The sequence below is a fragment of the Nyctibius grandis genome, chromosome 25 (genome assembly GCF_013368605.1).
Source record: "Nyctibius grandis isolate bNycGra1 chromosome 25, bNycGra1.pri, whole genome shotgun sequence".
Taxonomy (NCBI): domain Eukaryota; kingdom Metazoa; phylum Chordata; class Aves; order Nyctibiiformes; family Nyctibiidae; genus Nyctibius; species Nyctibius grandis.
In genome coordinates, this window is record NC_090682.1 from 6097694 (window position 1) to 6241514 (window position 143821).

Genomic DNA, 143821 nt, shown 5'->3' on the forward strand with positions numbered 1-143821 from the left:
AAAGTGGCTCCTCAGTTACTGACCAAAGACATGGCCAGAGATTTGGTCTCCAAAAGCAATTTCTGCTCTTAGTCTAGCCGTGGGCATGCTTCGGGCAACGAGTAGAGCTGAGGATAACAATGTGGCTGGCTGCAAAGCAGCAGAACTTGGCTATATCTCAGCATGCTCAACAGTGACCTCTTTTCACAGCAACTATGGGCACTAATAACTAATGCCTCAGTCAAGAGGGTCCCTTAACCCCTGGAGCATCTGCAGCTGACAAGCATCTTTCCTTCAGTTTTCAAACTGCTGCTTAAATGGTTTTGTCATTGACCTTCCTGCAAGTCACGGTTTCAAATCATGCATGCAGAGAAAGATCTAGCCCCTGACCCCTTCACCAGAGTGCTCTTGGCTATTCCAATTCATGTGCAGGGTCACTGAGAAAGGATGAATCATGATTTTAGTTTTGAGATGTTACAGCTAGTGGCAGGGAGATATCAGTAAGATGTTTTTGAAAGCAAAGGTACAAACACCAGGCAAGTGTTTCTCACCAGTTGAGAACTGAATTGGAAAATCACAGCCAAAGGACAGACCCTGAGCCTTCCAGCAGTACTCATTCACCATCAAAGCAAATGTTACTCAATAGCAAAATTTACACCACATTTACAGTTTTGCCTCTTGCCATTTCTCTGTTGTTGCATTTAAAAGAAGCTCAGTATCTTATAAACTCACCTGAGTGCGGACCTTCGGAGATTGCAGATCATTCAGAGCTGAGACTTTCTCTTCCTACATGGCATGCGAGTTCACATAGTGAACTGCCGGCAGGCAGTACCACCTGGCATTGTATGCAGGATCTCAAGTAGAAAAGACCATAGGGGTGTGCTCTGGTTAGTGCCCCCCAAGAATGACCTAAGCTAATGTGTACAGACATTCTTATTCCAAAGGGCTTCCAGTTATTTTCCAGGAGAAAGCACCTGTTCTGGGATGCATAGAAATGCTAGGGCATTAATCAGGAACAGCAGTATAGAAAAGGCAAAACATGACTCCTAAAAATGACTGCAGCAAATAGGAAGGACGGGCAATTATTTCAGTAACTTCATTAGAAATCTTCAGAAGCAGCATTCCCCACTGCTCTTGCAGTAGGGCATCTTGGCATCTTTAGATGGAGCCTAGAACTCCACTAAGTCAGTGGGAATTTTTTGTTTGCTTCAGCGAACTTTGGACTAGCCCCATATTAGATGCAGTGTTAAGAACCTCAGTTTACACTGCTCCAGAAGCTGGATGTGAGCTTGCCCTATCCCAGCTCTCAGCTTTGCTTGATGTAACACTGGAATGGCAGAAACACCAGATGCAGATGGTTTCAGTAACTTCTTGTATGTCTATAGTCAATCTACCAAATTCTATGCTTTGAGTACCTCCATAATAACACAGCAGAATGCTGGCTCAGGCAGCTGCTTGGAATTGCATTTTACTAGCCTGCCAGAACGCAGTCTGCTTGTAACAAATTCTGAACTTTTCCAAGCTGGCCTATGTCACTTTTTACAGAGTGAGTGAAACCTTTCCTTTTTAATTCTATTCTTTTTTCATTGTCTTTTATTTGTTTCTCTAGAAAGTCAGATAACTTAGGGTACACTCTAATGGAATTTAGGTTTACAGAAAGTCTTGGAGATTTGCAAGAGGCTAAACCAGTGAAAATTGCAAGCCATTATCTTTCCAATACCAGAAAATTTGTTGTCTGAATTAATGGTTGATTTCAGGGATACATGCATTAATGCAATACATCTTTAATGAGATGCTAAATTACTAGCAATATTCCCATTCTGTATTAAATACTTTGGCTAATTAGAATGGGAACATTTCACAGGCTGAAGTGCTGCGATGTACTGCAGAAGGTCCCAACAGAAGGCGGCAGGCAATGGATTAGTGAACATGAGAACTCACCCGGTCTGCTCAGCTCAGCCACAGGATCGCGTTGCTTCTGAAGTCAAGAAACTTGAGGTTCCTGAGCTCTCTAGTGCCTTTTTTCTACCTGTAAGTATGTAAAATAAAAGTGAAAACTCTAATTATGATGGTGATGAAGATCATGAAAATTGTTATTTCTGAAGTGGCTTCCATGGCTGCCTGTCATGCCTGAGAACCAGCTGCATTAGATTCTCTGTAAATACACAGCAAAACCACATTCCATAAAAACCCTGTGGCTGTTGGCTCAGAACAATACATTTCAGAAATGCAAGTATGAAATACGGGTCTTTTTCTTCCATGCCGCACCTGCAGTGATCATATAATGCTTGTACAAGTCATTGCAGAAAACTGACTTGGGGTTTCCCTTCTGTTCATGTGACCTTCAGGTAGTATCTTCCTGAGCAGAAAGCAAGCTGCTTTTTCCTCCAAGCAGCACATCCCTGTGCTGTAAGCTTGGAATGCTGCACTGCAGAACGGAACAGCCAGTTCTAGCAGCACTGAGTGCTACCATTGCTATTCACAGTGCATCCTACTTTATTTTCCTTCCTAGAATAGACATAATGCGGGAAGCAAATGCCATGGCTAGACCACTTCAAGGGCTCTGTTTTTTCACTGATCTGAATGTCACAAGTTCAGTGTGAAGAATTTATACTAGTCAGCCAGTGAAGCAGTGAATGCTACTGGCAACATCCTAGATGTGCAGTGAGACAGACAGGCAGTCCACACAACAATCTCCTTCCTTCAGTAAACTGGTGGGAATAATATGTTAATCAGTTTACAGAACGAACTGTCTTTCCATGAGCAGCATAGTCTGAATGCCCTCCTGTCCACTGGCAGCAGCACGTTTTGAGTTGTGACCCTGCCCACTCTTGCAGGTTAAACAGTCAGATGAAGCTCGTATCAGAACGAGGGAATCTTTCTCAGACAGTGCAAAGTATTTCGGTAGTGATGTGAATGGCACATTTTGTTGCCATATGTTGACCTGCTGTCACACTGATGGGACTAGAGGTGTCAGCCTATAGACGAAGTAGAAACCCTCACTAAGTGACTATAATAAATTAATAACATTAAAGATCCCATAATGTTATACATGACAAGTATAGTGTTGATGTAATTCTCTTGGCAAAGGCCCAAGCCAGGTAATTATCCTCTGCCTCCCTTGATTTGCTCTGTGTGGGCAGCGGCTTGAACGTTTCTTCTGTGGCGATGCTGTTAGGAGCTGTTAGCTGTCAGCACCCTCGCAAGCTACCCCAAAGACAAACATGATGCCTTTAAGTTTGTTCTCTTTCCTTGTTTATAAAAACATGCAGTACCTCAACAACAGAAGGACTCAGTACTTCAGCAACATCTGTCCAAAAATAACTTTTGGAGGGCATGCTAACTCAGAGGTAGCAAATTCTTGTCTTCTATGAATTACTATTTATTGAAATTTTAATAAATTTTCATCTCACTGGCTACAAGTGAATCTCACGTGGCAAGAAAGTAAAGCTTATCTTTTCCTGCAAGTCTGCTTGTCTTGTGCTGTTCATCCTCAACAGATTTGTTAAAAACATAGACTAAAAACTTCTGCATGATCAACTTTAATTTTATCTTGTGAGTCTAGTTTCTGAAGTTAATGCCATTTCTGATGAGCATGATAGCATATAAAGTCACCTGTAAATAAAATCCCACAAGTATCATAAATAAGAAATAGCAAGAGTTTGACCACATGCAGGGGACCCCTTTGCTAGGCTGTAGGTATGGCCTTAGTCTTGTTTTCAGACTGAAGAGCTGTGAACTGGAAACAGACCACAGAAACGCGAAACAGAATCTTCTGCTATTGTATTTTTCTTTTATTTGCTCAATTTGTTCTGTGATTTATATGGAGAATGCAATTTGGAAGATTGTATTGTTGTGCTAGCAATAAGACCACACAATATTCTTTGACTCTCTTACACCAAGATGAATTATTTTGCAACTTTGTCCATGCTGTTAAATCATGAATAGGGGCAGTGGGCAGAAAATGGGTCTGTAATTAAACTGGATTTCCCGTTTCATGTGGATTTCCAAATTTTGAAGTATTTTTGATTACATAATAGAAAGTACTTTAGAAAACAGCAGTAATCAATGACAGAAATATGATTTCTGAGGAAAAAAACCATTCTGATTTTAGGGGGCATAAATTATTTTCCGAACTAGCTCTCTCCCTCCTTTCAGAGTGAGGCAGCACTAAGTACCTGACTTTACTGCCTCAGTAAATTACATAAACCTTGGTGAGCTGAATCCAGGCCACAGACCATGAATGACAGTATTCACCTCCTTCAAATACCACTATCCTTGATAAAGAGCAGAAATCAGTTGTATAAGGATGCTGAAAATATATTTCTATCGATGTTAAATGTCTGGATAATTTTCCAGAGTAAAGGCATGGCCTGCTTTCTAAAATAACAACTTCTGGATTAACCTGCACAGTGATAAAAGCCAAACTGTATCTGAAAGCTCAGGCTGACGTGATCCAAAATTTGAAACTTTACAATGAAGATATTTACACCTATACTACTTCCCCACAGCTCCTCTGACAGGTGTCTCTATTTGACCTGTCGTTGACATCTGCTTTAGAATGAGATTAACTCAGCTGAAATGAATCCCACCCTTAGAGTGCTCCGTTAAGGACGTGAAGTTCCTCTATTTAAATGCAAGCTTTCAGTCTTGTTCTCTTTCTAATGCTTCCTGGTAGTTATTCCCTATGCAGAGACGTTATGTAAAATGGTGCAACTGCTTCAGCCCATGTCTACTGCTTTGGCACTCAGGAGAAATACAAAGAATAGCAGTTGACAAAAAAGTATCTGTAAAGATGAGGCAAGAGCAACGCTGATAATAAGGGGAGAGCAAGGCTGTGAGGTAAGTCAAATACTGTGAATAGTTTTAGAAGACCACCAGGTTCCTGAGCTTTCACCCAACATCTTAAAATGAGATTAAGGCAAAATGAAACAAGGCAATGTCAAATTTTCTGCTGCTACTCTACAAAATTCTTGGTAGAAAATCTTTGGCAGTTATAAAGATTGTGTGAACCTATTATTCATGTCACATATCATCCACAGTGCTCTATAGTATAATACCAGAGATGCAATTGCAATGTTTTGAAAGCCAGGCAGTAAATTCAAGCAGATTTCAACAATTTCTTTTATTTTACTGAGGTCTCCAGTTAACTTTTAGGAGCAACTCAGAGGAACTATGTGAAGTGGGTAAGTGCCCTGGAGAATGCTGTCTTAGATGGAATATTGATTGTGTAAATGTGGCCCTTTAGTATTTGCTACCACATAGCTGATTTGTTAATACTTTAAGCATACACATGTACATTTAAAGTCAAATACTGCTAAGGAAATATCAGCCTGACCCCAGACACATAGTCTTTTGGCTGTCTTCAGGATCAGAAGGCTGTTTTGTGGTAGGATTATGTTAGAAATGAAGCTTGGTCAGAAACATAAGACAGAAATTTGCAAAGTTGGCAGTGTGATTTCCTTGCCCAGTGCAACAACTTTCATAACCACTTTACCTTTTATAAAGTAAATGCTGACATCAAACTTAAACACATTACAAATGGCTATATTTAATGGCCTGATTATATGGGCATATCTGACTCTTAGTAATACAGTGAAAGAAATGCATTGTAGATATTGATTGCTAGTGCAATTATGAGTCATTTCCTCTGATATAATGCTTGTGCCAATGAAGGTAAGGATGCCCAAGGGGCTGTTTTAGGCTAAAAAAAAAATGGAAATAGAAAGGGAGTGTGCCCTGTAGAATGGCAATGACTTTCATTCAGAAAACATCTTTACGGGATAGCCTGGCTTTGAGAAGAAAAGGATTTACATCCCTTCCAATATGGAACTGGAATAATAAGAAACAAAACTAAAAATGGCAAAAGAGAGCAAGATACTATACTTCTAAAGGCTTCCTAACATTAAATACGCTTGAAAGAACGAGGACTGTTTTTTATTGTGCTTTTAAAAATTACTGAGTTTGGGCCTCCTAAGTGCTCCACTAAAATAATAAGAACTTTGGGAAACCAAATTTTATATCGGCAATCCTCACCAAGAGTAAACTAGGAATATTAAATAACAGAAAGGAGGGTGTTGAATTACACTGTCTTGCCAATACTGCTAATGGAGGGCAGTGAAATCTACACAATAGGAGTTGTATTTAGGTGTAATGATATGTTTATCTTCATGAGATTTATCAAAGTAAGTTATATACCCTAGGGACAAAGTGACTGCCAAATGCAGTGTCTTTCTTTCCCTCATTGCCCTACCTGACTAGGATCTCAAAGTCTTCAATGAGGATCCTGACTGTTAGCAAGTCTTCTCTTTTTTTTCCCCCTCCCATAATGAGCACAGCCCTTCTCAAAAAAATAAAAAAAGCTGGTGCTGCTGTGCAGATGGTAGACATCTGCAGAAGAAATGCATCATCTTACATCATCTGGTATTGCTCATGTTATCACTGTAGGCACAGAGCCATTTATGTGTTACCTAACAACTGCCTCGTTAGAGATGAAACCTCTTCTGTGAAGAGAGCTAATACCACGCATCCAAGACATCGCCTTAATCCTATTTTGACGGCTTGATTAGCATTTGTGCTAGCCTAAGACCTTTTACCTGTATGTGTAGATACAGACTGCCACATCTATTAATGTGAAATGCTTTATATAACAGACAATGCCCTGCAAAGGCGTGAAGTGCTTGTCTACATTCTATCATTTAGTGTTCAGGAGATTATTTAATATTATGTTAATTTGGATTGGAGATTTACAGTACAAGAACAGCAGTAATAAAAACTGACTTCAAAAATCAAGGAAAGATTCATCAGACAAACCTTTGAAAATCATAACCTGGACCAAATGGGCAACAGCTGCATTGGCATCATTTGGTGATTCTCACAAGTGTATTTGGCCCTTCTTTATGCTACCAGACTGGTTATGGCAAAGATTAAAATACTACTGTGGTACCAAAAGATTTTGCGGCTGAACTTTAACATCCCAAATGAGGCAAGTACCCCGATGTGCCTGGGATAGTTGCCTCAAAACAACCTGATCTGGTTCCAGGATGTTATGTATTGTAGAGCCTAGATCCAGTCTTTGGTGATAAAGCAGAGGACACATTCAGTTCAAGAACAATGATTCTGCCTCAACAGCAAGAATTTTTTAGAATCTTTTCTTTCTCACTGCATTTCAGCACCATCTTAAGACCATTATGCAAAAATAGAAACACTGCTTTCCTCATATTTTTATCTTCTCTATAATATTTCTAGAGAAGTGTAAGGCTGAGATAACACAGAATCAGAGACGGGGATTCTAATGCTACCCTTATTCTTCTATGCATTAAATCCAATTGCAACTAAAGATGTTGAGGAAACAGAAGGTAACCTTGAAAGACAGAGGAAAATGCTGCATGTTGACTTAAACTGTTCTCTGGGCTGATTTTTAAATGGAATTCTTCCTTTCTCTGAGTGACTGTCTATCTGTGGGGGGTTTTTTATGCAATCAGCATAATCCTATTTAGTCGCCTTTCAGCTAGAGGAGTTTAAAGCACAGTACTGCTTGAGTTGCTTCAGAGAACTTGACTTCAGATGTGGTTGCAATTCTTCAGCTGGTGATACAACTGTCCAGTTTGTGGAATAGCAGAGGAGCTACCTCTGCCCTCTTCCAGAAGGAGCAGGTACCACTCTTGTGGTAAGGAAGAAGAGGAGCAAAGGGTTCTAAAAGACCCTTTTATGCTGTCTCTTGGATAACCTGTTTACTGTCAGGGGATGGAGGAACCTTGAATAAGTTGCTAAGTAGAATCCACTGGTCATTTATGCTTTAGATCCACTTCTGTGGAAAAAAAATCTGGTTAGCTTGGATCTAAATGTGAAATGAAGCTCCATGTTGATAGAATGTGGCTTCTTGTAACTCTCATATGTGCTTGAACATTCCTGTCAGGCATATTTATACTTTTTTAAATAAAAGCAGATTGAGGGATGGATTTTTCCAATTAAGATGAACATTTATTGCTTGCTACCAAACATTTAGCCAGAGACACACTAATATTTTAGTCTCTTCTATTCTAATTTTGCATATACTGGTTTTACAGGTGTATTACTCCACCTAATATGATGGTGAGTTTTCTAATTAACATTAGTATAAATATCAGCAGAATTAAAACAGCTGTCCTTTTAAAGTAGCTAGGTATTAGTGATCGTTATGCTGTTATTTAGAGGCACTGGTTGATGGATGTGCTTTAAATGCCTTGGCTAATCAGAGTGCTTCAAATTAAAACAAATACTAGTGATACCATGGGAAGAGTGTAAAAGAACAGGCAATTCATCCTGATGTACTCTTTACAGACCCCTTATTTTCTGTGATTCTAATCAGCTGAGAGTGTTCTGCATTGAAACATCAGAGTTGACTGAATAGATTAAAAGATTAAAATGAGACATTTACTACACGCTGTAAGGGTAATGGTTTTATACGTGGAAGCATAAACATTAAATTTCAAGTTTTAACTTCAAAGACAGAAGATTTCTTTTATTTCCAAAACTACATGGAAATTAACTGCCAGATAACTTCTAGGAATGCCATTAGATAGTTGATAACATTTCCATTGTAAGTCAGACTGACAGACTATGTTTATGATGTTTCTTTCCCTGGATATTTTCATGAATAGGTTAAGAGCAGTCATGTGCATATTTTCTTAGCTCTGTGCATGGAACAATTACCTATTTGCACTGATGTGGGAAGCAAAATCCCGGAGCAGGACAAATGTTGAGATCAATGTTGGAGTTTGTTCCAGGTATGGAGATAAAACATATATGTCTTTAATGCCAAGATTCTGAATTTCTGGATTGTAATTTTATCTCTCAAATTCTGATGACTTTGTCTTCATTCTTGTGGTTTATGACATCACCAGAAGGGCCTTAATAGTTAGTTTATAAGCCATATTGCCTAACGGAGGAAGGGGAGATACTAATATTTTTTTTTTGTTAAGACTTTCTTAGAAAATAATCTGTGAAAAGAAGGATATTTTAAGGGACTATTTCTGCTTGTATTGCCTATCTGTGAAGAACAACATTGATTTGAGGTGCATTTTGCATAGTGTTGTTATCATAATAAATATCTACACAGAAGAGAACAACACTTTGACCAGAGAGACTATTGAAGTGCATTCCCTCAGTGTGCCACTAATGTATGCCTATTTTCTGTAGCCTACAAATACGTACTAAGTTTACTTTGTGGTTTATGAATCTAGGTCTAATGGTTCCCACAGAAAATCCCAAGTAATTCTTTTCAGACTACCTCTCCTTAATGATGCTAGCATAAGGGACATGTTGATAAAAATTATTTCTGTTGCTTTTCAATGATCAGCAATATACATCTCTCATTACAGCAATAGTTATTACTGTCCTGTTGCATCAGGTTTGAGTCTTGGGATTTGACCTCAGTAGCAACTTTAGATTGTAAACTTTTCTTCTCAAAGACTGACTACAAAGCATAACTGTCTGCTATGTTATTTCTTTTTAGTTTGACAGCCGAAGTCCTTTCTTGACCCCACACGATGCTTTAATGTCATAGAGAATTTCCAGTGCATCCTGAAATAATCCTGCCTCAAATACCGACCAGTGAACATTTATGTCAGGAAAAGAGGAATGCTGGCTATAGAGAGGTTATTTTGCAATCTTTCTATGATGCTGAAGCTACACCTACTTTGTGAAATGCCTGTATAGTTAAAACTCTAGTTCACTTGTTCTCATATTTGCATGGTACAAGTAGCATTAATTTGATAGATACCACTGCTGCTGTTTTTAAACCTGGGAGAAAACTGGATCCAAATTTCCTGCTCACTTTTATGCAAAGTACCCAATGAAGTCAATAAGTGAAACTTGATTTGTGTGATTTGCTGTTTTTATTTTATAGATTAAGGAAAAGAAATGCATGGGTGTGGCCCGTAGACATCTGTTAACGGCAAAAAAAGGGGGTCAATGTTTCAGGTAATGTACTTAGAACATCTCATTCAATTTGAATATGCTTGGGACTGGTCTCTGTTTGGACTTTCATCATAAAATCCACAACTTTGGTTTTAAATTACTTAGAAGCTTAAACCCAGACTAGACATTTGGTGTCTTTGCTCTGTCAAATCTTTTGAAGGGGGGGGAAGCTCATGTTTCTGGAAGTCCTCTACAAGCAAAATGGTGCCCCCGCTTCTCCTTTTTTCTGCTCTGTCACTGAGTTGGAGAGGAGTTGGGATGTTCTTCATATTGCTGACTTCCATGTGAGTACTTCCCTTTACTTACCCTGAGAATTAATACTATGGCATAGACTAAGGTATTGCTTAATAGGAGTAAAGATATACTAGATATATCTAACACAAACAGCTACTCACGGTATATAATAATTCATGCTATTTGTTGTATGTAACAGTCTTTCTTCACATAGCTTTCTGTTCCAACTTTGTGCAATGTCAGCTTTTTGGGGAAAGAGCTGCCTTAATTGATTTAATGTTCTGTACAAGACTATAGTTCAACACGTACAAATACTACTGTTTTGCAAGTATTTTGCTGTTTTGCTGATTTTTTTTTTTTTGGTAAAGAAGATGAGATTTCATAGAAAAATCTGTCACAGTTTATAAAAATGGACAGTTGCATCTTATAAGTTAGTGTTATAGCTTCCTCATTCAATATATCATGACCTGTGTACTCCTACAATCTCTTTTTATGAATGCTATAAACGTAATTTTTACAAGGTAGCTGTCTATCTAGATGTTTTTTTGTAGTGAATGGAAAGAAATAGACAGTTGTGTAAGGCCTCTGGGAACTAGAACGAATTCTACAAACTATTTCTGACAGTACTAATAACAGTATGACAACTCAGACCCTTTTCTCTGTAGGAAATGACTGGGCATTGATCTGGCTGAATGCAAAAGAGTTTATCTAACTGCTCAGGGTAGAGACTCAGACGTTCCCTAGTGCCAGAAATCCAGCTGGTGGAGCTGGTATAAAAAAAGACCATATCTCATGGAACCATGTTTCGTTATCCTCTGGGGTTACTTTTTGCAGGGCAAGCTCATTGAGAAAGTTGATGGCAGAGAGGAGGGGAGACCCAAGGAGAAGCAGATGGCTTGCCACTATGTTTATCCACATTTGTCAACCAGCAGTTGAAAGGATGGAGAAACAAGGTGGGAGTCTTGCAAGATGTTCTGGTTTGATGGATGATAAAGATCCTGCCTCTCTCCTCTACAGTCGCTAGTTGATTTAATCTGCTAAAGTTGTGTAATAATTGATGTAAACTCAGTGTACTCTTTATGATAAGAGGAAAAGTAATATGTATCCAGAAATCGGCTTACTATTTTCAGCATAAAGGACACTATTTCTTCTGAAGGTTTTTATTCCAAACAAATACTCTCGGTGAAAGGTTGGCTTTCTATTCCAGAATAGTCTGAGCTGAGCATCTGTATGACCTGAAAAACTTTAAATTAATATTGGCATCTTCCTGCATGAGTGACCTTATGTTAAGAGGGGAGGATACAGAGCCCAAGAATGCAAGTCTGCAGGATAGTGGGGATTGGTGTGAACTGGGAGAGCAAGAGGGAGTCAAGTAATAGCACATGGTGTGGTTGAGCAAGGTTGCTTTCTGCAGATAATCAATCCAATATGAGGCCATGGGCTAGGCAGACCAGAGGAGCAGAGAAGGCATGGTTTCAATCACAGTGCAATAAGTAATTTTGTTGTTTCTTTTAGAGAAGCATTTTTATGAAATGGAAAGGGGGAAGGGATTTCTCAAACAGAAAAGGATAAAATGAAAGAATATGATTTGGCCTGGAATGATCCTTTAGATCGCTAACAGCAAAATACTGGAATGGATTAACTATATAAAAATATTGTTGGAATACTGGTGTCAAATTGTATTCAAAGGGTATTGTTTCTTTATCTAAGTAAGCTATCTTCCACCTAAATGGTTTCTACTTGGCAGTTCTCTGCTAATAAATCTCTGTGTCATTAGAAGTCCTTACGTGTTCACAACTACTCTAGGTACTTTGAATTTCATTTTTAAATAGCAACTACAATTAGCCAACTAAGCCAAATTATTTTGCATGTTATGACAAAGGTCTACTTCAGTTGAAGTGCTTTTCTCTAATACTAATGAAATGAAAACACTGATGATAGGCTACACCTGAATAAAATAAATGCTTATTTTTTTTTTTCCTAAGAACTTTCTCCCCCTAAAGCACAGATCCCCTTGTTCACAGATCCCAAAGCAAGTAAATACTATGCTCAAGTAGTAAGGGCTCTTAGCAATTGCTGTAGTTTGGGAAGGTGCTGGAGGAGCACTGTTAAGATGTGATAATCTGAAAAAGACAGGCTTTGTTGATTGTAATGTAAATCTAGTTTAAAACTATCTTTTCACCATTACCTTTTTTCTGTACACCCAGTACTGAATCCGTGTTATCTTTGGTAATGTGCCTGAGTGCCCACCGCCTCTCAGATCTTGAAGAAGAGTTGCTGCTGTGGGTGTTGGTGTAGCCAGCAAATTGAATGACAAGATATTCTGTATATACACAGAAACAAACGTGTAACTCACTAGAACAGCTTTGATGTACTGTCGGTGTGGAGCCGTGTGAGGGGAGGCCTGGCAGAAGCAATTCAAAAGGCGGGCAACCTCCTTCCTCCACAGCCATGTCTTCATGGAGCATCTCTTCACCCACAGCTCTCCTTGGGCTTCTGCCACAAGTCTTAGCTATGGCAAAATGGTGCCTGTGAAGACTCTGGGACTCCAGCTCAACGCGCTCTGTGATGTCTGAGCAAGCTCTGGCCCCCTCACGCAAAACCAGAACAAAAGCCCGCTCGAAGCGTAGAGGATTGATAAAACGGCCTTGCCCTTGCTCGCTTCGTTTCCCGCCTGCCTTCCCACAGGTACGGCTTGGGGCAGGCGCCGGCCAAAGGGGCGAGGAACTCCCCGCCCGCTCCTCCGTGAATCCCATTTCTGGCAATGTGCCACCCGCGAAGGGGCGGCCGCCGCCCTGCCCCGAGACTGCGCGCCCCGGCCGGCTCCTCCGCGGCTGGGCACCGCGCACGGGGCTGTCCCCGAGCCGGCTCCGCGCCGCGTTTCGCGGGCGGCCGGGCGCGCCCCTCGCCGCCTCCGCTTCCCCCTGCGCGCGGGCTGCGCCGCACTATTTGAGGCGGGCGCGGGTGGAAGGACACGGCGGTGCCATCCACCGCGCGAGACCGCGGCGCAGGGATCTGGGGCCGCGGTGCTGAGGCCGCCTGTCAGTCAGCGCGGCGGCGCCGGGACGCGGCCGGCAGAAGGCGGCGAGGGGAATACGCGCGGTAACGGAGCGCGAGCGCGGCGGGCAGCGGGGAGGAGCGGCCAAGGACGACGGAGGGGGAAATAAAGGGAAAAAGAAATAAAGAAAAGAAGCGAGCTGTGTTTCTTCCGAACCGCAGGACAAGGGTATTTCACGAGCGGCTCTCTCTCCCTCAGCCGGCTGCGATGCTGCTAGCCACCGTGCTGCCCTGGACGTTGTTTTTGCTTGGAGCCGCAGGTACGGCTGGGGCCGGGGCGGTGGGGCGCTGCCCGGGGCTAGGGCGGGGTAGTGCCGGGACCTGGTGGGGCGAACAATGGGGTCGGGCGGACCCTGCCGCCGCTGCCCTGCCCTACGCTGCCGCCGGGTTTGGCGGGGAGACAGCCAGTGGTGGGGTCCCCCCCGCTCCCAGCCGCGCCCGGTGTGCGTGACGGGGTGGCTGGTTCGTGCACATTGTTCGTTGTCGTGGGAGCCGGAGGGGAAAGATGGCTCGGGCTGTGCGAATTTGACAGGAGAAAGCGGAGGAGGGGGTAGGTGAGAAGGGTGTGAGCGAGCGGCTGCTTCTGCGCTCTGGTGCTGCTGTCCGCGGGTGCGACAGGAGGGAATCGCTGCCGCCGCGGAAGCCCACCGCCCCCGGGCTGGGCTTTCGGTGTGCTGTGAATCCCAGACAATGGAGATGGGGAAAGAAGAGGCAGAGAGGATGCTACGTGCGCTGTGTTAATGGTGTCGCCGCGCGAGGAGGCGGTGGATTTTCGTTGTCGCGTCGGCTTCATTGTGAATATTGAGGATGCTACTGCGCTACGCAGCGGTGTCCGCCCCCCCCCTCCCCGCCGCCGCCGCCCGTCCGCCCTCCTTGCGGTGCATGTGCGGGGCAGAAATCGCAGCGAGCGCGGGGAAGAGATGCGGTTGCAATTAACAACGGGGGTTAGAGCAGCTGTGGAAAAAGCAAAAAGGCGGAGGGGAGCGGGACGGCTGGCAGCGGTGGGGAAAGGAGATGGGGCGCTGCGGGAGGGGGCCGCGGCCGTGAAGGGAGGGGCAGCCGGGCGCGAGCGGGGGGGGGGGAACGGGAGGGGTCGAGGGCGGCCGCGGCCGATCGGGAGTGGGCGGCCCCGGGCGCGAGCGGCCCTTCGGCGCCGGGGTCGCCACCGTCCGTCAGGGCCCGGTGCCCCGGCCGCCCGCCTCACCTGCCCCGGGACACGACAGGTTGGTTGGGTGCGGTTGCGACCACGCCTGTGCTGACACCGCCCCCTCCGCCAGCGACACCGGGGTCTGCCCGGACGCTCCGCGTTCCGGTTGCCCTCCTTCAGAGAGCCCCGGCACGGCGAACCCCTTGCTCCGCGCTGTCCTTCTGCACGCTCCCTAGGAAGCGCTCCCCAGAGCACTTGACTCTCGGCGATGTCAGCGTCCCGTCCTACAGCTCATCAACCGCTTCCCCCCCACGCCCCGCTTTGCACGCGTCGTGGCCTGAAGCACCCGCACTGATTGTCCCTGCTATCTGTACCTCAAAGCTGGCATTGCCTTTACTTCTTGCAGCCCTTTCTCGGCTCATTGTTTCATAACTACATCCCAATTGCTGCTGCTATCTCAGTAAAGCTCTCTCTCTGTCCAGATCCCTGCTCTCTTGGGGTAGCTCCTGTACCGGTTCCCGTGTCCTTGCGATGTGCTCACCACCCATTCCCATCACTGCCGTTACAGACCTGGCTGTACAGCTTCTTGTCACCCCTCGCTTCAGTGCTGTCCTTAACTACCATAACTCCTGACTGCCTCTTTCCCATACTGATGATTCCTTATCTCCTTAAGCAATTACTTCTGCTCTAGCTCTGTCTACTAACATAGTAACAACTGCTATCTTGCTGTGGCTCAATTCCAGCTCCTGTCATGGCGGACCATTGCCACCAGTGTGCTGTTGCCAAATCAAGCCACCTGTTTAACATCAGCACAACACCCATTGATAATGATACACAGCTCTCCCATGTCATAACCAGTGCTATATAGCTTCTCTTTATTATAATTAAAAAAAAATACTGCTTATTAGAGGGTATATAAAACAAATAAGGGGAGGGTTGTCTTTCCATTTCCAGCACAGTTCTTCCCCCAGCTCTGCATCTGGCTCAGCCACACCCTCTAATCACCATCCCTGCATACATTCTTGATCTCACCCATTATAAGATGCCAACTACTATCTGTGATTACGTAGCTATCGCCTCTCTGACATATTCACACAGGCTTTCTCAGCTGTGGGAGGGGAGAATAAAGCATTTTTTTCAGGGGAAATAGATGGGAGTAAGCAAAGAAAAATTATCTGCATATCCTCTGTTGCCCCACTCAGATACATGTTTATCCAATAATAATAATTATGAATGCATAGAGTGCCTAGGGAGATGCGCAGCTGGAACTGAGCTGTTAAATCAGCATAAAATGGAGAACACAAAAACCAAATAAAATATTAAAAAGCTAGAACAAAGCAGCAGCACTGTTTATGGTAAAAGCAGTACCCAGCACATCAGTTACTCTTTCCACGCTAAAGGATGCTTTGGTCTGCTAAAGCTTGTACCTTCTTTTTTTCCCCACCTGACCTCACCAGAGTCTGTGATGGGGGGAGAAAGGTTGTTGCTTTGGGCTTTGGAAGCTATGATGTTGAAGGAGATGTCAGTGAAAGAGGGGGAGCAGCTGCGATGATGCTAATAAAGAAACCCTAACTACAGCTTTACAGTAGGTTAAATGTAAGAGGAGGCAAGGGATAGATGCTTATTAGTGAAGAATCCCTGAAGACACTGTTGTCTGAGCGACAGTTATGTGGTAGGTTCAGAACAAAAGCGTGCCTTTACATCTTTTAGTATAATTCCCCGTTTTGTATGTATTCCTGTGGCCTGTGATAGTGGTGATTTATTTAATCTACTGTTAAATTAAAACATTCTCTTATAATTTAGAAGCTGATTTATAGACATAGCAGATGGCTCATCTCCTTTCATTTACATCCGAAGAACTATGGTTTCTTAAATAAAAGAGAGTATTTTGTATAAACTTTATCGTCTTGACGTACAAACTTGGAAAGTCCTGACTTGACTGTTGGGTTTTTTTGGGCTGGTTTTTTTTTTGTGGTTTTTGTTTTTTGTTTGTTTGTTTTTAAGACATTCAATACAATAGTGATTTAATGAATACCCAGTTTTTAAACGTTAAAGATTGTGGCTGCTCTCCAGACTGAAAGTGCCTTCACTTTACTTGGCTCATCTCCAGAAACATATTTTAAAGATAGACTTTTCTGCCATTGGTTATAAGTGAATGGTTTCTTGTTAATAGAGAATGGCATGGGGTTTTTTTTGTTTTTGTTTGTTTGTGTTGGGGTTTTTTTTTAGGTAATGCCATGGGTTTGCCTTGACTGGCTGTCAGGAAAGCAGAACCAATTGATGGGGGAGGAGGAGGGGATACTGCATCTGCTGCCATCAGTCTTCAAGGAACAGAAAAATAGCTTTAGTATGAGACAAAAGCACATTTTATTTTCTCATTTAAAAGGCCATCCTGCGTTTTTACTCATTATTAAACACACCTGGTGATGCTGTTTATATAGAGAATGCACAATTCTAGGTTTTTTGTTGGTTTTCTTGTGTGGCTTTTGAAGCATTGGTTTTGCAGGGTAGTACATTTTAGTAGGATTTGATCTGTCCATAACAATTCTGTTGTACTCTAACTCACGCCTTGCGAATAGTAAGGCAGATATTATGAATTTCCCAAAATGCGTGTGTAAGCAGACTGGGAGAAGCTGTCTTCTTTGGGAGTGTGTATCGTAGCTTTTATGCAGGGAACTATCAGAAGAATTCAAGTAGGGGCCGTTACAGTATTTTTCAAGTGCAGTGAAAAGATAGTGTCTTTGTTTTCCCGATTCTGTACCCTGAGTAAGATCTGAAATGTGAGATAAAATAAGTAAAGCAACTCAGTTGTAAATATGAAAGTTTGAAAAGAACCAGGAAACGAAGTTGTGTTGTTTGTCTGTCTACAGTAGCTTTCTGTAACAGGGAGAGTATCTGGGAGTAACTTCACTGAGGGTGTGTCTGTAAAGAGAACTACAGATCCCAGGCATCTCCACTTTCCTGAACGGTGTCCTCTGCGCATGTTTTCACAGGACTTGATGTGTCGGTTATCATCACAACACCCTCAAGTCCTGGAGGGAAAAAAAGAGCCACCAGGCAAATAGGCTTTGAGACATAAAAATCACAGAAGCAAATTTGAAGGTCAGATCTATGCTGGCTCTGGCTTCTTTTGTTTAGGAAAACACATTACCATCGTTTAAAGCCCTTGCTGATGCAAAGGGATGTAAATTAGGTGGGTTTGGCAGTAGTGCCCTTTCAGTTCATGGTGTTGAAATGCAGCTTCCCCACTGCAGCTGCTCATTAGGAACGTTGCCTTTTGAAGTTACCGTGAGAGCCAAATGGCAGGCTTTCAGGCCCTTCTGATACACTGCATTTATCAGTGTCTGAGGCAGTCACTACTAAGTGCCAGAATGAGATTTTTCTGTGCTTGTTAGTTTACAATATAGGTGCCTAAAGAAAGTGGAATAGATTAAGATCAAGGATAAACTTGAGATTAAAATAATTTTTTCATTTACAGTTCAAGTCCACTAGCTGCCACTATATCTGTTCAAGATGATGATGAGAAAGCAGATAATTGCTATCCATACAGTGCAGCATGCATACCTGCAGTTTCTAGACCTCCCAAGGATAAATGAAAGAAAAGCTTGCGCCAAAACATGTTGAGATGTACAGGGTAGATGATGATGAATTTGAAAATGACCAAGGCTACCTGGCAGCTTCCGTTACAGCATTTTTTGGACCTTGATATGGGCTTTGGTATCTGAGATTGCTTGTGTTTTATGACAAGCAAGATACGTATTAACAGGTACTTTAGCAAAACTATTGTTTGGACAAATGTAAAACATCAATAGCCTTAGTCCTGATAACTTCAGATCTTTAGGCAGCTGCTGATGGAAAAGCTGATTTTGGGGAATAGCTGACAATGGAAGGTTTATCCTGCTAAGCAAGTGCAAATTGCTTTAAGACACCAGAGGCCTCCTCCGAGGAAGCAGTGGTTGTGGGGTATATTCACATAATATTGTACTTCATAGCTGGGTGAGTTACACAACTTCTTGAGCCATTGAACTTAAAAAATGAATAATTAGTATGGATAACTAGTAATCATTTAGACCTGCATATTTGCAGCAGAAACAAGGGAGCCATGTTGCATTTGAAGAAAATAAGATGCTTGCTCGTGAAGATTAATGTGTCTTAACTTCCTACTATATGTTCAAAATTAGACCTCAGATTTAAAAATAAGGGAGAGAGATTTTCAGCTTAAGTCTATAATTGTTCACCTTTTCTACAGTGCAGGTTCTGTGTTTCTTCCCTGTCCACGTAACTAAGGTACTAAAGGTCTGTAAGGCTCTGACTGTCCGCAGAAGTCAGTAGTAAACTTGGCATCACCTGGCTTGGGGGACCCAAAACCAGGGAATGGCAGAAACTGATCCTACAACTATTTGTGCTAGCAATTTGCAATGGCGGAGATGAAGCCCTATATCTGTAAATCTGATGCAAGAAAAATAAGTTTAGGCTAGAGACAGTAATGTGATACGTGTCGTAGTTGATCCTTTAGCTATTTGCGTCCTAGATCTTATGACAAGACAGCTACAGAGATCTGCAGGGTGAAAACTGGGAGTTGCCTGATTTAGTACAAACTTAGTAGAATGATGTGGAAAATAATTTGGAAATCTGTTGAAATTGTTTGCCAGGACAGAATGCATATAATGAAACTCTTGACTGTTTTAAGTGTTCAAGAATTGTCAATCTCCTAATGTCTTGAATAAAAATATTTTTATTTTCTTTATAGATAAGCTTTTAAGACTGTTACAACAGTTGGGTCTTTGTAAATCGAGACAGGTACTTTTCACAATTTGTTAGTGATTTTAAAAGTACGTGAGACAGGTTGATTTTTTTAAAATCCATCTACTCAGCACTGGTGAGGCCACATTTGGAGTGCAGTGTCCAGTTCTGGGCTCCCCGGTACAAAAAATTATATGGACTTACTGGAGTGAGTCCAGTGAAGGGCCACAAAGATGGTGAAGGGGCTGGAGCGTCTTTTGTATGAGGAGAAACTAAGAAGGGCTGAGACTGTTTAGCCTGGGAAGAAGGAGATTTGAGGGGATCTTATTCAATGTGGATAAATACATGATGGAAGGGAATGAAAAAGGAAACCAGGCTTTTCTCAGTGATGCCCAGTGGCAGGACAAGAGGCAATGGGCACAAACTGGAATACAGGAAATCCTGTCTGAACACAAGAAAACACAACAAACACCACCACCACCCCCCCTTTTTTTTTTTATTGTGAGGGTGGTAGTTGAATCCCGGAACAGGTTGTCCAGAGAGGTTGTGGAGCCTCCATCCATGGAGGCCTTCAAAACCCATCTGGACAGACTCCTAGGTAACCTGCTGTAGCTGCTTCTCCCTGTTGGACTAGATGATCTTGAGAGGTCCCTTCCAACCTCAATGATTCTGTGATTTTTAGTACAGCTACTGCTATAAAAATAGTTATAATATATGCTTATTTAAATATTTAATTTACTTTTCCATGTTTTGTTTATGTTAGTGATATGTATCAACCTTTAAATCTTTAAGATAAACAAGCATGTTAATTATTGATTACTGGTTTATGTTTAGCAATAATTTACCACGTTGGTTTACTTGAAATGCCTTTCCAAAGACGTGAAAGGGAGTGTTTAAACTTGTGTGAAAAGGTTGGGAAGTGTGTAAAATAAAGGGTTAGCATAAGAAATTAGTCAGTTAACTTATTCAGGCTGGGCAGGGTATGGTGTATCAGCACTTGAAATGAAAGGTCTTTTCCATAGGAGAGTCCTGGCTGAGTTGTACACAGAAAGCGTAGGTGACCAGGTGATAAATGATGAAAAATAGTGATGAAAATTTTATACAAGAGAAATAGAAAATCACTGTCTCCAAATGTGAGTGGGCTTTTCCGGATGTTTCATGTATTGTATCTCATGTCCCAAAAGCAACTATATAAAAAAAACATTTAAATGTTACTGGAACTGCAGTATATTCATACAGAAGCTAGTTAATTGTCACTGATATTAGTTTGTAATATTGTAAACTTTCTTGTTTTATTTAAAAAAAAAAACCCTAAACGTTTCTGTAAAAAGTGCAGTTATTTACAGTGGGTTTTAAACGCAGCCTTTTTAGCATGAAGACTGATATACATTAAGGATTCAAAAACTAAATCCTACTTTTTGCACTGCCTTCATAGCTAGGATATTTAAGGCTGTATTTATTTATGATACAAAAGACGAACAGCCAATTTGGTGTTGTTTACACAACATTGGCAAATTGGTGTTAATGTGTGGTATTATTGCATAATCTTATGTTTAAAATAAACACTGGAAATAATTGAAGAAACCTCAGAATTTGGAAATGCTTGTTGGTGGTTCCTCACATCCCACTAAAAAGCAGGCTGTCTTTGCATATTAATCACTCTTTCAAAGGAAGCTTGCCTTATTTGCATTGTGCATGCACTGAGGAGTCCCATAGTGTGCCTGAGAAGAAAAAGGGGGGGGAATTGGAATTGTTGTTCTCAAAAGGGTTTTTATTCCATTCAAGTGGAAAGACTGAATGCAGGAGAATTAGCGCAGTGTTTTGTGGAAGAACAGTCCCATTTGGTCATCGCGTTTCATGTGGAGCTGTCCTGGCTTGTAAGGAGCCTGAACACTGCGGGTAGGGTTAAGAGGGGAGTGACTCATCGTTGTATGATGTAATCTACAGGATGCAAGATACTCTCAATTAAATGTACAAATGCTCTGTGGATTATCCGGCAATTAGGATTTAAAATAAAATATTGGTGAAATGTTTAGTGTTTGCCATTCTGTGAATACAGTGGCCAAAACTCTAGGCCTTGATACCTTTGGAAAACGCATGAAAGATGTAAAGATTGGGGAAATTTTCAGGTTGTGTAAGTTTTGGAATAACAAGATTTCGTAGGCCTACATCACTCCTGGTAATGTGGTTTTGTGTTACTTCAGCTCTTACTTTGGAGCAGTGTGGAGTGACATGTTAATGAGTCTTGCTGCCTTTGTCCGTACTCTTTCTGTTCTGGCTTCAAATCCAGGAAAGGTGAGCTTTTCTGTTACTTTTATGTTAGACATCCTTGTATAAGCAAGGAAGGTGTCTGACAGTCTCAGAAAAACTCAAAACTTTTTATTCTGAGAGTTTGAAACGTGAACATTAAGGGGTGGTAGAGATGTTTTGATGAATGATAGCTCTCAAACTATTTTGCTTGGTATCCTAAAGGAGAAGATGTATAGATAAGAGATGTGTGTGTATGTATATAGTACATTATAGTGGGAATTTTATTTTGAAACGAGCTGTTGCACAATGAGTAAGAGTATTGGCCTGTAACTGGGTCTGTGATTGTGGTGGTTATGAGTAGCATTATCAACAGCTTCTGTTAAAAGTAGAGGTGAAAACTAATCTATTCCTGTGGTGACATTGTTTCTGCTGAAGGTGATGGAGAAATAGACATCTTTTGGAAGGAGAAACTGCAGCTCAGACAACTACTATAATCACTGTACTTCCCGAATCCAAAGATGTTATCATATGTTTATGTTTAATCAATAGTATTGAGCTCTGCTGTTTACTGAAGTCCTTGGTATCTTTTTTCTTTTGCGTATCCTTGCATTATCAACTACTTAGGCATATTTTCTTACACTGAAATAACTTCATTTTGTTCTGCTAGAAAAATATCAAATAGTTTCCTTTTAGTGTGAAATTCACAAGGTTCTGAGTGAAGTAATACAAACCAGTATGAGTTGTAGAAACAGTTATCCTATGAACTAAAGGCAGCAGAAGAATCTTGAGTGTTGATGTTCTAGCTGGGGTACGGTTCATTTTAACTTGAAAAGTCTTTCCAGAAATTAATCACAGGAACGGAGCTTTTGGTGTTTTTGTTGTTGCCATCTGTAATACAAAATGGTATCTTCTTAGCTGAACAGAGAGCAGGGTTTTGTGTTGTTGTGAACATGAGGAATTTTTGTGTAAATTTGGTAGCGCTATTAATGCAAGAAGGCAGGAAGAGCATTCTTCTGATAAACTTCCACAGTTGTTTGTTTTTTAGCTGGAATGGCTGGGTTTATGATGTGTGTGTGCAGGTGCGTATATTGTAGGGTAGAAATGGGAAGACTTTCATGATGTGTCAAAGCTTTGTGTGGCTATAGTTACCACATCTACAGTCAGAAGGAAAAAAACCCAAAGCCATTTATGCAATGCACTTTCCATTACTTTGCACATTTATTTTTTTCATATGTTTATATAAAGTACATTGCACTTCCAGTGTTTAGAGGTTAAGTGCAATAGCAAATAATATATGCAACTAATGTTGATGTTATATTTTCATCTGTGATGCATTTTAATGATAGCTACCCTAATATTTAGTCATTGAATTGTTGTGCAAGCTGTGTCATTGTTATCATAAAACAATGCACTTATACAGTGCACTCCTGTGTGTACTTTGAAAGCCTTATAAATAATCCTTTTTAAAACTTCCTCTCTAGCTGTGGGTATGAATAACACTTATCAATGTGCTGAAAACATTAATTTTGTGCAGTTCAGGATCTAGCGTGCAGAATTCATGCTCACAGTATTGGCTAATTATAATTTTTCAAGAACTTCATTTTGTGTTTTTGGATATGTTAATACTGAGAGAAACAGTCATCAGACACTTGTGTATACCATTTTAGAAAAATATAATCAACAGCTGCTTGTCCAAGTGACTTATTATAAGCCTTCAAAATTCAAAAGGACAGACTACTGTAACCATATTTCAACTGTAGTGTTTTCAAAAGGTAATCCCTTAGAAGTATAACATGCTTTTAGAGGTTGTGAACAGACATACAGAATTGCTCTATAGTCCCCTAAATCCTTTTGGAGTTTAATCTTTACATGATCTGTGGGATGCAACTTGAAGGCATTTAGCATTTATTATATACTCCCTAGTGGCTGGTATTTGTTCAAAAAACGCAGGCATGTTGGAATACTATTAAGAAAATAGAATGTGTGTATGGATTTATTATGGACACTTAGTCTGCAAGAACTAACAGATACTAGGAAAGCCATCATAAGTGAAAACCTTGATGAATACTATGAAGAGCTATGAATCCTACTTAGCTTTTCTCCCTATTGTCATCACTAGAATTCTGGGGGGTCATTTCTCTGTCCCTTCTATCATGATTGAACTGTAGCTGGATAGATACCTCGTTTCCGATCTGTAAAGCTTCTCTAGCTGTCCTCAGCTCGCTAGCATTTTTTCTGTTCTAGCTTTTGTCTTTCCACAGCTGGATATGTCTACAAGAAAAACAAAGAACATTGTTTATCTCTCCGTTCTGTAGTGATTGCTTGTTTATTATTGTAGGGATTTTGTATCTGCAGTTTAAAAGCTGATTGGCTGCAGAATTTTCTCAGCCTTGGTCTTTAAGATGAGTTTTGCTTAAGAGAACTCATTGGCCTGTGAGAAGAGGAATGGCATATGGAATAGACATTTAATTTAATATGGATTCACTTCTTAGCTTTGCCTTTGTTTTTTTTTTTTTTGTGGAGGGGCTTTGGCCAGTCAGCTCTATCTTTTTTCTCCATTTCCCTGTAAAATGAGTATTTCATAAAATACTTCATTTGTACAAGCAAATTTAGAGTATTTTGTGCTTTATGGACAAAAATAATGCAAAGAATGAAGTGCTGCAGTGTGTGCTTGTGTTTGTATCTGGGAGAAGACAATAATTTTCCGCTTCAAGCTAGCATGAATGTTAGCTCTAGATTAAAGCTGTACTGTGAAATGTTTCTGTTTAATAGAATAAAAGTTATTTTGTCTAGGTACTTGAAAATGGGTATTTCTGTTGATAGGATGCTTTTATACCTAGCATAGTAGTGTGTTTTTTTACGGTTATGCTCTTATTCAGTTTGCTTTTGCATAGTATCAGTCATTAGGAGGTAAATCCTGCACTTAAGCATGTGTGCAAAGCTGTTATCCACATCAGGGACACTCATACGTAATAGCCACTTTTCAAATAAGTGGGCATTCCTGGGAGTGGAAATGCGTTGTAGTAATCTTTCTTACATCTGCTGAAAAAAATAAGGATTTAATTGAAAGAGGAAAAAAGTAGCCTTATGAGGAAGCATTTTTTTCCCACATAGGACCTGCCTTACTGCTCACACTAAAATTCATTTGACCTGCTGTTTGCAGTAAGGATTTGCTGTGGGTGGTTAGGAAAAGGTACAGAAAACTTACGTATGCAGTGATCTTTTCTTTGCTAGATGCTCTCAGGTATTTTAAACGGTAGTACTGTTAGTATTTCACAGAATCCCAGAATCAATCAGGTTGGAAGAGCCCTCTGGGGTCATCAAGTCCAACCACTGCCCTGACACCACCATGTCAACTAGACCATGGCACTAAGTGCCATGTCCAGGCTTTTCTTAAACCCCTCCAGAGATGGTGACTCCACCACCTCCCTGGGCAGCCCCTTCCAATGGCTAATGACCCTTGCTGAGAAGAAATGCTTCCTCATGTCCAACCTGAACCTCCCCTGGCGAAGCTTGAGGCTGTGCCCTCTTGTCCTATCGCTAGTTGCCCGGGAGAAGAGGCCGACTCCCACTGCGCTACAACCTCCCTTCAGGTAGGTGTAGACTGCAATAAGGTCACCTCTGAGCCTCCTCTTCTCCAGGCTAAACACCCCCAGCTTCCTCAGCCGTTCCTCATAGGTCAGACCCTCCAGACCCTTCCCCAGCTTGGTCGCCCTCCTCTGGACTTGCTCCAACACCTCAACATCTTTCTTGAAGACTATTTAAAACAATCTGTCAACATTTCGTAGTATTTCACACTTACATTCTATTCTGTTATAAGAACGAAAATCCTCCTCTGATCACTGTCCTCCTCTGAGCAAATCTGATTATCAAGTAATGCATTAAACAAACATACCTATCTGATTTATTCTTTTACTCAGTCTCTCTGCCAGAAGATAACTTGCAGTGTATTGAAGTGTTTTAATTGTACTCTTTTTTTAAACATACATTTTCTGAAGCAGTTGTTTATATTTCTGAAGCAGTTAGCCATTACTTTGCTAAATAGGCATTGAATATTCAGGTTAAAAAGATGCCCTTTGTACTTCGAGCAAAAGCTGTTGAAACAATATCTGAAGTATGTTTACCTTGTATTTTTGCTGTGCTCTGTGCATAGTCACAGGGCAAACACACTTCACTATTTCTCTTTTTATCAATAACTACGGTTTGTGTTTGCTCATACAACAATAGTAGAAATAAACTTTTTAGAGAAAAGCTTGTTGTTTTTGCACTTGCATCATTTTATTGATAAAATAATGACTTGTGGTAAATGAGAGAACTCTAAATGCTGTACTGTTCTCATAATAGTAATAAATGAAAGCAGTAAATTTCTTCTTAATAGATACACTTAAGTTTCTGATAACCTCTCTGTTTTAGTTACTGTCTACCTTTTGAAAATGTTAATCTCCAAAGAAAAGACAGAATATGCCAATTATCTATAGATGAGAGTCCTAGTGTATTCTGATTTCAAAACTTATTTTGGTTAAAAGAAACTGTCTGTATATGGAGAATACTTGTTTCATGAGAAAGGATCTAGATGTAAATGAATTCATAAACCAAATGTGTACCAAGTCGTTGATGTTTTTGTTGCAGTTCTCCATGATTCTGTTTTCTTGTGACTTTGTAGCTAGCTGCAGTCACTGTGCCAGGCCTGGAGAATGATTAGTGCTGCGTTCAGAAGCTTTTGTGTATTCCTCTCATGAACCTAAATTGGTACATGCAAATAAGACGAGATAAAAATAGCAAATCCCACCCCAACTTATTTTGTGTGTTAAGGCACTGTATTATTTATGTGTTTCTGCAGTGTCTTTTGTGTGCAGATGCAGTTGTGATTTATTATTTATTGGGACATACAGAAGTACCTGCAAGTATTAAAAAATAAAGGATAAAGATATTTCTTATCAGGTGAAGGGTTTTATCTTATCTCCTTTTTCTTGAGGATTGCAGTGAGTAGTGGGACTAGAAGGATTTAGTTGAAGTGGTGAGTGAAAGCAATACTGCTGATTCCCTTGGAATTTAGCACTTTAAATGGATTAGAACTAAAAATACCTCTGCCTGACATTGCATCAGGTCCGGAAGCGTGTTAAACTATCTGCATTTATAGATTTGATGTAAATTTAAAAAGATTTCCACATTTGAGCTAAAGGATAGCATTGTAAATGTAAGCTCTTTGGGAATCAGTATTCTATTGGAACATCTGAATGTTGGACATAATTGTAAAATTAATGTGTATTTTGCAAAAAATGGTAGCTCATAGAACAAGCATTTCAGAAAGAAAATATAGTCTTGTATACAGGATGTATAACTCACCCCTTAGATATGTGGATGCCTTAACAAGTATTAACCTACTTTTGTAAATTTGGGGTGACGTGGTGTCTTTCAGCATCTTGACCATATCTTACTATTTCATATGTAACTGTGCATTGTATTTACTGTTTTGAAGTACTTATTTCTGCTTTGTGTTTGTAGTCTTCTGTACTTCTGCAAAATGAGTAAAATGTGGGGATGTGAGAAAAGAATGCATAGCTTACACCAACAGAAAGGAGTGGGTGGTTAGTTACATGCGTTTGTCTCAAGGAAATTGCCATTATTTTTGCATTTATCTGTAAATAATTTTTTATCTTGCTGATCAGTTCTAGTGCCAACTAATTCACCCCTTGCTCCTGTTTTTTATGATGATGCGTTAACACTGCATTATGGCTTGAGATGTACTCCTGCTTATAATTGCATAAAAAAAAACAGAAATGGTATTTCAACAATGGAAAGTGAAATAATAATATTTTGTGCTTATCTAATAGCCTGGAATTTCATTACAACAAATGATAATAATTTGATTTAAATTGTGGTATGTGCTCCCTTTTTATTTGAACTGTGTTCAGTTTGTTATTCCTGAGACAGAAAAGCACTTTGTCTTTGGTTGCTAGACTGTCTTGGTTTTGTGGGGACAAACTTACAGAATCACTTTTCTGTTCCATGTTGTTGCAGTTTGTGGCCAGCTGTGGCTGGTGATCAAGGCCATCAGCAGTTAAACCCGGGGCAGCTGCCCCAGGCTGCCCCACAGGTGTGTGCTGTGACATTAACGTCAGGTCCACTATAAATGGGAAAGCTGCTGGGGAAGGGGGCTCTTTTTGCTCCGATATCTGCTCTGATTTCTGCTCAGAGGTTACTATCCCTGGAGGGACTTGCCACCACTCTATGAGCTAAGTATAACTTTTTGTCTTTTCTATTAGTATCAATATTGGTTTTCTTATTTTATCAACGCTGTTTAAATTTCAACCCATGAGTCTCCCTCCTTTTCCCAATTCCCTTTCTCGTTCAGGGATGGGACACTGGGTGATAGAACAACTGGTTATTGTTTAGCCCTGGGTGCAGGCTAAATGGAGACATAGACAAATGCCATTGCAGTTGCCTTCCATTTTTATAGGTGAGATCTGGTCTCGTTATCTTACAGGATACATTTAGACTTGGCATTCTCAGTCTACTGGGTATAGAATCCTAAATCTTAGCAGAAGTAGGGAAGCTCATCTAAATGTTGCTTGAATTAACTCACAGATGGGTGGATTAATGGTAATAGTTTTTACTTTTATATAGCAGATAAATGATCTTGGTGCCCTTGCAGAGGGGCTGAAACAGAGAAACACATAATCACGCAGTAACAGTAAGTTTTTGGGGGTTTGTTTTTTTTTTAAATAAGGTGTGATTATATCACTATGTAGAACCTCCCTATGCATTTTTGTTTTCAAAACAGCTCGAAAAATAGTTATAAATTGATACAATGTTTTTTCCATTATACTGAACATTTCTGTTAATTTTTGGCCCATATTTATTGTAACTGCAGAGCTATTGACTGCAGGCTCAGTAGCTCTGAAGCTGAGTTTCTGCTCGTGTTGAAGACGTGTATTGGTCTTCATTTGTTGCTTCTGTAGATTTCTAGAAGTTGAAGACTTAAGTGCATGTTATACTGATGTATCTGATCAGCTGTGTGTGCTTCAGGGAAGATCTGTGGAGTTGTTTCTGCTTTCATTTAATTTAGATGTTTATAGAAGTCATAAATTAAAGACAGGTGTGATTTGAAAGTTCTGGTCCAGGTTAACATTTTGAACTCCACTAGGTGGCACTAATTTATTGTTCTGTTGATAAAGTTGCTTTCTCTGGAAAAAGCACCAAATGCAGTTTGTGAGTTATGGTGGGAGATTTTTACTTTAGGAATAGGAAGCATAAACAAGATGATGAAGATCAGTAATACTTATCTATTTATCTTGTGTATACATATTCATGAGACTGTGCTTTTTGAAGTGGAGTAATGAACTGATATTTTGTATGGGATAGGCAAATCATAAGCATATTTTTAAAATATTTAGGATTGGGAAGATATATCAGAAGGAATACTTGCCTAGTCTTTTTTATCCTCTTTGCTTAAACATCCTCTGCTGATGTTAAAGACAAGAAACTGGTCCAGTGGATTGGTGCACGCAGTGTTTGATGGACAGCTGGGTTTTCCATAATTGTGTCTGAAAACATCTCAGCATTCAGAAGCTTGGTCTGATAAGAAGGAGGAAAGAGTATTTCTGGTGGATTATGATCATATACAGGTACTAGCTTTGGTTAGCATCAAAATGATTTCAACGTGATAGTGCTGAAGGGCATTGGATATGACATGAGCATATTTTATTCCAGCACTAAGGGTAGAAATGGCCGTGACAGTTATTTTTGTAAAGTTGGTACACAAAGAGTTCTCAACAAAGATCCTCTGCATCGTGCTGAGCCAAGCTCTACGTGCACTCTACAAAGATGACAGCCTAATCAGAGGAGCTAGACAGGTATGTTCCCTTGCCATCCTTGAAGATGTTATTCTGAGAAGGACATTTGGAGTAGTCTTTGACTGAGTATACAGTTGACTATTTTTGGCTTGCTGGGAAGAAATTTCCCTTTGCAAGTGGTGGACTGTATAGCTGGCACAGAGAACTTTGTCTGCAAAAGCTGTAGGTGTTCTACTGGTTACAGTTGTGGCAGAGTAGAAAAATAGCTAGTTGGCTGAGTAGAGCTAGTGTTTGAGGAGGATGTGCAGAAACTTAATGTGTCTTGTCTGTTTTTCTGCATTGTCTGTGCCATCATATACTGCCTTTGGCGTATATGCATGAGTCTCATATAGACCTTGGTTTCAAGCCAGTAGGGGAGACTTTTAGGATGCTGTATGAGAATAAATTGTGAATAAGGCTTTGTTCTACCAAACAGTACCTTATTTTCTTCATCTAATCTTGTTTTCCATCAAGATGAGGGGGAGCTTTAAGCAGTGTTGCAGTTTTGCCTCTATTGACTTTGAATCCAGAACTGCTGGGTGTTTTAATCTGGTGCCACACAAGAGAAATGGAGCTTCTCTTAAGATTTTTGTCTGAACTCGAGAGCTCTTGCTGTTGTGCTTACGGAGTATGTACAGGTCCATCTCCAGTCTCCCTCTCTCCATAAATAAAGGCTATGTATTTCTTCTGTGTTCCTGGCAAGTGATTTTCAAGTGGATGGTCTTTCAAAGAAAACAGGCTTCCCATTTTGCCGTTGACAGTATCTGCTTTCTGTCTGGCCTGTATTTGAAGGGATGAAGTCTTTCAGGAGAACCTGGAGTCTCGGAGGAGTATAAAATCTGATAGTAAATCTCCAGCCATTTATCAGTATTGTAGATGTTGAATAGTTTATCCATCAGGCTTCTGATCCTTCAGTCGCACTTTTTGGAGTTGTACCCACTGAACTGTGTATTTCCCTAGGGGCTTGCTGTGCTGTTGGGACAGGTCAATGCACTTTTCCAACAGCTGGTAGCTTTGTCTCCTCCTGTCTGGCATGGGGGTTTTCCATAGTACTGAAAAATGAGTTTCATATCTCAAACCAGTTTTCAGGATCTCAAATCTTACTCCAGTGCCAGCCAGCTCTTTGCTTGAAGTTGTTCGTGGGACAGGGCAAGGGCAAGTTTAAAACCCAAATGACAAGTCTGTAACTTCAAAACCTGTATCAAGACGTTTGCACGGACAGTGGCTTAATCAGACAAGACACTACAGTGATGCACGTGAGGGAATTGAAATGCATTTTTGTTTAGTTGGCAATCTGCCTTCAGGGATTTATGTTTTAAGTACCATGAAACAGTTTATGTGCTGATATTCTTTGGTTTAGGGTTTGTTGTGTTGGTTTTTTTTTTTCTTCTCTTGAACTGTAGATTCAACTGTTAGTCTGGCTCCTAATACGTAATTATAGTTATCTTTCACTAGGCACAGTCAATTTCCTGCTGGTGAAATCGACAGGGTTTTAAAAAAATATCTTTTTTTTTTTTTCCTCTTGATGCCATTATTTTTTACATAAATTTATGTTCTTTAAGAATTTAACCCTTTGGGAGGAGGCAGTTGGTGATACGTCATGGCTTTGAATTTTATGCTTGTCCAAGTGGTTCAGTTTTCGGCCTTAGTGTAGCTTTGTTTTAATGATGCAAGGATTTTCCTATGAATTAAAAAGGCATGTAGGTAAACGCTGTAAAAATCCCACAACGTATGTAGTGTTTTCGGACAGTATATGAAAGGTACGAGCTGATAAGATGTTAATTGTTTGAATCTTATTCAGGCATACAGTACCAAATAAAGATTTTACAGAAATTGGGAAAACATATTGCCCTTCTGTGTTACAATCAGTGTATTTCCTAGTGACTTTTTTCCACTGCCACTTTTTTCCTCTTCTTCACAGTTTCTGTATCTTGTTTGCTGCATATTGTTTAGCAACTTGAAGTTTTGATATTACCATTCTAGATATGGCTCTATAAATACATTGTTAATAACTTTATCGTGTCAAGTGTGGCTACAAATGCTTGGGAATAGTCTCTGTCTGTCCTCTGAAGCTGATGGGCACTGGATGCCTGCTGTTCTTTGGACATGCCACAAATCTAATTGTAAATCGGCCTAAACAGGGGAAACTTACTGAAGCGTTTCCAGGTTTGTTTGATTTGTTCTGTTGGGATAATCAATCAGGACTGACAACGGAGGTGGGTAGAGACATGGGGGGTGGAGAGGAGGACATGACATGATGAGTACAAGGTCTGTTTTCCAGAACAGAAGGTGGAATAGTAATTTATTGTCTGACATTCTTTGAAAACAGATGGAAAATACTATGCTTATAAGTTTGCAAGGGAAAGAATTTTGGAAGCAGGCTTTGCATATGTCCTTCCTCCCCTTTCTGGCATGCTTAGAAAAACAGAACAGTTAAGTCCTTCCTTGTTATTGGAAGCAAACTTGTATGGTGTTGAGCTGAGTCCTGATGTTGAGATGGATAGCATGTATAAAAAGTCCCCAGACAGTCCAACCTGAATGTGTTAAATAGATTGAAAAAGTGTGAATAAAATAAGAATGGCTGAGAAGTACAGTGAATTCTGTGAGTTATACATAATTCTTGTAGTACAATTTGCGTTTTTTTTTTTGATGTGACACAGGGCAGTAGCAAGGAACTTTGTACTGGAGATAATTATCTCATGAAGAAAGTTGTTAAAGGCTAAAAATAACTACTATTTTTAAGAAAAAAACATTTTTATAAATGGCACATGAATCAGTAGGCAATATATGTGCCCATTTACAGTAGTGGCACATTTATGTACTGTACTGTGGTTTGGGTTTACTTGTTTGTGGGTTTTTTCAAGGTGGCTATTAATTTAGACTTGATTCTTGTGTTACTTTGATCATTGTATTTTACCTTTGTGACAACATGAAAGTTTACTGCTTGCTTTCTTTTTCCCTTGGTGTAAATGACAGAGGTTAATTCTTACTCTCTGCAAATTAAAAGAAACTAGCACTGGGTTTAACATCGTTGGTGTAACAGTGTGGTCTGCTCTAGATGGAGTACAGATAAGAGCATTTGTGCGTTATGAATCTCCTCCTTGTGGCAAGTAAGTGCCCTCTGGGTGTCTGCCTTGTAGTCTTCAGACTGTGATCAGACATTCCACAAGTTCTTAAAGGCCAAAAAATACACAGATTGTATAGAAACAGCAGTAAGCGTTTATGATTGAAGCTAGTTACTCTGCCTATGTCAGCTAGTGGCTTTTCTACTGCAGGATGGGAGAATAGTGGTAAAAGCCTTCAGAAGGCAATTTAAAGCGTGGAATCAGGTAGATGGTTACTTAAGCTAAGTACTTGGAATACTTTGTGAGGACACCTGTCCCATTCCACTGTCTGGGAAGTCTGGGGACCTTGGCTCATAGTTCAAGCTGCTGTGTTAGGTGACGTGAATACTTTCTTAAATGTACACCTTGGCAGAGTGGTCCATCGGAGCACCCTGAGGGATGAAATAACTGCTTACAAGGTCATGTAGCTGTGGAGGAGATAGTACCAAGAATCAAGACTCTCCTGATTCCTGGGCATCTAGAATTGCATCAAAAATGTGTTTGACTTTGAGATTTCAATTTACAATTCTGGAGGCAACTCAAGTTAATGTTTGTTTGGTTTTGTTTTTCCCTTCTAATTAAAAAAAAAGCATAGCATGAATGTTAACAATAGATGAAGTAGAGAAATTTTGTCTTCATGCAGTTGCAGTGCGTTCCCATTTTAATGGAAGCCTTCGATATCAACCACTTGTGCTCTGTCATTCTTGTTTATCGTATATTTTCATCATTTGAGTGTTAATTTTAACCTGTGAAGCTCTGACTGGCTCTTTTCATTTTCTGTCATGAGGTCACATTTTCTTTTTCCTCCTTTCCTATATTTCTTCCTCTTTTGCATGGAAAAAGTAGAAAAGGGGAAAGATAACACTGCAGTTATTTCCGGTTAAAAGCTAAGCAGGTCCTATATGAGCCTTGTCTATTTCGTTATAGATTACTGCTTTAGAATTAGAAAATTGTGTTATAAATCGTGATGTCACTTCCAATTAATCAAATTCAGGCATAAGCTCACATGTTCCCTTGAGCGCTTGCCCGTTATGAGCAGCTGCATCATGTGCTTTGATGATTTGAAGAGACAGCACGATCACTGTTCTAACTTCAGATTGCCTTTCCCCGCTGTTTTCTGTGTTTAGCGTTAAGTTTATGGTATTGCATGAGGCGCAAGGGAGAACACTTGGTCTAAGGAAATTCTATCATTTAGACTTCAGTACTGTGTCAGAATTATAGCAGAGATGCATTTTAAAGACAGTTCTACTAAGATGACTGACAAAAGTTGGTAGCTTTGCTCTAATGAATATAGTGGGGAGGCAAGTGCATCCACTGGAGTCGGGATACCCCTTCCAGTTTCCCCGTGGTTCTGGGAAGAGCACTGCTGCATTTTGGTTTTACAAGTGGCTTCCAAAAAGATTGCAGAGGTCTCTTGTGACAGTACAGAGACTGAGATTCTTATAATTGGAGGAACAGCTGATTTTTCCAATTTTCTCTGCTGAAAGGCACATTCCTGAGCAATTAGACAGTCATGCAAGCTGATGTTACTGGAAGTACCGTTTTGTCTGTTCTGTGGCTGGCTGTTGTGTGCAGCCTCAAGGGAGTGAGCTGGGGACAGGGTAATCTTGGAAGGAGTTACTTGGTTGCAAGGTGTGGGGGAGTCTGCATAGCCTTCCTTTGATGTCTGAAGTCTACCAGAGAGAAATGTGGAAATTGTTGTTTTAAAATGATGGGTATAGAAAGAAAATAACTATTGACCATTGACATAAAGAAAGGATTCTGTTTAAGAAACAGAACATGTCTGTTCTCAGCGGGATAATTCAAGTGTTTGGTTTTCTGATTTATTTTTAATTGCTATGAATAGTGCCCTGTGTGTCTGTGTGGAATGTTCATAGGGTTTGTATTGTATTTAAAACCTCTCTCTTACCATGCCACTCTAGTTTCCAGTTCATTTCTTTGCTCTTACTTACCTTTTGCATGATACTAAATTATTTTCTTTCTTTTATAGTAAGTATAGTATCATTAGTTCAGCATGTCATAGGGATAGATATTGAAGGGAGTTCTTCATGTTGATGGTATTGTCACTGAGACCTGTCGTTATCTCACTGTCTCAGTCTTTGGGAAGTACAGATTGTATTATTTATGTATGAAACATAGTTCTCAAGTCATTCATATAAATCTGTATGTAGTTTCTCTTTTTAGTAATTGTTGCTGAAGAAAATGTTGTTGTGAATTCTTTGCACATCTGCTTGGAAGGAAACTCATTTAAGTACTTGGGGAGGTGGAGTTCATGGACTTGTAATTAGTGGCACTATTGTGACTGTGACTTTAATGAAGGTGACAGTGTAGTACAAAGAAAAACCCTATTTCGTTGTTGTTCATCCTCAGTCGAAGCTTCCATAGCTTGGTGAAGGGTTTGGCTGGAAGCTTGTGCTTCATGATGCCACAGAATGAACAAGAGAGCTATTCATAATTAGAATTTTCTTACAGAAACAATGGAAGTATGGAAAATAAATAAATTGGTATAACTTCCTGTCCCAAAACATATTGGAGGAGTTTTCCTTGATTTCCTTTTTCCTAGAATACAATGTCTTTATATACGAAATGCTGGTAAAACTTTGGATACTCCTGTGGCAAACAGAGGTACCTTGTCTGCTGAATATTGAATGATTTGAAGTTGTTAAAGGTTCTGACAAACACAACCAGTGGAGATGTGGCTGGTCTTCAAGGCATATGAGGAAGCTTCATAGTTAGAGCTATGAGGAAGGAAGCTGAAGGTTTTGCAGCATATGCTCAGCTGTTGGAAATTACCCATCTATTTGTCATAGATGCAGATGAAGATCTCTACCGTATTTAGCTGTCTGTTAAATACAATGAAAACTATGATTGTCAAGAACTAATCCCTGCAGACAGTGTAGCTGGCCCTTGCAATGTGAAGATGATTGAATGTAGTTAATCTCTTTTTGTTGGTCTGTCTTTTTTGTTTAGAAAGCAACAGGTAGCAAGCTAGTTTTGCAGACATTGGAGAATCTGCTTGGGAGATCTAGATACGGATCATTTGTAGGATCAGACAGAACCAAATTTTATCAGCAAGTGAAAGCAAATGCCCATGTAGTATTGCTTATGTACAGGATTTTTTCAATCTCACTTCATTTTATTGCAGCCCATTTTTTTTCTTAGTATTTCATTCTGTATTTGTTCCCTATTCAAAGTAATTAAGGAATGAAACATATGATTTACTGCAATTATCTTGCACATAAGAGGGGGGAAAAAAATATTCGGTTTGCTGAATTGATAAACAGTACCAATTTCATGACATGTTCATTATTAAATTTTTTTCAAGAAAATGATGTGACACAGTGAAGAAAAGAATAATTTATCATTGTAATTTTTTTCCCCTCTCTTTTTCATTCCTGCAGTACTCCTGGTTGGCTTGATGCATATGTGAATGGTTTTTGTAGTGGCATTTCCATTTATGATTGTATATTAAGGCAGATAACAGTGTGTCTCCCCTTCCCTTTTGTAAAGACAGATTTCAGAATAATAGAAAAGTACCTCTAACCATGAAGCGGACTGCTCATTTCCTTTAGAGAAAGACTCTTGGTATTTGTAGCCAAGTATTATCTAGAACACATGATCGTTTTCAATAAACAGCATCTGAACTTGCTTTAAAATATTGGTATTACTGTCTGCTGCTAATACAGTGACTGATCAGTATGGCACAGTCAGAGGTGATTAGAGAAAGCTAGGTACAGTCTGAACTTAATGCATATTTTGTACTGTATAATTGTCATTAAAATGCTACCCAAGAAAAATTGAAAATTCAGAGATTATGAGGGCTGGATTCAAGTTCTTTGTGCCAAAGGTAAAGCAGAATATCCGTGGCAGAGTTGAGAACAGCTTCATAGTTTCAGTAATCCAGTCTAGAGAAACATACTCTATTTGTTTTGTACTGTTTTCCCCTGGGAACAATCCTCATACTATCTTCAGACATTGTTGTCTGAGAAGGATGGTCAGATTCAATGTCTTTTCTTAAAATGTAAAACACTACAGTTCAGTACAGATTAATAGAACGTGTTAAAGGACAGGAACCGGAAATAATGTTTTAAACACCCATGGGTAGTGTTTATACATAGGGTGGTGTATATTCATAGTGGAATCTCCAGGCAGAGCTCCTGCATTGAGGAAAGAGATACTTCAACTTTCTGCATTTAAACAGGTGTTTATCTTCAATATCTATTGTTTGAAAGACAGATTTTGCTGCTCTTAAGAATCAAATAATCCCAAAGCAATCTGTCTTTAACATATAGCAATTACTTAAATGATAAACTTCCGACAGACTGGTGATGTTCATTTGAGAGTGTAGGCAGAGCAAAGGGGCAGTTGTTCACTTTTCACTGTCAGGTTTGTATTGTTGAGTCACATCTTACCGGTTAGCTGAAGTAGTTCAAGACATATTTCTGTCATGCTAGAACTTGGCAAAATATATCAGAATCACTGAAGATGTGGTGTAATTCTGATTTGCCTTGAAATCTATGCTGACTTGACTGTGTGTTTGATCTGTCAGTCACCTTTTGTTTCTTTTGGAACTGTATACCTACTCAAAATGATTTCCTCTTACAGTGAGAAGTCCAGGTCTTCCCAGCACGTCTTGTTCCCTTGCGCTTACAGACAGCTAGTGATGTGAGCCTTAAAAATGCAGTGCGATAGCACTGTGTGCCTGAATGCTTTCTTGTATAGAAATTGCCATCTCTGCTCATGTTCATTAGATAAGGTTATTTCACGACTTCTATTTCAAACTGTCTCTGGCTTTGTGAAATTTGCCACATGTGAAATGATTCCATTTAGAAGATTAGTTTCTGTAACTGCATATTGCTTTTCATTAAAATTTCATGGGGCTTTTATTTAACATGCGTTCTAGCCTTGTTTATATAGGACCTGTTGAAAGTAAAGTGGATTAGACCGTTTAAGCCATGTATAATCCATTCCCTGTGGACTTCTGAAAGCCTGTTCCCTACTGTACGTCTATTCTTAATTTTTTTCTGACTGACTGTCCAGCTAACCATTCATGCCTCTGAATGTTTACAAGGAACAGAATTTTTGCATTTTCTGTAAAATAAGTTAGCGCTGTTTTAATTCCACGATAACAAACTTGTTCCAGATCTCTCTTCAGCATATTCAACAGTTGAGTTCCAATTTTGCTTCTTACTGAAAGCACAATTTTGGATCTGGAATTATGCCAGTTCTAGTTCTCTTTTTTTTTATAAGAGTTGGCTGCTGTTCACATGTAGATTTCTTCATTGTTTTTATGTGATTGAGGGTAGGTGTTTTAGTTTTGAGACACAGATGCGTTTAATGGTTTGTCCAGTGTGTTAGAGCTAAGCATGATGGGTCTGTATAGCAAGAATCTGTGTTCTGCTGATTGATTCTGACTGCTCATTGATAACGCTGTTTGTTCTGATTTTATTGTTTAAGTAGGCCAGCCTTTCATTTCCCATTCTCTTCTATTTCTGCCAAATCACGACATTTGCAGTAAGTTAAAGCTTGGTTTTTAGTTCTGCTTTTTCTAAGGGTTTATTGTGCTTATTCGCACTTAGTACATAGGCCCATGACATCATGGCACTGAATTTGCTTCTGGTGAGAATTTGACCAATTATGGGTTTCACAATTTTGCAGTGCCTTATTAGGAGGACAGCAGACTGTTATTTCATAGTACAGGTAAAAAATTATTCTGCATACGTTGAACTATGTTATAATACAAAGCAGCCCTCATCTGTCTGTACTCAGTAAAAACCATTACCATTCTTTGCAGCCTCAGATAGGGACTGTGGTCAGTTGCATAATATCCCATAAACTCTGTTTATAATAAATACATTTAATATGTATTGTTGATATTTCAAAATCAAGCTTTTCATCGTGATTCTTCATTCTGAGTTAACATCTTCAAAGGCTAATTTGATAATGAAAATCTAGTCGTCACTCTATTATGAAATGTAGTTGTTGATAATTCAACACAAATGTCACGACTCACTGTTTATTATGTCTTATGCTCTAGCTTTGATTAACTTTGACATAGCTGATCATAAACTGGGGAAGAATGATGAATACGGAGGTGGCTTTTCCTGGGGATTGAAAGGGACATCACAGCATGTTTCTGACTTTCAGTAAGGAAGTATACAATTCTTCATTCCACATTTGGAGATATGAGGCCACTTAGCTGACATGTTTTATTGGCTAAATGTATGAATGAAGCTCAGTAATAACAGCACCAGGTATTATGTCCTCTTCCATAATAAGGGCCCTGCTCTGTAATTGTTTAGGTGGAGATATGCAGTCCATGCAATCTGTCAATGACTTGCTATTGATCCGAACTCTGTGTTACATTAGGGTCTCTTGATAACTGACAAAAGGAAAAAGAAATGTAAAGCAGATTGGAAGAAAGACAGCCACCAATTAATTTGCTTCTCTTTTTTTTTTTTTTTTATCAGCCCTGTACTGGTACCCTAACAGTTAATGTATTGATTTAAACTTGCTGTCTGATGGAACATGTTGTTAAGTAAACGTCAAGTGACCAGAAGCCCTCTTAAGATTGGGCAGCTGATTAAATGCTTATTTTTAAGCAAATAAGTGCAATGTTGATACTTTATTCTCTGTCTGTTGCATATAAGTGTTGCTTTTGATCAAGTAAAGAAAGCATTTGTTTAGAGGAATCCTATGAAAGAGGGACTGGTTTCTCCAGCTGAAATGTTCTTCTAATAATTAGTTGAGTAACATCATAGCATCTTTTTATTGTGGTTACGTTGTTACTGTTTTTAAGTCGAGGCACAGAGGGGCTTCTGCCTTCTCCAGGCTGTGTGTTAAATCCAACTCGTAACTAGGAGTAAAATCTGCAAGTTTGGATCTTTCAGGCTTTTCTCTTCAGCAGCTAAACTGCAAATGAAGTGAGAGCGTTTTTTCTTTAGAAAATTTATGTAGATTTTAATGCTGTGCAAGGAAAATTAGGTTTTGCACAAGAGACTTCAGGAGCCTGGAAAGATTCCAACCGATGATGGAAATTACAGTCTTCTGGAGTTGGTTTGAAATTATTAAATGGGTGAATGGATCCCCAGGATACTGTCGTGGACTCTACGTCTTGGAAACAATGAAGTGAAGTGTCTCGCATGCTGTTGTGAAGATTCTCACTCAGCCTCTTTCAGCACTGCAGATGGTCTGTCACACCCCATCACCTAACAGGTCCTTAGAAAAAACATAGCTATGTGAGGCATGAGGAAAAATATTGGGAAATAAGGGAAATTAGTAGGGCATCAGGAAACGGAGGTTTTCCCTTCTGTTTTATGCAGCAGAGCACTACATTCCATAACAGGGTCTTTTGGCAAACCTTCCTGAGCTCTCAGTGGGCACATCATGGGCAATGGTGAAAATTACTTGCATTAAAGGCAGGATGTCATCTCTGAGTGACAGAGGTGGCACCGCTTGTCCTTTAATGGAACTGAAATGGCATACAGACTCTTTTATTAATGTTTCTAAACAGTGGTATGTTTCAAACCACAGTTCAGGATGTCGCCCTGTCTCTTGGATATCTGTGAACACTACTGATTCCAGCCTGGCTTGTCTCTGGAGGACGTCTTTTGGCTCCAACGTGACTGAGTTACAATAGGCTATGTTTGGAGCCATTGTAATGGGCATGTTTGCACCTTCCAGCTTGTTGAAGGTGCATGGGACCTTGGTGATGGGTATTTCAGCCAGTACATTTCCTGTGTTTGCTTCATGTTAACTCCTTAAGTCTGGATAGCACAGATGTGTGTCATAGCCTTCAGTCTGTGTTTCCAGTGAAATGAATGGCATGACCTTTTCAGTTTAACAAGTTCTTCAGGACTGTTAGGGAATCTGCTATGCAATTTCCTTGTTCTGTTTGCTATTCTCTGTCACTTAGGAAAAAAAAAACATTTATTTCAGCTGTCTCATTTTAATAAGCTTTCTGTGCATTTTCTTTCCTAAGCAAGTCTTGGCTTAACTTTCTTCTGCACAGACTTTTCAAATTTGACTCTCAACTTTAACATTGTGGTAGACAGTTCAGGTAGTGATTAGAAATGTGCTTCCACCTGTTGTTCTCCTGGATCCCTGAAACTTTGTAATTTCTTTGAGAGTGGAATTCATTCCTGAAGCAGTGGGCAGTTATGGTAGCTTAAGGGCTAAAGGTTTCCTAGAGGCAAACGGTTCACGGTTGAGAAAGCATCGCTGTATAAACGGCTAACACAGGCATTTAGCAGCATATCTGATAAAGGCTGAAGGGTAGCTGAGAATATCCTTTTTGTCTGACTTGCAGTTCGACACGTCTGCTAATAAACAATCTAAGCTTATGATAAAATGTTTGACTGCTGTCCACTGTCTGAGCATGCTCTCTTTTCCTTTGGGTAGAAGCACAGAGGATGTGCCTATGGAATACAAGTTCAGCTACTTTATTCCCATGTGATTTAATGACCAGTCACATCGTGTGCTGATAACCATTCCATTTATAACACATAACAATGCAGGATCATCTCGGGAGGGTATAATTAATGTGGGATTCAGTTTTAGAAAACTGCTGCATCCATTTTGGAGGTCTTTAATTATAGACCCCGGCACGTTGTGTCAGAGAACAGGGTAATTCATTTCTTATTAGAAATGTTCCCATTCCCACAGAAATATTCATTTTTAGGGAAAAAGAAAGAAAGCTGTCAGCTGTGAAATCCACTTTGGAATAGTGCAGTGGAGATGGTGCGCACATTGCTGTCTTTGTCAGAATTCCTGGTAGAAGTGAAGAACACATCAGTACTGCATGCAGCATAATCATTGTACAGGAGATTGCTTTCCCCTCTCAACCACTTGCATTAATTGGCTGTAAATGTACACCATTTATTTTAATGGTCTACCCACTTATTTCTGATGTGGCATTTTGCTGTGGGGTTTTAAATAATTTCTTTCAGCTCTGTTCTACTGCCCCTGGCTTTTTGACTGTTTTGATCTGAAAGCTTTTTTCAAGACTATTTCAGTGGTTGTGGTTCCATGGAGAATACGGCAGTAATCTTGGGGAAATTCCAGCTGTGGTGCTTGGCTCAGCTTTTGACCACATATGACCTTTCAGGACATTCTCAATTAAGCAAGGGAAAGCTCACGGTCAAGTGTCAAGAGATAAGTCACTTTCCCCAATAGCACTGTCTGAGGATCTTTGGTAGCATTCCCCCATTTACCACAGACATTCTGGAAATTTCTAATATAGTCTTATAAGAGTAACAAGACAAGATCTTTAGTGCTATAAAAACCGCTGTAAAATATCAGTTCTGAGGTAGGGGGTGGCAGGAGACAATAATTGGCAACCAAAGATGTTACAGAAGTGCAGTATGCAACCGTTGTCTTTGACTAATTATGAGATTTATCTGGTGGAATAGCATGGCAGGGGTTTTTAGCTGTATTGATCCGTATCACTGGTGATCATATGATCTGCAGTATTAATGAAGACAGAATTACTTCTGGTTTGTGCTTTTATTCTCCTGCGTTCTTGTGACTTCAAAGGTGTAACAGGGCTATTTGGAAGAGCTCTTTGCTACTGAAATAGTGCAAACAAAATGGCTACTCGTGTGTGCTAATAGGTTAATTGTCAGTTCTATCTCTGCTTGATTTTCAGCTTCTTTACTCTCTGAAAGGTGATAAAATAAGGCAAAAAAATCCAGAGGCATTTTCCTTTCTAAACCTCCTTTCTCTCAGCTTCTGAAACATATTTATGCACAGGCCTCCATCCTAACAAAGGGCTCTTTGAGGGTCCTATGGTAGTCTAACATTCCCTTCTTTCAGATGAAATTAAGGGCTGTGATTTACTGCAGTGACCTGAGTGCCTGAGTGCTCTCATTTACAGCTAGCTTGCTTTTTTTTGTGGTTTGATTTTGGGTTTTTTTTGGGCCTCCTCTGGGTGCTTTAGTTATGCTAACATACCGCTGTGTATGTGAGGGATGGGCTGGTGTCACATAGCTTGCAGTGATGGTCAGTGGAGTTACTGGGTGGAATTAAAGGAGTAGGTAGTTTTGGTTTGCCTGTTCGGTTTTCTTTCCCCAGATGCTGAAGTCTTTTGCTTTTCATCGAGTGAAGAAGGGGGACAGATTTTTTTTTTTTTAATTGGCTATTACATAGATTTATTTTAGATTTTCTTATCTCAAGTGGAGGGCATGGAGTGGAAAGGCCCAATCAGCATTAGAGGCTTGTGAACAGACTCTGAAATGATGACTGTCCCAACTTGCTGCTCAACATTCTTAAGAAATAATAATTTTTCTTCCCAAAATTCAGGATGTATGTCGCAGCTCATTTGCCCCAGCCATTTCTGTTAACGATGGGGAAGATATTCAAGAGCACAGAGCTGTTTAGTGGACCTTTATCTACCAAGACAAGGGGATACGCAACTCAGTTCCCTCATTGCTTGTTTCCATCCTTCCCCTGGTAGCGTTTTTGACGTGCACCTGTTGTCCTTGTCTCTTTGCTGTAATTTTGTATATATGCTTGTGGCATTTAATGGTGGACTTAAATAGAACATGTTTGGAGTTTTACTTTTTAGCTAGAGATTTTAAAATTTTCTTTAACAGATATTGTTTAGAGTGCCATTCCATAGAGAATGCTGTTTAAATCAAGGGCCCCCCTGATATTTTTTTCTTGTGCTGAACACGCAAAATCCCATAAACCTTTGTATTTTCTTGAGGACACTGTTGGATTAACCACAGAAGAAACCCTGCAATGCAGGTGTAGCATGAGATCTAGCTTATTCTGTAAGACTGCTGACTAAAACACATGTTGGATCCCGTTGGACTTTTTGCAGGAAAATCTTTTTAAAGGGGGATTTGGCAGGAAGCTTGTAGCGTATTGCCCAATATAGGGCTTCTTGTGCTTTCGTCACTCTCTCTGCTGCCGCCGCCGCCTCCTTGTCTCAGAATGTTTCTTCCAACAGGTGGTTACTGTGGAAAGCCCAGGAATCTTTTTCACATGAAACGTGGTATTACATCTTACTGTAAGGAGAGTGAGGCAGTTAGGGCTGCACGGCCTTCCCTGTCCCTCTGACAATTCCCTCTTCAAAATATTTCAAGACCAAAGCATAAGTTGGACTGAACTTCAGATGCTCCCTTCAATGCAGCATTACAGTTGCATTGCTTTGTCATCTTCTGTCTCCTCCTTCCTCTTATTTTTATCTGTCCTTGTCTGTCTTGTCCTTCACTTTACCAGAAACAAAACATCCTTTGTGGCTGTAAACTCAGCATGCCAAATAGTTTGAATAACTGTAGCACTCCAAGAGCGAACGTGAAACATAAAAGCGACAGTAAATTCCTTTTAATGCCGTCCTATAACAACAAGAATTCCCTGTTTAATAATTGGGGCAGTAGAATGGTTGACCTCCTTGTTTGATGCAACCATTAGCTTGCTTGGCTTGGTTCAAAGTCTGCTTACATTCTGTGTTTAACTTTGCAGCCAGTAATTTAGTGTTAATGATGCTGCATTCATTAACATCCCAATGAGACCTCTTTTCTTTTTCATGCTTTTCTTCATAGGGCAAATCATTCGGTTACCTGAGTCTCTGGCTTAATACCTGCTTGCATGAAGCATGGGTTGTTTTACTGCCTTTGTTGTGTGCTGTGAAGGGAAGGGCCCTGAAAGCAAATTGGTTAGTCATTTCTGTGGCTGCAGTTTGCATTAACGCTTCTGCCACACGCAGGTGAATAAATAATTTGATGTTATATTAAGAATGCTAGTTAGCATTATCCTTAAGAAGATTCTGTGAAGGTTTTGTTTGATTATTTTCAGACATATTTCGTGTTGTAAGCTCCTAAAAGGTGTGTGTTTCTTTACGAGAATTCCCTCCACTCATTGTTCACAGACGCTGGTTTGCTTCTTTAAAGTTGATTGGTTATTACTCTGGAACCGTTTTGAGCATTGGATAACTAACAGATTTCCCCACACTACCTTTTTTGCCTGAGAGATGAAAGAGCATGGATCATCCATGAGAGAAGGGAAAAGAAAAGAAAAAAGGGAAATAATTCTGTGGGTATTTCAAAAAAAGACTGGGCTTCAGTGACCAGGTTGAATCTGGGGCCTCACAGTGCATCTAGATGATAGGGGAGAGATCTGCAGTGAAAATGAGGCAGCCCAGCTTCCGTTGTGCATGTATAGTTTGCAGAGTCTGTTAACTTTTAGAACATAATTGCATTGTCTGCTACATATTACTGATTTCTGCTGTGTGATGCAGGTAATTTCCAGGGGCTCCAGCAAAGCCTTGTTTTGTATCTGAAATAGTATTGGTGCAGGAGGAGGCAGCATGAGTAGGCTCTAAGAGTTTAGATTAGTAATTTACGTATGTGGAAAACATACTACATACCAAGATAAGGCGAGTATGGTTTGTTCTGAGGATCAAAATCTGTTCTCTCATCAGGGAAACAGGGACCCTGGTGGCACTGGGCATCCTGCTGTTAGAGACTTGCTGTGCCCCTGGCTAAGCATGACGATCTAGACACCAGCTGGCTGAGCTGCCAGACAAAGCCTGCTGACATGCAAATGTAGATCAGGTATTATCTGGCTCCTCCTTCTAGTTCTCACTTGAGTGTGCTAGAGATGTCTGTATGGAAATCTGAGCTAGCAGCTGTCTTTGGGGATCTTGGATAAGTGTATGAAGAACTATGGCTATTGTTTGAAAGTCAGCTTCTGCTCCTGCCTGTGCCCCTGAGCTGATCTGTGATGTCAGAGAAGCCAACTACATCTGTTACTCTTGCAAATCATTCATTGTTTAGGATGTCTTTCAGTGCGTGTCATCTGTAGGGAGGCTTGCAACCCTGATGCTGAACAAGTAATTGTAAATAACCCTAAAAGCATAGGCTGGGAAAGGAGAACCTAACCTGTACATTAAAATTGAGGCTCTGTGCAATTGCGAGCTGGCAGTCTGCAAATCTGTGGTGAGAATCAGGCGTTCATATGAGGTTTGGTTCCTAGCTTCTTGTGAGTGCCCAGGACAGCAAAGAGCTATCGTCTAAAAAGGTTTGCTGCATGCTGAAGGTATTATTGAGGTTGAACAGGCAGTTTTGCAGAAACTTGCTAAGCTCTTCCTTGTGCAATCGTGAAAGCACATTGGCCAAATTTGTTTGAATAAAGAACTATCATTAGTTTCCTAGTTTTATTGGGTAGTATGGGGAAGAGTCACTGGACAGAACTAGAGAGGACAGATTTATTCACCTAATATTCAGCCTTCAGTTTTCGGTCATACTGAAACCTACCTCGTATTCAGAAGGCGGCTTGCCCACAACTTGAACTTGGTGTTAAAAATTCCTTTCCAAGTTATGTTCTGCACAAATAATCAGGCTTCTGGAAAGTTTTCACTTGCCTGTGACTTCCCTGGTTGTTGCCTCATCTACTGAGGAGCCACGGTAAATTTCATTTATGCAGAGTGATGCTAAGCAGGGCAGAATTTGAAATGTGCAATCTGATTTTTGAAGGACCAAGGGATCTGCATTAGTATCACATCTGCTGCTTCATAAGCTCAAGGAGGAAGGGCCTTGTGTCATTCCTTAGGGCAAATTTTTGAACACTTTCCCTGCGGGTACAGGAAAGAAGGCTTCAAAACCAAAAATATCTCTTGGTAATTATGAGTTAGTGACTTAGTTTTATTTCTCTGGAAGAATTGGGATAGTTTTCCTATCAGGAAATTAGAGGGCATTTTGTTGGTTTGTGGGGTGGTACAAAGGAGTGCGTGGGGCTCTCTAAATGGTATCTAGAGAGTGGACAAAGGGCCTCACCTACATTTATGATCATAGCAAAAAATAAATAGGCACATACAGCGGTGAATGTAGTGCTGTTGTTCTGCCTGTGTTGTTTTTCCTTTTTTTTTCTGATATTGCAAATGTAGATCCGTTTCCAGTTGTTGACAAAAATCTGCTCTTGCATTACTGGAGTCACCATGTCCAAGATAATGCAGAGGGTACTTGCTGATGAGCTTTAAGTGCCCACTGCTGTTGGTGAAAATCACTGCAGCTTTACTTCCTGCTTTGGAAACTTCTGGTTTGGGTATAGGCATATTGGATTGACCCAAGCAGAACAAAAGCAATTCAGGAATAGTGGACATGTTTTTCTTTCCCGTCAAATGGCTCTTGGATAAGGAACGTTTATTATTTTACTTCTCTGGTCTGCATTGTCTTCATGCTTCTTGCAGACTGTACTAGCTGCTTTTCCCTGTGGCTTCTGGGGAGGGGAGAGTCATCTGGCACATGTTCATAGAATTTCATTGTGGAATACAGAAATACATTGTGGCTCAAAATAAACCCATCCGTGGCTCTTGACGCTGGAAGAAAGCTTTCCAGACCCACTATGGTCTTCATTACAGCAAAGAAAGCAGTTGTTAGTGGCAGGAGAAATTTATTCAGGAGATTGCTATTTCTGCAATTTCAAAGTTGTGCAGCTGTGTAGGGGGACTTGATAATATAGTAGCCAGGGGCCCCATCTGTTTCTCATTAAAAATGTAGGGAAAAAAATGCAAAAGTGGCAGGCAGGAGCATTTGTGTAGTGCAGATGGGGAGTTGAGTCCCAGCAGTTGTCTGCTGCCAGTTTACCCTCCCTCCCTTTCTGTATCTTCATAATGAGAAGAGCATCTAAAGAGGGATGAGAGATACTGCACTTTTTCCTCTCCCTTTCTTTTTTTTCTACTAAGAATACGGATTGTTATTTATGCCCTGAATGCTGTCTGAAAAATGAACTTTAGCAAAGTACATGGCATAGCTGCAGTCCTGGGAAACCAAGCAGCAATGGATCTTTTTAAGCCCGTGCAACATTCAGTGCAGTAGCCTCCAGCACAGGTTCAGTCCTGTTTCTACAGATGAGATGTGTATGTTAGTTGTCTGTTACCAAACTTCTTGAAATACCTGGTCATAAGATATATCCAAGCAGATCAAGTGGGAGTTTTAATGGAACATTTTTCACCTCTACAGAAGTTCAAAAAAGAAGTGGTATAATGTAAGGCGTAAGACAATGAGATTATTTTAGGAAGAATTTGAAACTCTTGTTTACCTTGCTTTCATATGAAAGTCACAGACTGGAGGCAGCAGTGTACCAGCTATAGCTTATTATTTCAATTTTTCTGGTTTTGTAACACAAAAATCCATAATATAACTGTGATTAATTGTAGTGGGAACCCGTCACAGATGGGATGAGAGGCAGTTGAGCCAGTTTGCGAACCCTGATATCTTACGTTCAAATTTTTAAGGCGTTCTGATGGAATTAGGCATCTCAAACCTGTTGCTTTCAGTGGGAGCAAATTAATATTGCTTTTGCATTATATTGAATTAGCTTTGATGTAATTTCTTCCTTCCACACGAAGGCATCTTGGGACAGTGGAAAACGGGAACGTAAGGTCCTCCTTTGCCCTTTCATGGCTATTAACCTTCTGTTGTCTCACTGAGTCAAACCCCTGTCTGAATTATAGTGGAAAGTATGCCTGTCCTTGACTGCAGTGATAATGACTTGATGTGTGTTTGTAGTGGATGGTATGTGTTTATACTTGGACTCCCAGGAGATGGATGCTTTCAAGTCTGTTAGCGTCCTGAGCTTTGATTTTTGCTTAGAAATGCATGCCGTGCGAGGATTAGGATCTTAGTATATGAAGTGTTATGTGAACATAAACGAAATGGAAGCAAGGCTGCTATTGTCAGAGTGATTTATGACATGTTACTCAGGTGTCTCAGTGTCTGAAGGAATGAGGAATGTGCTTGAGAAACAGCTGCCTGAGGCACCATCCACACATGCACACAAAAAAGCAGTCCTGGAAAGCAGAAGCAGCCATTTGTGAAACTGATATTAAGTGTTCCCCTCTCAAATGAAGTGTTTGCTTGCTCTACTAATCAAAGGGGATGTGCAGTTTTGGATTTGTTGGGGGTTTTTTTTCCCCTCTTTGGCTTGGAAGTACACAGGTAATTGCTGATTGCAGCCTAGGAACCAAATTACTCTACCTTTGTACGTTAGATCCAGATCAGCCACAGCTAATAATGTTGTGGTTGAACGAAGCCATTCCTGATAGACTTTGCCTTTCTTCCTTCTTAGATCCTTCAAAGGAGGAGATAAGCATAGTGGTCCTTTCTGACCTTAAAATCTATGGGGTTAGGAGGAAAAAACCCACATCTATATATAATCTTTCTAGGTGTAATCCAGGAAATTGGCATGGGTCCTAGATTTCATGGGCAGTGACAAAGGATTATTTCATGTGCTTGGCGGGCAAGGGATGAGGGGAGGATGTCTGCATACACGTTTTCCTTTCCATGGGAATTTTTTTCTTGATATGCGTTACTGGCACGGATGTTTTTAAAATAGTTTTCTGCCAAGTCTCTGAAAACCTATTCTTTACGATTGGCATAAAATAAAAATACTTCACAGGACATACAAAATAGCAAATTGTGGTGCTAGGATAGATGAGTTGAATTCTGATCTATTGATTGGGAACACTGTACGTTCAACGCTCTTGAGGGAAACGTTACTATGGTCCTCTTTGTTTCAGTAGCCTTTGTGGAGCTTGCAACATCCTCTCAGTTGTAACAGGACACACATTGTGATGCTAGGGACTCGTTTTAAAACAGAAAAGTCACGCCACATTTAATTAGCGTTACTTGCAAGCTCTGAGGAGTGCATCAACTGGCTGCAACAGTAGACATGAGGGGTAAGAGACATTTATTATAGCTTAAGAGCTTTGTTGGAGGAACCATTCACCTCCAGCATATGTTATTGGGGTGGATGGTGGCTGATGCTTTTTTTTCGTACCGTCTCAGTAACAGATTGAATGGGGCTTGCCACAAGGAACGTTCAGTTCTCCGCTTTTGTTGCCACTAAAGAACTTCTGGGGCGCTGCTCATCCTGTCAAGGTTTTCTTCTACAACCTAGATCTGCTCTTCCTGCTCCTTTCTGGCCTTACCTTGCCCTGCAGTTTTCCCCAGCCTTATTATGCCTTCAGTGCTAACAGTGTGGCCCTGCTCACGCCTGTGGCAGCAGGCCACGCCGCAGGCTGTGCCGTGCCGTGGGTTACACGCTCCCTCTCGTGGCTTCCTCAGGGTGCTGCTGTGTGAGGCAGAACCTTCTGGTTCCACAGCAGTGCTGAAAGACATCATCCGGCCGGTCACTGCCGCAGAGTTCTCATCACACAGTGGCAGCCCACTGGTTAGCACACTGCGTTTCGGTAGCAAATGAGTTTTAGTAGATGTAATTATATACTACTGATAGAGATTTGTTTGTTTGTTTTAAAATGCAAAACCAATAAGTAGTTGCATTTACCTTTTACAGTTCATTCAAACAGATAAACTAACTAGATCTTTTTTTCCTTCATTTTTTTTTTTGGAAGGAAAATGTTTAAATAGTTTCTTTGGTTTCTGCCAGAATAATTTCTGGTGCCCAGAGTGAAATGCATTTTATATGCTGTATGTTTCTGAAAACTTTTCTCAAGAGAGTGTTGTTTGGTCCTTACTGACTTACTGTATGTGTGCAGTGGAGACGCTCTCATTCAGTGATCCTCAGTGGGAGGCAGATGCTGCACTAACTGCCCGGTTAATTTTACACAGAGTAGAGAACTGAATAAAATAGATTCTCTGCAGAGATGTCAGCCATTACTGCTTAGACCTGGAAATTTATAATGATGGTAATACTTCTAATCAGAACAATAAAATGTAAACAAATAAAATGTAACCGTAAAATGACTGTCAACGTTGTGTTGTACTAATGTAAGTTTTGTAGTGTATTACTCAAGTTCCTTTTTAAGTAAATGTTCTCAAGGACTAGAACTGCAACACTCGGGGAATACAATGCCTACAGTATGTAATCTTCATGTGTGGTACTTGCATTGCATTGGTCTGAGTCTCTGACAAATACATCTGCTTTAGCTTGTAATAGAAGGCAAGTGTAACTTTAAAATAGGCTTCCTTTGGTTTTCTTTAACTTGACTAAAAAAGCTTCGTGGAGGGCAGAGTTAAGGTTTTTGACGTTTCCCCATTTTACCTCCAACAATTGGCATAAAAACCTTAGGTGTAGTATATAGCCATTAGTGTAGGACCCTCAGCAGAGAGCTACAGCATGGCTTTTTCTGCTATTACAGTGGTGCAGGGCAGTACTTTGGGCAAGGTTTTTGTCCATCCTTTGCAGCTAACATCTAGCAAGGTTATTTGTTTATGTAGTAGACCAAAAGGCCTCCTAGTGCTAGATGTAGACTATGGTGAAATAATAGCTCCTGCACAAAGGTCTCCCATGCTTGTTTTAGTTATTTATCTCACATCGTTTCAGTGATAGAGTAATTGCTTCCATATATGTGTCTATCCTCACAGCTCCCTTCATGAGATAGGTCCCTTCTCTCTTTGTACATCCCTGGAAACCTCCATGGAGGCACGTAGGTCGTATGACACAGTTTCTGGATGGGAAGTAGAAACTGCTTGGACCTTAAGACCTGACCTTATTGCAGGCAGGACTCAGCTGCCTGGACATGCCAGCTACTGCTGTTGCAGCTTTCAAAGCAGATTGGTAATGGGAATTACTGTTCATCTCTGACAACTTTATTGTATCCGTTTAGTTTTTATGTAGTACATAATCCTCAAAGCTTTGTGAGAGACTGTTAACAGCCTTCATCCCTGTAGTCTCTGGAAGGCTCTTTTTGCACCTAGGAAGGTGCTCAGCTGTTTCTCAGTCTGAAATGAATGCAAGAATCGGACAAGTAGAGGCTGACCTGTGTTTATTTTGGCTCCTGTTGCTGGTGGTATGTGCATAGCTGTGCATCTGGGTAAGGTTAGGAAATGTAGTACTAGGACTTTGGCTGCAAAAAATATTGGCTCTTGATGATGGAGATAAAAGGCAGGATATTGTATCTGGGGGATTCAGACACTTGTACATCTCACTGTTCACTGGGGACTTTGTATAGTAAAGAGCAATTAATAATGGTAACAGTGATTCCAAAAAGGTTTTTAGTGGTACATTATCTTTTGCTATTTTTAATCATGGCAATACAATGATTCTTAGGTTTATTCTTTCAGTGAGCCTCTACAGTGATTACTTTGTGTCTGGGTTTTTTCAGTTTGAGGACATTCTCATTCTTCTTGTATACTCAGAGGATATTTGTCTTACTCCTTCTGGATTTTCTGTTCTGCTGTTATGTATCTTATAACAGTGGTGGTTTTCTTATGCTATTATTTCACACCCTGGAAAGTAGAAGGGGGTGTGGAAGGAAAGGCATTCAGCAGGGAGTCCTCGGGTGGCCCAAAGGTCTTTGCCCTCACAGATCACTGCAGCTTGGGCAGAACACTCCAGCTGAGCATTCTGCTTCAGCCCTCGCCTCCTGCTTTCTTTCAGTGTGTAGTTCCTGCATTACAGTTGCAAAACAAACATTGTAAGCAGTAGCAAAACATGGTAAACCTAACTACATTAGCCCTGATAGCTGCTGTGTGCAAAGTGTGTGTGATACAGAGGTATAGGGAAAGACTGTCCCCACTTACATTGTAAACAAGCAAGACAAGCTAAGAAAAAGACAATACAGTCCCCATTTTACAGTCAGAGAGTTGAAGCAGGTTGAAAGTGGGATGGTGAAGTCTGTATTGCACTGGCATCTGGTTGATTTCAGTAAGATGTGGTAAAGAGTTAATTTGGATGTGAGTGAGTGGCTCAGAGATGCTCGTGCAGAGGTAGGAAAGCATGAGAACAGACCCAGAGTTTGGTGTGCTCCCCAGTATGTTGACAGCAGATCCATCCTCCATCCTAGGACTGCAAGGTGAGTAACGTGTTACTGTACACCCAAGTAACTGCTGTGCTGAATGTTTGGCTAATAAGTCTCCACTCAATGCTAGCCAAAAATACCTTTCTTTTGTCTCTTTCATCTCTGGTTATAAAATACGAGGTGAATATTCAATTTATGCTATTGCTTACAGAACTCTTTATGTTAAAGGCTGATGGCATTTGGCTGGTCACCTGCCCTGCCAAAAGGCATTAGGAGATCATAGGTATGATTGCTGATTATGCCAAGTTTTGAAGAAAAAGAGGTAAGTTGGGAGAATTTGCTTTATAAGACTAATACAGGAGTTGACCTTAGTAGAAGTAATATTAAATATCACATAAACAGAAATGAATTCCTCACTTGGGATTCATTTGGTTGATGTTAAGAGAAACATTTTAATTTACTGTTCTGGCTTTAAGGCTTAGTTAGACCCTCAGGTTTCACAGAAGAATTGAATTGGAAGTGTTCTTTCAGTTGTCTGAAATTGATAACATTCATTGGTCAGATGAATGATAAAGCCAAGTCAACATTTTTTTTTTAAGAACAAGAAAAAAAAAGATATATGTGTTCCACAATCATGTCTAGATTTTGGAACTTGTAGACCTCTTAGCAAAAGTTATGCCAGTGAGTGCTTGATAGAATTAAGGAAATTAATATGTACAAGGGAGCTTTAGAAGACAGATAAATCCTCAGGCTTCAGGGTATGCTCTGCCTGAGCCATTAGTAAATAGGGGTCAGGTGCAGTCTGTCCCTGGATATACGTTATCCTAGGGATTAACCTTGCCTACTTCTATTTCAAAAGCTGGTGCTGACTATCGTTCGAGACCAGTTATTGCACCTGACTCATCCACGCTGTGGCAGAGCACAAGGGCTGCAACTGTAGACCAAGGTACTGTTGTGCTAAGTGCTCTTTAAATCACAAACAAAACAACAGTCCCTACCCTAAAGAGCTTAGCTGCAATTCTAGTTTGTATAATCTGTTGTGACTGCTCCTGTTTAGGGAATACAACTCAATAAAAGGATCTGATTTTTGAAAGTGCAGAGCAGGCATCAAACATCTCTTGACATTAGGTCTTCAGTGCTGAATATTGGGCCACTTTGTAAATCTAAATAAGGATTCGAGGTTTGAGATTTTTCACGGAGCCTGAAGGAGAAAAGCTGCTTTAGAGAAATCCTACCTGTGACCCTTAATTTAAGCCCTAATATTCTGAAAATTGTGGTTACCACTCTGGTATAGTAGCTCTTTACATTTCTTTATATTACCACTAATTTCAAGTTTGTGCTGTCAGACTGGGCAGCAATTATTGCCGAGAGCCAACTGAATTTTCACCAGTTACCAGAAGGTATCTGGTAATTGTTCTTGGTTTTCCTGCATGCGAGGCATAGCTTTTTTTAAAAGCAAATGTTGTATCTCATAAAACCTTTAGGCTAGATTCTCACTGTCTTTATTCAGATGGAGTAATCAGCCACTAAATAAAAGCATAAGCCATCTTCATTAAGAACACCACAGGCCTCTGCCATTATTGCAGTAATTAAGACACTTGCAGACTCAATTCTCCTGCTGATTTTATTACACTGAGGAGATAAAGTTTAGGCAAGGCAGAGCCATTCCTTGGTCAAAATCAGTGAAGAAGGAGGGTAAGCAACTGACATTACTATGGCAACAAACACTGCAGCCTAGAAAAGACTTGGAGTGGTGCAGGGAATAACAGTAGCCTACTTGAGAGAGGAGAATGGGCAGAGAAGCGTCCTGGTGTTGTGCAGGAGTATTCTGCAGAACACAGAGGGACTTCATTGCTTGTGACAGGCGGTGAACTTCACAGGCCAAATTGTTCAGATATTACCCTCCTGTGAAGAGAGGTTCTGGAAGAGACAGAGTGAGATAGAACAAAAAATGTGAGTTGCAAAAGCTGAGTGCAAAGCTAGAAGAAAATAAAAGTGATGGATTAATGTGTGTGGCTTGACCAGGCTGATTTTGTTTCCATAGGATTATAGATTTGTGCTTACATTTTGATCAGTAACTTTGGTAGAGTTGCAGTGGTTTTAGCACAGATTAGATAGTCCTGTTTTATAAAGCCTTTATGGTTTTAATACAAGGCTGCCTCTTTGTAGTCTTGTTGATTAGCTATGGCTTAGGCTGAGTTCTCATAATTTACAACCTTCACCTGTTATTTTCCTTCCCATCAAAACTGCTATAGCAGAAAGTTCATTTTTTTTATGGGTTATTTTATGTGTGCAATATAAGTTACACATGCTCAACACTTGATGCCTGAAGCCTGACTTAAGTCATTCTAACTCCATGCAGAGAGACCAATGTACTGAGGAGCTGTAAATCAGAGTACAGTACTAAATGAATAAAGGTAACCAACTCTTACGCATATTTGTGCCTAATGTGTTAGGATCTGTGTAGAGGAGTTGCACAGTAGGGCCAGAAGATGAATCCCTATGTGTGGGCCAGAAGATGAATCCCTATCCCCCATTCAGCTAAAATGTTCTTTGTCTGACTTGTGTAACTTACGAGTTGCAGAGATTCAGAAGAGAAGTATAACATGACTGGTGGCAAGGATTGTAGATACCCAAGGAGAACAGCATCAGTATTCGCTAAAATTAACTGGCTGATGAGGCTAACTATAACCCTCTTAACAGATGTAATTGTCCCAGTAAAAATCAAACTGGATGTCTTATGTTTTTTAAAATTGAGGTAACTGTGGAAAAGACTCCGAGCTACCCAGAGCTGTGCCCTGTCATTAAACATAAATTAAGTTTCTTATATTAGCTGTGGTGAATTCTTACTAGGTTTCCAGGAGACTTCCCAGAGGACAATACATGAAGGATTTTCTTGCCTGCTGGCAATTTGGTTACTGTTTATCCTGTCAGTCACAGCTGATACTGGAAGACATTTAGATACACTGGTGGGGCGGGGGGCAGGTTTGGTTGGCTTTATATTCTTTTTGTTTCTTCCCTGGGATCACCCCTTTTTGAGCTTCTTAGCTTTAAATGATGTCTAAATTTGAGTTTCTGTAAACTTTTCCTCCTCTGTATGTTGTAGTGCCTGAATGAGGAGGGCAACTAAGTTATTGCCTGTAACTTGACATTAGTCTGACAACTACATAGTTAAAACTAATAATGCGGCAGTGAGAAGAGGCAGTAAACAAGCTCATCTCACTCTTGCCTGAAGGCCTTTTTCGTTCCTGTGATCGTTGAGCAAATAGGCCAGTGTATTAGCATATTATTCTTCCTAATCTTTTGGCTTCTGTTTTCATTATATTAATGGGTCTTATTCAAGGGCAAGATGTCTTAATGATGCTAATAGTCCTAATGATTTTCTGAAATTCTGGAGGTTTTATCAATGTGGTAGTTGCAAAAGGTCTTCCAGTTAACACACTACTTTAAATGTTATTACAGCCTACCCACAAATTATAATGGTATTTGCAGAGGCGCTAGTGTATTTAGCAAGTCCCCAAATTCCTAGAAACATCTAATAGTCCACCCTGTGACAGTGCTTTATTTTTGGGGTGTAAGTGGCTAGGCAGGCTTTGTTCACCATCATTGAAGGCTTGTACAAAAAATTAGCAGTGTGAAGATTTCCAGGTACACTCAGTGGTGGCCCGGTTCTGCTGTCATTGAAAGTAGTGCTCCAGCTTCCACTCATGTGGCAGTAGGATGCTGTAACCAAAGGAGCTGAAAAAAAACGAAATCCAGACTGCTTGGGTTCCCCTGCTTCTAAGCAGTTGTGCTGTGCCTCCAGTCTCATCGGTTTAGTGCTCCCTTTACTTCCATCAGTTGCTTGGGCCATTTGTCTCCAGACAGGAAGAACTAGTGAAGAAACTGAGAAGGGGCCAAATGCCATGGGGCTTGGAGTAACTCCTGAAACTGTTTTATACCTTGATTTTTGTGACCAGCTTACTTTACTATTTCAAAGCTGCCAGCCCCATTATAGTTGCTTCTAGTTTTCTGCAGTTGCTATAAATGCTAAAAGCTTGTTTTCCTAGTTGAAGAAAAAGTAGGAGAATAGATGAAGTAATCCCTAGAAATGTCCAGTGGTGGTTCCAGTCTGCCTCTGCAGTTCAATCCTATAGCGTTGTGCTTTTCCTGTTGCAAAATGCACATTTGTTAATTCCTCCTCTGTAAAAATCGTCTGACGTTAATGTAATATTTCCTTATAAATACTAACATCTCTTGTTGTTCTTTTGCTTTCCTATGCCTTCTACTCTTCCACTGTGGTTTTATATTATGAAGTCTTTGGCCACTGAGGGAGTTGAGCCTATTAAGTCATGCTGTATTTGAATATTAAGTGCCAGGTCACTCTATGATGTCTCAGTTTGTTGGTTAGAAGTTGGGATGAAATGAGTTTACCTAAATATTGAGATTAATAGTAACTAAAAGCAAGAGCTTCTTATCTTAATCTGTGGCTTAAAAAATGCATGCTCAGCCATAGTATTCAGTAAAGAAACCTTTCTGCATAAATTCTTACAGCATATATAGTTTTGTGGTAGTCCTGAGATCCTGACTTCAGTTTATGGTTTTGGGATGGGAACAGTGTGGGACTGCAAGTCTTGCATGTGGGCAAATGGAACCAGTTTTGTTCATTGACAGATGGTTAGCCAGGTGGGGCTTTCTGGTGTTGGAAAGCTGACATTTCTCTCAGAAGAGAGAAACCAAGAAGTGTTGCTAATTTGTACTGGGGGACAGTTCCCAGCATAGAACTGTGTTGAAGGGTCCACAGTCTGTTCCACCACCAGAGAGAGTTTGTTGAGAGATTGAGATAAGTGAGGCAGTCAGCTGGCCGCCCTGAACAGCCTGGCAAGTAGCATAAATACTCAGAATACACAGGATTAAACAAAAGAGCCTGCCGTGCTCCGCATCGATTACTCTGAATTCCAGCAAAGAGGAAAACTAGCATGATACGTCAGGGGAATAGCTATTGGATTGTCTGGAAAACTGACTGCTGACCATTAAAGAGTTAAATAATCAGAAGTGATAGACCATTTTCTAATAAATATTACTGTAAGCTGCATTTCATCATCAGGTTATCTGTAGGGAGGTGGCATTAAACGTTACTTTTCCTGTCCTCTGGTAAAAGGAGACATTAGAGCGTACAGACCCTGACAGTAAGCTTAATGCTTTATTACCATTAAGTGCAAAACACTGACATCTCGGCGCGAGAGGGGAAAACGGTGACAAAGCCTGCTGTACAAATGCTTCATTTAAAACTACAACTGCAATCAACATTGAAAGTAGTGGTAGAGGCAGTAATTCAGCATTTCTGTACCTCGGAAAGCTTTTAATGAAACACTCCAGTTTACAGATTTCCTTAATTTACACAAGTAATTAGAACTCTAAGGGAAATTGTAGTAAGGAAATTGAACTGAAGAAAAAGCCTCGATCTGAAGTGCTGCTTGGATTAAAAGGCTACTTTACAACAAATGAAGCACTTGAAAAATACATTTATGTGGTCAACAGGGCAGAGCTGGGCAGTTTGCAGGTTGCCTTGTTCTTTTCTGTCTTGCAAATGACAAGGAAGCCAGGGAGAATGTGCAGGAGAGAGTAGGCAAATGAAACGTTCCCATTGTGTTCAGCAGCTAAAAGAAAAGAAAGACCAGCTTACATGTCTCCTTAGCTTCTTATGGCAGCCCTGATGTGGAAGGTGAGGGGAATGCTCTGCTGGAAGGAGCTGTTGAGAGAAACTTTGTAGGCCAGATGCAAAGAAGATTATAAAAATATGTCAACAGAGAGGCCAGATGTTCAGGTCAGTCACAGAAGCTGTGCACATTCCCAAGTGCGGCATGAAGAATAGAGCCACATTAATCAAGGCTCCTCCGAAACAAGCAGCCCTCAATGAGAGGGCTTCTTGAGAGGGGCAGGTGGAGCATCAGATTCTTCCGTATCACTAACTTTCAGACTGTTTTCAGCTCTCCACCCGAAAGGTTTGTTAGCCTTGTTGAGTAATAGCAGATTGTGAGGTCCTGAGGCCTGATCTGTTGTTTAAGGGGAAAGCATTGTAAAATGTACTTTGTCTTATTGCTGCTGTAGATATTTGCCCTTGACTAGGAGTGTTTGCAAACACTGTGCTATTGATTCTGTCATGCATCATCTGCAGCTTATGCGGTTTCTGTAGCATTTTGCCCTGGTGCTGGAAAGCAGCTGCACCCAAAATTATGTTTCACTTAAGAGTAGAAGACCTATGAACTGACTCGATTCTCACTGTTTGTAGTGTCTTCCACAGGACGACACTTTTGAGCGTATACTCAAAGTAGCTTGCAAAAGAGATCCAGCTGGATGTTTTCATCGTGACGTTGTGTGCAGTGTGACCAGTGTTTGCCTGACTTCCTGATGGAGGCACGTGTTTGGTGTTTACAGTTTGGCAACAGGACAGAAATTTTGTAAACTTTCTTTTCACAGGCATGGTTTAGTTTCTGGTTTAAGTATGTTTCTGAATTGTACTGTCAGTTTCTATAAAGCAAAAAACCCTGAGAAAACTCTTGACGTTGCTCTGAAATAAGAAAAACTGCAAGAATGTATGGAACAGTGTGTGGTAAACAGTGTGTGCTTGAAAGTCAGGCAAATATAGCCCAGTTGTTTGCCTTATTGTGTAATTACAATGTATGACAAGAAGAAACTAATTTTTGTTGATCACCAAATCAGTAACAGTGTGAGATTTTTTTTTTATCAGCTAATGAAAAAAGGCCATTTGGATCCAAAATGCTGCTGTCTCTGCTCTTTTCCAAATAATGTGGATGATATAGCTCTCCTGATTGTGCCTGAAGATGGGACCAGGAGAAAGTGAGCAGCTAAATGATCAGTTGTCATTTCTTCAATTAAGTGTTGAACTCACTTCAGTTAAAAAATCTGTGTTTCTTGTGTTGTTAGGTCATAGTCAGAACATGTTTCTGCAAAGAAAGGGGACGTATGACAACCGTTGTCGTCTATGTAGAATACGTTGCTATACCCTAACACACCCAAAGCCGTACTCCTTTGGCTTCCTTTGTCCTTGCAATGGAAAATTCTTTATATGCTACACTGAAAGGCAATGCAGGAGGCAGGAGCAGATAGTCACTTCTGACCTAAAATTACAGAAAGTTGCACTTATTTCATTAGAAGCACAAACCTGATGAATCTTTAGGCTGTTTTCTAATCTTTTACAAATCCTGTTTTTTCTCATCTTGTCTGGGTTCTTAATATACCCACAATGCAGTGTCACTCACCCACATTTCTTTTTCAGCAGAAGATTGTAAAACTTCCTAAGTTTTTAATTAAAAGTGTTCGTACTCTGATTTAATGGCTCCATAAAGCATCTTGGCCTATTCTGCCTCAGGTAAATGAAAATATTTGCTGTGACAAATAGGGCTATTAGTTTTATGATCCATAGCAATAAAAAGCTTTTATCAAGAATGTCATCAGAAGAAGCATAAAACTGTGTTCTAAACTACTGATATGTCTGAGAAGCTTTACTTTTTGGTTTATAAGTTTCTGTAAGAAAAAGTGCTAGTGGTATCTTTTTTTTGGTATATCTTGTGGTCACTTCAAAAATTAAAAGCACTTCTGAGCGATGTTTGAAAAGATCCTGTACATACGAAGGATGGGGTCACAACCTGGGGAAGAGGTCTGGGCATGATCTGAATTATTCCCTCTTCTCTGCACAGATTGCCAGTATCAACTTGGGCATGTCACTTTGTCCAGAATCAAAATAATTTTGACTTCAATTAAGCATAGAAGAAATCTTTCTGAATTCCCTGTTTGTGTTTTTGTGGTTACACAGGCTGGCTGGCTCACTGATTTCAGCTGCTTAGGCAAGCGTATCTTTCTGTGGCAGGGTGCAGCTTTAAATAATCTACAGACATTTGCAGCATGGCAGATGGGCTAGTGGACAAGGCTTTGGGCTCAGAGAGATCGCTTTGTCCCTTGTAAGGGTATATCGTGGGCCTATACCCAGACCCACAGGCAGGCAGGGTTTTGAATAGTAAGGTTACACTGTTTTATGTAACAATTTGAAGCATGTTTGCCTTAAAAGAGGACAGCATCTGGTTTTGTTAAAGCAAGAAGCGAGTTAGCCTTCTCCCACCTCCAGCAGCCACCAAGTCATTTTGGAAATGGAGTTTTTCATCCCATAAATCCACCCTGGACCTACTATGGGTACCATTTTATGCAGCTGAGGCCAGGGTGAAGTTGACGGAAGATTCTGTCTAGCACTGGAGCTGGCTGGGCAGGAAGAGAGCCTGCAGCCAGAGGCACTGCACAGGACCAGAGCTGCCCCTGCTTTTTGCATGCTCTGCAAGAGCCACTGCTGTCTCAGTCACTTCAAAAACCTGTGGCTGAGAGCACTGTGCTCAACTGGAAGTGGGATGCTGCAGTGGTGGGCAGGGGACATGCCCCCTGAGCAGTGTGTAGTGCTGCCTGTTCGCGTTGACTACAGCATGGCGTGTTTAGCAACAGGGTGAAGAGCATCCTCTCACGTACCAGCTGCAGGTTGCCCCTGGGCCCCTAGCCTAGGGTTTGGTTTTTTGTCAGATGGTTCTCCTCTAAATGCTGCTTTGGTCATGTCTTTCTCGTATTTTGTTGTGGCACTGTGGTAAGCTGCTGTTGGCGTCCTCTCTGAATCTTTATGTTCTGAGATTCCCCAAAGGTATCAACAATCCCCTCCTCCAAGTCATGGCAGAATTACTGCGCGGTTACCATGGCGCCGCGGGAGGAATTGGATCTGCAGACCAGCTGAGATCAATCCCAGCTGCCTGCCTCCTACTCCTGAGCAGTCAGCGTATTTTTAATAAAGTGACTGTGTACAGGAGGCATGTCTTTGTCTTGTTAAGCCTTTGTTGTATATTAAATCCTGAGGGCTTTCACCATAATCTGCTGAACTCACAAGCTTTACAAATCCTACCCTTACTCAAAGAGCTGTGGGCATTAGCCCCAGTAGATGTTTTTTTTCCTGATCAGTTTTGTTTATTTCTGGAATTTGGCGTGCACTGCAGAGTTTAAGTGGGGAACTGCTGCTAGAAATGAATGAAACTAAAGGTACAATCTCTAAGAAGTGAACTGAGGGTTCTGCCTTTAAAACTCTTTTTATCCGTATTGGGTTTTATTTGCCAAAAGGTGATGGATTTTCTCTTAGCTTCACTTGTGCTGGAGAGTAATGTAATCCAAAGGAAAAGCAGAGGGAACATAAAGCTGAAAGCTTGTGCTGTTAGTGCATTTGGTTCTAGACTTTAACTTTTAGCCTGCATTTCCTTCCACTAACTTCCATCGATTTAATTTGTTTCCAGGTGTCAACGATGGTGTCAGCAGGCAGGGCGAGCTCCTCTGAAAACCCAGTACCTGAGTGGATGCTGAATTCTTCTCCACCCAGCTCTAGCTGCATATATTTAGGGCTGCCTTTAGATATATAAAAACCAGGTGCATAATTCAGATTCCACAACCCTAATGCTAGAAGATGGCATAGTCTCATCTCCAGGCCTCAGAAATTCACCTTGTTCCTCTGCACTGTGGCCATAATCCAAGACATCCTGCTGGTACTGTTTCAGTCAGGCTTTTGTCAGCTGTTCTGCTGCAGGGTGGATGCAGATTTGGATCAGAGAATTCAGACAGCTGGAAGTAGACTTGTGTTGGCTGTTATTTATTGCTCTGTACTTACTTTCCTTCTCCCCTATCTCCTCCTCAAAGCAGTAACTCAAATATTTTTAACTTATTTTTTAAGACTGTTTTTGAGAAAGCTATGAGACACTAAGAACAGTGTTTTGGAAAGTATTTTTGGTACTCTGTGGATACAAAGTTTTTTCTTCTAAACAGGCGCAGTAGTCAAGTTACCTGCTTGGTGATGCTTCCTCGGGGTGCTGAGAAATGGCCGACCTCCAGTGAAAGGACATGAGTGCCAGATCCTTACAGCTGGCAATTCTGTTTGTATCGCAGTTGCGAGGCTCCAGGCTTTTTCTTTGCCATCCTGCCTGCCGTGTTTGTATACGGGGACGAGTCTAGTTTTCTTTATCTTCTTTTCTCTACCTGCTTCAGCTTGCTGCAGCCACAGTGACTCTTCTGTATACAAAGTGCTCCATCAGTCTGCTTTATTGGGCTGTTGTTAGAATCATTACACCAAGGCAGAGTAGCATCCCAAGCTTCTGGGGAATTGTTTAATCGAGCTTGAATGTGCTGAAGGCTGTTTAGATCCAGTTGATCCCAATAATTCTTTATCTGGGGGAATAAAAGCTGGATTCTTGTCAAAGGTGTGGCAGAGGCAACACTTTGTTCCTGCCCACTTCTTTGAGCTACAGAGAAATGCTAGATTTGTCGTGTAGCATGTGCTGAACATGGTAACAATTCATGCTGTGAAGTCAAAAGGATTTAGGTCCTTATTTAATTCCAAAGTTCAAATCTGAACCTTGAGGGTCAGTGGCAGACAGCTAAAGGAGTGGAGTGGTTTTATGGGAAAGGAAGGATGGCGGGACGGAACCACGATGGATATAACCCAGTAGTAAATTTGCATTAATGCCAGTCTGTAGTTAAGCGTATTTAGTGTTCCAAGACATTCCGTTTGCATGGCCCCAGACAGATCTTCTAGAGCAGTGTGTGCATTAGCCTTCCTGCTCTAATGTGGGTGAGTGCAGCTCACTGCAGTTCATTCACACTCTGCTTCACGCGAGTCCTTTTGAATGTTGACAGATACAGAACCAATACTCGGCAATTAACACACTTTCCTCTGCTTAAAGTGGCATATTATTTACTCTAACAGGTAAAGCCTGCTGTGTTAGCCTCAGTATTAGCCCAGCAGGGAGACATCCTCCCTGCCTATTACCAAAATCATGGCTTAATTTGAGCTCATTTCTTTTGTTGAAATGCAAAACTAATTATATTTAACTACAGATGAACAGGAAGCTGCATTAGCAGAGTTTTTTCAAATCAATGGGGCGTTATTCAGCATTATTTGGGGGCTGGGGAACTTTGTAACCAGATAAAAGATACGGGAGAGGGCAGAGCTATAAAAAGTGTTATTGTGTGATTATGAAGAGGCCTTTTAATGCAGTTATTATGTGATCCTAAAAAGGCCTTTATTGCTTGAAGTTGGAAGTGGAATACAAATGGGCTCACAGTGTCTATTAAATGAAGAGTGGAAAAAATAGTCTCCGTTTCCCTGAACTGCAAAGCAAAAATAACGATTAAGTGGTGATTAAAATTGGTGGCGGTGCTGGGTTTGTTAGTTTGATCATATACTAAGCAATAAAGTTTAGCAAGTAGGGAGCAATTGTTTGTGTTATTTCAGGCATAGTTCATTGTTACGATGAACGTGTTTATCCAGGTTATGATGTCAGCAAATTGTTCTGCTGAAAAAGGCTGGTTGAAACAAATAGGGTTGTATTCCTTGCTTGGGTGGAAGCTCTGTAATTCACCTTCTGTGCAGGACACTAGATAAGCAGGACAGACAAGAGCAGCAGGTACCCTCAAAAGTAGAGCACACTATAGTAACTCCAATCTGCCGTTCCAGGGCCAGCCTAGCACTATTACTGATATTCTGCACTATTTCCCAAGCCAGCTTAATACTATAGCACTGCCTGCCAGTGACTGTCACCTTGTCACTGTTTAGTAGCAGTGTTCAACAAGACACTGACATTTTAAAGGACCAAATCAGTGCTTCTGACAGCAGCAGTTTGTTGAACGACGCTGGCCTTTTGCAGCTTTTCTGGGGTAAGGTAAATCAAGTGTAAAGGGCGTGGTTTCATGTGTCAGCTCCATCTCAGAATAAGCACTTGAGGGGAGGCCTTTTTTTGTTTGTTTTTACAGCTTGTCATTTGAGGGAAATAAATGAACGCTGGAGGAGAGATGAAAGCAGGGAGGGCATCTTAAAATGGAAATACACAGGCTGTCCCAGCAGTACGATAGTGACCCAAAACCATGGGCATGTGAGCAGAGTACCACTGGAATATGAGCTTGTAGCATGTCATCTGCCACACAGCTACTTCTAAATCAGTCCGGTTTCCTAATGTGCAGTAGATCAGAGTTCTGTTGGTTTTCTTCAAACGGTGCGAACAGAATACTCTGTATTGCTGAGGCCCTTGAAAAGATGTGCTTGAGGGGCATCCCTTTTGTTTTGTGTGCTGCGCAGAGATAACGTTTTAAATATGATGGAAGAGCGTGTAGCAGTGCATATGGATTGCTAGTGGATGAAGAAGGCAATAATGAAGTTACTGTGTTTAGTACGGAGGCAGCAATCGCACCACTTTTCTGCTTGTATCAAAGGTTTGTGCCATGTAACCTGCTCAAGTCAGCTCATGAAGTCTGGTTAGCAGGAAGTGTCTATCAATGAGAAGATTTCTCAGGCTAGTATTTTCTTGTAAAAGGGATTATCTAGGCTTTAAGCTGCCTGTGATGCAGATACAATGCTATGTGTTTCAGCAGTCTCCTTCAAGAAAAGTCACAAGATACCTAGTGTGCATCTGACTTACCTGATCCTCTCGCAGGGTACTTCAGCATCTTGTTCCTGTTACTAGATTAAAGAAACTGAAGTGTAGTGTGAAGTAGATTTGTTAATCCTGGCTCTCTGGTTTCTGCTACTCACGAGGTCACAGTTTCTGTGTCATGGTAATTGCTAGGTTTGAAAAGTGCATTTCCAGTGTTACTAACGATATCAGGAGGTTTCCTCTGTGCCTCTCTTGTGTTATGGTTGAAAGGAGTGTGCTGACGTACAGGGGGACTGTTGGTGGAGGAATTGCTGCCCCTCTGCATAACCTTTCCAGAAATTCTATTACTTAGGGCAGTAATTAGGAGTTTTAATGATAACTTTGCAGCTGGTGGAGCAGAGGGAGCACTGACTGAATGAGGCATAACCAAGGATGTCCTTCCTTCTCTCATTTCTAAGACTCCGAGAAGTTTTGCCTTCCTGTGTCCCAAGGGTGGTTTCTCAGTGTCATTCTCTTGAAAACCTGCCTGCCTGTCATTTAAATGCACAGAAGGAGTTTAGCCCTTATTAAAAAAAAAAAAAAAAAAAAAAAAAAAAAAAAAAAAAAAAAAAAAAAAAAAAGGAGGGGGAATCTTGAGAGCTGGACATTGTTGCCTGGGCTCAGATCTCTTGTCTGGCTCTTTCAACTATATTTACAGTAAGATGTTTCCTGATTGTGTGATTTTCTCCTGTTCTATGCAGCTACTGTGGCACAGACATGCATAAAAAAGATGTAAGGTAGAGTACAAATGCTGAATTCTGGGGTGATGAAAAGTTCAGTGCTTTACACAAAGCCTTTTTTCTCATTTCTAGCTGTAACAGAAAGCACCTGAGAATGGAATGAAAGGCATTAATAACCCCAACCTTTGCCACCGCCTTCCCAGCATGCAGCAACTCTAAAAAGTGTAAAAGAGGTCCATTGGTATATTTATGTAGTGTAGTATGGCCAAAAAAAAAAGAAAGAACGAAAGAAAAGAGGTATAAATTTGTGTTAGATCTCAATTAGCTCAAAGCTGTTTTATCAGCACCCTACTGTGTGCTAGCAGTGCTTGGCTGAGTAGAAAGAAAGTTGATGACTAGTCTAAATAACCTTCCCTGGACTGGGCTGCTTTTCCAAGGCAGTGCTGTGGGGGAATTCAGTCTCAACTTCATTGTGCTCCTGGTTGATAAAAAGCGCAGGGCTCAGAAAAGTGTCTTGGACAGTCCATATGTCTGTTTCCCAAGTACTGTAAGGAATGTTGCCATTGGCACATACAAACAGGTTTTCGTTTCTGAAGCAGTGCAGGTTTCTTAAACCCAGGTGTGTCTGGCAGCTAAAACTAGTGCCTCTGTGGTCTGGAGCTAAAATTAGCTGCTCTGAGAGAAGGATTTCCATGCAGTACAGCATGAAAACACAGAGAGTGACAGATGGAGCATTTGCAGTAAAGTTGCTGAGAAGTGCTCTGGCTACATGGGGTAGAGGAATAGCTCGATTAAGATGATTGTTTTCTGCAAGCTAATGGCTGCTGTTTCGAAATAAAACCTATTCGTTTTGGCCTCTTGAAATTCATACTTGACCTGGACTTGTTAGGCCACAGAACTGCTGCAGCATTAAGCTACAGTTGGAGGAAAGCCAGAATCCAATTACATTTTCTGCCTAATGGGTCATAATTTATGCTATGAAGAATGCAGTGAGGTTGCTGGGGGAAAAGGGCATTGGGCACGCCTGGATGTGCATTGTGGAAGGCTGATGGTATATAAACATGAATATGGGGAGGTATGCTTTTCTTTCTCACTTGTTTAGTACCAATGTAATTCAAATCAGAATTAATAAGCTGTTGTACAATGGACAACACAGGCCAGAAATCTGGGTAGCTTTCATCTTGGCTGTCTTAACTTGCTTTGCTGTGATTGTTGATTCTCCCCTTACTGTACTGAAACAGGATTGTTTTACCAAATTCAGCATCTTTGACTCTTCGCTTTTAGTTTCTGGTGACAGTTCCAAAACGCAATGTTCCTTCTCCTTTGTCCATTAAATGCCAATCAGTTTCACTTTTGTAAATAAATGAGGAAAAAATATGGGGGTTTTTTGGTAGTGGGACTCCAAAGGTAGGCTCCTAAGCTGTGCTTAGGTATTGAGGTAGGAGACTTGCCCTACTTCTTAGAGAGCTGCTCAGAGAGGTTGGTTATTCTTGAAAGCCCAACTTTTAGTTTAGGTATCTAAATACAGATTCAAAAACTGAACTTTGGACTTCTGTTGTCAATGTTGGCCTTTTTTTACTTTCTGAGTGAAGGTGAGAAGGCTTTTACAGCAGTAAATATCTGAGCCTCTGAACTTTTACAAACATTTAACTGTTTACCTGCGAGCTCTGAATGTTCCTTAATAAATTGTTCTCATTTGGGTGAGACTAAGGATTCTTGGTTCTGTAAATTTAATTCCTAAACAGGAGCTATCACTCACATGCTGAAGACAAGATCATAAAAGACAGTTTCATTGATAATTTGAAAATACTGTAAAAGGGTCCCATTATTAAAAGTGCCTGTCTTTTGCTGATGCCCCCAGCTTCTGGAGTGTTTATACTAGAAACTACTGTAGTGTCATTCTGGTGTATTTGCATCACTGCACAGTGCTGCAGCTGCTGCCCAAAGACATAAATTGAGTTTGTAATATGGTCTATGCTCAAATCTAGTTCCGTTGTAATGCAGAAGGATAATTGTCTTAGATAGTAATGCAAAGCAGAAATCTGGTCTGGAGGAACTCAGAGGTCTGGATTTGAGACATCTAAGATCTCTTTGTAGTTTCTTTGCACTCATTATTCCATTCAGCAGAGAACTTCCCAGGAAGAGCATCCCAGAATGTGATTCCAAATGTAAAATTCAGATGTTGGAAAGATTTGTAGAGTAACAACAAGAACAAAAATGAGCCTATAGACATAGGCTATTTAGTCCTTGCTGCACTGAATCTAATAAACCTTTAGCCTTTTATTATTTGGCTCTTTGTACTTGCAGTTCTGTTTGGGATTGAATTATGTTAAAGTAGTATAGCTGAGAGAAATTAGATTACCCAGAAATAAAACAGGCTGAGTGCAGGAGCTAGAAGGGCAACGTGTACTTTATTGAAAACTACAAGGAAGGTGAAAGAGTACCCCCAGACAAGACATGTGGGTTAAAGATGTCCAGAGGGAGACTGAAAATGTCCGAGAATCATTTTGATTTCCTTCAGCAACGGTGTCCTCAAATATTCTCCCTGGAATCGTTATCAAACTTGAGTTATTTTTAAATGATTCCTTTGAGGCTGTGCTGGATGCAGTTGTAGGGAGCACAGGAGGTACAATATTTGACCTTTGAGCCAGTTCCAGTTTGAATTCAGAGGAGTCCTTACAGGCTGCTTGATGTTCTGGTGTGCACACCAAGTGCACTCCCTAGTATCGCAGTGTGGTAGAGATTTGAACGTAAATCAGCCCTTTCTGTATCGTTCTATGTGGTTCTATAAAGGGCTGGAAGCAACTCTGAATGTTAGCCATTTCTCTTGGGTCCTCAGGGGTCCACGGCACTGTACATTCAGATAAATACTGATAAAGAGCAATGCTTATGGAGCCAAGACGACTCCAACCTATGCTCTTCCATTAGATGAGTAAAGGAGCCATGGGAATTGGAAGGCTGGCACAGCTTTTTTGCTGAAGACCACTCCTGTTGTCTGACCATCTTCTGCACGCTCATTTCTTTTCCAGACTCTCTACAAGTGGACATTGTTCCAAGCCAGGGGGAGATCAGTGTTGGAGAATCTAAGTTCTTCCTATGTCAAGGTGAGTGATGGCTTATGGCATCAGTTGTCTCTATCTGGGTTTGCTGGGAAGGTCGATCAATGTATTAACTCTGGGATAAAAGCTCCAGTGCCAGGTGTAGCTGCAAGATCTCTTGCTGTTTCTTTCTCATATGCCCTTACGGTTTATAAGACTGAGTAGCAAAGGCAACACATGCTGTTTACTGGAAACAGTAAATGCATTCTCCCTTGAGAACTGGCAACAGAAAGCAGCTCCAGCAAACAGATTTTAAAATGAAGAAACAGGTATTGAAGTGTTGTCTCTAAGCTTGAGCAGTAGCCACAACAATGGCGCCTTGCTTCATTCCACAGCTCTTTGATATTTTGAATTTAGAATTAAGCTTGTTGTTTTTCCAAATTATGTCTCTAATCAACTGCTAACAGCAGTAATGGGAGTGGTGGGTGACTTGAGAGTTGTTACGTCTGCAACTAAGGATTTCTAATGCTGCTGAAAACCTGCATTTCTTGTGGCACAATTTACTGGTTGTTCAGGCCACCACCTGCCTCAGGCTGTTCTCCTGCACAATGTGGTGCAGTGCTGACACAACCCATGTGCCTCAAAGTGGGTCCTACAATTTTATGGCATTTTCCAAATTAGCTTCCATGTGTCCTCTTCAGAGGTTCTCCTGAAAGCAGCTGGCCTGGTTTCTGATGGGAGGAAATAGTATTATGGAGCACTGACGTGATAGCATCCTAACGCAGAGCAAATAGGTGCTATAGTGAGCTCTGGGAGCAAAATGCCATCAGAGGACCATGCTTCCTCAGGAGCATACTGACTGGGACAAGTAATGAGGCCATCGGATCTAGGAGTGCTTAGCTGCAGGGTAATTTGTTAATGCCAGTGCTTTAAAAAAGAAAGTATACTCTGAGCAAGTGCAGTTGTGATGATACTTGCATTCAGAAAACTCTGGGATCAATTAAAGCCTCTCCAGTAATAGGAGTTTGTCCCAAATAACAAAGCCACGCTGAGGAACGCAGAGATGTGAGCTGCAGGAAGGAGTCAGCCTGGAACCACTTAATGACAATTCTGATTTACACTGGATGCAGCAGGAGGTTTAAGCTGATCAGTGCCAGAACTGCTGCTACAGCAATGTCACCGGTTTGATATGCAAAGTAGGCCAGCCTGCAAATACAGGTGTTTATTGAAAACGTGATGGAGCTGAAGCAGGAAGAGATTTTTATTTGTCGGGCTGATCTGTGTAGTGGAGGGGCTGGGATACGGGGTCCCAGGATGCATAGGCAGCCATTCTGGGCTACAACGAGTGTACCCCTTTTAGATTATAAAACCAACCTAATATCGTTTTTGCAGGACAGCAGCTGACCATTCACAGTGCTGTGAGAGAGAATTTTCTTTGCTTGCTTCTCAGGTACCAGAAGCCCTTCCCCTGGGTCAGTCTTCTGCATAGTGCTACTGGTTGTATTTAATTCCCTCTGTGCAGTTTTGTTGGGAACTAATTTCAATTTACTCTGTTTTCTTTTATTGTCCCTAGTGGCAGGGGAGGCCAAATACAAAGACATCTCCTGGTTTTCCCCTAATGGTGAGAAGCTGACACCGAACCAGCAGCGCATCTCAGTGGTGCGAAATGATGACTTCTCCTCCACCCTCACCATCTACAACGCCAACATTGATGATGCTGGCATCTATAAATGTGTTGTCAGTAGCGTGGAGGAGGGAGACTCTGAAGCCACCGTCAATGTGAAAATTTTCCGTAAGAGAGCGGCTCCGAGGCTATTTTCTGGTCTACCTTGCACATGTATGAGGCAAGATTAGAGAGGCAACCATTTTGCCTTCCTAGAAAAGGCTATTTGTAAAGGGGAAGAAGGAGGGTGAAAAGAAGGGGGATGTTAAGAAGATGCAGCCTTCTCCTTTCTTGGTTTTGAGAGGAAAGTGAGAACTAGGACCTTGGCCTGTCAGGGCATTACCAGCATGCCTACTGCTTAAATTCTCCCGAAAGACAGGAGAGCAAGGGGTAGAAGGAGAAGATTCTAGCGCATCATAAATGTCTGTGAGGAGTAAGCAGAGACAGCAGCTTTTGTGGGTGACAGTCATGCTGTGAGATAAGACTAGTGTTCAGTAAACAGGATCACCCGTTCAGAAGGTTAAAATAAGCCATCAGCGTGTTGTCCAGCAGAGCCATGATGGCAGCTCCTCCCCTTCCTGCTGGGAAGCTGAGCAGTTCCAAGTCACATTTTCTCTTTGCAGTGTGGACAGATCAGTGAGCAAGGTGTAGAGTATTGATTTGGCCCACTGATATGCCTGGGAGGCATGGCTGGAAAATGGGGTTCCTGTGTTGCAGTCACAGACACATCTTTATCCTCCCCTTAGGAACGTGAGGATTTCTAGAGAACACGTCCGCTGGGGTTTCTTTGCTTTCCTCAGGCTTGAGTCAGGAGCACAGCTTGAGGTGTGCCAAGAAAGCTGCAGTGACTTTCTCCTTCCGTTGTTTTCAGAAAAGCTGATGTTCAAGAATGCTCCCACTCCTCAGGAATTCAAGGAAGGGGACGATGCTGTGATTGTGTGTGATGTGGTCAGCTCACTGCCTCCTACCATCATCTGGAAGCACAAAGGCAGGGATGTTATCCTAAAAAAAGATGGTAAGGCACAAGAGGTGTCTTGGTGCTTGTCTGTTTAGGGGTCAAATGTCCATTTCCCATCAGGGCTCAAATCAGGCTCATACAAGAGGTTCAGGAGAACAAAATGGTGGTGGTCACAAGGGAGGAGAGAAACAATTTGTACCTAACACTAGGTTAGGTACAGTCACTTAGGATGTGAATTTAGTTATTCAAGGTGCTGCTGTTTGGTAGTGGCAGGGCAAAAATGTTCCCACAGAAATGGCCATCAGGCTTTGACACTGGAATAGGCCAAGGAATGCTAGAAAACATTTTCAGGTAAAAGAAATGCCATCAGATAGAAAAGCTGTGTGTTGTGATGCTCTTCAGTCTTCCTAAGGAAAAGGGGCTAAAAGCTCTTTGCAAGAACCTTCCCCTTTCTTTCAAAATGCTGCAGACTGTCATGCCCAGAGGGGCATTTCACTTGCAGAGGGAACTCCAGAGCCCTGACTCCAGTTGAGTGTTTGTGCCTCAACTGTGTTTTCCACGTCTGCTTGTGGGAGGCACGAGGGAAGTCTAGTAAGACTTGAACTCTGCCACCCTTGGGCAAGAGGGGCAAGTTTCAAATTGCTTGTTGTCTGATACTAATTAAATGTAAATGTGTGTGCGTATATTTATCTGTTTATCTCTCTGGGTGTACTGAATGGTATAAAGCACCAGAGCAGTTTGCCTGCTACCCACATCTGTTTTTGTTTTTTTTTCTGGGCAATGTCAGATCCAGTTACAGCAGCATTTCTGTTAAATGATGGGAAGGGAAATTTTATTACACTAAGCCTTGTCTCAACTCAGAAAGGGCAAGGAGAGAAGAACCTGTGACCTGTAGTGAGCTTTCCTGAGCATCCTTGGATGAACCTTCCTTTTGTCTTTTCCAGTTCGATTTATAGTCCTGTCCAACAACTACCTGCAGATCCGGGGAATCAAGAAAACAGATGAAGGGACGTACCGCTGTGAGGGACGGATCTTGGCTCGTGGGGAGATAAACTTCAAAGATATTCAGGTCATCGTAAATGGTGAGCAGCTTAGAGTAAGGCTAGTATGGGGGCAGGGTATGTAGCACCTGCACCCCAGGCTGCTGATGGAAAAGTAACTTTAGATTCATACTCACCATTTACCATCAGCTTACTCATCTTTCTCTGCTGTGTCAAATAAAAATGCCCATGAAATTGTCTGGGTGTTTACCAGATGTTTACAGGAAATTATCATGTCAAGAGAAACCTTAAGTGTTTCATGACTTAGAGTGAGGTATTGATCTTGTTGGGACTCGCAAGTGGTTTTGTCCACAGTACTGACTTTCTGTCCCCCCACCCCCTAATTGCTTTGGAGAGCTTGTGCATCAGACCTGTTGACTGAAATCTGCAGGTGATGGCATAAGGGTTTGAATTACTAGTGACATCTGTGTGTATTGCAGAGATTTACAGTGAGCCTTCCAGGGCTCACTCTTGCTCACATCTTCTGTCCTTTCTAACTTGAATGTGGATTCCTTCTCTTCTAGTACCTCCTTCTGTGCGTGCCAGGCAGAGCAGTATGAATGCCACGGCCAACCTCAGCCAGTCTGTCACCTTAGCATGTGATGCTGATGGCTTTCCTGAGCCAACCATGACGTGGACAAAGTAAGATGCTGTGTGCAATGGCCTGATTGTGTGTGAGCATGGATGTTTTCACCAGGGCCTGGAAAACCAGGCTGGAGGGAAAGCAACATTTTAACTGGAATAATTCATTTTTCTCACAAGAGAAAGAATGGCCTCATAACGGAATTGCAGTTAGCTTCTATTGTGGGTTAGCCCCAGTAGGCAGTTAAGCACTACACAGCCACTCACTACACACCCCCGGAGTGGGATGGGGAAGAGAATCAGAAGGGTAAAATCCCAAAACTCCTTGGTTGAGATAGAGACCCTTTAACAGATAAAGCAAAAGCTGTGCACGCAAGCAAAGCAAAATAAGGAATTCATTCACTACTTCCCATTGGCAGGCAGGTGCTTAGCCCGGTCAGCTGTCCCAGCTGTGTCCCCTCCCACCTTCTTGTGCACCCTCAGCTCACTCACTGGCAGGGCAGTGTGAGAAACAAAACCCTTTGATGTTGTGTGTATACTGTTCAGCCATAGCTAAAACATCAGTGTGTTATCAAGGCTGTTTTGATCACAAACCATGGCACCATGTGAGTTACTATGAAGAAAATTAACTCTATCCCAGCTAAAACCAGTACAGCTTCCTGGAAAAACAAGAATAACAGTAAAAATAGCAATTTTTCCCTGTCCATTGCATCCTTTGTCAAGCTGCAAATCGAGATGAAGCTTCACGCTGACCAGACCTGTCCTGTGGGTCAGTTTATTATCATGTGTTGCACTGGTGGGGAAGCTTAGACAAAAGCGGATGCGTAACTTGCATTTGTGATGCCAGGAGATCTGCATCTAAGATCTTCTCTTCATTTCATTGGGTCTAAATTTCACTGTAGGCAGTGATACAGCCTTCAGGTATACTGTTCTTGAAATTGTGTAACCTTTGGTGAAGGTTATGAGGGCTAGTTGTAATGTTGAAAAAGCTGATGACAACTTGGAATACTGCCTTGATATGCAAGGACAGAAGCCATCTTCAGTGGTGTTTATAGTTCTTGCATATAGGCTATGATATGTGTCAGGAGGTGAAAGGTTCAGCTGCCGAGACCCTTAAGGCAGGAGGGATTAGGAACAGACCAAAATGTAAGCTTTGTAGCCCATATGGAAAGGAAAAGGTGGTGGTCCCTCTCAACCTGAGGAGTTTCAGTGTAGTAACGCAGTTCTAGCATTAACAACAAGCCTAAAACAAACATCCTTTGATTGCTTCTCCTCCCCAACACAACCGGTGTGCTTTGTGCCCTGCAGGGATGGAGAGCCAATAGAACAGGCCGATGATGAAGAGAAATACAGTTTTAACTATGATAGGTCTGAACTAATCATCAAGAAGGTGGATAAGAACGACGAAGCAGAATACATCTGCATCGCTGAGAACAAGGCTGGCGAGCAGGATGCCACCATTCACCTCAAAGTCTTTGGTAAACACGCGCTTACCGTCCCCCCTTTCCAATCCAGTTGGCTGTTTGGTAGCTTGCTAGTGCAAGCTGGAAGTAACCTACTTATCCCAGTTAATGCCTGACGTGGCTTTTCCAGAGCTGCTTCTTTCCCAGGTAATGCTGTGCACCTCTGCCATCACACTAGGCAAAACAGATTCTGTGTATGTGTCTGAAACAGATGCCAACTCCCATTCTGCTTCCTCTCTGATCAAAGAAATTCAACCCTGTGCAGGGGGTGGTGTAAGATTCACATGCTACTTGAAATATCTTCCAGGCCCCGAGGGCTGAATCTTAATCCAGCCAAGGCTGCTAGTAAAAGGGCTTTAGCACTTCAGTGGGACTTGCTATAACACAGACAGGGAGGTGAACTCCACTCCAGCACTGTGTGAATAATCTCAAGCTTGAAGGAATGAATCAGTAGCTTTCCTACCTTCCATGAATCTGGGAGTGTTGAGGAGTATAATTCTCCCTGTCCCATCCCTCTGCAGCCACTTGACAAAGCTGCTTCTCAAAAGGCTAATTTGGGGTTGAGAAAGTAGCCAGTGAGGTGGAAGACTTAGCTCATAATCCCAGGGACTGATCATTTGTACACTGTTAAATGGGTTCTACTTCAGATATATCCTCTTCTAGTCCTCCCTTACAAGCCTCACCTATAAGCACGTGTAGAAAAGGTTTTCTGCTTCTGCAGGGAGGTACCCTCTTCTGAAATGTGTCACTCTGCTCCCTTCCCTGTATGGCAGTAAACTTGTGCCAATTTAAAAGCCTTTTTTTCCCCAACGTTGCCTGTTTCAAACATTGCTGTTGACAGGCAAGCTTCATTCTGAGCACCAGCTGAATGAAGGTTGCTTTTTCTTTTCAGCAAAACCCAAAATCACCTACGTGGAGAATAAAACAGCCATGGAGCTGGAAGATCAGATTACACTGACCTGTGAGGCATCTGGGGACCCAATCCCTTCCATCACTTGGAGAACTTCCACCCGGAACATCAGCAACGAAGAGAAGGTATAACCTTTCCCAAAACCATGGTCTCATTTGCTGGGATCGGTGCAGCTTGTATCTGCCTGCCTATGCTGATCCAGAATGCATGATAGCCACACACAGATGCACACAGGAGTCATGGTGATTCCCCTCTCTGTAGTGAGAACACGTGCGGTCCTGCACAGACTATCTGCTAAGGGGTCAGCTCCACAGCTGAAGTAATGCCATAGGTGTCCTTTTGCACAAAGAGCCATCTCAGTTTATAACAACTGCTGATATGCTTTTTAATTCGTGCTGGTATCGCTCTGAGCTGAATTAGCTTGAAAAGCAGTAGGCCCTGGACCCTTTTCAGAGGAGTTTCCAAAGGGACCTGCAGTTTCACAAAGCTTGTGAAAGGGTTTTTCCCATCTGTTTCCGAGCGGAGAGGTGGGAATGAGCACCCCGAATCCAGTGTTGTCCATGCTGTCATCATGATGATGATATGATCTGGGAGGGTGGCAGGTGGAGAGGTGGGGGCTATTATCTCTCAAAGATGCAGTGGACCAAAATGAGCCTGTTAATTCCTTCTTGCCCTTCTGTATTGTATTCTAATACTGCACATAGCTGAAGCACAAAAGCCTGGCTGCCTTTGTGTTCACCTGTTTTGTTGATCATGTCAGTACCATTTTGTTCTTAAAAGGCAAAAATAATTAGCAGTTTTTCTTTTAAAAAAGAATGCTGGATTTTTTTTTATTGGCCACGATTCCCCTTAACTAGACAAGGTTAGGATGTGCTACTGTAGGTGTTTCTTAATAGTTGCATAAGGTGGTCAGGAGGCATAGTTTGGAGCCAAAGAAAGCCTAGACAGAAGTTGGAGTAAGGAGTTGTTGCTTTATTAACAATCTCCTAATAGCAGGATGCTTCAAGGCTCAGCTAATTTGGGCATACCAGGGGTTCTGACTCAGTATGAAGGCAGCAGTTGATAGACTATGAAAGTTTTAAAGTGACAGAGGTATCTGCTGTCAGTCATCCACACAGCTGCCACTCTGCACTGTAGCCTCCTAAATGAGCTTTTTTAATTGCCTCCATGATGTCGGCTCTTCACCATGTTGTTAACGTGTAACTTATTAATCAGGGTGCCAAAGTTTTCCAGCTTTAATTCTTTCTTAACGTCTTTTGGATTCAAGGGCTAGTGTAAATCCCTGCAATGTTTAGAGAGACATTTCTGTTGCCTTCAAAAGCAAGGGCTTGGGCTCTCGCTGCAGCATGACTGGGGGACCTGTTTTGACAGGATGAGGTTATTAATGGTCTTGTGTCTGTCTAGGAGAGCAGTAGGAGGAGCGAAGTGCTCCAGTGCTTCTGGCACTAGAGTTTGGATCACAGCCACAGAAAAGAGCTTTGACAGGGAGAAGAATACAAAAAATGAAATAACACTAAATCAAGTAGAAGTCGGGAGGAGAGCCTGTTTGCAGAGAGTTCTGTCTGTCCAGCCCAGTTAAACTAACAAGATCTCAGTGGCAAAACTGCTAACCATTTTTGAGACTCTCATATATCATGTTTGATGCTGTTAAGGTGGTGATCAATATTAAGGAAAAGGTTAATACTCTGATAGTTTCTTAGAAAAATGGGGGGAAAATCAAAGGATTGAGGTACTACCATGTGTCTCATGTACTGGTTCAAACCGTCAGGGCAAAGATTTTTTTTTTTTTATCACTTACCATGCACTTTCTAGGCAGGATTATTTTTTGTGCGTGTGTGTTTTGTTTTCAGGTCAAAATAGCTCTGATAAACATTCTGTTTCATGTACGACCAAATCCATATATTCAGTTTACTATCCACTTACTGTCTCTGGGATAGCACAGGGAAATGGATGGTCTTTGATGTGGGACAGACAATACTATTTTTAAAATTATCAAGCTCTGCTTTTGAATATGCTTTAGATATTTGTATGCATCTGTCTTGCTACATGTTTTTTACTTTGCCATCATACTTCAGTCCAGGTTTTTAAAGGCCTAGACGTGCCTTAACTCCCATGAACATTTGGTACTTCAGAAAAACCTACCCAAACCCCCAAACAAACAAACGAAACATCCTCTCTGGCTTAGAGGTTTAACCCCCTCAGCCTTTGTCCAAGAACAGAGACAGTCTGGAGGGCGGACAAGGGGCAGGAGGTGCCGTAGCCCAAACACTTAGGTTAACAATGTCACAACTATTTCAACATTCCCACGCTTCCCTGAGAGACCTGTTGATATCCTGGCATGCATAGCAAAAGATTCTCCTCTCTATCAGTATGCCTACACAACGTGGCACCCCTTAGACAAACAATATTTTGCTTTGAGGGTGCTCTGCAAAGGTAAGTGGTTGTGACTCTGCTCTAGTAAGATCAGATGATTGGCAGCTGTATATTCCAACACAGATGAGCAGACCAAACTTCCAGATACTGGCATGGTGGAAGCTTCCTCTTACTAGTAAGCTGGCAGCTTGCATTCTTCTGCCCTGAAGAGAGTGCAAGTAAAATTAAAAAAAAAAAAAATTGCTTTACTTTGATTGTAAACGTAGGAACATGCTACTTAAGAGAAACGTTTGCCCTGTCAGTCTGAGATTTCTGTCTATCACTACTGCAGAACATAGGAAGAACTAGCAGGCCTGGGAAGTCATCAACATGATAATTTGAAATGGTTTGGCTTTATCTTTCCCCAAGTATTTATTGCTGTGCCATTGTAGGGAGGAGGAATGCTTTCTCTTTGAATGATACCAGATGTAAAGCTGATCAAGCCAGTATGCCGTATTCCTCATCACCTTCAGTATATTTCATGCCCTTTTAAGAGATGGGTTTCTTCTGTTGCTCTAGCAGAATACTAACTGTGATTCAGTAAATATAGTTTTGATCTGTTGCGTATTGGTGTATAAGTTTTACAATTGTAGTGCAGACGTGTGTGTTTCCTGTGAGATTTTTGGATGAGGCAATCGCTAACTACTCTAACGCACACTTTCATTAAACAGTTGTGGAGACAGCCCTCATTCCCTTGCACAGCTCACACTAGGTCAACTTTAACACTGAAGTAATGGAAAGGGGACTTGAGTGGGTGTATGCAAGTTATTTCCTTGGCTAGCCTGGCTTGCTCAGGTACAGAAAACGAGTGGTACATCAAAAAGGGATTATGCTGAATTATTATGGTTGCCTGTTCAGCTTTCAAGGATCTTATGCACAACAGGATATATATACATATATACAGGTTGATGCGAGTGTACTAGCCCATGCAGATGTTGGTGAGCTTCTCTTCAGGTGGCTTCACCTCAGGCCTCTAGTTACAAGAAAATACTTTGCTTTTATCAAAGACATTCTAAAACGAGGCTGGCTGTACCATATGTTAATATTTAAGACTCACAATGTTCACTAGAAGCACTGTGGAAACAATACTCTGTTTTTTATTCTCATTTCCTAAGCTTTCATCTCCATTTCTGTAATGTCACTCTTGTGTATGCTGTTATATCCACGTGTCAGCAATGCTTGTGCCTCACATTCAGTAATGCCATCGTGGCCGTGATATTAGCAGGTGATTTTTGATTCCTGAACTGAAATGGATCAAGTTGCAATTGAAATAGAGACCAGAAGAAAAATATTTGAAAGACAAATTATAGGGGAAAAACAGAACCCAGCAACTTTGGTCTTTCTGAGCCACAGGGAATATGGTCCCCACTGTTGGTGGCTTTCTCTGAATGGGAAATGCATGTTTATTGGTAAGATCTGTGCGTGTTTCACTGATGCCTGTTGTTTGGTTGTTCCAAGCCCAGTAAGGATTGGGTGCACACATCCCTAAGCGTAATGAGGTGGACGTTATCAACTGGAGGTACAAGGTTCTGCCCTGCTGTCTCCTGTCCAGGAGGGTTATACTGTTTCAGTGCTCTGCAGCTCAAGGTCTCCTACTCCTGGCACAGTGTGCATGTAAAAATGTGTACAAGTGCATGATCACGTTAACGGTATGAGTGTTACTGTTAATCAGTGTGTGCGGGTGGCTAAAAAAACAGTGTTAGAAAACCAGTTCCATAAGTATCTTTGCAATTTAGTGACCTAAGTCATCAGAATCACTTCCCCAGTATGCTGGGAGCAGGTTTCTAGAAACGATGAGCTGTGACAAGGGAAACAGTCACTTGCTATGTAAGAACAGCAGCAGTCTTTAGGTATCATTAGCCTTTGCTTAATCATTTTAAGACCGATTTATAGGATATTGAATTTTGATTGCAAATCTAAATTGAGGTTATATTGGGAAATGGAAATTATGATCACCCGACACATAACAGATATACAACTTGGAACCTGCATGTGCACAGAATGCAATGTGGTGCATACACTATGATAACTAAAAGCAACCTTTGATAAACTTTTATTGCTTTTTTTCTGTTGTTGTTGTGTTCTATATCTGTTCTCTCCAGGCTTCGTGGACCCGGCCAGAGAAACAAGAGGTATATGATTACCAGACCTTTAGCAAACTGCTTAGTTTCTTTGTTTTGTTTTTTTTAAGCATTACAGATTAACAGATCTCTAGTCCAGTAACCACGCCAACTAAACCAGCATTAATAATATGAACAAATTAAATATTGATACATAAAGGAAACGGCTTATAGAGTTAGAAGTTGCTTGGCATGTAGTAACGCGTTTTTGGATGAGCAAACTAGCTGTGTTGGGAGTGAGTAATTCTGGTTGTCACTTTAAAAAAAAAAAAAGACAATTAAAAATAAAAGCAAATGTAAAATCTGACAAATACTGCTTTCACCATTTTCTTCTATGCTACCAGTGTGAATCATATCTCTCTTCTAGAGTTTTAAGAATTAGTGACAGCGTATGTTCTGGGAAAGTATTTTTTTCCAAAGACAGCCTCTTCTGCTCCAACCAACTCATCTGTTTGCTCATGGTACTCCTTAAGTTTGAATTTCTCTTAAAGGACAACTGCATCATGTTCCATTTCAAAAACAATGCAGATAAGTCTTTCACAAGTTATATTTCTCCAGAAAATGCTCCAAATTGCTAAACTATTATTTGTCTTTGATTTGCAAGGGTCAATGAAGGGGAGTGGCACAATGCAGTTAACTCAGTTTGGTGCAGATGTGGTTTGTTGCTGCTTTATTTCACGTTCAGTCCTGTATTTTAAAAATAATAATAACCTACCTGTACATGCACCTGATTTGTAGCATTCTTGCTTCAAAATGGACCAGAAAGTATGTTTCCAAGCAAATAGCAGGGCTCGGGTAGAGAACAAAATTGGCTATCAGAACCGGGTGACTCGTAATTGTATTTTTAGGATGAACTTTGTGGAGGCTCTGGGTATCCTGAATTCTTTTTTTTATTTTTAAGCCATCTTAAACATTAGAGACTGGTGTGGCCTAAACAAAGTGAACCTCAAGCACCATCTGCCTCTGTTTCATGTGGAGCTCAGAAGATACTGCCCATTCTTACTTCAGAATAATCTGTTGGGATAGATGGATTGTGGCAAGTGAAGGCCTCAGATATTCAGTTTGTGTTGAAGAATTTGGAAATTTGAGTAGTTGCGTCTCTTCAGGCCTCATGTTAATTCCTGTTACAGTTGTCTCTGTCTCCCTTCCACCGCCACTGTTTTCACTCTGCTCTCTGTCTCAAGCTTTTTATTAATATGAGCACTAATACTATTAAGCTTGCTGTCTCTAAATTTCTTTCTGTGTCTTAAAATATCCAAGTGGGGTTCTGTAAGAATGTTGTTGAAGCTTATTGTCGCAGCTTGGGTAGACCTATCTTTAAAATAGCTAGTGTGGAGTCTTCTAGCAGTGTATTCCAGCGGCAGGGAGTTCAGTTCTCAGGAAGCTGAGTGAATACTTGGCATTAAGTGCCTCACTCTTACTAATGTGTTAGCTAGCTTAAAGTAAGGAAGTCTCTAGAAGCTTCAGTCATAGCAGCACATATGGGTGTTAAATCTTGCTTTGGAGGCACAATTGCAGTTGGCTGCTTCTTCCTCTAAACCGTGGCTCTACTTACTATGCACAGTCCATAATGTCTCAGTTCACCATTCTGGTCCTGCATATACTGGAGAATTGTTGAAAGTCATATTAGCAGCATATGCTAACAAAAAAAAACCCACAACATCACCAACTAAAACACTCAGTTACAAGCAAAATTACACCTCAGTTACACCACAAACTGGTGATGCCTTTCTGGTAACGGGGAATTAGTGCAACCTTACAAATATTAAGATCTGCAAATGAGTCCTGGTTAGTGCGTGCAAGCACAGAGCACGGAGAGGCCACTCATCTTCCTTCACTGGGATTTGTAGCTATGGTCAGGATTTCCAGGTGCTGTTTTGTAATGATGTCCACTGTCTGGAAAGCAGGTGAGGTGAAGATACCATTGGGTAAAATTACATCATGGATTACATCATTACATTCATTGTTTGTGAAAGGACTGAAAAATCCAAAAGGTGGAGGAAAGGAGGGTAAATGCATTTCCGACTTGTCTCTCTGCTTCTCCTTTGGCACTGAAGTATTGAAATCTAGGCCAGCTTTGTACATAGTGACTATGTACCACATGACATTGTCAGAATTTGGAGAAAAACACCTCTGTTTATCTCAGGATAAGCTGTAGTAATTGGCAATATAGAGAACCATCATATCCTTTTCTGTAGACTGGCAGTTGCTATGGCCTGTGACCCTTGGTTGTCTCCCTGTTACTATGAAGCATTTTGTTATTCAAAATCCTTGAAATCGAAGAGGCTAGGTAAAGGGATTACAAGTGTCTACATCTGGCTCGCAAGTTTCTACCTATCCTATGTCTCTAATAGCCAGGACTTGTTAGCATCTGATGGTCTGAGATATGAATAAAGAAAACTAGTAGCATGCTTTCCTGGGTAGACATTTTTCTCTTTAGAGTGTTTTTCCTGATTTTCCTTTTTCTTTACTCGTGCCTTTTGCTTTAAGAAACTGAGCTTTATCTTCAGAATCAGTTGCACTACTTGTGAAGTTATTGTTTTACTGTGACTGCCTAGCACTCTTTTGTTTGTATTAGATCTTTACGAAGCAGGGAAAAGGTGGCATCCAGGTGACGCTGGATGTAAAACTACCTTTGCTGTAATGATCATGTGCTGGTATTTTGCCATGTTTATACACTTGCCTGCTGATGGGGTCATAGAGATGAGTATTTAGAATATCCACCCAACTCATGAGCTGAAAGAAGTTGGCAACCTTTACAGCTCTTTAAGGTCCCTTCCAACGGAAACCACTCTGTGATTCTATGAAAGCAAGTATCAGTGAGAGAAGAGGAATGCCTGAATTCTCTTGAGCAGAAACACAGTAGCCATTGGGGAGGTTTTCTGCAAGAGCATGCTGGCAAAAATTTTTTTAACCAGAGCTGGATCTCCACAGTTGTCATTCTGGGAAGAAGCTGGACGTTAGCCAGCTGTCCTCAGACACATAGTAGCATCTGATACTTTAGTCCTTCATTTTATTTTTTCCCTTCTCCTGAGTGCTTTGAATGACTGCATTTGACCTTGTGCGACAAGGAATCTTCTTGTTGCTTTTGGAAGTGCCCGTGATTTCACCTGGCTTCAGGTGATCACTTCTGAAGCACTGAGCACTGGAGGGTTGGTGTGAGGTAAACTTGCATTTGTTCACATCCCTTTAGTCTGCACCACAGTGCTCAGAGCGAAGCCTCTAACTGTCTTTTCCTTTCCTGCCAGACCCTGGATGGGCGCATCATAGTACGCAGCCATGCCCGGGTGTCGTCCCTGACTCTCAAAGAAATTCAGTACACGGATGCCGGAGAATATGTGTGCACAGCCAGCAACACCATCGGGCAGGACTCCCAAGCCATGTACCTTGAAGTGCAGTGTAAGACGTGGAGGATGGGAGGGTGTTCACGTGTGAGAGGGGGGACTGTTTTGATTTACTTTTCCTGTGATGAGACTGAGGCACCTGTGGCTAGGGAAATGTGTGTTGTTTAGGTAGAGGGCATGGGAAGCAACTCAGTCTGAAATAATTTTCTTGGAGACATGTTGCAGTGTGCATACATGCAAATATTTGCTCTGGCTGTCTCCAGCTGGGATACTGTTTGCACCTTGGGAAGATTATGGGCCATGAATCTGCTGCAGTCCCATTTGTTGGTTGCATCAGAGTTCTTCCCTAGCAGAACTGCCTGGTATTCGCTTCCCTAGATGCATAGCATGTTATCTGCTCCTCCTCTCACACTGTGTTAGGAGCAGCCTTTGGGACTGAGTAGGTTTCTGCCTTATGTCCTTCAGCAAAAGACACTGCCCATCCTTCTAGATGAAAAGACAGTTCCCATTTCCTCTCTTAGATTCCCTTCCCCACAATTAAACTGGACCTCAGCCAAGGGATCTTTAAAGTGAAGCTGACTGGGCTACTTCAGGAGATTTTCTGGCTCAAATTGCCTTCACAAATGTGTCTGTCTTTCAGATGCCCCCAAGCTTCAGGGCCCTGTGGCTGTCTATACCTGGGAAGGGAATCAAGTGAACATCACCTGTGAGGTATTTGCTTACCCCAGTGCTGTCATCTCCTGGTTCCGGGATGGACAGCTGCTTCCCAGCTCAAACTACAGCAACATCAAGGTCTACAACACTCCATCAGCAAGCTACCTGGAGGTGAGGAAAAGCACAGAGGGGAGAAGGCATATGCAGCCAGGAAGGCTCAGTGCTGTCAAATAATTTATGTTCCTGATGTTGAAGGAGTTAAGCCTTTTGTCAGGCCACCCTATTGGTAGACAAGAAGTTGTGTGGCGTTTCTGGCACATAAATGCTAAGGAAATCAGGTAATAGAAGACACCACTCCCTTCTTGTCTCTGACTTTCTGCCCACTGCAGTTCTCCCCTCTGTGGACAGCTCTCAGAGTGTTAGCATGTGTACTTTATTGTGGCTTCTCTCCTCAGCAAAATGCAGAGTGCATTCACAGAGTGAAAAGGGTTTTCTGATCCGAGCATGAGCCTTCATTCCTTCCACAGGTGACACCAGACTCTGAGAATGACTTTGGGAACTATAACTGCACTGCTGTGAACCGCATTGGCCAGGAGTCCTCAGAGTTCATTCTTGTGCAGGCAGGTGAGCATCCCAGGCAGGGAGATAAGGAAATGCATATACAGCCCTTGAGCTGAGGTGACAGTGACCATTCTTTTCTAGTTTGTGTCGGTGGGGTAGCAGGAGAGCCAGCTTCTACTTTCAGAGAGACTGTTCATAGATTTTTGTGGTGGGATGGGTTGTAGATAACAAGATCCTCAGTATCTGTTTCCTTGTTTCTAAAGGATCTCATTCTTTTCTGCACATCCAGTGCACTTTGACAGATCTGTGATCTTTGATTCCTGACAGCCATTGCATACGTGCATATGTATGCACGTGGGCTTCTCAAAATCAGCAAAATACCCCTAATAGTAGAGGTAGCGCAAGATATAAACCTCAGAGCACTGTGTGCCAACCAAAGAGGCCTGGTGTCTGACTGCATGACGGACTGGAAGGGCCTCTGGTGTCCTCTCGGGGCTGCCATAGAGACAGATTTATGTCAAACTATGTATTGGAGTGCCCTACGGAAGAGACTGTAGGGACAGAACAGCATCCAGGATGCTCTTACTACTCTGCTCTGGCTGTCCTCTTTTGAAGAAGTCTCTAGCCTCTTAGAGGAGAGACAAGTTGAAGATCTCTGCACTGTCTAATTAACATTCTTAAAAGCCCTCTTAACAGCCTTCCCCTCCTGAGGGGAGCCTCAGGCCTACCCTTCTCTCCTTTGTGAAGCCATGGCAAGGATGTGTTTGATATTCCCAGTTTTCTGTTTTCTTTGCCACTGGAGCTTGTTTCCCGCTGTCTTCTGTGTCACTGGTTGTTCTCCGTTCCTCCCCTAGATACTCCGTCCTCTCCTTCCATTGACAGAGTGGAGCCCTATTCCAGTACTGCCCAGGTGGAGTTTGATGAGCCTGAAGCTACCGGCGGGGTGCCCATCCTCAAGTACAAAGCAGAGTGGAGGGCACTGGGCGAGGGAGAATGGCATTCGAGGATGTATGATGCAAAAGAAGGTAGGATGATAAAACAAGATGTTACCTCCCCACCTGCATCTCAAAAGACTTTATTTCGTTTAGGGGAAAGCCAGAGTAGAGGGTTATGTAGCTTTGCAATTTCAGCTCCTATGTTAAGGCCCCAGACAAGTTCTTAAACATTTGCTTTGCAGTGACACCTTGAATTTTCAGTTGGAAATGAGGGCCCTGCTGTGCTGATAGCTCTACGTGTGTGACAGGGCGCCAGTCTTCGCCTACGGAGTGTGTGTTGTAGCACTGCGTTCATCTCTGTATCCCTTCCTTGTTCTCACCATCCTGTCTGAATAAGGTGAAGAACCCTGTGCCTGGTATCGAATGAGGTTTCACTTGCTGACTGGGGAGTGACTATGTGCTTCCTACAGAAGGCTTTTCAAGCCTTGTCTGTCAGCCCCTTTAGTTATCCTTCAGTTCCCTTTGGAACATAAACCCTCCTGTTCCAGAAGCAAGTCTAACTCCCATTGCACCCTGTCTCGTTATAGCAATCTGTAGGAGTACACACTGCCTAAAATGTATACTTAAGACCAGTAAACCAAAGGAATTTTGATTTGGGAGGACTATGATGAGGAGAGTTCTATTTCAGAGCTGAAGCTTCCACTGACAATGCTGGCTGGAACTGAAATTCTTCTTTTAGGTCCCCACTGGAGTGATGTGATCCTAGCTAGAGTCAGACTTATTTTTCTCATTTCTCCCTTTGTGTCTGTGCAGGAAAAATAGAGCTTATTTCCTTCCTCACACCATGGTGGCCCTACAGCAGGTTCTTTCCGTCTCTTACATTGTGTCTGACCTCCTTATAGATTGTTAATGAGAGACGGGGTTTTCTCCTGCTAAGGACTTTGCTTTCAGTTGGGTCATGCAGCCCAACAGATGAGCAGTCCTAGGTAGTATGTCTACTACAGTCAGAGCCCCACATGACAGTGGTCTTGAAGAGCATTATTCAGGGAGCTCCTTGGCACAGGCCAAGGGCTGATGCCTTCTGGTGTCTTCCATGAACTCCCATCTACAAAAGCTGTGGCAACACACCTCTAATCAGCTGGCTGACACAGAGGTGGTAGCTCTGACCTTTCTCTTTGTCTGCACTGTTTATGTCAGGCTGGGCCCAGAAGAGGGTTCTGTTACATGGGGCGAGCGTGGCAAAAGTATAGACAGAAACGTGACATTTATTGTTGACTTAAAGCCTGAACCTTTCTTTGCTTTTGCTCCCTTGTTTCTGTAACAGCAAATGTGGAGGGCATGATCACTATCACTGGCCTGAAACCTGAAACTACCTACTCTGTGAGACTGTCTGCGGTCAATGGCAAGGGCGTGGGTGAGATCAGCCTGCCATCCGACTTCAAGACACAACCAGTTCGTAAGTAAAACTGAGACCTCCCTCTGGTTCTCTTTCCTTGCATCTTTCCAGGGAATCTCTGCCATGCATGGATTACACCTTCTTCTCTTGCAGACCTTGCTGCACCCTTTGTTTTTGTTGTGCTTTTTGATTGTAGTGAATTTCATTACTAATTAAAAATCTCTTTTGAAGGTAGGAGGTAGAGGAACTATTTTATTTGCACTGGTTTGTGCCCTGGGTTACTAGGAGAAACTTTGTGTTGCCAAAGAGAAGGGCCTATGCAACGGAGAGTTTTAATAAGACAAAGCAGCGAGTTGAGAATGGCACTAGTCATAGAGAATGTAATGTCATTATCACAAGGCAGGTTTCTTTGCAAATGAGAAATTAAGAGGTTCAGCATAGGACTGGCCATGAACTGTGGAAGGAGGGGGAGGGAGGGAGGGGAGACTTCTCTTCTCTGCAGATTGCTACTTTAACATGCCTGTGCAGCACGTAAGGTGATTTCCACAGCCTCTTGTCTGCTTTACTTGGGTAATCTTCCACTCCGATGGCAGTATGCTCTGCTGTGGCCTAACACTTTCTGTCCTGTTTCAACCAGGAGCAAAAGAGGCAAGAATTAAAAACCAGAGTAATTTAAGACAGGAAGGAGAGAAAGAGGGAAAAAAAGTGTAGAGTGGGCAGGGGAGATGTGACAAAAGCAGGCAGGGGAGAGGTGGTCCTTGTACACAGCCTCATCCAAGTATTAGAATCGTACTCAACCACCCACAACCCCTGGGATTATTCTTTCCCATTCCCCTTGCATTTAGATCTACAGCCTATTCTTCTTCCCACCATCGCACCCGTACTTGTGTACCTATTTCATAGCTCTTCTGAAACCACTCTGCAGGACCTTCTCCTGAATTCAGAGCTAGCAGTATTCCTAGCCCATGTCTGTGCATGCTTGGAGGCCCTGTGAGCTGTGCATGGTCTTGATTTTTGTCTGCCAACTTCTGCCTCATCAGAACTGCTGAGCAGTATATGTCCGGTCTGTTGTGATAACTCCTGTAACCTACCCCACTCCCTAGGGTTGGATTTGAGACAGCTGGCGGTATTTTGATTTTCCAGCTCCATGTTCTCTATCTCCTCTTCTCACCTCTTCTACATTTTTTTTTGTCTATCTCTGTCTTTTCTTTTTGTCTGTGTTCCATCCATGGAAAAACTGCAGGCATCCCTCACTCACGTAAGTGCACCTCTGCATTTCTTTCACTTTGTTTTTCTGTTCCTAGGGTGCTCCTCTAACACACATAACATTAGCTTTTAATCTAGTACCTTTTTCCTCTCGGGGTCTTTAGAAATGAACTAAATGGTACTGTCCATTTCCTAACAAGACTGACACTAGAATAGTCATCCTAATATGGGTAATACTGGTCTTTTTAGAACAGAATTAGGGGTTAGCATCTTTGTCTTTATTGTAAAGCATGCAGTTCAAATATTTTACTTAGTGATTGTCTAATAATAATAGTTAGCTTGATTATAGAGTGGAGTAGTGGAAGGCTTCATGTTTATGAATTGATTAAAAATTTTCAAATTTTAATGAAATGTAGGTAATTCAGGAAAAAAAAAAAAAGGAGAATTTTAGCTAAATTCCGTTCTGGTTTAGACCAATTAAGAGCCACCCAAAAGCTTCAGAATTTTGAATATCTTCACAATTTTGAAAGCAAAAACTTCAAGAAAAAAAAATCACATTTTTTGCCTCTTCTCACTGACATTTTTTACTGTTAATAGTCTTTGGACAGTCTTCCAGCACTTGTGTAGATTGTACACTCAAATAAACAAACCTCATACTAAACAAAAAATGCATGTTTTCACCTTCCCAATGCAAAATGAATTAGAGAGATTTGATGGATATTTTTAATTGTCAGTTGGCTTCAGTGAAACATTGTATGGTCCATAGCTTTGTGCCTTTCAAATCAGAGTTAGTCAATGGCAGCTGAAAGAAACCTCTTTTATCTAAGTGAGCATTATTCTGTTTATTAAAGTAAGTGTCCTTGTGATGAGCTGTTGTTATTATCAAGATTGTATGGGCAAGCTTTATGAAGCTGCTGTTGCATTCTTTGAGATTCCTGAAGCTGGTTCAAAAAGGAAAGATTTTTTTATTTTTTTTTTTTTACCCTAATTACAGGATTTGAGTCATGCTTGTGCTATTTTTCGCTAAAGATTTTTATTATATGAAAGCTTGGACTTAGTGGATGAGTAACAGGATGAATGGATTGGTAGTCAAGATGGATGGATGAATGGGCAGATGGATAGAGAGAACTGCAAATTGTGGTAGTTAGAGAGTCAACTCAGAGACATGTTTCCAGAGCATATATGCACTCCGTTGCCTAAAATTGTTTGGAGCCTGTTAATTTCAGTACAAGTAATATATCCCTTATATGAAGTAAATCGTGGTTAGTATGATACCTATCAGGAAAGTTATTTGGTAGGCCCTTCTCAATTGGAAGTAGTCAACGATACAGAAGGGAGAGAAGGGCTTAGGTGTTCGGTCTCTGTGCAGATCAGTACCCAGGAAAAGGGAAAATATCCAATTAAGAAGAGAGGAAAAAGAACGTTAAAAGCTTTGTTTCAGCCACATAGACAGATGTGCCTGCCAGGCCTCATGTTCATCACCTGGGGACAGGTACGTGGCTTTGAAGAACATAAAATCACGTTTGTAGTAGAGTTTTTTTGCTTGTTTAAAATGTGACAATCGGCTATCAGTCTGTAGTCCCCAACTCTGCTCCCTTGTAGGGTAAATTCCATTTCTTTTTTCCTTCTTTGTGGGCTATAACATTTTTTTCATTTACAAGTTAAATTCTGCTGATGCTCTTTCAAGCACATTTACGCCTGCAGCTGTGATCCTTCTGAGCATTCGGTTCTCTTAATTCTTTCTCTGCTCTCTGGGGTTCTCAAAGCCCATCTCAGATCATGAACTGGGTTGCAGCAGTGGTGAAGAGATTGTTGGCACAACAGAAATGCCTTTTTAAATCTGCGCTGGAATTCCAGTCACACAATATGACATGTTTGTGGGCAAAGTCAAAATCAGGAAGAAGTTGTGCGCCCCCTAATCTGGTGTGATTTGAAGATCACAGAAATGTTTCAGAAATTTTACAGGAAAGAACATAAAAGCTGTGTTTTGGCATCAGCCACGGCTGTATTTTCAGAATAGCCAAAGCAGCTAGTTTTCCTTGCCCTATTATTTAAAGTTTCTACTTGAATGTTAAAACTGACACCGTTTTTTAATGCCTGCTGGGATATGTCCATAGTTATTTTGGTTTTCTTAATTTTCCTCAAGCAAAAAGTAGTTTCTTTCTATCTTAGAGGCACATGAAGGTCCAGGTAATTAGTGATAATGATGTACTGTACTAGCACAGATGAGAATTGTGGGGTTGGGTGGATATCTGTCTAATTTGACCTGGGTTTGTATTTTCATCCCAACAATTCACTGGATTTCTGCATTTCCTTTTCCTTATAAATCTGAAGACAAAGGCTGGACACAGACCTTGTGAACAGTTTCTTTTTGAGCCCCAGCTGTTTCTTGCAGTTGTGCAGGTGGGACCCAAATGTGTGTTAAACCACGAGTGTATGTGTCCGTATGATGTGTTTGGTTTTGATATCAGAATATCTTAATGGAAAAAAAACAAATAACCAAACCACTAAAATAATCCCCAAATTCTACCAGGTCCTAAGCTGGCAATAGGATAGTTAGCGATGGGCTTCACCAAAACAGTGGTCATGTAGGCTGTGTTTTGCTGCCATACACACAGTGCTGGCCAGCATCTCTGCTGGCCTTAAATGGCATTGGTTTGAAATCCTGGGAACGCTGGTGAACAGTGGTGTGGGTTCAATGATCCTGTGTAATGAGAAAGTTGGTTTAAAGCAAGAACTCACAGAGGATCCAAAATGCAGGTCTGGCAAAGTGCACTTACTTTGCTCATGCTCTATGTCCAGAGAGGCTTGATCTGACGGACTCTTACCAATTTGGTTTTTAATTTTCCATCCTTTGGCGGTATTTAAGAGGAATCAACTCCCTTCCTCATCTTCCTTTCTCTTTCTTTAGCAAGTACTGCTGCACCCACCTCCCATTTAGCAGAGAGTGAGTATGATAGAAGAGGCTGTTGGTTGTTCCACTTTGCTCTGCATGCATCTCCTCACTGAGTGTGGTGCAGTCTGCCTAACATCCTTGGGTGTTTTCCTCCTTTTCTGTAGAGATATATATATTTTTTTCTTTTTTCCTGAATGAAAACTGAATCTTCAGGTAGACGAACTACAGAAAAGCGTAAGTTTGATTTCCAGGACAGAGAAAAGCTTGATGCACCCCAGGACACGGCTGGCTCTTTTGGCTGCCAGGGCACACTGTTGACTCATATTCAACTTGTCATCAACACAAACCCCCAGATCTCTTTCTGCAGGTCTGCTCTCCAGCCTCTCAAGATGTCTGATTTACCCTTCCATTATAGCTGTAGTCCTCTGCCCAGTTATGAAGACATGACAGTGACAATTATTTTGTTTTTAAAGATGTTATGTAGAATAGTAGAGAAATCTCACACCTCGTGCATCTCATGCTGCATTCTGCCCATGACTTTTGGAAGTATAGACATGCTTCCTTGTCCTTCTGTCCTGATAATCCTTGTATTCAGCACTTGTACAGTCTGCCTTTGCTCCTGGGAGTGGAGTGCTTAGCAGCGTTCCCAAGGGGCTTTCAGTCTGTCAGCTTCTCTGAAAACCGCCCTATTTCTCAAGGGTGCTCTCACCTTGTTGGGCTGTTAGATCTTTTTTCCTCCTCTCTGCCTGTGCCTTGGCCCTTGTGCATGGAGGGTAAGTTCTCGTTAGTCCTTGCTCCTTTGTCTTCTATAGTTGGGCAAAAGCTAGCAATGGGGTGCTCTAGAGGGCCTCCCAGAAATTCTGGTACTTAATGGGCTAGCAACATGTGAACCTAGGTTACTGTTTGGGACAAAAGTAGGCAAAAAAGCTGTAGCTGTCTCTGGAATTGGTTTCAGAGCTTCAAAACTCTTCAGGATGAAAAAGCATCAGTAGGGACCTTGGGAGCTGTAACTTCCTGCAGGAACCATGCAGTGCAGGCTGGCCTCCCTGTCTCCTGGAGGGGCCTGCAGCTGGCAGCACAACTCCCTCTATGGAGAGGGGTTGGAAAACAGCAGCAGCAGAGCACAATTTTTTCAGCCTCTTCAGGTAATACATATTTGCCTTAAGGATTCAGTATCATTCTCATGCTCTCCTCATTAGACCTCCTCTCTTTCCCTCCTGTCACCCCTGCCTCTTATAACTTATTTACATGGTATTCTTCACCTTTACATGTCCTATCTATCCTTCATGTTTCCATAGCAACTCAGCCTCTTGCTGAATCCAAAAGCTCAGAGCCACCAAGTGAGTAGATGGCAACTGCTCCCCTTTGGTCTGGAGTGCTATTTGTTATGCTGTAGCCCTTCTATCAAGGGAATTTAAGTGCTATACTGCATTATTTTGATGTCTGTTAACCAAGAATCTGGCATTAATATGTTGTGTGAGCATGTAGCTGTTCAGAACCCAGCATGGTGCCACTCTTCCTTCTCTTGCTGTCATCCTACCAAGCATGCGGTAAAAAATGGAAATACAAGATTTAGAAGAAACATGGAGGGGGGGAAAAAAGAAATTTAAATTATTATTTCCAAAAGGAATATTTTCCTCTCACGTTTTCCATGAGTGATTTTGTTAAAGCTGCCTTCGCAAAAGCGACATGGACTAAATAATCTTCTTGCTACCCTGCCTTGCTCTATTTTCTGTGAATTTAGGGAGATACAGTTGATATTACAGCTGTGGATGTTGGATGCTGAAAGATGCAAATGAAGAGGTAGAATATTTTACAGGAGAGAGGACTGTGGGGAGAGGGAGCATTGCCCTATCTTACCACTGATGCCCTGCCTGCACTAAAAGAGGTCTAAGACTTCACGAGAAGTCCATATCTGAAATGGGGATTGGATTCAGATCCCGCTAGTTCTTGCTCAGTAACTTGTTGGTTAGATAGCCATCCCTAGGGAGACTTGAGTCAGGTAAGCAGATGCTTCCATGCTGGATCTGAGTAGTCTAAGGAAAAATAGCTAAAACTTGATTAGTTGATTTGTACATAAAATAACCATTTTGAAATGTCTGGTTTAGACTAGCTGTTAAGAGTTCAGTGACACACCTTCCCAATACTGAGTCGATGTTTCAAACGTGTGATTTTAATCCCTACTTGTAGGAGATTTATAACCAATCACATGCCAATATGAAAGCCGTGCAAATATTTGCAACGCAGTTCTGGAAGACAAAGACAAACACTTAAGGAAGACATAGGTTTACATGGTGCATATGTGTGTTTTGAAAAACTAATCATTTCTACAAAGCCAAATGCTTTGCTTTTCATTTGCAATAATGAAATGTGTGTGTTTCTGTGAACATGGTCTTTGTCTTAAAGAGCTGTGTGTTTACCCATAGTGGGTTAGAAATGGTTCATCACTTCTAAATGGAAGATACTAAAAGCATGATGTATGTGATTATTTTGGGGTTTGGGATGGAGGGAGAGGATAGTACGGCTAGTCTGGAACTGTCAATGGAATTTAAAAAAAATATTATTACTGTGTTTATGACTGACACGTTCTGTGGTCTTACACATCACATGAAATGTCCTTTTAGCTGCCAGCGACCACCACGAACGCTTTCCTTCTTGCAGTATTTTTCATGTATACAACATGCCAAACCCTAATTCCCGATGCATCTGAAGTGGCAGTGGTTCTGTATTGCCGAAGAGAACTTTTAATTCAAATCAGACTTTGAGGGTGGGGTCACACAGTCTGCGCCCTTTTTCATCTCTTTCAGCAGTAGCTGTCTTCCTTGTGCCATCTTTATGATTTCCAGTGCAGAGCACTTCATTCCTCTCCTTGTTGACAGAAAGCCCCTTGCACACGTGAAATCATCAGTGTAATTCATTGCATGTGACTCATGCCATTCCTTGAATCTTCAGGCTGAATGTGTTGGATGGAGCTTGTGCTCTCTGAGTGATAACTGTCAGTCTGACTAAATTCTGGTTGCAGCTCTTTGATGGAAAGCTCTGTCCTTGGAAATGTATACACATAGTAGGTTTGTCTCTTTTTCAGTTATTATTGTTGTTGATATTTAGGAAGACATTTGTTTCTGCAGAGGGGAGAACACATCAATATGAAATGCCAAGGTTTGTCTGCACTGAACTGCGTGGGCTGTGGGGTTGACCATTTCACCTCTGCTGCCTGGACTGTTTCTGAATAACAACGTATTCCCTTTTTCTTTCCAACAGTCTTGTGGATTCCTTCAGCTGTACAAGTTCTGGCGCACACTCTACAATAATTTTGTTTTCTTCTTTGACTTGGTATTAATAAGCAGAGATGCCGCTGTGCCTAACACTCACAAGGTCATAACTCAGTGCTTTCTATGGTTTAATAGTCTTATATTTCCAGGCGATTTTACTGTCTCTCCAGTGTTTCTGATGTATACTGGCTAATTTAATTTTGTTTCTGTTTTATTTAGTCTGTAATTCTGTTGTTGATTTTTCCCTTGCCCATTGTTTACATCAGTTTTTTAATTTTTTTGTATTTTCCATGTGACCTCCTCCACTTTCCTTTCAACCAATCATGTGCGTGCGTATCATGTGACTTTGTCATGTGCCTTGCATGGTGCTGCTGATGTCGTCCACGCTGGTGAACAGAAGGTAAAATGCTTTGTTCTGATTGGTTGCCTAGATTTGGGGTGAGGATTTCCCTCTGGTCAGTGACCAGGGATCTCCAAATTCTATCACTCCAAAATCCTTCTACAAGCCTATTGGAGAAGTCGCTCGCCGCTGTCTGCATGTGAAGAACTCAACTTCAGTCTTCTACACTGAGCTTGTAAAAACTTGGAGGGGGAAAAAAACCCCAAACCGCCACCACTACCCCCCACAAGAAATAAAAAAAAGACAAAAATCATGTGGCTCAGTCACTTGCTTCTTTCACTGTCAGAATCCAACAGTTGGCGTCCTAGTAAGGTTCTAAAACTCTCTCTGGCTTTAACACCAATGGCAAAAATCCTTTAGCCTTTCAGGGTACCAGCGTGGGAGATTGTGGGTAAAATGCTCAGATAATGTGAACTCTGTATCTCCTGTTGCTTTAGCAACATTTTGACCCTATACATTCTACGTTTGTATAGATATATATACACACACATTCACACTATACATCTTCAGTAGCCTATCAAAAAGATCTGAAATTCCCCCTCTCTGAAATTTATTATTGGTAAGCTTGTCACATTATGATTTAAGAAAGAAATTTTTCTATCACAAGTAAAACTTAAATGTAGCTAGAGTGGGAACTGTTTTTATAAAGTAGTATATACAGAGTACGTTAACATATATAGTATACACAAGAGCACATAATGGGGAGCTAGTCTTCACACAAGTTGCATTTGCACCTTTCTTGCCAGAGCACCTTCTTCCTCCCACACAGTATCTCAGAACCTGGCAGGGGATTTAATCTGAACTCTTTAACTGGAAACAGTTAGAGTAGCTGGTGATCTCCAGGAAATCAAGAAGCAAATGACTGACCCTTGCAGCTTATGGAGATGAAATCAGTCTCCAAGTAAAGTGTGTGGTAGTGAAAACAATTTCTGCAACACTGATTTGTTACAACTTCACTTAATACTCTGTGCATAATCTAAAGGTGAGGAGGGAGGGAAACTCCTGCTTTTCTGTTTCCCCAACTAAACAAATAATTTTGGAAGCCAGGAAGCAATTGGCTTCTTTCAATCTGTGAATTTTGAAATCACCTTATTGTCTTGGACCACCACCAGGAAAGGATTTAAGCTGGGGTTTGCCAGGAAAACAAAACTAACACCAGTAACCTTCCCACATGACTGCATGCATGGAAGCAGCCCCTCTTCTCCTAGTCTTTTCCCTCTCTGGTTGAAATCCAAGAGGACTGAAGACTTGGTTGTCTCGTTTTTGCATGTTCTTCTGCTTTTGTTCCTTATTTTTGATTGTTGGTGTTTGCTTCTCTTGTGTACATTCTGAAGACTCCCTCTCTGTTCTTTCTCACCTGTGTATATTTACCACTTGTGGAGACTTTCCTTAGTTATAGCTAATGTTTGTTTCAAATTGAGACACCGTAGGTCACAATCTAGTCCTATTTACATGATGGTCAAAGATTGCAGAAATCAGCTGCTTCCTTGTTCATGTGTTAAGAAATTACCATAGATGCAGTTGTATTCTCTAGGCACAGCAAGGATGCAGAATCTTTCTTTGGTGCCAGCTCGGCAAGGATTTAAGCTCATAGTCTGAAATGTTTCAGGTCTCTAGTAACCAATTTGAGCTGCTTTTCAAAGGTGGGCAGAAGGAACACATTTGATGGGAGTGGAGAAGAGATGTGATTAGACGGAGGAAGTCTGGCATGTTTGGAGCTGTCTCCTCTCAGTAAGCTAAGTAGCAGCATGACAAGGGGGATTCTTTAAGGATCCCACATTTCACGGGTGGAATAGGCAGATTTCTGCAATATGTCTGGTCAGCTCAGTGTGGATGGGAGATCCTCAGGCATGTAGCACACCTTTGTAATGCACTTTTGCTTTTCAGCCCCCATCCTGTAGGGAGGATGCATGTTCTGTGAGCATGAGTTTCTTCTCTAACCTTCTGACAACCACCTTTTCTCTTCAGCTACTGACACTTTGACTCATTATAGGGATGCTGATTCTGCTGGACTAAACTTTTCCCACTAAACTTCTTCCTCCTTTGTTTGAAACTACACACTAACCCATTTTTAATTTTACAGCCCTGTTCTGGATTACATCTGCCTGCTTAAGATAAATTAAACGCCATGTATTTATGGAGAGAAAACTGAAGTATTCTTCACCAGGGCTTGCACTGCTCTACCTATTGGGTTTTGGCCATTAGGGGTGGTCCGTATTTTCCTATTTGAAAGGAATGTTTCTCACAGCAAAAGTGCATTTACACTATTGGGGAAGGAAGGAATCGAGAGCTAGAAACTAGACAATTCAAAGTGAAGAAAAGTTTCAGCAGAGAGCGTAATTAATCATTGGAATGGCTGTGTATAAGGTACAGCAGCTTCTCTGACATTTAAAATCTATCAAGAATGAGCATCTTTCCAAAGGATGTTTCTTTATATTTTGGTCTTGGTGCTCAATCACTGGAAAAAATTTCTAGTCCATGTTAAGTAAGAGGTCAAATTCTGTAAGTACAATGTTCCCTCATCACTTCAAGATCTCCTAACTTATTACTAATTATCGCTCTGACCTGAGGATGGGAGAGAGTACCAAGGAGATGCTGATCTTGTACTGTCTATCGGTGAAGCCATTCATCAAGTCTACCACAAATATTGCAAGTTAAGCATTGCTGCTCATAAATGTTTCAGCAGTGACAATGGCTCAGTGTCCAGCAAAATAAGTAGCCATGAATGCTCTGCCCCCAGTTGTTACTGGGACCTAGTTTCTTGTGTGAAAAAATGACAGAACAAGACATTTGTTTCTGGTTTCATTTAATTATTGGTTAATAGTTGTGACACAATAATTGCAGTGATAGCTTCTTCAACTAAAACCAACTCAATAGTCAAAACTAGTAACCTTTGCGGTGACGTTTTCCTTTTAGGATTGAGGAAAGAAAAAAAAATAATTGCTTGGTTGCTCTTGATCGTTTCAGTATGCCTAGATGAGGTACTTCTGCTCATCTAGAACTTGCTTGTTCCCATTTAATTTTCAATCTGCAATGCATTATATGCATTATGAATGCTTTCAGCATTCGTAATTCTGGGAGAAACATGGGCTGGGAAGGGCTTTTCAAATATGCAGCCTCAGTTAGTTGGCAGTAAAGATAAAAATCCACCCTTTTGTCTATACAGTAGATGGCAAATATGGTCATCAGTTAAACACGAAATTCTCTTGTTCTTTCTTGAGACCCTACACTATGTGAACCAGGAGAGCTCCAGAGGAGTGCGTAGCACCTCTTGTAACATAAACAGGAAAACCTATTCCTGTGTGCCATCTGCTTGAAAGCGCACTAGAGGTCCATGCAAAGGCAGCTGCATCGTCACCTTGAGAGCATTACCCTTGTGTTTTCAGTGTGCAGTCCCTGAGAAACCTGGCACAGGGTGGAATACAGCTCTTGAGTGTCCAGCTCGTATGGTGGGAGTCTTGTAATGGGGATATAGGCAGAGGCAAGGATTTGGAAAAGAAAAACGTAACATGGAAAAAAAGAGCATTCGCTCTTTACATCTTTAAGAGAAGTTAATATGTTGTGAAACACAAATGTATGTATCTCACATCAAAGAGGTCTGTATCCATGGATTGTAATTACCTTCTTGGAACAGCTGGTATGTTAGACAGAGCATGTGTTAGCCTGCAAGAAAATCGAATTAATCTTAAATTACTGTTTCAGTCTAGGTCTTGCAGTTTTCTCATTGATGTTTCACAAAAAAAAAAAAAAAAAAAAGTGCCTGAATTCTTTCTTTGGAGGGGAAGGGCTTCAAATTACTTCTGAAGAGCAGCTTTGAAAGATATTGGAAGATTAACCTTTCTCTGGCCAGTCAGAAATGCATGTGCTCTCCATTAGTAGCTGAATACAAATCCAGACAGAATAGATTCAGAATTGAGACTGTTTTTTGGGTTGAAAGAAGCTCCTGTAAATTCCCATGACAGGTGTTATCTTTCAAAGTTGATCTTAATATTAACTACTGGCTTATTATTTCCTTTCACTTTTAGTATAATGCAACAGAACTGAGCCTTTCTAAAAGTTCTATTCTAGGCAACAGGCTGAGCTTTTAAAAAGTCACAGATGTTACTTCAGTGTCCTGGTTTTGTTCTCATTTGGTTACATGCAGGCTCTTAAGTCGTGAGTGTCACTGGTTCAGAGTTTTGTTATTGTTCTCACTGGGATACGTTCAGAATTGGATCATCTTTTAATTGTATTTCATTACACTGGTGTATCTGTGAGCATGTCTTCAAGAAAGCCCATTGTCCAAACCACAAGTGGCACTGCAAGTAAAGACAGAGGTGCTTTAGCAGAACTGTAGGTCACTTCGAGCTAGAACCGGGAAAGTGTGTGCTCAGCGTTAGCAAACTAGTGCAAACATTTGGGAGGTGTATTTAGCTTCAAGGTGTGTAGCGAAACGCAGGATGTGCTTTGTCTCTTGTATTCTCTGTATATAAATTTCCTGTAGTCAGCTCTAAATGAGCTTTTCACCACTCAGATGAATACATAGAAATACTTCTGAAACGCATAAAATAGGTGTAACTGTGGTTAAACAGAGGCGTAGGAATTTTTTGCTTTTTAACATTCAACCACTTTAATTGTTCTATAAAATACCTGTAAGAATTAGGACCCTGTAATGAGACCAGCCAGCAGAGTATAGTTAATCTCAGGAGTTTGCTGGAATTGCCAACTGCAGCTGATTTGTAAGTTTTAACTTAGAAATAATTGCAGTATTGGTTTTGCTCAAATTTTACCTATAAAGAAATAGGGCAGAATATATTCCAGTGAATAGCAGCTAAAATGGTCAAAGTTCTTAGGAAGCTTTTAGGCCCAGAATTCCTGGCTTAAGCACTTACACTGAATCACAGGGCTGATGCTAAATAAGTCAGTAAGTACTGTAAAATGACCTAGTAACCACCAGCAGGATTTATGATAAATTTTGTCAAGTCTTACTGACTTTGACTAGCATGTAATAAACTCCTGGGATGTTTCAGGGCTGTAAAAGTAATAGCTCCAAACCCAATCTCAGGTGAGCATTGGCATAGAGGCACCTAAGCCTTTCTTGCCTTTAGGTGAAATGGAGCAAAGCAAGCATCCAGGCACGACAGAAAGCTCTTTTATCATTTAAGTTCTTCTGCTAATTTGATACTTATGTTGTTGGGGACAGGGGGTTGTTCGGTTGATGGGTTTCTTTTCCCACAAAAACAAATAAATAAGTAATAATTGCCTCTTGCACAGTAAACTCACAGGCTGTCAGAGCACTTTGGAAACAGTCGATCCCTGGGGTAATAGGAAAGCGGAAGGAGAAAGCAGGTCTCTTGAGCAATTTGCTGCAGTATTTCTGAAGGTGGGGCCGGGGGGGTGTGTGTAGATGTGTACTGGGACAATCTGTGGGTTTGACTTTTGTTAGGAGAGTTGTTACAGTAAAGGTGCAAGAAGGAAGTACTTGAGCTGGGATTGGGGAACCATTCTCTGCATATTGTGCAGGTTATGGAGGAACTGGGTGGGAAAAGCAGTTGTAGAGACATGGGTGTGCAAGGGTGTGGCTGTAATCAGTGTGCCCTGCAGAGGCAAATGACATTTCAGTTTTCTGCTGATTCAGGGGTGCAAATTGGGAAATGTTAGCTTTTGCTTCTAAAAGTGGTTATTACAGAAGAGTGAAGGGGTCTAGTTCTCTCCACTCTGTGTTCATTGCAGTTAGTTACACCAGTGCAAGCAGAGTGAAAAGATGTGCTGTTGTGGTTCGGTACCATTTTTTCCACACCTATTTAAGCGAGCACACCAGTGAGTCTCTGGTCCAGCAAATATAAAACCTAAACAACATCATTCAAAGTGCGAACACAGGTCTGTATGAGAAGCATAACGTCCCTTTTCAAAGATCCTCTTTACATCTACGTTTCACGGGAGCAGCCTGCCTGTTTGCCACCTACCCTATCTTGATGTTTTCCAGGCCTTTCGCATCGGTGTTTTACGAGAAAAATAGAGAGGAACTGCTCACTGCTCTAGGATATTCTTGGGGAAGGGTGGCTCTTTTTCACTTAGCCTCTGACTCCATTCTGGCACACACAAAAATGGTAACTTCTATCAGTGAAAACAAACTACCAAATGCAAGAAATGCTTGGGTCTTGCAAATATTTGTACCCTTGACACAGGGTGTCCTCTGTGTCTGGATCAGAGTGAGGCTGATACCCTGGTAGCTGAGTATAACGAAGTATTTTTTCTGATTTTGATGAGTACTTTTTCCCTAATGATTTTTTTTTACAATTAAATATAAATCCACCGTTGTTTCAGGAGAACCCAGCACACCCAAACTGGAAGGTCAGATGGGAGAAGATGGAAACTCCATTAAAGTGAAAGTTATCAAGCAGGATGATGGTGGCTCCCCAATTAGACATTATCTGATCAAATACAAAGCTGTAAGTATGACTGACACTCAGACCTTATTTGTGTTTAGCCTGTTGAGTACTCAGGCTTCACAGTGTAGGCAGACAACTCTGAAGCTGAGATCTTGTAGGTAGGCCAGTACAGGCATACGTGCTAAGCGGCTGTGGTGGAGGTGTGTAGGGTATTAGACATGACATGCACAGAAGCAACATACAAAATCTTTCTCTCATTTTGTTTCCTTTCACTTTGACTATGAAAGATTATTTCTCCATGCTGTCTTCTATAGAACTGTCAGCTTATGGTAATTACGTGCACTTAGTATTATTTAATTTCATCTACTTTTGAGATGGGATTGCCAGCAGCAACTTAAATAGCTGGGGACCAGAGGTTCATAGTGTAGAGCATTGCCCACCTTCAGACATGTATTTAATCATAACTTTCTGTTGATCACTGAAACTGCCATATTTGTTTGAGTAATGGGTGCTTCAGTACCAAATTATTCTGGAGATTATTGAATAAGACATTCAACGTAGTCTGTATAGACCAGATAAAGTGAGAGATACTATTGGAAACAGTTCCCCTTTAGGCCTAACTTAATCAGCTCTCATTGTAAATTACTCGGGATTGCAAAATACATGATTCTCTGGGCAAAACACCTAGCCCTGGTCTTGGGAAGGAACATCTATGTGATGAGCAGCTAGTATTGTTGTAAGCTGAACACGGCCCTTGTTTTGTGTTCAGTGGTATTTGATGGTTTTTTCTTACAATGGGGGAAAAAACCCCCACAAACTGAAAAAACAAAAACCAACAAACCCACCCAGCCAGAGAGATTGCTTAGCACATACTTGAGGAATAGATCCTTGAGACCTGTCTCTTAGATGATGTAAATTTGACATACTAAGACATGAAAGAATACTTTAAAGTGCTTTGCAGGGCAGAGACATACAGAAGTTGCAGCTTTTCCCCTCTGAAATGGAAGTAGTCTAGTGATGTGGCAAAGATGAGAGAAGGAACTGAGGCATTTTCTTCAGGTATGGTAACACTGCAGAAAACAGGATTCTGAGCAGGAAAGAGGCTGCTTCGGTGTCTCTTGTCCTCTCCGCTTAGAGCCGACAGCACGTGATGTTTTGCACTCCTGAATTAGCTGAGGAGCACGTGCTTGTGTAAAAACCTCCCCACTTCTCCATTTGTTAGTTAGCCACTACAGTGTTCCCAAAGCTGGCTACTAATGTTGTGCTGTGTGTTTTGCATCCCTGCCTGTCATCTCGCTGCTCTGCAGAAGCATTCCTCGGAATGGAAACCAGAGATCAGACTTCCATCTGGCAGTGACCACGTCATGCTCAAGTCCCTGGACTGGAATGCGGAGTATGAGGTTTATGTGATAGCTGAAAACCAGCAAGGGAAGTCCAAACCAGCTCACTACGCTTTCCGAACTTCTGCTCAGCCTACTGTTATCCCAGGTACAACAGTCATAAGCTTTACCATTGTTTTCTGCTTCCAATTAATGCAACAGTGCTGCAGCCTTTAATGTGCCTGAGTAACCCTGACAACTTGCTTGCTTAAAGCCATTATCACAATTGGTTACCCATGCAAAGCTTAGTTTTGGCCATGTACATACCTGTACTGAGTCCCTGTTACAGTATGTACAGCATTAGCAGTACATGGTTAGGAATGCTACGTGAGAAATCCTTGCCTGAATGTTTACAGGGAGTGTTGGCTTTTTGGATCAGCGTAACAGGATTGACCAGACGAGAAAAGCAGCGATACAAAACGCTTTCTGAAACCAGAAAGTAGGATTCCCATCTTAAACTAAAGCAAGGAGACCATTCTGATCTCTGGGGTGTTGCTTTTCGCGATGTAGGTTTCCCTTCCAAATCTGCTCTGGGCTTGCTTACTGCTCGTTTGTCCATCCAGCTCAGCCTTTGGAGAAACAAAGGCGTAAGGAGTTTGCTAGCTGTTGGAACGGAAGGGAGTTAAAATCTCTCTCTGAACGTTTGTTATTAAATGAAATCGAGATCAAATCACAGTAATTTTAAAACAGCACTGTTTTAATGTTGGGTAGGGCATTAGGGAAAAGTAACTAAATAGCATTAGAGTGCTGCTGGAAACTCTTGTTTCAGACAGACTGTGCTTATTAGCGTGCTTAAAAAATGAGGTAGAAGCACAAATGCTATGAAAAACAAGCGGACCCTATTAGCTGAGGTGCTAGGAATTTAGCAGTTTACTGGAAGGTGTTGAAAGGACAGTTAGCATTCTTTTCTACACAGGTAGTAGTAGAGCATATTAACAAAAAAAAAGGAAAAAAGAAAAAAAAAAATAACCAAACCAAACCTCAAGGATGACATTGCTGGACTACCTCTAAACTAAAGTTCTGGTTGGTTAAAGGTAGATGGACAAACTTTAAAGCTGATGAGTCAGTCAAGATAAGTCCCCAATGCACAGCCAGAGTTAAGCATATTCATGCCAAGATGGTGCTGACAGTCCAGACCGAAGGGGAGTGATTTGCCTTCTAGATTGTTAACTCCGTCTCATGTTTTTCTTTAGAACAACTAGAGAGCTTTCTTCAGTCTCTCCCTTGCACTGAGAATGCAATCCTTGGTCTGCCCCAGTTGTGCCCACTCCCTTCCTGTCTGAAGGAAACAACTGAGACCTTGTGCAGTCTGCATGCTGAAACTCCACTTGATTAAGCCAGATAATGTCGTTAAGCATACAAATGAGTGACCTAGTCGGTTAGGCCTTGAAAAATATGTATGGTAGGGAGGAGAAGGGAAATGGGGCAAAAGAGAGATTGGGATGTGTATTTGACCGAGGATGTAGTTTTGGGTGGAAGGACTCTCAGTAACTCATTAAGCAACTTACTGTCTGATTCTCATTTTCAACAGCTCTAATACTTACTACGCTCACATATTTGAAGGACAACTGTGACTGATGTGGCAGGAGAAAGTGAGGGTAATTTGGCAAAGAGTGCCTTAAGGTCAGTTCAGAGCTGAACAGTCAAATGCGGTAGGCTGGAAACAGCAGGAAGCGGTTCCTTTGCACTGCGATGTATCTCCCCAGGGAAAGTGACACATACTGATCGGTGTTTTCGTTCCTCCTTTGTGTGCAGCCTTTGTTGCCTTCCTGTGTTGGTATTCTCTTTTAGCCTGTTACATGCCTGATGGGACAACAAAGCTACCTGGGACAGCTGGGATGTCTTGCACAGGTATATTAGGAATGTTTGAGACCGCTGTTGCCCTTGGAATACACAGTGTTCATACTGTAGTCCATGGCAATGGGAGGAGCAATGACCCCAGATACCACCAAGCCCTTTAAATCCAACAGTAGCATGGGCAGGGACCCTGTAAAAAATCAGGGGAAAAAGCCCAGTTTGTTACCACAGGTGTCAGTTCTTTGGCCTCTCTGAATTTATTCCTCACTTAGTCTGGTGTGAAGCATAGGAGGAATCAGGATTTGAGGCTGCCACTCAGATGATGTACTTGGAAATGTCAGAGGCACTTTGAAAAGAGGTTGTTTCGCAGTGCAAGTTTGCTGCAGGATTGACCCAACAGATGGATGCAGTTGGTTCTCAGGAGGAGTGTGCTCTGGTTCAGGGGCAAGTAGAGCACTGTGCAGTGAAACGATTACTGCTGGCTGTGCTGGATTTGTGACTCTCTCTCTAGTTTTTTTCCATTTTGTAGAAGACTTTGCTTTCTATTAGGCCTTGCAAGGTGTTTCCAGACCCTTTGGTTCCCTGAGCTGATCCCCAAACTAATAATGTTGGGGAAGATATTTCCAGAGGGCAGGTAGATTTTTCTGACATGCAGCCTCTATTGAAATGAAGGCAAGTATGCCAGACTGCAGCAGGGAAGAGGCTCTGTGTATTCCTTTAGCATCCCTTGTCATTTGCATGGCGTTTAGCTTGTACATTTTGATTTCAAAATGAGCTACATGGGAGAAGTCAGAGCCAGTGCCTCTAACCTGACATTGCTCTGCTTGACAGTAATAGCTAGGAATTTCCTGCAGACAAAATGTGTATTTATTATGTAGAGTCCTTTGTTACCATCATCTGTACAGTGTCCTTAAAGTTGTTGGAAGGATAAGGATAGTATTTTCAGAAATAATAATAATTGCATTAGAGTAATTTACAGGCAGTAGGAAGGCTAAATGGAAAAGTCACTCCTGTATTCTTGAGACCTTCTGGCTTCTCCAGGGGTTTAGTCACCTGGATCTATTATCCAAATCCTTGGTACCACAGGCTTTGGGGGAAGGACTTGGACAGGCAGGTGGATTGTCTGCTACACAAAAGCTTTTCTTTTTTTTTTTTTTAATATGTAAAAGGCAGTGTTGTCCTTTCAAATACCAGATAACCATTTCCTTGTGTTTCACGCTGAGCCTTCTGTTCCACCACTTTTAATCTCATTTGCTTGCGAACCCCATAAACCCTGACTTGGACCTTGCTCTGCAGCTTTGGACATTGCTGAGCTTCTGAACCGGCCTTTTTGTCGGTGTGAATGTGCTAATGCTCTTCTTTAGCCATTTTAATTTATGAAATTAAATAAACCTTTGATTCTTATGTTTTCTATATTTATGACCTAATTTTTTTTATCTATTTTTCTCTCTTTCTCTCTTTCTTTCTTTTTCTTCCTCGTCCTTTCTTCCCTCCCCTCTCCCTTCTTCCCCTTACTCCTTTCCTATGTCTGTCGTCATACATGTCACCTTGGATCTCACGGGGAAACATCCACGCTTGCCACATACACCAAATTTGTTTTTAAACAACCATGTTTTCCCCTCCTGGGAACCATTGTCTGGCACCTGCAGCGACCTTGGGAAGTCCATCAACGTCGTCCTCCTTTGTTTCATTGCTTCTTTCTGCAGTGACTCTGCTTTTGCTCTGTTAGAAACTTAAAATAAAATAAAGCAATATTTGCTTGAAAAGGCCTGGGTCCCACCAAGGTGTGAAAGCAGATAACTTTGCTTCAGAGGATCATGTCAGTTCAGAAAAAACCCCACAAACACCGAACATTAAAAAAAAAAAAACACCACACATTTAACTTGAAAGACTCAGTATTTTGTAACAAGGAAAGAAGGTTTAAGCCAAGTTATTTCTCTTTAACATCTTTTTTGTTACTTGTAAAGAATTTGCCCTTTTTAATGGATGTAAAGAAAGATTTTTTTGTTGTTGTTGGTATTGCTGTTTGCTTGCTGTTTTTCATCAAAGGAAGGTACAATATTGAAAGCCTTTTAAGATACTGCTTTTACTGATTTCATTGCACATATGGTGCTGATCACCACTGTGTATTGTACAAAAGGTTTCTAAAGCCCCATCCACAAATCTAAACCCACAGACTATAAAAACAGAAAGAAGATTTGTCAAAGAGAATCCTACTGACTGCCCAAATATCTCTGTGGGCTTTTGCATGTGGATTCAAATTTATGGCCGTTAGAAGGTTTTCCTGATGTGGTGATCTGAATATAAACATCTTGTGGGAATTACACTGAAGAGCTTGCTTGCTTGCTTTCTTCTTTATGTGGTTGAATCCTTGCGACTTCCTTGGCCCCTTGTGTGCAGTCAAGTATCTCATGACCCGTAGTGGATCTGGGGCATTATACAGCCCATGGGCGTACAAATTTGCAACGGATGCTTGTCTAACGTTTTCTGGTTTTCCACTACTGTGTCATCAACTTCATAGAGAGATCCCTTTTCTTGCCATTTTAACAGGAAAGATTATCTTGGATAAAGTTACCCGACCAGCTAAATTATCGCTATTACCGATCCCTAGTAATATTCATGGTTAACTGTGCATGTGACACTACCAGACTGGATTAATCCATCGTGTAAATTGGTGCAATATAATGCATCTTTGTTACCAAGTTCTGTGTATTGCATTTCGTTGAACAAATTTCACTTGACTTTTTTTCTTTTCTCTTGTTCTTACTTTAAAAACCACCACAAAAAAACGCAACCAAACAACAACAAAACCCCCTGTGCCCCTCATTAATTGTCTTTGTGATGGGAAATCCATTTGGCTTTGATGCTCTTCTAAAAATGGGTGTATCTCTCCCTCTAGGTCTCTCTTTCTCTGTGAGTGGGCCTGAGGCTGCCAAGGATGAAATTGTTGACAGTTGTTGAGCTGTCTGTACAGAATGTCTCAAGTACTGTCAGTTGTCTGGAATGGGATTAATCTTTCTAACCGAATGCTAATAGGGACAAACAAAAAATCCTGCCATCAGTCTTGTCTAACTATGCATTTTATGCTCTGCACAGAAGTCCCTGCTGTGCTTATTCAGACCTTGTTCATGCCGTTGAGCACGGGATTAATTTCGAGTAACTTCAGCCATGTAAACGCTCTCTCCTCTCCTTGTCTGGGCTTTGCCGAGTCACCACAGAGAGGAGGCCCCTCAGAGCATAATGCACCTCCACTGCCTTAAGGCACCTCTCCTTGAATAGGACGAACAGCCTCCAGAGGTGCTGCTCTTTCTCTACACAACACTATGTAAAAGTTATAGTTTAGGGAATATGATTTTAATAACCTATGAGTTGGGTGAGATAGATCTCAGCCTTAGCTAGTAACCTGTCTGTGGATAAGGGGAAACCCACAATACAAGCTGATGTCAGATCTACAGATGAGCTTAATAAACTCAGCTACAGGGGAAGGTCACACAACTTTGTAGTGTTATGATTGCTCTTGCTGTACTTCAATAACACCAAGGCGTAAACTCAAAAGATCTAACAAATTTTCTATACTCTAAAACACTGGAGGTGAGGGTTTGTTTGTTTTTTAAAGAAATTCACGTGCTTTTGTGTGCAACACCTGCACAAAGTTTTCATTTATAATTTAGATAGAAAAGCAGGTTACAAAGCTGGTAGAGTGCAATGAGAAGCCAGTGGCACTGAGGTGCATGCATGGCAGTAGTGTAGAAGGGCAGCTGGAGCAGAGGTCAGACTGCAGATCAGCTGTTCAGATTTACAGTCTGGTTTACTCCTGAAAAGAGGATCTTTGTGTGACTCACTCTTTGCTTACAGTTTTTCCTTTTTGAATGTTCATGTTCCCCTTTACATCCTTGGGAGTCAGTTCCTATGACTGGGAGTCAGTCACAGGAAAATAAGAGGACTTGAAGCCAGGAGCAGATCGCTGAAGCCACACAGTGTTGGTGACAATCGAAAAGGAGTTCAGTAGTAGTCTGGGGAAATACCAATTGCCTTCTTGTCTTGGAAGGAATGCTCCACAGACTGGTGTGTATTTCTGCTACCTAGTAGCTAAGTTGAAAGGAAGCAAAAATCGTCAAGCCTAAATCTGTGTGGAAACAGAAGTTGTTGTCACTTGGAATAGAAGGTTGCTCCCGTGTTGCTTTTCTCCACTATAAATTGTGCAGAGTGTCTGAGAGAATGAGGTCTGTAAAATGTGGCACCTCTTGTTTGAAGGATACTTTTAAGTGTTTGCAAATTAAAGCTGTTAGCATCCACTGAGAACAAACAGTTTTTCTCCTGGGTTGGTTTTGGTTTTTTTTTTTTCTCCTTCAGATGCATGAAATGAATTTATTTGTTTTGTTTGTTCTTCTCTCTTCTGCCAAATATTGTAGGACCTTTAAAATGCCTGGAATCATATCTGTTTCTCTCCATCCCTTTTTTGTCTCTTTTTCTGCCTGTGCCTGAACATTCTGTGCACACTTGCTGAGACCCCACTAGGAGCACATATTTGAGTGGTTCTGCGCTCTCTGACAGGGCAAATGTCTGTACAGAGTTGCAGAAAGTAAAACTGATGGGTCATTTTATTGTACACTGTAAAATAAGGGTGATTAGAAAAGTCAGTCTTGCGGGAAGCCCATTTTCCATTGAAAAAGAATAATTTGTAATTAATAAATTCTTCACTTCTTTAGAATTAAGGACTCAAGAATTTTTTTTTACATTTTGTGTTTCCTTATTTAGCCTGTGGAAGTATTATTCCTCTTAGTCCTAAGAGCAGCAAAAGGGAATCAATGGAAAGCTGCTCATCAGGTTGAATGTGCTCTGGATCAGGTCAGAAATGTCCACCATCTGTTTACACGGTAGCACTCACTGGTGATAGACATGTACTCTTGTACGCGTGGTGTTAGCAGCTGATGCTCCACAGCCTAACCATTTGTTTATACGCTTCTTTTGTACGCTGAATTGTTTTAGGCCCCAGCAACCTCGTTAAGGATATTGTGTCTAAATATTAGTTTGATTAAATACAACATAAATTTAGCTAGAGTGAATAGTTCTTTAAGTATTTGTAGATCAATTTAATCACATGTGCCAGTCCCTGAAACTGAATAGTATCCTACATGCTTTCTGCGTTTTACAGCAACAGCAAAGTTCCTTTACAAAATATATACAGAAAAAAGAAATGCAGCACCAACAGCCTCCAAGTTCATGGGGTCTTTAAGCATTCTTATATTGTTCCTTGTTGCAAGTCTCTGAAAGGGATCTGGTCTGTGGCATAAATGTTCTGCTGAGCATTTAATGGACTCGTGATGTAAGTGTCAGTCAGGTGCCTCGGACTGACTTAGATACAGTCAAATGCAGAAAGAAACTTTCCTGTTGGACTCTGGATTCCTTGAAACATATCAGGGTCACAAAATGAAACAACACTTATCTGCCTCATGCTAAGGACGTCCTGTCTCCTATTTTTAAGTAAGAAAATGGGAGGAATTATTCTGAATAAACCAAGGGGAACAAAAAGTAGTTTATGTTCAGGGTACGATAGTAAGAGGCTGGGACGGTGCAGCTGGCAACATTCAAGGCTGTGCCTGTTGGTTTTGTGACGATCAAAGGCTTTGACAGGATTAACGGATGTGTTCATCCACTCCCTGTTTCTAAGAAAGTACTCAGCATTTTACAAGCAGGCAGAAAGTTAAAGGCACTTCCCCTGAAGTTAGTACTCTATGGGCAACCCCATGCATTTTCTAGACCTCCATCACCACCTCTCAACTGCAGTCCTTTTGTCTACTGGAAAAGGCAAGGTATTTTTTTTCTATTCTGTAGCTGGGGAAACGTGGTGGAGATTGGGTGTGGTGGAGTGGGCACCTGCTGTGACCAGGACAATGTCAACGGAGTAACAGTCTGCTTATCTTTACCCTCTGCTTCCTCAGAAGGCTCCTTGGGTTTTTGTCTGTATTTAAGCCAAAACACTCCTAGAGCATTCACTGATGAGCTCAGTTATCTCTGGAGAAGACATGAAAAGCTTACAACTTTCCAGTTCTAGATAGCTGTGTCTTACCTGAGCCACGGGAATGGTTTTAATTCCCCCTTTCGTTTTCACCACATAAGGGTGAAGCTAATTAACACTGAGGCCCCACAGGTATCGCCCAGTATTCTGTGTCCCACCAGGGCAAATCACACTACAGAGTCTAGGCTTAGCTGACACTTGTCCTTGTGCCAGGCTGGCAGTGCCCAAGTCACTCTGGACCCTAGACACAGCCTTCATCTTGAGGAAGTGGTGGAGAGAAACAGGAACCCTTCAGAGTTCCAGCTGGGTATATTCTAAAGCAGAAGAGGTTTCTGTAGTCTGTTTTCCAGGCCTTAGCCCAATAGAGATGAGAAAATCCCCATTAAGTCCAAGTGAACCTGTCTTTTCAGGTAGATTGTCCTGCATGTCTTTGGGATAAAGTACTGGTTATAACTCAAGGTTGATAGAGAGAGGGTGTACTTTCTGTAAGTTTCCCATGCTTGCAACCGAAGCGTAGCCAAATTTGAGCCATAACTAACCCTGACTCACCTTTTAACTGCAATGCCTTCTTTTCTTCTCTTTTTGCTCTCTAAAGCCAGCACTAGCCCTACATCAGGCCTTGGGACTGCTGCCATCGTGGGCATTCTCATTGTTATCTTTGTGCTGCTGCTGGTGGCTGTGGATGTCACCTGCTACTTCCTGAACAAGTGTGGTCTGCTGATGTGCATTGCTGTCAACTTATGTGGCAAATCCGGCCCAGGAGCCAAGGGCAAAGACATGGAGGAGGGCAAAGCCGCCTTCTCGTGAGTACTGTCATCACTTACATTGCTCCTTCTGTTGATCAGTGTGTCCCCTCAGCAACTCTGGAAAATAAACTGTTTCAGGGAGTTCTGGGTTCCTTACCTCAGATGGGAGGGCGCTGAAAAGATCTGGGGCCACGCTGGTGGTTCTTTATATTTCCAGGAAGGGGTTTCTTCAGCTGTTTCTCTGTTTGTGTCCTGTTCCTGTTAGTAGCCATCAAAAGGCTGGGCCAAATGATGAACATCACGGTGGTCTTCTGTGCCATAGGTAGTAACTGGAAGGGGAAGTGACAGAAAGAATTAATTGGCTGTTTAGGCCAGTCTATGTCTGTCATTCGCTATTGACATTTGCAGCATGTTTTTGCAGGATACCTAGTGGGAATGGGAACCAATCTCCATGCAATTCCCTTGTTACAGGAAAGATGAGTCCAAGGAGCCTATTGTGGAGGTGCGGACCGAAGAGGAGCGGACCCCCAACCACGATGGAGGAAAACACACAGAACCCAACGAGACCACCCCGCTGACGGAGCCAGAGTATGTTGGCATTAGTCAATCTTAGCACAAGGTCAATACATTGCCCTCAGTTGTCTTAATCCCCGATCTCTCATGTCCATGACTTAGGGCACGAAGAGAGGAAGAAAGGTAAAATCTCCACGCTCCATTTGCGACATACCAGTGAGGAATTCACTTTAGGAAGCTGCTGAAATGCTTGTTAATATTTGGGTCGGGTTTGGGATTGATGGCACAAGTTCGGTTCCTTTCCTTCAGCAGAGTCATCACAGTGGTGAGGTGGTCAGGCTCTTCCACCTGCATACTGCTCACCTCCTTTGATTAGGTTAGCAGTGGGGCCCACTGGTAAGATGGCTCTGCTGGAAGTCTCTGTGAGGGGAGAGGAGAAAGGAGGCTGCATCCACAAGCAGCACTGAAATGCAGACGGGCAGCACTGAGGAATAGCTGGGATTTGTATTGTTCTAATTTTCTTGGCTAGTCTTACCAGGGTTTTAACTCAATTATTCTCCTCTATGAAGGCTTTCTCTCTGTTAATAAGCCTGAGGTGGTGTTCTCAGGCACACTGGCTTCTCATGGAATAAACCATTGTTTTTTCCAGCCTCTTACCCATGTACGTGTAAAGGCAGACAGTGCTACATCATGGCTGCTGAAGCGTAGTTACGCTGTCAGACGTTGTCCTAAAGCAAACCTTATTCCAGCTAACACGGCAGGCTGGAATCTAATCAAAAGGGCAGAAAGCATCACCTCAAAGCTGCATGTATGTGTGTGTATGTGCATATGCATATAGGCATTACCTGTCAGTGTGAGAAAAAGAATTCTATTCTGTGTGGTTTGATGAAGGCCTTAGGCTTGCAGGCAAAAGGACAGGGCTAAGGTGAGGGACTGGATTCAGGGGTCCCACGCTGGGACCTTGTTGCGTGGTGACAGATGGCACAAGGCTGCAAGCTCAGGGAATTGGTGGAAAGCTTCCTTGTGAGGTTAGGTTAAAGAGGCTGAGAGGAAAGTTAGGCTGAAAGAGAAGAGTCTCTACAAGTTCACAGGGTTATGTTTGGCTAAGACATGAACCAAAATCTGTGTGAGCAAGCCATTCCTGAAGGACATGTTCTCCTTGTTCTTCTTCTCTTCCTAGTTATTCTCCAGTCATTCCAGCCAGCCCTTGCTACCGTTTGCACACTTGACTTCTGAAAGGTTTCTTCTCCTCTGAGTACCTTTCTGTGTTCTGTCTGTGTTGTAACCATGTGCCATGCTGCTGCTGCACCACCCACCTGCCTTCTCACTCTTACGCTCTGCTCCCCTTTTCCTTGCTGTCATTTACGGGCTTCATTGTCTCTATTTCTCTTCTACTCCTGTCCTCTTCACAGGCACCCCGCCGATACCGCAGCTACTGTTGAGGACATGCTGCCTTCTGTAACTACAGGCACCACTAACTCTGACACTATCACTGAAACCTTTGCCACTGCTCAGAACAGCCCCACCAGCGAGACCACTACGCTGACCTCCAGTATTGCCCTGCCAGCCATGGCCATTCCTGACTCAAACTCCATGTCACCTGGCCAGGCTACTCCAGCCAAAGGGGCAGCCACCTCAGTCTCTTCGCCACCACCCTCCTCCACCCCCAAAGTTGCCCCCCTTGTTGATCTCAGCGATACCCCAAGCTCTACTCCAGCTACTAATAATTTGTCTTCAAGTGTCCTGTCCAACCAGGGTGCAGTGCTCAGCCCCAGCGCTGTTGCTAATGTGGCCGAGACCTCCAAAGCAGCAGCTGGTAACAAGCCAGCTGCCCCAAGCCCTGCAAGCCTCACTAGCCCTCCAGCTCCATCAGAGCCCAAGCAGGAGGTCTCAAGCACCAAGAGCCCTGAAAAGGAAGCTGTGCAGCCCAGCACAGTGAAGAGCCCAACAGAGACAACCAAGAATGCAAGCAATCTGAAGAGCGAGGCTGCTTCAGGCAGCACCACAAACCCCTCCCAGAACGAGGACTTTAAAATGGACGAAGGGACCTTCAAGACACCAGACATTGATCTTGCAAAGGATGTTTTTGCGGCTCTTGGCACTACTACTCCTGCCAGTGTGACTAGCGGGCAAGCTCGTGAGCTTGCTTCTTCCACTGCAGACAGCTCTGTACCTGCTGCGCCTGCAAAGACCGAGTATGGCTGCCTTTAATCTTCTGTCGGTTGTGTGCTGTGTCTCTTGTGCACTGGTGCTTGTGCTGTGTTCTTGTTGGGTGTTCTCTTAACTAATCTCATTGTTTCCTTAGCAAATTAACTCACCTGTGAACCAACTAAACAGGGCTTGGCTTTAAAGGTCCAGGAGGAAAGCAGGAATAGGCTGTGCCAGGGAAGCAGAGAAAAGATGAACCCAGGAATGTAGCATAAATGTGTTATTCTTGAGACTTTTATGCAGCTTTGTCTATTATAGGTTATTCTTTTATGGAAGAGATCAGAAACAGTTCAGTTTGATGCAAAGGAAGTGCTGTCTTCAGAGGCGCTGAGTTCCTGCAGTTCAGTGAGCACAGCCACGCAAATTCAGTTCCCTAACAGATCAGTGGAGCCCTTCAGAACTTATTTGGTGTAAGGCAGGGCAGAAAGTGGCGCCGTGTGAAACTGTCAAAGCCTGGTACCTCTGGATTTGTCCCTAAATGGGCAAAAGGATAAGGCGATGTGATCCTGAGACGGGGAACAGTCGCAGCACAGCTGGGTCAGGATGACTTGGCAGTGTGTTGTCCTGGTATATTAGAGATGAGTCTCTGTCCACTGTACCAGGTCCCCTCTTTACCCAGCTCATTTACTCAGCATCAGCATGCTCCCAGGCAGGACGACCCTAGGGGTCCTGTGGAGCCGTATGCAATCTGGATGGGATCCATGTTCCTCAGCTGAGTCTGCACCTTGTGTTTGGCAGGGGACACTGTAAATGGAGACTGAAAACAGCATGAAGTCCTCAGCTGGGTAACTGGGGAGAGGGTCTCCAGCTGTTGTGCAGATGTTGGACAAGAATGCCCTTCCTGGGTCGGTTTGGATGGCAGTTGCTCACAGAGCCATGAGCACAGAAGCCTGGAAAATGCTGATTGAAAATGGATAAGCCACCCTTGAGGGGACAGTACCTAAGGTCCCTGTTCCTTTTGGCTTCCTATTTGGCCACCATGTATTGATAGAGCAGGATGAAATAGGAGTATCTTGTCTTTCCTGCCTGAGCAGGGTGTGTGCTTTATCGTGAGAAAGGGTCATGAAAAAGCAGCTCAGATTTGTTGTGGGAGCAGCTCCCAAAACCAAAAGCCTGAGTTCACACTGTATCTTTTGCTTTTGCAAAGGAAAAGTTGAGGGCACTGGGCTCTGCACTGTCAGCTAGGTTCCTGCCAAGACCCTAACTAGCTGTTCCAGAGCGAGGTTTACAGCTCACGCAGATAAATCTAGGGTATGCGATAGCAGCCACACCAGAGACGTACCCTAAGTCACAGCTTTGGTTAGAACTTTTTTCATCCTCACATCTCCAGGAAAACTACCTCATTCTGGAAGCTTTGTATTTAATCAAAATAAAGCATTGGCCTCGATCGTTGGCTTTGACACTGTGATTGCAATGTAAGTATTAGCACTCACAGAAGAGCAGTCAGTCAGACGCTGCAGAACCAAGAACCAGGCTCTTTTCCAGATCCGAGTGAAAACCCATACTGTTTTACTGTGTTATTCGGGTGCATTTACACACTACCTCCCTGCTGTGCTCCTGTCCCCCCCGCTAAGTCAGGAGACATTCCTGCACTGTGCCTGTTCCCCAGCACTGCCTTGTGCCCCACACAGCTATGGAGCATCAGGCCCTTCTTGGAAAGCCTGGGTGGCACAGCAGATGCCCTAGGGTTGGAGGGAACCAGGCAGAGAAATCCCTGTTTGCTTCAGTTTGCTGCACCTAAAGCCGCTGCCCTGTCATGCTGGGTGCTGCAGAGAGACAAACAGGATAGAGAATTGTGATCTGGTACTGAGCTGAAAGGAGGTAGCAAATGGTTTGCCCATAGTAAGGAAACATTTTGACTAAATTAATGCAACTTGGTCTGTGTCATGTAAATGAATTATTGGTATGGTGGAATGCAGAGCTGGGTTCTTTCTGCTGATCCAGCCACCTTCTACCTGTGCTGCTCATCTGCTTCCCTTGGGGTAAATCAATATTGCAACCATAGGCTTAGATCCATCTCACTTGCTCATCGGGGCAAATTAAGATTGTAGTCATCTCAGACTACCTTTGTGGCTAATGGGCTGGAACAGGCACTTCTTCAGGGAGGCCACCAGATACGCCTTGTGTGGCACTTTTCATGACCTTGAAGAGGGTGTTGGACAAACAGGCTTCTCTGATTCTTCAGTCAAGTGCCAAGACAGGCTGATGAACCTGAGCTTTAGCCTGTGAACGTGTTGATCTCCCTTACACTTGTGAACATGTTTGACAAATTTCACTTCTGTGTTTCCCTTTTTGCAACATACTGGGAAATTCTGGGACTGAATTTCTGTAGGGAAAAAGATTTTCTGCTAAAATGGCAGTCTGTTTTAATAGGACACTTGGGTGACATAAACGAGTGATGGTAAAATCAAATTCCTTGGCAACTGTGTGAGTTTTCCCTTTTGCTCCTTTTTTCCCACCGCAACACACCTTGTGCCTCTGCTGCAGCCTGAGTCCTCATCCTACCAGTGTATTAACTCAGGGCAGGAGGAAAATGCAAAAAGATTTCACTAGAGCTAAATGAAGCTGGGGCAGGGGGATGAGTTTGGTTTTAGTTATTTCTGCATCTGGAAATGCTCATTCTGCTCTGCCGAGGCGATATATTTGCTTGTTTCCAGAAACATCCTCTTTCCTTATCACTCATTCAGCAATAGACAGTCTATATTTCTCTGCCTCTAAACTGTGCCATTTTGGTGATTCTTCTTCAGGAAAATCCCAGTAGAAGACAAATCTGAAGTGCAAGCGACAGAAACTAAGACACCTCCCGCAGAAGTCAAGACGGTCCCCAACGAAGCCACACAAACAAATGAAAATGAGAGCAAAGCATGATCAGCGACAGATGAAAACAAATGACAGAAAACTTCACCCAAGCATTTACAACACAAAACACAACACGCATCTCATTCCTCTAGTGTCTGTTGCCTTTTTTTAAAAAACGAAAAAAAAGGAAAATGCATAAATGGGGGGAGGGGGGGAATATTTCTTTTTTCTTTTCTTTTCTTCTCTTTTTTTTTTTTTTTTTAAAGATTTCTAGAAAGGTTCTATTTGTTGTGCACTTGCTTTTAAAAAGTAATACATTTTAAAAACAGGGTTAAACCCATAACCAAATCAGGGCTTAGCTGACTCTGTGTATATTCAAATAAGCGAAATTGCAAATACCATTTGCAACGTGGTTGGGAAGCTCAAAATCAACTAGTCCTAGACAAACAAAACAAAAAAAAAAAAGACAAAAAAAAAACAAACCCTGTTCTTTCCTTCATTAGTATAGCAGATATAACCACTGTACTACTTGGTACAGCTGGTACTTAATGAACAAAGTCCACAATTTATTTTTATACTTTCCAGTTGAGTTTGAAATATGTAAAGCCTCATAAATAAGTTATAATTTCTGTTCACCTTGTATTTGTTCAGTATGCAAAGTGTCCTGAGCTCTTTGTGACTGAATTCTGTTCTCCACGTTAGACATTTATTTGGCTTTTATTATTATCTTTTTTTTAGGAAGAATGCCAAAATTGCAGCTTCGGGGGATATATTTCAATTTGCAGTATTCAGACTCTACATTTCCTTAAATTTTATGTTAATTTTTGCCAACTTTTGTTCTTTCCAGTGTTTACAATTGACAAATATTTTTTTTAACTTTTGTTGTGTTTAAATGTATGTGTAAAATAGCTGCCTTTTTTTTTTTAAGTAAGTACAGTCTAGAGATACTAGGTTAGCAGCATGCTTGCTTTGCAAAGGGAGACATTTTAAAACATGGATGTTTACAGTAGTTGTTTCCCCTTTTTTCTTAATTATTGTTGTTATTATTATTATTATAATTATTATTATTTCTTACTGGAGTAAGAAGAAAAGTGATGCTGGTTTTGGTTTGGGTTTTTTTGGGGTGGGTGGGGGGTATTCAAACCACTTGTCACCAATCAGGGTCTTTATCCAGCAATTCCAAGAAACACACGGTTAACTTGGAATGAGGGAGTTGCTGGTGAGAGTCCTTCTATACTTAAATTTACTAAGAGTTTAAGTCCCTTGCTGGACCTGGGCCTGACTGCATAAGAGAAATATCATCTCTGCTTTTTTAGGACATTCTCCCCTTTCCTTCATGGAACCCTCCCGGAGCTTTGAGAAGCAGAAGGGAGATTGTACAGTTAGGGCTGGTCTGGTCTCATCTCAGATGTTTGACTACATCAATTCCTCCGTGGTATGTCAGTAAATACCATTTCCTTTGACCCTAGAAAGCTGATTTAAAAGCAAAAGCTTTTTGCCCGAGGGTGCTTGGCAGCACACAAGACCCCTCCTGCAAAGCCGGCTCTGTCAGCGGTTGGACTAGATGATTGTTGTAGGTCCCTTCCAACTGAAATATTCTATTTTATCACATCACGTGTACTGAGTCATCCGTGTCTGCTCTGCAGAATCAAAACCATGAAAGCAAGAGCAAGTGCTTGGAAATCAATGCCAAGACTCCCATTGATTTCACTTGTCTTGGCGTCATGTCTTTAACAGTTGGAAAACAGGCTGATGTCGTCCGTGTATTATCATTGTGGAGGGGGGAGGTTATCATTGGGAGTCACGGAGTAACACTGAGATTTCGGGGTGAAAAGAAAGGAGGCTTGAGCAGAAGGAAGGCAGAGGCATATAGGGGAAGACCAGCCCATTGTATAGAGATGTTCCTTCTGTTGGGGTTTTGGGGGGTTTTTTCCTCCTTTTTTTTTTCTTTTGTTTTCTTTTTTATTCTACTTTAGATCTGCAAGCTTGTGCACTGTGGGTGCGTGACTATTTTAGTGTGAAACGTGTTTTTTGTCATAGTATTGAAATAATAAAAGCTTCAACATAGTTTGGATGTGGAAGGTGTAGCGATAGTTCAGATTTGAAAAAAAAAATATTCAGGAAAAAAAAAAAGAGAACAACTCTTAGAAGGAACAGAAGCCTTTAAATGAAAAATCAAACCGAGCTGACTATGGCATCCATTCCGTTGTGCTAAGGTGATGAACAGAAGGATGATGGGGGTGGGTAGACTGCAGTTTGGCTCAGGTAAACTGAGCCACTTTTATTGGTGTATTCTTCTAAGTACGCGGTCTTTTGCAGTGGCATCGCATAATTTCAAACTGTGAAAAATAATGGTCTCGTCATTTGCTAAGTGTGGGGTTTTTTGCATTTTTTCCTCAGCTCCTGGGATGCAAATGGAGGATGACTGGATCTGCAGGCATAGACACCCATGCAATACCCATCCTGAGCAGGGTATCAGGGCAGGATGGGTCCTCACTTTTCAAAGCCTTGTGTCAAATTCGGCCCTTGCATGACCCGTCACAGCAGTGTCGGTATAACTACGGGGAAGTTTGGCCCACGGTCCGTAGGATTTGTTTTTGAAGGAATCAATCCATCAGATGCAGCACAAAAAGCTACCATGGTCTGTCTATGGTTGGGGGGGGTCCTTGGGGCAGCAGAGGACTAGAGGACAGGGAGTGTGTACCTCCATTCCTGAGGATGACCACAACAATTTGTTCCTTATTTCTGCAAAGTTTTCGACTGCTTTTGTCATTGCATGTTCTACCTTATAAGTTATAGCCCACTGGGAGCTGAGCAGCTGATAAGAAACAAATGCTGCACGATGCTAGTGAGTAGAATCATGTCCAGTGGCACTGGTCAGCACGTGTTGGGTGAGATTTGTGGTGACTGTCACCTGGACTGGCATTTCTGTCATAAAAGGTAACCGGCTCAAAGCGTGATCGAGCACCCAGCTGCACCGTTAGAAAGTACCCTGCTGACTGCAGTGGGTTTGTGTCGAGGTCGAGGGAGCGAGCACCCTTCCAAGGCAGAAGTGAACCCTGTGGTTGCCTGAACACTGGGAGTGTCCACCCAACTCCTTTTTAATGCCCTCATGACCCTTCCCAATACCTGCAGATTAATTCTGGAGTGGTTTTATACTCGCCCTTAAGGGGGGATAATTTATTTTAATTTAGAAGTACCCCGTTTCCAAGATAGCTTAGGCTTCATTGTTTTTATTTGAATCTTTGAAGAGGGACCAACCTGATGCCGTTTACGCTGTATACGTTTATATATGTATCCGTGCCGTACATATATATCTATATGGCAACACAGACTGATCAGCTTCTAGTTGTGGAGTGATTACATTTCATGCTGCACCATACGTAAATATGATAAGATAATAGTGCATCCAGTTGTTCAGCTTTTAGAGTGGAGTTTTATTTTCACACTTTTCTATGGAGCCTTCAAACCCCAGATTTTCACACTAGGCTGTTTTGATAGTTGTTCTCAGACCCTCCATTGACATCCTTACCCAGCATTCCCTACTTTTGGGGGCCTTCTATCTTGTTAAAAAAACAAAAAAACAAAAAATCTTTTTACCAAGTGAAACATCGGTTCCACCTTTATTCCCATTCTCACTGGTGTAAATACTGATACTAACTGAGGATTTTGACTTTGCATTCTGTCAGAATACTGTGTTCAAATAAAAATGACAAAAAAAAAAAGCTCATGCCTACAGTCTGCCCTTCTTTAGATGCTCTGCCTAGGTCCTGTACAGACAGGGATGCCCAGGGCTGGATTTGTACGTGAGCTTAACGCGGAGTGAGCAGTCCCACTGGGGCATGCCCACAGCACGAGGTAAACGTGCGGCTGAGGCTCTGGGCTGCAGACAGCAGGAAACACAACTACCTGCACAGTGACGTTACTGAAGCAGTCGTGCTGCGTGGGTCACGCTAGTGCATCTGAACAGTGGCAGCGGGCTACCTGCTGCTCTGTTGTACTGCGTGTTTGCAAGACCGCGTTTTTATGAGAACCCACCGTGAACAATGGCGAGTTGGCAGATGTGGGACAAGGTCAGTCCTCGAGCAATATGCACGTGTGCAATTGTACAGCTGGCTTGTGCAGGGAAGTTGGAAAGTCAAGAGGTGCTCTGGAAAGAGTGAGTTTCTTTTTTCTGTTACTTTTTTCTTTCTCTTTTTTCCTAAAATTTTAGCTAGAAACTGCCAAAATTCCAAACTTTGTCATTTTTATAGTCTGGGGTTGCAGGGGGTGTCTGTTTACTTTTTCTTGAGAATCTCTCCACAAATTCAGCTAAGGTAGACTTCAGTTTCACACAAAAGTTTCTATTTGGCTGAAAAAGAGCTTTTTTCCTTACTACCTAACCATTTGAACAAAAAAATTTCAACTACTTTCAAGTCAGGGAACTTTAACTGATAAAAGCCACTGATTCTGTTTCAAGGGAGGTCTCTGAGGTTGCCTTTTTCTGTGTTCCTGGTTTTAGCAGCTGCTTCCCTGAGTCACACCAATGTCACCTCTGCGTAATGCCTGCTGGATGGACTCCATTCCCTGGTGTTTGGTATTTCCTGCTGTAGCATCTTAATGAACCGTGAGCAGCTCAGGTAGTTTTTCCTCTTCTCTGAGGTGAATAGAGGGGCCTGGAGCACTTGGCCTATTTTACTGTTGCTGCAGAGCACGTGCCATGCGGAAAGAGCGATGAGTTTTCTTTCCCTGGAGTCGGGGTTGTGCTCAATGGCAAACAGAACTGAAAAATTCTTTACTCTAGATCTTTGTATTTCTTCAGCCATTCATCAGTCTTCAGACCAAACATTTCCTGGTAATTTTAACTCGTCTCTCCCCCTGCTGAGGCCATGGCACCCAACTGTCACTGTCAGCTTGGCCGACTATGTCTCCTTTTACTGCAGGCTGGGCTGAACGGTAAGTCTAGGCAGGGGGGTCTTAAGGGAGACGGCTGGAGATCAGCTGCAAACAGTTTCCTCTTTCTCTCTTCTAGCCATTCTAGGTAGTTGGTTTGTTATCTGATACAGATATATGAATAGACATGCACATGCTTTGAGGGCATCGTTTTAAGTGCTTCTGTACTGAACTGTATGGAAATATTTAGAGACCTGGACACCGTTTCAGTAAAGGCTCTCCCCTCTGCACGTCAGCCAACTAAGCTCTCTACTGTTTGTTGCAAACTGGCAGGAAAACGCTACGCCTAGCACAGCCTCGCAGGGCCCCAGGCAGAGAGCGTGCACCGCAGCCGTGCTCTGTAAGGGATAAGCAGATCTTGCAGCTGAGCCGAGAACTTCATTTCATTTGCTGCAATGAAACCTCTGCCTGGCTGTTAAATGAATTCCAACTCTTACTTTCCCCAGCTGCGTTATTAGCTTTGTCCTGCCCACAGAGGCTCAGGTCCTGCAGGCTTCGCTCCATGTTTCTCTGGCTCACTGGTGCAGCTCAGTCACCTCCCTGTGCTGGGGGCACTGGCACATCAGGGGCCCTACGCAGCATAGCACCACGTCTGCTGGCTAACGCGTAAGTTATTTTATAGGAGCATGTGAACAGTGTTGGGAGGGAGCGGCGGCTTTCCATGCAGCGCTAGCAAATTATGCTCTTTCTTCTGTAGCCCTCCTGCAGAGCCTGATGAACAGGAGAAATAAACAACGGATCTGCTGGCGGAACGAAATCCAACTTCTTGTGTGGTGAGGGAAGGGGGAGCTCAATGGGAGGAGCAGAAGTAAAGACCATTTTGATGCAGGTGAGTGGGAGTAAAGGCAGGATCTGCCTATAGAGATGCCGCATCTTTAAGCTGAAGGGCTTCACTCTCCAGGCCACTGAGCCAGTGAGTTGTAAATCTGCAACTCCAAAAGAGTCTTTTAATGATGTGACAAGCCGAGCTCTTTGTACTGTGTGTGGTTTACTCGTAACAGTTTTTATTCTTTTAGACCTTAAGCATGGCTTTATTTCCCAGATTTTCTAGGATAACAAATACAAGCTAAGATTGCTGGTCATTCTAATGACACAGTTATTGCCTCGTGGGTATTTTTAATTGGACACCATGGACACTGGATTTGAAACAGCTTCATCAGAGATAAAAAAACACCTTTGGGAAGGAAGCTTATGTAAGCAGAGCAGAGCTGAATTGCAGCGAGAGGAGAGAAGGAAGCTATTTTGTTTCAGTGCATGGGGGAAGGGGAAAGGGATCTTCTGGCAGTTCCTGCAGCAAAGGGGCTGGAAGGGACAGGAGATCCTTGCTGCCTGTGGAGTTAGGCAGCTTACTGCCTTTTTGGCACACATAGCCCTGGAGAGCATTTATCCTCCCGGGCAGTGTGGTGGGACACAGGCAGGAAAAGGCCTGAATTCACAGCTTTGCTCCCAGATGCTTTTTGTGCTGGAGGATGGTGCCACCCTCTGGCTGTCTCACTGGTGACAGGCTGCATGTCACACCGCGGGAAGGGCTGCGCCGGCTCCCAGGCACGAAGCCTGCCTGAGCACCCTCCCAGGGACGTGCCTCCTTGTCTGATAGCACAGAGGGTACAGATACCGTCGTTGTCAAGTGGTCACTTCTCAGATGCTGCTGAGACCCTCTGATCCCATTGACTCGGAGGGAAGGAGAAATGCCTATTTTGAATGTGAGTAACCCTCAGCCAAACTCCAGTCTCTCTCCTTCCCAATCAAAGATTGAGAAAGCCCCAGTCTTTAAAGGGTATCTTAAAAAATCAAAGTGGTATAAAAATCAGGGCAGTGGAGGCTAGAGGGTATTGGTTGTGGATGTGCATTCATGTCTGTTTCTTCAGGTTCCCTCTCCCACTTGGTAGGTCTGCTAAACTTTGGTTCAGCTAATCATCTTTATATTAACCAAAGAAGTCCCTTTCACTGTTTTTTTGCCCATGCTATCCTATACCTGTGCCCTGTGTATGAACAGAAGATTACTTCAGACATTAAAAAAGCCAGACCAAAAGGATCTTAAATACTTCTTGGAGAAATGACATGCCTGTGCCCCTACTTGATATGCTCCCCGCTGGTAGCTCCCAGTGGGGCAGCTTGCCTCCTCACTCTGCCAAATCAAACCCAGATGTGTCTTTTGCTAAAACAACAAGCAGGAGGAAGCACCAGCAGGAGATCTCACTTGTGGTTTGCATACGTTCAGGCTGCAAGGCAAAGACTGACCTGTTTAGGAGAGGGAAAAGGAGCATATTCAGCTCAGTGATCAGTGAAGCGTTTCTCTGAGAGTGCAAGCCAGAAGTTAAGCAAGGAAAGCCAGGATGAAGAGAGTGGCTCTCTATCAGCTCTGGACTAGGAGTCTTTCTCCTGTGCTATAGATATTTCTCTACGACTCCCCTGGAAGGCGTTTGGTAAAGGGGCCCTCTGTAGCCCCTGGCAGGCCAGCCATTCCACCGCAGTTAAAAATATAAGCACTACTTGCCATCAAAGGGATTTTATCTAGGAGTAATGGGGCGGAAGAGAAGTCACCTGCTTAACGCTCTCACGTAGTTGTGCATCTAAAAGCATACTTTTTTCCCGTAGTAGCAAAGCTCTGCAAGGGCATGCAAAAGGAGGAGGTAGGCATGCCCTTTCTGTAGGTCTGTGTTTACCTCGTGCTGAGGATTTGCCTGTTCTCTGTGCTCAGCAAAGCATGATCTTGTTACACGTTCAGGTGCTTAATTTCTACACTGGCACGGAGAGGGGCGAGCGATGTGGGGGCATGCCCGAACACAGGGCATGGGCTGGTCCGGGAGAGAGACCTCTTGCCGCACCCTGCGGGGCGGGGGGAGCACGGACAGCCCAGTCCGGGGGCGGACAGCAGCCGCCTGTACGCGGGGGGGGCCGCAGACACCGGGCGGTGACCGCGGCTGTGCCCGGCCCCGGAGGGTGTCACCGCCCGCCCGTGAAATGGCGGACAGCGAGGCCCCGCCTCCTCGTTTGCATAGCCACGCCCCTTGTTTGCATAGCCACGCCCCCCGCGACCCACCTGCAGGCGCTGCGTCAAGAGCGTGGCCCGTGGGCGTGGTCCCCATGGCAACGGCGGCGTCGCTGCGCGTCTTCCGGCTCGGCCCGTCGCTCCGGAGGGCTCCCCCGGCCCGGCCATGCTGGCCGACGGCGAGCAGGAGGCGGATTTCCAGCGGTTCCTCCGCCGCGTGGACGACATCGGTGAGCGTGGGGTGGCGCCGGGCGTGCGGTGGTGCCGCCCGCGGGGAGGCGGCGGGGGCCGGAGGCGATCTGATATCCGCGTTTCCCGTCCGATGGGGTCCTAGGGGCTGAAAGAAAAAAAAGGAGGTCGGTAAAAGGGAGGCAGATAAGGAAGGGGAAAGAGGAAAAATCCCGCTCCCTCCGCCCGAGTTTGCTTTGTGTGAAGTCTCTTTATGAGCTCAGGTGTCGTGAGGCTTTGTGGATGCCAAGAGTTGCTTTCTAAACCTAGGAGTTTTTATAATGCAGAAGCTGTAGGTAGCTCTTGGAAGCGAGATGAAGTTGTATTTGTGTTTCCATTTATAAAGGCCATCCTGGTCACCGGTGCCTTGTTATATGTCATCAGAGGCATGACCGAACTGCTGGTCCCTCCAGGACCCCTTAGAGTTATATGTGTGTATATATATCTTTTTTTTTTCTCTCCTATCCCCTTTTTAGCCAATTTAGTGCAAGGCCTGAACTCCACAGACCCAGCTGTCAAGGAAAAAGCCTTTGCTGAAACAGAGAAAAGGCTCCATGATCAAGAAACTGGCGAGGAGGAAGAAACCAAGACTATAGTGAACAGAACAGTCATCAACACACAAGCTTCTGTAAGGGTTTTTTTTTTCCCTTTGAAGTTAAAGCCGTACACAGTTGAGGTCTTTTAAATAACACTCATTCACATTCCTTGACCAAGAGAAAAAATTTTGAACAGTACATACAAGTACGGTCTGAACACGACTGCATTTTTTTCACTAGTTATCTTGTTGGGAGGTACTTGCTGTCATGTTGTTTTTGTCTTAAGACTGGTAATAACACAGAAGCCTGTTGGTTTTATCTAAGTTGGATGCAAGCACTGAGGTGCCATAACTTGCAGCTTTTACCTGTGGTTCAGGAACTTGAGCAAAACAAGTTGAAGACACAGAATCCGTTCATTAATTTCATTCGGCTTCAATTCCTGCAGTAGGGTTTGGATTTCAGTGGCTTGCCTCATTAAAGATACAAACGGAAGCTTTCTGGTACTATCAAAAATTAAGTCCTTGCCGTCCTTTGTTTAAGTATCCATTTGATATTCCCAGTATGCAACAATCTGGGTATTTCAGACACCTGTAGCTCTGAACAACTTAACCAAGCGTACCTTTGCTGCTGTGGTTTTTACTCAGATGTCTGTACATGTACATGCATGTGCTGTGTTTCTCTTTTTTTAGGACGTGGCAAATGCAGAGGCAGTGAATGCAGGTAGGACAGTGCTCCCTCTAGCATTTAGCATCTCTTTAATCTGTTTTTAGCAGAGGTGGAGTAAGGATTGCTGTTACTTCATGCAAGACCTAATTCAACTCCTGCCAAAGTCAAAGCTCACTTTTCTAGTGACTTTAACCAAAATTCAGTAAGATCTCGGAACACACTCAAGGATCTTACCAATATGGCTGTACTTTGTTCGTAGGTAGGAAGCTTGTCGGTGTAGTTTCTTATCATATTCTGGCCTCTCATCTAACAAAGTTAGTATTTGGAATTTGAAAGGAAACAAGTTTATCTTTAGAGATGAGATACTTCGAGGTAAGTATGCAAATCCTAAGTGGTAGCGTGGTCTTTATGTGTAAAAGCTTGTCATTCGTGTTCCAGTTTCATTGTTGAAATGTCCCCTTAATATTTTCTTTGAAGCGCAATGACTCAGAAATATTGTAGAAATTACTTTTTTTTCCTCATCTGTAGATTGATTTTAATGAAGCTTGTGCCTTTTTTTTTTTTTTTTTTACTAAAATACCACGAACTCCCCTGGCTCAAAGATGGCTTTCTGGCAATTTTGGAAAAGGATGCAAAAGAACGAGCTAAACGAAGGAAGAGAAATGAACACTTAGCAAATGGTAATTGCTAAAGGCTTTTCTAGCTAATGCCTTCAAAAACTCCTTAGGGGGAACTGGGCTGATTTAAGAGGCTATCGAGCTACTCTGTTACTGCCATTTTTATGAACACTGAGACAGTGCTTTGGTTGTCCAACAGTCTTGTCCACAGCATTAATTAGCTGGATATAACAGGGTTATATACTTCACAGAGTTGTTGCAACCTGTTTTTCTCCATACTATCCTCTTTATGATAAGGGTTTGGGGTGGAGTGGGCGAGTTTTGAGTATTTCAGAGCTGGGCTGGGCAAAGATAAATGCTTGGTTTTCCCTCTGAAAGAGGAAGGGGGATCCTGTGCCCTGAATAGCTCAGAAGTCCCTTGCTAATGCAGACACCTGCAGTGGAGCTGGACTGGAATTTTGATGATTATTCCGACAGGAGAATATGGCCTCTGTTTCCTCAGTCACCATTTGGGGAAATAAAAACCAAATGTTACTTTGAATGCATGTCTGTTGTTTTGCAGCTCTGAAAGAGAAGGGGAACAACGCCTTCAGGAAAGGAGACTATGTCACAGCCATCCAGAGGTACACTGAAGGTCTGGAAAAACTGAAAGATAAGCAGGAACTGTACACAAACAGAGCACAGGTCAGCGTGTGGAAATGAGCTACTGCTATACTGCTTTTAGTGTTACTTTGCCAGGATAGAACCCAAGAAGGATTGTTCTATTATCTCAGTGAATTTCATAAAAGGTAATATACGTTGCATAATAGAGAGGCTTAAAAAAGGGAGTAAACAATATTTCCTGGCTGGTAATTATCCTGCAAAATCAATGGCTAGGCAAATCAACAGTCTATTTTTTTTTTTAATTAGCTGATGTTTGTACAATAGTTAGTGGGAATTGTTTGAAGTATTCTAATTCTTCTGCCTGGACTCTCTTGGTTTTATCTCAGGCCTACCTGAAGATGCATGAGTATGAAAAAGCCATTGGTGACTGTGAATGGGCGTTAAAGGTAACTTCAGGATTCTGTCTTTTATGATCAGGTCAAGTGCTCCTGGAAGGCAGGTGTGTGTGTAACTGATGATATGGAGACAACTTGCTAATGGAAATGAAAGAATGTGGTGGTGGTGTTGCACAGATTCCTGCATCCTGAGTTAACTTGAACAGTATAAAGCACTTAATATTTCAGTACGGTCTGTGTGCAGAAGCTTTTCTAGCTCTTAAGAGCTTTTAATTAAAAAGTTTGTTATGAGTGATAATAAGCTATTAATTGCACATATTGGCTCAGAATATCTTGCTTATCCTTCTAAAAAGGGAAGAGGCACTCTTTAGGCTCACAAAGATCACATCTGGTGGGAAAGGTAAAGATTATATAAAATGCCAAAGATCCGAATCCAAATTCAGTTGCGTTACGTCAGTGATGCCCCTGACTACAACACAATTAACAGATTGTTAATAATATTGGCAGCATCATTTCAAAAAATGGGTGGTTTGACACATAATTGAACTGGAAAAGATCACCTAATCTGTTAGTGTTGAGCTAGATGTTTCCTCAATTTATTTTTTTTTTTGTGCACAGCTAATGAAAATTAATACTACTTTAATTCCTGGCAGAACTAATCAAAAGACATACAGAAATTCTGTGGTTATAGACTTGTTGATGCAGGCCTTAACATTACCTAATTGCATGAGAGTCTGCTCGTATTGCCTGAAGTGCAGTTTTTTCTGGGAAGGACATAACCGCCAGCTGCTTTCTACCTTTAACCAGACCAAAGCCTATGTTCCTTGCATAGGGAAGGAAAGTTGGTACCTGGAGGTAATAATTCAGCATATAAACTTTAGATGCCTCTGTAGATGGTATGAATACCCTCTTTTGTGTTTACAGTTATTTTAGGCAGCTATAACTATTAATCAGAAGGCTGGAAAAAATATTAAAAGGTTAAAATTTCCAAACGCATAATTAATAATTTCTTTTTTAATACAGTGCAATGAAAAATGTATTAAAGCCTATTTTCTGATGGGGAAAGCTCATCTGGCACTTAAGCACTACAGTGAGGTAAGTTGACTAAATCGCATGGCCATGGGACCATGTTTTGTTCTGCTGTTGATGTGATGTTTTGGGTGAGAGGGAGAAATTTGTGATCTTAAAATCGGACAAATGGAAGTATGTTGAGCCTTTAGACTTGAGATAAATTTTCTGTGCTTTGCAAAGACTAATAATTCTAAAATAAACTCTCCTTTCCACATCTTAGTAAAATAGCCTGTATCGTTTGCGTTGGTACACACAAAATGTAGGAGGACACTTCTGTGTAGCTGTGTCGATTTGTACTGTAATCAACCTCAAAAGAACGAGGGAATTTTCTGTTCAGTATGTATGGCCCAAGAACTTTTGAGCTTAAACAGGATGACTCCGACTAGGATAACTTTTACTGTCTTCCCATTTTTATCTTAAATTGAGAGCCTGTTTCTTTTCTCTGTAAAGTCCAGGCAGTGTTATGAGAAGATCTTACAAACTGATCCTCAAAAGGAAAGCCTATTTCAAGGTAAGAAAGAGAAATTTTTACACTGTCATCCCTTGTTTTCTGATCAAGATGGAACTTAATCAAAATCACTGTTCTGCTCTTCAGAACTTTTGATGGAGTCTCTTTATGCAGCTTTTGTTTCTGGTTGTTTCTTCTTTAAGCTCTGTTTCATTCACCAGAGCTGCGGGTCATTCTGTACATCTGTATGTAGAAGGTAGTGCGCTCTCTGTCATGGAGTCAACTTCTTTTTTTACTCGAAACTTGACCGTATCAAAACAATTAACTGCCATGCTTTGTTTTCGACTGATTTCCAAGATTGTATGAATGAGGTAAACTTGGAGGAAAAAAGAGTGAAAGATGAAGAGAGAGCAATGAAGGAAGTTGAGTCTGGAAAGCTTGCCGCTCTGTCCATAAAAGAACTGCTGCAGAAACTTGATAGGCCTGACCAGAATATCCTCTACTATACAGGAGGGATCAGACTTCTGACAGGAGCTGTGAGAGACTGTAAGTATTTGATGCAAAGCTTGTTGATCATGGGAGTAGTAATCCAAGGAGACGAATACAAGTGGAGTAGTTCTTAAAGAAACAGAAAAACTATTCCTATATTTAAAACATAAAATCAGCAATGTTTGATGTTTCAAAATTTATGGCCAGTAGATATTTACATATATTTTTTAGAACTGGACTGACATTGTAGCTGAGCTGTTAAGACTTCTTATAGATTTGGGTCTCTTAAGATCTGTTTCATTTGTTTAGAAATATTTGTAATTCTCTGCGAAAGCATATTGATTTGCAAAGCCAGTCTCATGTTTCAGTCATCCTAAAAAGCCTTTACCTTGAAGTCAATTGTTCTTTACAGCAGCAGGCATGAATTAGAGCGGTCTTCAGCTTCAAAGCTGCTTCTACTTCAAGTAGCATTCTTGGAGTTTTTCCCCTCTTCTAGCGATGTTCTTTTCCCAGAGCTGTTGATCCAGTGACCTTTTCTTTTAACGCTGGGCTTTAGAAGAGCAGGAGTCTGCCTTCACAATGATACATCAGCCAGATGGATCACAGAGCTGATTTGTTTATCTCTGTCTTTTTCAGGCACTGACCAAACTTTATTTAGAACCAACAATGGATTCAGTATCCTCAAAGACAACGAGACTGTAAGACGGTAAGAGGTCTCCAAAGGAAAACAGTAGGATATTACAGCACGAGGAAATGAAAATATTGTTTTCAAGAAACACAATCACCTCTTGAAATGCAGATGAAATGATCAAAAGATAATGTAAGAACAGATTTTAATGTCTGAATGGACTGACTTATATCTGACTCTTATACAAACAGTGTTCTCTTCAATGCAGTGAACAGAATTAATGAATTTCTGCTTCTGTCTCCTATTTCTGTACAGTTATCCTGTCTCTCATGGTGAGAGCAGGTTTGTAAAAAAGAAACTTAATATGAAGGAACATCTGAAAGCACTTAGTTGCTTTAAGTATACCTGCTTAGACTCACTGGTGCTATTAATTGCCATCGGTAAATATTTGGCCATATAGCTCTGTAATGTAACCTGTGAAAGACTCTAATCCTGTAACCAAGGAAGAGGATCATCTCTGGGGACCTGTATCTTCTGCTGCTGTATTTTCTTGGCTGCGGTTAGTGCACTCTTCCAAAGTTGCACAAAGTTTTTACACCCTGGCTATTCACAACTATCTCAGTGCAGAACTGAATTTATCACCTGTATTGTGCTGGGTAATGCTCGTATATGGTCTGTGTGTGCCGAGGGTAGAATACAGCTAGTAGGTCATAAATCTGGTCTCAGGGGAGGTCCTCTGGAAAACAAGTCTGATAGTCCTAAAAATGTTTAACCAATGAGCTGGATTTAGAGCTTATGAGCTTAAGTGTTCATGTGGCAGATCCTCATCTCTGTGGGACTTTGCTGATTTCCCTAGCCAAAGAGCTCATTGTTTGATCTGTCCTTTGCTCTTTTTACAAACTAACATTTCTAATTTAGGGGCTTCTGTGCAGAGAGAAAAAACACTGCTGAAGTGGATCTGTCTGTTTCTCTTCTCTTCCTTTGGCAAGCTGTCTGCGCTGGAAATGGTAAAACTATGTAATCAACATAAATCATTGTTAATGTACTGTTAATATGGTACTGACTGTGTCTAAAACTGTCACTTGGCATCAGCATCACTTTCGCAGAGCACTTTGGTCTAGACCTTATTGTAAACTAAGTTTTACAGGTCAAATGTAAGTGTTGGAGATATACTGCTAGCAGCAGCCACGCTTTTGGTGGTTCTGTGCAGCATGAGATGAAATTTCCAGTCTATTCTGTGAGCATTTTAAATCTACTGGAGGGGTAGAAAGTTCCCTGTGATTATTGCTGCTTTTAAAGTAATATCACTTTTATCATTTTGTCTTTTTTAAGCAGTTACACCAGCAAAAAGCAGAGTTTTCTAGAAGTGCCATTAGAGAAGGCTGAATTCCTTTGGCATTCACAATCAGTAGTCATTGGGCAGGTAGCCCTTGCCTCTGCTTCTAGGGAGTATGATGGTCTGGGGTGGTAGTGGGTGTTAAAAGTGGTGCAGAGCGCCACACAAGGAAAATACAGAATCCTTGGTGTCGGCATCTGTGTTGACTTGTCTATCACGGGATCTAGCTGATGCCCAAGAGAATATTCATGCTGCAAGGTAAAGGGAAAACCCTTTTTATTTTCTGCGTATAGGTACTCCGCAGTAAATACAGAGTAACGTGCAGGCTTGTCTAGCTTACACGTTTGAGCCTGGCGGGGCAGTGTACTATTGTGCCTGAACAGCCTGAGCCCTAGCAGTTTGCAGGCAGCTGATGAAGTGAGGAGCACTTTGTGCTCACGATTCTGGTGTCTCCTTGTTTGAAGAAGCGCTTCGTGCCTGAGAAGCTGGCGTGTTGCTAATGAGAGTAGAAATTCAAACACCAGTGTATGTGTTAAAGTAATGATGCTGAGAGAAGATTAGTGGGTGTTCTGCCTTACCATTGCTCCACAGGAGTGTTATGCAAGATGAACACATCAGAGCTAATGAGCACATTAGTGGATGAAATAAAGACATTAAACCTGTTAAATCAGCACCTAGGAAAAAAAAATTATAAGAGTAATGGGGATGCCATTGTGTGCGACAGTGCTCGTAGATATTCTCTTTTTTTTTTCAGAAGAAAATCAGCGTTTTCTGTTGACTCACCCTGATGTGAATGCACAGCTGCCAAAACTGCTTTCTTCTGGGGTATCGGAGATCGAAAAAGAGACATTGGCACTAATTTCTCTTTACTCAGAGAATGAGAATGGGAGGAGACTGCTGGTCAGGCACCAGGACCTAACCAAGTAATAAACACTAGTATACCTCAGAAAAATGTCCCTAATGCCTGGGTTCACAGATGTTCAGAGCTCATTCCACTAGCACCAAGGTGACAGGCTTTCTGAAAGGAACACAATGCCACTAGACTTCTGTTCTTGAGGGATAGGCCTACCTACGCGGAAGTAAAAGCTGGGTGTGTGAGGAAAACTGTAGTAAACCTTGTATCTGAAGATGTCTGTGAAATGAAGTAGAAAGAGCTTATTCCTGAGGATGTTCCTGTAATTTTGAGGCATAGTTACCTTTTTTAAAGCAGTAAGTGTGTGTTTGTCTAGCACTCAATCAGGAGCACTGAATAAGGACTGTTGTCTCTTAATAGCTCATGGTTTCAAGCTGCGACTCTCCCCTCATTTGGTAATTGGTATTTATTCAGTGTTGCCATGACTCACTGAGTGGAGAAAGAAACAACGGTCTATTACATTTATCCTGTTGTCCTGCTATTTCCTTTTAGAGTTTAGCAGAGGAAAAATTTTGATTTACTGGTTTGCAGTACATGGTCTGAAGTAGCAGATGAACAGAAAAGATTCTCCAACAGTTGTATGTACTTCGCTATATTATATGCAACATTAATCCAGAGACATTTTTCCTTGGAGGAAGGGTTGAAGAAATGAGCCGCATCTAAGAGGATGCTTAAAAAAGGCAGATAATATTACTGTGGCTTGCAGTGTCAGGAGCCTGACAAATCTTCTGTCAACTTCTGAAAGAAATCCTGGGCCTGATTGCTTGAAAAGAGTTAGGATGTTCAGAAGATAATGTTGCAGATACTGACTTTCTCAGCAGTTGGGCCTGTCATCAAAAATTGATGAGACTATAGGTTCTCTTACTGTTTGGAGGGCCTCATATATCCAACTTGGTCCAAACCTTACTGCACACAAAGGAGTTTAAGATCATAAATTGTGTTGGTGCACTTAAAATATAATTTTGATCTTTAAGAATTAAACCAAAGCTGACTTTTTTGTTTGTTTTTTTTTGTTTGTTTTTTGGTTTTTTTTTAATAACAGATGGCTGCAGATTTTGATGACGTTTGTCAACAGCACTGATGCCAGGGCTAGCAGTGCCATGAACATACTATCTGATTTAACTGAAGAGGAAAGGTAACTTATATTTCTTCATTGGTTTTTATAAAGTTGTACTTTGAAATGTACTAACTGAGCTAGTGATAGAGGCTGTTGGCCTTTTTTGCTGTGAGGGTACATTACTGACTGATGTTTACCTTGTCTTTGTGTTGCTGTTGTGTTGCCTTGATCTGTGGTTTTTGTCTCAAGCTTTGTGTCCAAATATGGCTTTCTTTACCCCTCAACAGGTTCAGAATCCAGTGTCGTGTCACGCTCTCCACAGGTGTTTTACCTTTATTCACCCAGTTGCTGGTATGAAAGATCTCAGTTTCTATGTTTCTGGTTTACTTTTGTGTAAAATGTCTTATGACTGCTCTTTTCAGGGCAGAACCCCTCTATGGCAGAACTACAGTAGTTACCGTGTCTAGTTCTGTAGGCATAAGAAATCCAGTTTTGTCATGTGCTTTCCTCAGGAAAATGTCCTCAATCTCCAGTACTTAGTGCTTGGTTTCTGCACATTACTAGTTTTATATTCAGTGAAAACTCTGGACGTGGATGCAGATTCCCACTGGTAATCTGTCAGGCCAGGGTTTCACCTTCAGCTTTGTGTTCTGCTGCTCTTAATGTGACTTTAATCCACTATCACCAGCTGGTTGTATCTTGGATAGTGACTTTTTCGGTTTCTTTCTAATCTGAGAGATCAGGGTGAAGAGACGACATTAGGTCACAAGGTAAAGATGTTTAGTGGTTCAGATACCTTTCCTGGTTATCTTTTATTTAAACTACAAACTCACAATACTGTTGGTACAGAAACCTGTCCTCAGGAAGAGGGAAGATGATAGGGAAGATTGGTTCTGTTGCAGAATGGCAGATATAGCTGGAAAGTAAAATACTTCCACTTCTCCAAACAAGCACCAAGACAATGCAATAATTACAGCATTTTTACATTACCTTTCTGGAATTACAGCTGCAGCAGAGGCTGTTCTGTTCTGTGACCTCAATAAGTGAGAGTAGGAAATATTCACAGCCTGAGGTTAGGGACCACAGAATCCAGTCACTTTTTCCCAAAACTCTTAGAACATCATCGGGAGATTCGTTGTGAAAATGAGGGTGATTTGCAGACTTTGAACAGTTGGGATTTAACATAGGTGAGAGAGATTCTGGAGTCCCATTTTCCATTGCCAGAGGGATAGGAACACATATTTGCTGTTTCCTTATGATTTGTTCTTAATGTATCATTCCACTCCTCTTTTTTCAGACCTCTGCCAAGTGGGTGAACCAGGCAGCCCTTGCCCGTTGCATTGGCATCATGGGGAATCTGTGTGCAGATGTAGTCATTCGAACGCAGATGGCTGAGTGCAAAGAGTGCTGGCAAGCGTGCTTAAAACTTGTGGTAAAGAAACTTTATGGCTCCCTAGAATAATGTTTTCAGCCCTGTCTCCTGTGGAAATGGCACTTGTGTGATCATGTTTGTCTGCCTCCGGTAACAGCTCTGAACCCTTGACTGAGATCTTTCAAATCTGGTAGTTGAGTAAAAGGTCTCAGAGTGGTCTGTTGTTCACAGAAGTTGTGGATTGGGTGAAAGAGAGTGAGTGGTCCCTTATTGTAAGTGGCCCCTTTCAGGGTAAGGATGCGGTATGAACTCCATCCTCGGAAACTAAGGAATTCAGAGAGTGGGAACCAATCTTGTTAACTGCCTAAACATCAGAAGTTTGGGGTGTGCTGCTTTAGATACCAAAGTGAAACAAACACAAGAGCAAATCTATATCAAAATGGCGTCATTAGCTCTGGTGCTCACAGGACTTTGTCTTCCTTCTGAATTTATGGTGCTTCAGAGGAGCACTGATGAGCCATGTAAGTAAGCACCCAGAAGACTGAGGAAGTGCATATGCTGAACCTCTGAACTGGTTGCTCTCTTCTCTCCTTTGTACGCAGGATGAACGCTTTGATGTCAGCACACCCAAATACCATGAGTGTTTGTTTGCAGTGCTGGGCCTAATGATGAATTTGCTGCTTGAATCAAATGTGATCATCCAGGTATACAAGATCTGTGACTATGCTTTGGTAGTGTTGTTCTTATAATCACTTCCTCAGAGATTCAGAATTGCTCAAGCAGTTAGAGCATCCTCCTCCCTTGTCACTGTAGATGGGCCTGATGCAAGTCACTGCAGTCATGCCAGAACATTCAAATAGAATAGGTGAGGGAATGACCATGGAATATTGTGACCTTGCAGTCTATACAGGGAAAAAGGGCTTGGCTGCGTTAGATGGATTGAGAGCCCTCTTTCATATCAAGCATGCTGAAGCACTTAAAGGCTGCCAACCTTGGATTTTTCTGGTGTTCAGTTAATTTTTCATTTTTATTGGTGTTTAAGGTTATCACTAAGGGTAGCTGACAATTTAAGCAAGCTAAAAAATGAAAAAGTTTGCAAAATTGTCTCCTCCAACCCCCATATACGCACAGTTAAGAGAAAAATAGTGTAAAGCACATGTGGTACCTTTCCATAGCAGTATAAGTGTTTTGTTTGGCATCATTCTCCAATTATGGGATATTCTTAGATGCTTGGCTCATTCCAAAATTATTTAAAACTGAGGGTTCCATCAAGAAGGAAGAATTTCTTAAGTTACATCTAGGTGCTAAAGTGTTAGTAACTTACTGCTGTGTGTGCCCTGATCTCCATTGGATTCTTTGTTGTGGAGTTCTTTGTCTATTAACCCATTTCTGCTCTAACGCTTCCCAGCAATCAGCTGGACCTGAGTTTTGCACATTATTGTTTCAGTACGTTGCGGTGGACGTAAGTGGCAGGTGCATGTCTCTCCTCGGGGATAAGGACGGAAGGATTGTGACAGTAAGTGGGATATCTATGAACTAACGAAAAATTGTGTTAGCTGACCTGGTCTGAACACTTCAGTGTTCTAGAATCAAAGGAGCAAGAACAATTTGGGTGTTTAGCAGCTGTTTCTATTTTGTTTCAATAAATAAACATTCAGGGAGTTGTCCTGATCTCAGTTGTGTCTCATCTCTCTCTACACTGAGTCTTTAGAAGCTGTGCTGAGTTCAGTTTCCAGTAAACCATTAAAAAGCCGTGTCCTAAAGATGTTCTTTGTTATATTTCTGTAAAATTCTCCTTTTATTACTTTAATTAATTTGGTTTTATTCTGCAAAAACAAAATAATTTGAAAACTCCTTCAAGTTGTCTGGACAATTAAACATTGGTTTTTTTTTTCTTCTCTACTCTGTTTTCTAATTAAGAGAGCCATTGGAGTGCTAAGTCGCATCCTGCCAGCATCCTCCTCGGCAGTAGAAGAAGTAGTGAAAGGAGGGGTGGTGAAGAAAATGGTCAAATTCTTGAAAGTAAATTAATTTAATAAAATTCACTTTAATTCCGCTTGTATTGTCCCTTAGGAAAACCATCGTTGCCCTTGTGTTTAGCCTCCTTTCCCTAGGAGAAAGACCTGTGCAGTCACTCAAGCTGCACGTATCTGTGTCTGTGCTGTCCATTGTAATGCTGCTCTCAAGTTTAATTTTAAGCTAGGCAGCCAGTTTGGAGACTACACTGCCTTCTGTAGTCCGGTCTGTAGCCCAGGTTTTTCAGTTGTTTCCGTAAGAGCCAGATGCCTGCGCACAGCTCTGCTTGCAGGGACCTGCGAATTCAAGAATCCACTACTGCAGGCCCAGTTGGAGGATTAAAGCTTAGAATTGGTGTGATCTAATTCGGACCACCGAAAAGCAATGGGGCCCTTTCCGCTGATTATCAGTGAGTGCTGAATCAAGCCAGGGAGCATTTTTTCCCTAAATGATGCATATGATGAACTGTGGACACTGTTTTGCTGTATATCTGTGTATCTAGCAGAATGTGTACCTACCCAGCTTGGTGTGAATTCTACAGATTTGCTATGATGCAGATAAAATTAGTCTAGAAAAAGGTTGTGGCACTCTTGTAATCTAGCAAGCATCAGAGAAGTTAATAGTTTGAAAGGAATTAGGCTCCAGAGATTCAGGGAAACTCCTATGTTCATTGCTGGCAGGAAAGAGACGGTTCTTGTATCATTTTCAGCCTGTGTTCATCTTGAGATATATACTCTACAAAGGTCTTAATTTGGTATGTGGGCTTAAGCATAAGGAATACCTAAATATCTTCATGGTACCTAAACTATTCTGTAACCATGAGTAAGTTGGGGTGTGAACTGTATGTTTGTTAATGTATGCTTTATTCTAATGAAATCTAGGCTGGAGGAGAGATGACATCCAATTATGCTATAAAGACCCTTTCCGTCTGCACTAGAAGTAGTAGACAAGCTCAAGAAGATCTAGTGAAGTCCGATAAAAGTAAGTGACAACTTGACTAATTAGAGACTGAAGGCAGAGATGTAATCTCTGTCTTCCAATTACTTTATTCCCTTCTAGAGCAGAAGTGAACAGTGGGTTTTATTCTTGCAAGACTTTAGCCACGTTTTCTGAGTAATGTGCTGTTTTACCTCCTGAAATAGTGCTTAATGAGCAGTAGCTCTGTGTGTGGATGGAAATAGGCACATCAGATAATGAGCCTGAGTTAGAGAAACTGCGCTTTACTCCAGTAAAATGGCTTGATAGGCTTTTTCAGAGCCAGAAAGATGTATGTTTTGAAAAAAAGTGCTTGTAAACTGTTATGGAATTGGGTTGTATTTCCCAAAGTTAGTGGCTAAAATAAGAAACTTCATTTAGACATTGGATTTCGAGACATTGAGACTGTTTATAGTTTCCTTCTATTTACATGTGAATATTTGGCCTGGTGTTAAAAGAAAAATGGATATGGAGACCAAGTGACGATATCAGACGAGGTGTCTTAGGGTATATTTGAGTATATTTGCTCTAGTCATGTGGTATAACACTACTTAGATTGCTTTAAAATTCAGGTTCAATTAATGCTAATGTAACTACAACAGAGAATACTCAGGTTTTATCTAAATTGTTGAACATGTCAAGAAACTGTCAGTTCATGTAGTTCAACTTGAACCCTAAGGATTTCCACTCAATAAAAGCCTCTCAGAGCATCATCTTCCTTTTGTACACCCCATATTAGTTTCACTGTCAGCTGTAGATGAAGCTTTCATTTCCTCAAATCGGCAGTAACACTTCACTTTCATTCTTTCCACCAAAACTCTGGGTATTAATCTTGCGAGAAGTCACTATTTCTTATTTTTGTCATCTCTGTTTGCCAACCCAGACGTTGCCCTGTTTCTAGGAGCCTGTTGGAATCAAACTATAGTCCCATGACATTAAATTGCATTCCAGCTGGGCCACTTAGTTCAGCTTCTGCACCAGCCCTTGTTGCTGTCTGGAGCAGCACAGCCTTTTCAGAAGATATTATTGAAGCATAAAAGGTGTGGTGCGGTCTGGAAGAATGGAGGGGACCATGATAGAAAACCAAAGCAAACTTACGTAACCCCCAAGGAAACTTCATGCATGTGAAAGCCGTGGCTGTATTTTATTTAGAAAGCAGTGTGTCTAAATGTTTCTAGATTCTGTGGTCTGAGATGCTGCTGCTGCTGCTTACAGGTGCCAGCAAGAGCTATACAACTCTGTGTCAAGAGTATAGACAAAATACCCTGCCACTGTACACTATAGGTTATACAAGTAGATGAGCTGAGCTGCTTTATGTTAGCTAAGGATATATAGAAAGCTTTTTTATGTTCCTTTTTTCAGCTATTCTTTCCACAAGAGCATTTCTGTCTTAACACATTTAGCTTGGCACTGTAAGTGCTCCACTCTGTGCTTGCCCTGCTGGTATGGTAGGGTGAGAGGCCAGTGCAAGACCCTGCAAGTAGCTAAGGTGGCATGTTCAGTTTCAGAGAAATATTAAACGAATGCAGACACCCAAATGCTAGAGAACCTCCTAAGAGTGTAGGTTCAGTTTTGTGAGAAAGACATCTAGGCAAGTGGAGCTGAGACAGCATCCTGGATCCTGAACCTTGCTACAAAATGCCCTTGCTGCTCCAGGTTTTCTAGAAAAATGCCTGACACGGAATAATGCTCGCTCTCGAGGAGTTTAGGTAAAGACAGGAGAAAATATCAGTGCTACCTGAACAAATCTGTGTGCATTCTGTACTATTAATCTCTCTCTTCTCCCAGGGTTCCGTGTGCTGCTGAAGCTCTTGGACTCAGAGAATGAAATGATTGTGGGAAATGCTGCTTTCTGCCTTGGCCAGTGCCTTGTCATTCCTGGAGCAGCAACATCCTTACTGAATTCCAATGTTGTGATGATTTTGTTGAAACATGCCGGTGGTGATGCTACAAGAACTTCGGTGCAGGAGAATGCCGCAATTGCTCTGGGGAAGCTTTGTGTCGCCGAACCAAGGTATTGTAAAAAAGATGGTGGTTCTCCTGCACCATCTAGTTGTTATTAGATGATAATTCTCAAAAAACTGAGCAGTGTAAGTTGATTCTATTCATAGAGCAAGCAGCTACAAGGCAGATAATTAGCTTATATAAATACTCCATGAAATCTATCACCCTTCCTCCAACCAGAATTCCCACTTGTGGTACTGTCCCCACAGTTCTGCTTTAAGGTTCCTGTGTTGTTAGTTGTCCGTCTTAACATGTTTCAGGGAGCTCATTTTGCGTTGCTTTCTGATGTTACCTGTGCTTGGAAGAATGGAAGGAGGAGGAGTGATGCTTTCAGTTTGTAGAGGTCAGAGCACTAATGAGAGCAAAACAAAAGTATAAATGTCAGCAAAGAATGTCTGCTGCTGCCTGCCAAAAGTATGCCAAGCTCTAGCTAGCTGCAAACTGTCAACTGGATCTTGAACTGCATTCCAGACAGAGGAACTGAGTTCAACTTGTTCGTATATATCCTGAACCACTGCAGAAAGCAAGGGGTAATGCTCAGGTTCCAAAAGTTTAAGTACCTCGCTTCTGTCGGAGATCCTAAATGAGCAACAGAGAAAGTGTCTGCTCTGAGATTTGCAAAACACTCCAGAGAGAGAAAAGGGAAACACCTTATGTTCTTAGTGTTGTTAATTTGAAATGTCACCTGTCTGAACAATTGTCAAGTACTGTTTAGAACTTTTCCTTTTTGTGGGGAATAGTAATCTAGAACCTGTTTTTCATGCTACTTTAGGAGGAATTTATCGAATGTAGCATTAAACATCCTTGACAGTTTGGGCGTGGGGTATAGCAGAGCAGTGGAAGCTTATAACTTTTTTATTGTTAGTCATTTTATATTCCCCCAGAAACCTTTCTGTTGTCTCTTCAGGCATATTGTTCAACTGCGGAAACTCAATGGACTGGCCATCCTGAACTCCTCTATGAAGTATGTGCATAGTGTCTGAAGTCTTCAAGAGAGCTTCGAAATGTGCTGTTAATATCACTTGCTGTTGAGTATTTTCTTCTTTTCTTTAATAAAACTAACTCAAAGCACATCAACTTTTTAGTCCCTTTTCAAAGTGTTTGCTGGTCCTCCATAGAAGCCAGTGAAACAATATCCATAGAAGTATTAGGAGAAAGATTTAGTTTATTGTCTGAGCTAACAACTAAAATAACAGCTTGCATTAAACTTGTCTTTGCTTTAATAAATTATGTTGCCCTTTCTTACTGTCGATTTCCTTGCTGGTTAATAATTGACCAATGGCTCGTCCAGTCTACTACGGTTTGGATCCAGTGCCCAGTGTATTAGAAGAAAATGGAAATAAATTGTGAGTTGTGACTTTGAAGAATCCTTTTTTTTTTCCCCCCATACACTGTCCTCTGGTGGCTACATTATGATTCAGTATCACGTGTGTGATACCACCTCACACTTTGCTTAAACCTTAAACCTCATTCTTACCTGCTTGAATATGTTGGTCTTAATTTCACTAAGCGCTCCATCTTAGTGATAACATGACAGTGAGGTTTGTTTATGAATTATGCGCTGTTTATTTTAGTAGTGTTACACTTACTATCTTTGTAAATTTAATGATATCCCTTGGTCCTTTACTTTTGTGTGGAGTAAGAACAGCAGCTGACCTTCCTGATCATAGGTACCTTCTCATGGCTCCTTGTGTTCATCTCTCATCTCCTCTACAGTTATTAATTTTTTAAACAATGACACAAATGGCACATCCTTCTAGCATCTGTGTTTTCTGGGGAGGTCAAAAATGAATTACTACTAATGGCAAGCGTAATTTGAAAAGAAAGGCACTAATGCATTGCTCTTACCTCTTACGTGTTCATCCAAAAAGGCAGTTTAAGATGTTTCTGGAAAGCATATCCGTCGAGGACTCTGGTGCTGGTGCCAACAGAAGAGCAGCTGTAGTACTGCTCTTGGAAGCCTGTCAAATATAACAAACAGTCTCTTAACAAATAAGCAGATGCACATAGACACAAATCTGTACTAAAAGGTTATAGAACTTAGGCTGGACAAGGACTTTGGCCATAAATACGATGCTTGCTCTTTTGCCTTGGTTTTGAACACAGGAAACAAAAGAATGGATTACATTTATATGAAGAAACACAGGCCAGGCCAGTCATGTTTGACTTTAAAATGGCTCTACAGTTTGCCTCCTTGACACCTGTGGGCGTCTGTTCTGTATGAAATCTTGTCCTTTCAGAACAGCGGGTGACAAATTATATATTACCTCTTTTTCAAAATAGCAGCTGAATCACCTTCCCACTTCAGAGGAAGGAAATTCTCTTGCACCTGGTTTTTCTCCCCTCACATTGAAAAGCATACAACTGATAAGGTTACTGTCTTTTAAGGTCCTACCATTAAGTTACACTCTGCCTAAACAAATATGTAATAAATACTGTGTGTAGGGTTCAAGTCCAAACAAGCACTACACTCAACCTGGCAAACACCAAGCATTGTCTTAAGGAAAAAATCATTGAATCTTGCGTTTACAGAGGCAGGATGTCAGAGGGGAACAGCTGGTGCAATGTGTCACCAGGAAATTACAGGAGAGTTGAAATTATCTTAAAAGCCTAAAAGCTAAAGCGCTTTCTTGGTTTTGACTGACAAACTGGGTTTAGCTTAATGGAACCTTTCACATACCACTTACTATTGTCCCCAGAAGAAAATAGTGATCAGGTAAGATAATTGCTTCTAACTTCCTTCTGCAGAAGGTGTTTGAGAACTGATTTGTCCTCCTCAAAAAGAATTATTATTGCAGAATTTTAACAAGTGGACCAGGTTATCAAATTACTGTGTACTGGTTTTGGGTAGAGGCACTGACTAAAATTAGGGCCCTGTGTGTCAGGTGCTGTACAAATGCCAGTCAGGATAGGTTTTTTTTCCCCAGACAACTTACAGAGTGGGAAAAAGATGAAATGACCTGACCTTGGTTGCTACATTTAGGTGAGTGACGTGGCTAGGACTGGAAATGATATGTCAGCACCTAATCTGTTGTATTATCTACTAGACTACACTTGATCAGTTTGCTGAAGGATGGATAATGGTTTATTGTTATTTCCCCCAAGAGCAATCACCTCATCCTCGGTGTCTTTTGCAGTGCTTTTCTGAGCTGTCATTATGCTACTTATCGGACTTTTGCTCATTTTTTTACGTGCGATTTCTACTGCATTCACAACAGTCCTGGCTATGTAATACTGTTCTCTCTTATCTCCTTAACCTCCATTGCTCTAAATTTCCTGTCTCCAAGAGTTTCCCTCACTACTCATGTGCGTGCAGGTGCCTGGCACTAAAAAGATGCCTGATGTGTACTGCTTACTATCTTCAGGTGAATATTTGCAAGGACACTAGGGCCTTATTGTTAAAGGTAAAAGGGGGGTAACTGTGACTTTGCCTAAGCTGCCTCTGGTATCTTCTTCAGATATTAAGAAAGTTTAAACTGTGTGCTTGTCATGCTTGTTCTCTCACTATGGTTCTCATTCCTGTCTCACCAAAATGTTAGTTCAGGTTGCTCTGAGCCAGATGGGGTTAGTTGCTGTACTGTAATCTGCTGCTTTTCAGTGTGTGTTGGCTTTTCTCTGTGTCTCTTGAATTAAGAACACACTTTGGCAATGCTCGTAGGCCAAGGGAAGAAAGGATGCAGCAGGCTTGATGGAATGATAGAAGCAGCACCACCAGCAGCCGCCTTCTGTGGCCTAACCCTGCCTGGAGGGTCACGGGGAGACAATGTTCATCTTACTTGGGCTCACAGACCGAGCACCTAGATAAATGGATTGCTTTAGTGAAGCGTCTCTATCTGGGATCCAGACTGATCCCTGTGTATATTTGTCTCAGCACAAACTGGCAAAACCTTCTGCCCCTTATTGGGTAGAATTATAGAATAGTTCAGTTAGTACAGATAGTTCAGGACCTACAACTATCATCTAGTCCAACTGCCTGACCAGTTCAGGGCTGACCAAAAGTTAAAGCATGTTATTAAGGGCATTGTCCAAAAGCCTTTTAAATACTGACAGGCCTGGGGCTTTGATCACCTCTCTAGGAAGCCTGTTCCAGTGTTTGACCCCCTTCTCAGGAAAGAAATGCTTCTTAATGTCCAGTCTGAACCTCCCCTGATGCTCCTTTGAGCCATTCCCACGTGTCCTATCACTGGATCCCAGGGAGAAGAGCTCAGCACCTCCCTCTCCACATCCCCTCCTCAGGAAATTATAGAGAGCAATGAAGTGGCCCCTCAGCCTCCTTTTCTCCGAACTAGACAAATCCAGAGTCCTCACAGCTCCTTCCAGCCCTTTCACCAGCTTTGTTGCCCTCTGGATGCGTTCAAGAACCTTCACATCCTTTTAGAAAGATGGGGCCCAGAACCACACCCAGTATACGAGGTAGCATTTTAACTCTTCAGAGCTAAAGAGCTGCCTTGCGTAGGCAGCCTCTCATGTTTACACTCACGTTTTCCATCTTTGCCACGCACATGAACACACTCTCTTCTTTTGTTAAAAATCAATTGATTCCAATTGGTGCAGGGTTGTTTTTTTGTTGGAACAGATTATTGGTTGCTGTCTGGCCTAAACTCTTATAAAGTAACCCAATACTCTGCCCTCCCAGAACAAACACAGCAAATGCTCACTGCTAAGAGGCAGCAGTGACTCTGTAGTGA

General features: G+C 41.8%; 2 protein-coding genes across 3 annotated transcripts; both read left to right on the forward strand.

The window, feature by feature from the left end:
* The first annotated feature begins 13237 nt into the window (after nucleotides 1-13237).
* Nucleotides 13238-115987, forward strand: NCAM1 (neural cell adhesion molecule 1). The gene is made up of 24 exons (XM_068418129.1): nucleotides 13238-13490; nucleotides 68203-68277; nucleotides 69785-70003; nucleotides 70746-70889; nucleotides 71777-71914; nucleotides 72397-72514; nucleotides 73763-73932; nucleotides 74810-74952; nucleotides 79342-79371; nucleotides 82608-82758; nucleotides 83344-83528; nucleotides 83885-83981; nucleotides 84773-84943; nucleotides 86178-86309; nucleotides 87493-87507; nucleotides 90367-90402; nucleotides 91650-91691; nucleotides 94021-94023; nucleotides 100330-100454; nucleotides 101702-101882; nucleotides 110185-110392; nucleotides 110807-110923; nucleotides 112261-113043; nucleotides 115804-115987. The coding sequence occupies exons 1-24, from the start codon at nucleotides 13439-13441 to the stop codon at nucleotides 115922-115924; spliced, it is 3456 nt and encodes a 1151-aa protein (XP_068274230.1). The 5' UTR covers nucleotides 13238-13438; the 3' UTR covers nucleotides 115925-115987.
* Nucleotides 115988-123927: 7940 nt separating this feature from the next.
* On the forward strand, nucleotides 123928-140433 carry TTC12 (tetratricopeptide repeat domain 12). Of its 2 annotated transcripts, none has more exons than XM_068418350.1 (21): nucleotides 123928-124009; nucleotides 124484-124635; nucleotides 125233-125263; nucleotides 125812-125889; nucleotides 126389-126510; nucleotides 126816-126875; nucleotides 127848-127919; nucleotides 128346-128406; nucleotides 128701-128889; nucleotides 129469-129538; nucleotides 130379-130467; nucleotides 131551-131719; nucleotides 132752-132844; nucleotides 133054-133117; nucleotides 134064-134198; nucleotides 134741-134842; nucleotides 135586-135654; nucleotides 136059-136160; nucleotides 137036-137135; nucleotides 138918-139143; nucleotides 140041-140433. In XM_068418350.1, exons 1-21 carry the CDS (start codon nucleotides 123946-123948, stop codon nucleotides 140114-140116), a joined length of 2124 nt encoding a protein of 707 aa, XP_068274451.1. In that variant the 5' UTR covers nucleotides 123928-123945; the 3' UTR covers nucleotides 140117-140433. The 2 variants fall into 2 exon arrangements, with proteins under 2 accessions (XP_068274451.1, XP_068274452.1); XM_068418351.1 differs by having other exon boundaries at nucleotides 131554-131719.
* The last annotated feature ends 3388 nt before the right edge of the window (nucleotides 140434-143821 follow it).

Bases quoted from the DNA above. Each gene is read 5' to 3' on its own strand.
- NCAM1 (XM_068418129.1), top strand. From the start codon at position 13,439: ATGCTGCTAGCCACCGTGCTGCCCTGGACGTTGTTTTTGCTTGGAGCC. The intron at 74,953-79,341 runs GTATAACCTTTC...TGTTCTCTCCAG, and splicing joins ACATCAGCAACGAAGAGAAG to GCTTCGTGGACCCGGCCAGA. The intron at 83,982-84,772 runs GTGAGCATCCCA...TTCCTCCCCTAG, and splicing joins GTTCATTCTTGTGCAGGCAG to ATACTCCGTCCTCTCCTTCC.
- TTC12 (XM_068418350.1), top strand. From the start codon at position 123,946: ATGCTGGCCGACGGCGAGCAGGAGGCGGATTTCCAGCGGTTCCTCCGC. The intron at 130,468-131,550 runs GTAAAACTATGT...TTTTTTTTTCAG, and splicing joins AGCTGTCTGCGCTGGAAATG to AAGAAAATCAGCGTTTTCTG. The intron at 132,845-133,053 runs GTAACTTATATT...ACCCCTCAACAG, and splicing joins GATTTAACTGAAGAGGAAAG to GTTCAGAATCCAGTGTCGTG.